Here is a 131,253-nt window from a genome sequence, read left to right as displayed (position 1 = left end):
ACACACACACACACACACACACACACACACACACACACACACACACAGATTTACTTACTGCCAGGTGTGAATGGTGCACATCTGTAATTCCAAAACTTGGAAGGTAGAGTCAGGAAGATCAGGAGTTCAAGACTGTCCTCATTTACATAGTGAGTTCCAGGCTACCCTGGGCTCCCTAAGATCCTATCTCAAAAAGCCAACCAAACAAAAAGAACCAAGACAACGGCTAAGTACTTCCTTTGCCAAGCACTGCGCCAAAGCTGTAGAGCTTTAGTGATGACCAAAATGTCTGTGACTCTACCTGGGAGAACTCAAAGTACAGTGACCAAACAAGACCACAAGAAAATGCCAATGCCAAGTAGTGAAATGAGACCAAAATAACACACAGTCACAGGATAAAGGACGCCCAGGAGTCAATGTTAGATCAGAAAAGACATCGTTTGGAGTACAAAGGCAACATTGTCAGTGTTTATAGGGACAGGGACAGAGCTCTACACTTTCCCATTGTCTCTGGTGTGGCCTAAGGGGATCTTTTCAGAGACTCCTACGCAGGCTGAATAGGAACTTGTGGCTTCTACTCAAAAAGAATTATTGGATGAACTAGTATGCATCAGGACTGGGGAGATGGCTCAGCAGTTTTGAGCTCTTGCTTTTCTCTTCCAGAGGACACAGATTTGGTTCTTAGCACCCAAGTTGGACAGCTCATTTCTACCTGTAACTCCAGCTCCAGGGTCTATGCTCTCTTCTGGCCTCCGTGAGGGTACCGATTCTCACACTCATACACATATAAATAATAAATAAATAAATAAATACTAAAATGAGTCTTTTGTTATAAATGGAGAAGGGGGGAGGAAGAGATGGTTTGGTTGGCAGAGTGCTTGACTCACAAGCATGAGGAGCAGAGTAGAGATTCCCAGCAACCATGTAAAAAGCTAAGTGAAAGCTGGGCAGTTGGGATGTAGAGTCAGGTGGCCTCTATGAGTTGAGGCCAGTCTGGTCTACAAAGCAGGCCTAGGACAGCCAAGGCTACACAGAGAAACCTCATCTCGGAAAATAAAAAAAGCCAATGCAACAGTGTGCCTGTATTTCAGTCCTGGGGAGGCCGGGCAGTACTTATTTTTATTTCATGTGTGCATCAGTGTTTTGCCTGCATGCACATTTGTGTATCAGTGCATGCAGTGCATGCTTGGTGCGTTTGGAGGCCAGAGGAGGAGTTGCTCGAAATACCAATGGCTGTTAGCTGCCTTGTAGTTCTGCGAATTCCACCTGGCTCCTCTGCAAGAATGAAAAACACTAAACTGCTGAGCCGTCTCTCCAGCCTGCTAAGCAGTATAGTTTATCAAGTTTTTGGCTTGTTGGTTTTCTTTTTTTCAAGACAGGGTTTCTTTGTGTAGCCTGGGACTCACTCTGTAGACCAGGCTGGCCTTGAACTCAGAGATCTGACTGCCTCTGTCTCTGGGATTAAAGGCATGTGCCACTACCAAGCCTTTCTTTTCTTTTTTTGGTTTTTCGAGGCAGGGTTTCTCTATGTAATAGCCCTGGCTCTCCTGGACTCACTCTGTAGACAAGGCTGGCCTCTAACTCACAGATATTGTCCTTTCTGTGTCTCCTGAGTGCTGGGATTAAAGGTGTGGGCCATAATGCTGGGCTCAATTTATCAAACTTTTGAATACACAATTGCATCTACACTGTATCTATGAGAAATTAACACCTTATAAAGTAATGTGGTCTCTGAGTCATTCCCAAACACACGCACACCTCGAATCAAGCATGCCTAGAATAATTTTAGAATGTAATAAGATTTTAAAATATAAAAATGAAGTGGCCAGAGGTTTTGTTACGAGGCTATTATTACCATTTTTGAAATCCCATCTAGTTTCTAGACATAAAACAATGACCATGAACACACATGACACAACTACATAAAACCTGAGTGCACCCAGTTAAAAAAAAAAAAACAAAAACAAAAAACAGACCAAGTATAAAGTTTTTGTTTCTGTCTCCTTGAGATGTAACACAGGTTCAATGAAGATTTAGCACGAACAACAGAAGGTGCATGTCCTCACAGATGGAACGAAATGTTTTTGTAGATGTCATTGTAGGCCAAAGGTTTTACTTAAATTTTTTTATTGTATTATTTTGTGTCTTTGTCTGTGCACCATGAGTATGCAGTTTGCCTGGAGACCAGAAGATGGCGTCAGATGCTAGACCGTAGACCGGAGGAAAAAAATTTCCAGGACTGTCTGATTAAGCAAGCCTTGTTTAGAGGTGAGCAACAGGATGGTTGCATCACCCTAAGTCCAGGTTTCAGAGAGCAGCTCCTCACTGGCTTCTGAGGTCCCCTTTATGGGGAATGGCTAGGGTTGATAGAAAACAGCTGCTGAGATAATTGGCTGTTAATACCTGGACAGAAGAGTCGGGGGACTCAGCGTTCAAGGCTGCCGGTGGGGTAGATAAGTGTGATAGAAAACAGCTGCAGGGATAATTGGCTGTTAGAAAAGAGGCTGTAAAAATAAGTGCAAAAATACATCATGCGGAAGGGAGTCATCAAGGTATCTGGGAAGACACATTTTCATAGGGCAAAAGGGCAATCATAGATCACAGGTTCAGGAATTCAGCAAGACAAAAGGGGTGGACATTCATCATGGGTTACAAGTTCAGCACAGGCTGAAAAACATGATATGCAGGAAACATTAGGCTTAAGAAATTGAAACTTATTCTTGTGAAGTATGGAGACTTAACAATGTACGACAATGGAGTTCCAGTTTTGGTTTCACACAGATCCCCAGCTGCTGTGGCTACTGGGATCAAACCTCTCAGGGAATAGCTAGTGCTCTCAGCTGCTGAGCTATCATCAACTCAACAACTCCAATGTTTTGTTTTGTTTTTTTAGCTTATTTATTTAATGTAGGTGAGTGCTCTACCTGCATGCCAGAAAAGGGCATCAGACCCCTGTGTAGATGGTTCTGAGCCACCAGGTGGTTGCTGGGAATTGAACTCAGGATCTCTGGAAAAGCAGACAGTGCCCTTATCCACTGAGTCATCTCTCTAGCCTAGCAACTCCAATTGTTAAATCAAAAAGTTTTGAGACAGGGTCTCACTGTAGAACTCTTGATTTTTAAAAAAATATGTAGTGAAACTAGATTGTATTTTTGGTATCAAAACAGAAAAAGGAAGCTTGGTGTGGTGGTGTGTGCATTTAGTCCCAGTATTTGAGAGGCAGGGGCAGGTGTATGTAAGTGAGTTCAAGGCCAGCCTGGTTTAACCACCTCTTAAAAAAACGGGAAATAAAAAGAAAGTGCGGAGAGAGAGAGAGTCAGAGATAGAGAAAGACAGAGGAAAGAAGAGAGCAACCAAGGCCACCTCCCTTTCCCTATTTGGACCAGGTAACACTGGCCTGGTTCATGTTTCCCGGCCTCTTCAATAAGCCATTTACCTGCTGTCTGAATGTCCCCAAGCTAGGGTGGTTAATTTTCTTCCAGGTGGCTTTGAGACCTTCCCAAATCTGGAGGAGACTCCCAGAGTTTATAGTAATTCATTTTGGCCTTGAAAGTAACTCTTTGGACTTAAGGAAGGAGAAATCTGAGTCTCCCAGAAAGGCTTGAGGCTATAAAAGCAAGCTGGTGGAGGACTGGGGGGAGGCCAGCATCGCTTCCTGGAGGCTGTTAATTCAGGAAGGGCAATTAAACTAACTGCGACAGGGAAAGAAACACAGAATTTTTTGGGGAAGCAGAGGGGCCTGAGTGGCAGAGAGTACATGGAGGGGAGGGGTGCGCTGGAGAGATGGCCCAGTGCTTCAGAGTTCATACTTCTCTTCCTGAGGACCTGAGTTCTCTCCCAGCACCCACATCAGGTGGCTCACAACCATCTGACAAAAACAAATCTTTAGAAAGAGAGAGACTTAGGAATGCCCAGGCTGATGTGTTTTGGATCCAGAGAATGCTGCTTGGGACAGCTTCTAAAGCTTTTATCCCAAGCAAGATTGGTTTTCCTCAGCAAACCACACAGTGTTTCATTTCAATCAGGAACAAGATACGGGGCTCTACCTTTGGTGCCTGAGGCAAGTGTATCCTTGGGCAGATAATGAAAGCAAAAACAAAAACAAACAAAAAACCCCAAAAACCCCAGCATCAGCAACAGAAGCAACCAAGCTGACAGCAGACTAAGAACCAGTAGTCAGGAAATACCCCAGATGAGCCCTCAAACAGATGCCAAGGGCAGCAGGATGGAGGCGCAGCCCCACTCTGTCCCCTACAGCAGCCTGGAGAGTGTCCTTTCCCATCACTTCTGTCTATTTTTGTGGTTTTAATGCACAGAGTGTTCAGGATGAGCTGGTTCAGTGAAGCAGCTAGAGATTTATTAAGGGCCAGGTGTGGTGGCACACACCTGTAATTCCACAACTCTGGAAGGCAGAGGCAGGCTGATCTCTGTGAGTTTGAGGCCAGCTTGGTCTGCAGAGTCCAGACAGCCAGGGTTCTGTTACACAGAAAAACCTTGTCTCAAAGAAAGAATTGATCTCCAATTAGGTTCCATTCCCATACAAAGGGAGACAGTACGGTACTAGGCCCATTCCATACTAGAGAGCACACCTCTAACAGGCAGCTCCAGGGGGCAGCCCCAACATCACTGAGTCCTGGTTTGCTATGAAGTTCCCTAAGGACCAGCATAATTCTCTCAGGTGGGCAAGGTGGTAACAACTACCCAAACAGAACAAGACTGATGCACTCAAGAAATAATTCCCAGGGCCAGATTTGCTGAGCACAGGCCTTTAATCCCAGTGCTCGGGCAAAAGCCTCCCCAATGCTGGGATTACAGGCTGGATGCCATCACAGTTTTTTAATGTGGGCTCTGGGTGAAAGATTTTTGATTTTGCTATTCAACAAGGACACTGGGATGGGCTGTCCGCATAGGTAAGAGGTTTATTGTTTAAGTTATTACTGGACAGACAGATGGGCAGCAGAACGGCAGGGACACTCTGAGAAGTTCAAGCCCATGAGGCAGAGTGGGAGGTCCCTTCTCATAGGCCTCAGGTGGAAGAGGGAGCTTTCATGCCATGTGGTTGACCAGTAGGCCACAACATAGGTCTGTAGTCAGGTTGTGCCTGATTCTCAGGGCAAGAGAAGGATCAGGAATCTCAATTCTGGAGGAAGGCCTATGCTCTGAGGATGGGAAAGGAATTCCACAACCCTTGGTAGTCTGTAGCCTGAGCCTGTAATGTTCCTTGAAGAATGGCAGGTACCCAAATCTGGGCACCCAAAGAGCCTGTTAAAACGTCACAGACAGACAGGTTTTTGGTAGCGGGGTGGGGTGGAGTTGATATATTCTCCATGGAAACTCTTAAAAAAGTGGTTGCTGCAGGTTGGCCTGACTTAAGCAGTCCCTAGCTCCAAACCATATGCTGAGGATCCTAACTCAGGTCCCGATGGCTATGTATCCTGCATGGACTGATCCATTGCCCCAGTCCAAGAAGAACTTTCTAAAACCTCAAGCAGATCGTGCTTCCCCTGCTCAGAAATCCTTGGAGCACTGTTCTTTCGCTAAGTTGAAATTCAAGGAAGTCACTGTGGGCCTTGCTCACCCCTGCCCCTGTGTGTCCTGTTGGGCTGCCAACTGTTCCGTTCTTCAAGTCGTGCACTTCCTGTTCTATCTCCCTGCAGCGTTCCTTCCTTCTAGACCATCCTGGTTCACTCTTCCCACGTTCCATCCAGTGTTCTCTAGTAAAGTCTGAGCTGTTTTCCCCAATTCAAATAGAGGGTGGAGCATGGGCGGAATGCACACCGTCTAGTTCCTGTTAGAAGAGGGAAGGGGAGGACAGGCACAGCTGAGGCCTCAGCAGAATCTCTAGGGCATGCCTTTCAAAGGCCCCTTCCCTGCCCTTTGGGGATGGACCTGAATCTGCCTTGCAGGAGGACCTTCCCCCATTCAGTTTTCCGTGGGCTCAAATCTGCTGTGAGAGCATAGGTTTTTGGAGTTCTTCTGCCCAAACAGGTTTGGGACCTGAGGATTGCTTTGCAACCACAGGCTCCCCGGAGCCCTGAGGAATTTGGAGAGTTTTCTTTCCAGTAAGTTCACTTCACTTCCTGTCTGCCATATGTTTATCTCTGTCTCAATGTAGCTGTGGCAAGCATTTGATACCTGCCGGGGGTGGAGACTTCTGTCCACAGCACCTGGGAAGTGAATCCTTTGTAATATTATCAACTGTTCTTTGCTAAGGTTGGAATGCAGTATTTCCCAAAGGCTTTGGGACTAAAGGTATAGTCCCAAGTCCATGGTGCTCTTGGGAGGTGGTAGGACCTTTGAGGGGTGGAGCCTATGGAGGTTAGGTCACTGATCCTGTGACACTGAAAGCATTGGGGCCCCATCCTTTCCATGCTATTATTTCCTGGCTATCAGGTGTTATGGTTTGTTTTTGTTTGCATGTGTGCTTGCTTGATTTTGGTTTTGGATTTTTGGAGACAGGGTTTCTCTGTGTAGCGTTGTAGAGAACTCTGTGTAGTTCTTTCTCCTGGAACTCACTGTGTAGACTAAGCTGGCCTTGAACTCACAGAGATTCCCCTGCCTCTGCCTCTGCCTGCACCACACCACTGTACCAGGCTAAGTAAGTGTTAACGTGGGCCCTGCCATTGCCCCTAGGCTGCTTAGATGAATTATGCTGGGCACAAAGCATCCTTTAGGCCTTGGTTCCTCCCTCATCCCTCCCTCCCTCCCTTCCATTGACAGGCTCTCATTTTGGCTGTTGTCAAACTCACAGAAATCCACCTGCCTCTGCCTCACCTGCTGGGATTAAAGGATGTGCCACCACACCAGGCTCATGTCCATTCTTTAAGAAACCCTAATGAGCGACCAAAAGATTAAAACTTAGCAGCTATTATTAATTAAGGCCTGAACTAGGTGGGTGAAGTCCAGCAATGCCCTGAGGGGAAGGACCGCCTTACTGCATTCTTTCTCTACCCACTAGAGATACAGTTGCTAGGAAACTGGCCCATCCCCCCTAGGGAGGGACACCAGGTCATTAATGGTCTGGGGACCTTCCTATAGCCAATCAATTCAAAATGTAGCATTTTGACCAATAAATGCTTGCCAGGCAGGAATCGCCCCTGCCTTGGACATGCTGGGAGGGACCAGAATCTTTAAATCACCCAACTAACCTGAGCACAGGGCTCTCAGCTCTCACCACTTTGGCAGTGTGGATGATATGTAATAAAAAGAACCTCATGTATTTACAGCGGAGTCTGTTTATTCCTGGTCTTTTGGGGTTCGTGAACTGGGCAGAACACTAACAGCAGGGTGTTGGTGTAACATGTGTAAGGGAGGCAGAGGCGGGTGGATCTCTGTGCGTTCTAGGCCAGCCTGGTCTATAAAGTGAGTCCAGGACAGCCAAGGCTACACACAGAAACCCTGTCTTGAAGAAATCCTTCTAGGTCCTTGGCTAGGCGCTGTGCTCCTGTGTAGAATGGGCAGCCTCCCTGGAGTTTTAGTGTGTGGACCTACTCACGACTGTCCCCAGGCACTAGCAGATCCTAGGAAGATGAAGCCTCATCTTTCCTGGTTTGCCTTGTGTTCTCCCTGGTTCTGTGTGGTGAAGAACCCTGGACCTCAAAGGGATAGCTCAGGAGGCCGATATACGGTTATAGGTTGAATTTGAAACCTCTCTCTCAGGGTCCTGTTTTGAGCACCTGAAACCTAGCTGGTAACACCATTCTGACAGGCTGTGGGTAGAGGAAGATCACGGGGGAAATGGGGATCCTGAAGTCCAAGGAGCAGATGCAGGGTAGTGAACATGGAGTTGGTGGGGATCAGGCTGGTGAGACCAGACGAATTCCTGAATTAGGGAGACGGGCATAGGATCTGTGAACATTCCAATCCTCACTGTGCCAGAATGAGCCTCCTGACATCCACAGGCTGCGAGCCTCTGTGACATTCATGCTGCGAGGAGCTCTGCCAGAGCTTCCTCACCATGGTGGGCTGAACCCTATGAAACTGTAAGCCAAAATAAATCTTTTGTTGTTTCTGTAAGATTTGGTCATTCTGACAAACGAGCTGATATACATGTGATGGCCTGCTTTTCTGACTTCACACATTTTTTTCCCCATAGCTAGCAGGTAAAACATCACAACTGTGATTCTCAAAGAGGATCTCAAATTTGAAGCCAGCCTGGGCTACACGATGAGATCTATTTCAAAGAGCAAACAAAAACCACACTGGGCATTGTAACACAGGCCTGTAGCTTCAGCACTCGGGAGGCAGAAGCCAGAGGATCATCAGTGTAGGGTCAGCCTTGCTATGTTAGCCCCATTTTTTATTTTCTTTCTTTCAAGACAAGAGTTTCTCTGTGAACCTTTGGCTGTCCTGGACTTGCTATGTAAGACCACTGGCCTCACACTCACAGAGATCTGCCTGCCTCAGCCTCCTGAGTGCTGGGATTAAAGGCGTGTGCTGCCTTGGCCCCCCCCCCCTTTTTTTTAAGGAATGATTGTGCCTCTTGTCTTCAATCCTGTATAGCAGTTAGCTCCTTTGCCTTGGGGCCTCTGGTGAGTATGTACATCATATACCACAGTGGTTTAGAGGAAGCTGCTAATCTCTGTGGTACCAGGAAGCAAAGAGGAAGGGACCAGGTCCAGATTATCTCCTTCAAGAGTACACCCCAAGTATCTACCCCTTACTGCCTCCCTCATCACACCAGAGCACCACAGGCTTCGGACCAAGCCTTTAACATACAGACCTTGGGGGACATTCCAGATATAAACAGTAACACATTTCTTCGATTTCAGCCACTGGAGAGGCTCATCCCTACTCTCCTCTCGGTCTCACAGCATGCCTGGCTGGGATTCCCTCACGTTGACTTTCAGGAACAAATCTTCCAAGCTCTTAGTCAGGCCTTGTGGATCCCATCCCTTCTCTAACCCATAAATGTACCAAATCTCACTAGTCAGGTCTTCCCCTAACTCCTTGCTTCCTGGCTCAAGTGTGCTCCCTGGACACTTAACATACACTGCTCAGAACATAAAAGCTTGGACTTTGGTAGTACTGGGACCTGTGGCAGGTTTGCACCAGTGACGCTGGGTGAGCTGATCCTCCTCTCAGAGTCTGTCTTTGAGGCACATTCTTCTCTGGTTTTCTGTTGAGGGAGGTTGCTGGGGATGGGACCAAGAGCCTTGAGCATGCTGAGAAAATGCTCTGCCCACTAGGCTTTGCAGTACCAGCAGGCTGGCATCATTGCCTATGCTGTGCCTCTGCTCACTCTGATTGCCTGGGCTGCCAGCTCTCCATGCACAAGGTGCTGCTGGCCTGCAACCCATTCTTAGCAGAGCTGTGCCCAGTACGATTTCAGTCAGTTCCTGTTGGGGGAGGGGGAAGGGAGGCAGGAGGAGCCTTTTGGCTCTGAGAGTGTTTTTGGCAGTGAGAAGAGTAGTAGTACTCCTGAAATTTGTTCTCTAGGAGTTTTTAGCTGGGAAACCCTCAGAGACCATGGGATTGCCGTGTTGATAACTCCACCCCTCCAGCCTCAGTATAACCAGAGTAACTCTGAGGACGGTAATGTTTTTACATGTTCTCTGACCTAAATCCCACAGTCATGTACCTGGGTGGTGGTCTTCACTTCTCTGTGCCAGCTGACAACGGGCCTGGTAACGGCACTGACTTCCTGGAAATAGTTGCTCAGAGTTGTGAACATTTTGATTGCTCATCTGTCCCCACCAAGCTGGAGGGCGGGAATGATCCTATTGCTGGGGAAAATGGACCCCTGAAATCACGCAGTGAGACTTGCACCAGAAAGGCCATGCACTGAGCCTCAGCCCCCAGTGCAGCAGTGGGGAAAGAGAGGGGGGAAAGAGGGGCCTTAGAGAGGTTTCTAGCTCATGAGTGCTCAGCCCTTAGGAATGGGTTAGTTGTTAGCGAATTACTACTGTAATGGGTGTCTGGACACCTCTCCCTTGCTCTTCTGCTGCCTGCCACAAATGGTGCAGCAAAAAGCCAGGTGTGACCTTTGACTCTCTGGCCTGGGGAATCCTAGAACCAAATCTGTTTTTCTTGTTTTTGTTTTGAGACAAGGTTTCCGTGTGTCTTGGAACTCCCTCTGTAGACCAGGGAGGCCTCAAACTTGGAGCTCCACCTGCCTCTGCCTCCCTCCCTACTGCTGGGATTAAAGGCGTGCAGCACTATGCCTGGCCTACACCTGTTCTTTACAGACTGCTCAATCCTGGTTCTGCTGAGATATCAGGAGGTAGACTAGGAAGTGCTGCAGTGATCACCTGCTTTGAAGGCAAAGCCTGAAAGACCCAGTGGCCACCAGTGGTTCTAGGTGGAGCCTCCCAGCTAGTCTAGGGTGTAGGTTCTATGACAGCATTGAAGACTGACAGATCACCACCCCAAGGCCCTGAAAGAAGACCAGAGAGCATCCTTGATAACCAGAAAAGCATCTTTAATATTAATCTTGAAGCCATAGGACACAGCTGAAACCCCTAAATGTGATCCTGGCGGCCGCAGCTAAAGGCTCAATTCACAGCCTCACAGGATCTCCTATATGAAACTTAGGGCACTGAGCTGGAAGCAGGACCCTGAGACTAGTAAAAGGACGTGTGGGAGGACTCGAACCAGCCCAAGTCCTGATCTGAGGAATAACAGGTGAGTGGCCAGGTGCTCCAAGGGGGTGTTCCCGTTCACAAGCTGGACTGCTAGAAGCTGGCCATGTACCTTGTAATTTAAGAGAGCCTTAGATCAGCCCTTCAAGGGAATAAGGGAATGGCTAGGAAGTTTATCTATTACTGACGTCACTTGTCATCCAAAGCAGACCTCTGACCACAGGGCAGGGACTTGTTTTGGCTCCTGGACGGTCTGGCTGTGTGGGTTGCAGGCTGGTGGCTGACCTGGTCCCTGCGCACAGGCCCGTAACTGACGTCTCCTGGGATTTCCATGAGAATTAAAGGGGGATAGACCACAAGGGTCTGCAACTGCTTCGCCTGCACTCAGGATGGCCGCTACCCAGGCTCTTGTGGGCGGTCTCGTGTAAGAGCTGGCATGAGCAGGTTTCCTGTGCCCTTGTTTTGGAAAACGTGCACTGCTCCTGTGTTTGCCAATTTTCAGTCAGGGATCCCCAAATGACCGGCTCCAGAGCGAGGAGCAGCCCGTGTCAGAGGCCAGTGTGGCGCCATAACCTCTTCTAGGAACCCCTGTAAAGCTGTTGCCCAACAGTGAGTTGTGGCCCCTACGAGGAAAACGATGGGGTTCAGGTAATGTCGAGTAGGGATGCAGATGACGAAGGTGTCCAGACCTGGGCTGGGATCCCGGTAATTGCTACTATTGTGCTGGGAGACCTGTCAGGACACGACGGCCTCAGAGCACAGGCTCCCCCTGAACAGGAGCGGTGCCACTGTGCAGTAATGCTGAGGACCAAGAAATAGGCTGGACACCAGGGAAGGCCCCTCCTACACAACCTGTCTTCCCCAGCCCTTCACTCTGGGGCTCCCTGACCTCACTGTGCCTTAGTAGTTTGTCACTCACCAACAGGATCATGTGATGTGTTCAAAAGTCAGAAAAGTGAGGGGGCTGCAGGTCCCAAGACCAGCCTTGGCCCAGATACTACTGGTGGCAGGTTCAGAGTAGGAAAGGCACATGAGTTACTGCCTGTGTAGAGACTGGGCAAGGAAAAGAAACCCCAGGGGGAAATCTGACCACAGCACAGACGTACTGAAGAACATGAAGCCTAGAGTGACCAGTGCCTGCCTATGGGCTCCTGGAGCGATCTGGGATGTGGAGCAGGGTTTGGGGGTGGGGAAAAGGCAGATGGGATAGCACCAGAGTGGCCCAGGTGGGCATATTGGCCAGGAGGAAGAGGCAGAGATATGGTTATTGCTACACTGCAAGACTGTAAGCTTCCGGGGCGTGGCCAGTGTGACTTTAAGGCTGCCAAGGCAGTGAGGACGCTGAGACCACGCTGCAGGAACTTGAACAAGCCCACCGAGGAAGCCCAGCCACTCTTCTTGGGTCCACATACTCGGGACCCTCATTCAAGTACTGTGTTGGGGACCCACTGCCACCACAGCTGGCAGAAAATTGTCAGCAACGTCTTCCTAGAGGCCCAGCGGTTTCTCTGGACCCTGAAAAGAGGCCCTAGCAGACAAATGGGGTAGTGAGGGAAGGGGGCAGGAGGGGTATGCTGGGTTATCCTGGAATTTTAGGAGACTGGAAAAGGAGCATCAAGAACAGGGTAAGAGCCAGGGATGCAAGAGGTAGGGAGATGCTGAGGGTGGGGACTGTAAGGATCCATGCCCGTGACTGCAGTGGTGAGGCTCAAGGGTGCTGCACTTAAGGACTCCCCAGCCAGGATGCACAGCCTCCTGGTAGATTCCGGTACTCCTGCAGAGTGGGAAGGTGTTTGTGCACAGATGTATGGTGTGGCCTAAGCAGCAGTGGCGAGATGGTCAGGAGTACAAGAGAGGATACAAAATGGATTTTGTGTGCCACTGTCTCACCTGTCTCCAAAGTGACCCTCAAGAAAGGCCTGGCAAGTACAGCAGCCAAAGGCCAGAGCAGGCTGAGGGCAGAGCACCACCAAGCTGCTGAGCTGAATCCATGGGAAGGCAGACAGCCAGTAGGGACCTTGTTTTCTTGCACACGAGAACCAAAAAGTGTGGGTACCAAGGAGAGGAAGACATTGACTGTCACTTGGCCTGTCTCCTGTGCTCATGTGTTGGTGTGCATGCCCACAGACGGGCCCGGGCCAGAGCTGTAGCCACTGCTTTCTTACATGCCAGGAATGGCTGCCCTTCGCTGCCATTCCACTGCCTGTGCCAGGGCACAGAAGTCTGAGAAAGAGAAAGGGTTAGCACTGGCAGTGGCTAAGGCTTGGCACCTCCACCTTGGGAAGCTGGCACATAGGGTTCCTGTTGTTCTTCTTGGCTCCAGGAACACTCTCATTTGCAGGAAGGACACAACTTCAGGAGGTGGCAGGGTCTCTACCTCACCTTCTTGCTGATCAGAGCAGGGACCTAGTAGCCGGGCCAGATGGGAGGTGCAGCTGGTGGAAGGAGGACCTCAGCAAATCCAGAGGAACTCTGGGAGAAGGGGCTCTTGGCCACTTAGCCTGCCCTTCATCCCACTCTGGATTTCCACACATCCTCAGGCAGCAGCTGGTCCCCAGAATCCTGGATGAGGGCTGCAGATGAGTGTCCTTGCAAAAATAACTCTGAGCCTGTCCCGATGGGAACAGGTTCCTGAGAGCACATGAGCTGGCTGAGGCCCACGTAGAAGGCCCACAGGGTGCACTCCTGCACGCAGTGGCCAGGGTCACGGCTGTAGGCGCTCCAGGTACTGTGGCAGGGGGTTCTCCTTGACGTACTTCTGGATGTACCAGCAGGTGAGGTGGGCCTTTAGGTCTTCCTCCACCACGAAGTCCAGGGCGGCCTGGGTCAGCAGAGGGAGAAGAGCTGTTAGAACAGGCAGCAGCTTGCTTGGGGACTGTGGCCCACCGCAGCCAAGAAGATTGGTCATCGTCAGCTCTCTTCATTACTTCCCCAGGTTCCCCATGTGGCTATCCTCCACTTCGCCTAGGCCAGCGTCTTGAGTTCCTTCACTGGCAACTGGGTTAAACCACAGACTAGCTTGTGGCCAGGTCCTATACAGAAGGGCATGAGGGCCAGGAAGCCCCACAAAAAGGCCTCCAATCTAGGAGAGCTGGGAGCAGGGAAAAAGGGAGGGAGACAGGATTGGGAAACCAGCAGAGTGCTCACCCAGAAGCACAGAGGTAAGGGTGGCATCTGAAAGCCATTCTTTGCTTCACCTGTACTTGGTCCTCAGGCAGCCTGGGATTCTGGGAGAGGCAGGCGAGGCGGAGGACCAGGGCATGTGCCCACTAACTTGGACACTCACTTTGCATCACCAGGACTTACTAAGCAAATATTGCACGCCAAGCTCTGGTCCCCAGGTGGAGTCAGGCTGTAGGGCCCTTTGCTCTGAAAGGCGGCCACCTGCCACAGAGGTCCTAGGAACACCATAAGCGGTATCTAATGTTCTCCCACTGCCAGCTGCAAACCCTGGCCAGATGGGCCTGTGAAGCTGTGCTGTGGTATAGAAGCAAACTAGAGTTGGCCACCAGTCCGTCTTCCCTGCAAGGGGAGGGTGATAGCCATGTCCTGTTCTTCCACCCATCCTACCTTGGCCAGGTGCTTGGCAATGCCACGCCCACGGTAAGCATCTGGGACCTCTGTGTGCTGCAGGTCCACGATCCGCTTGCCCACATACTCGTACAGCAAGACAGCCCGGTCATGACATCCTGCAGCAGGGGATAGAAAGAGCTGAGGTGTGGACTCCAGGGACCCTCAGAGCTTCGGTTATTCTTGGCAACCCCAGGTGTTGCCAAGACCCAGGTGTGGAGGACAGAGTGAAGGACAGTATCTGGAGCCAGACTACCAGTGTGCTACAAGAGCTGAATTTTTACTAACCCCTGTGCCTTAGTTTCCATACCCCCAGAGTAGGAACATGATGGCATTCCTCAGATGGCTGTATGTAGGGTTCAATGAGGGCACTCTCTGCAACAGGCTGAGGGACCCCAGGGACCCCAACTCTGTGTTCTCAGCTAACCTCCCTCCCTAAGGTCCAGCTCAGGACAAAACAGAGCCCAACAAATCCACCTCAGTGGAGGAGGAGGAGACAGGAGACGGTATCAGTCACAGCCTAAGTCCTGCCAATCCCGCAGCCAAGACTCAGGCCAAATCAAGAGTCCAATAGGCATAGGAAGGGGAACAAATGGGTACCCACCATGCCAGCCCTGCTAGGACAAGAGTTCACCAGTCAAACAGGAATCCTGCTGGCAAATGTTACTGGGGAAGTTGCTCCAATCACAATTTGTAGTTCTCTGTCTGTTTATCTAACCACCCAGCCATGCACCCAATGTTCACAGAGTTGCAAACACTTTTCAGGTGCTGGGCATACAGCAAGGAACAAGGATTTGCCCTCATGACTAAGGGGAGGAAAGAGAAACAAGAAAAGCAAGTAGCGTGTGACATATCTGTAGATGGGGAATGGATGTGAGAAATGCTGGATCAGAGAGATGCTCCGGCAGGAGCAGCTGTGAAAAGGGTCCGGGGCAGGGCAGTGAGGATGCTGCTGTGGCCAGCTGCAGTGGACCAAGGGAGTGGGAAGTGATGGGGAAGGTCCCATAGTACCCTCTTGGCGTCATGACCTAGGTCCTCAGTAGAGGGTTGGAAGGTAACTCTGGCTCTGCTGTGCATCAACAATCTAGGGCAAAAGAGTCTTATGAGGCAGCCATCTCAGTCCTGGTGGGAAGTGGAGGCTAGACGGGTCTAAAGGGGACACCTTTGGAGGACCTGCTGGCAGTTGAGGTGTGCTCAATGAGAAAAAGAATCCAAAGGCAAACCCAACATTTTCTATTTGAAGGGACTGCCTGTGTATGAAAGAAACGCTCAAGCAAGCACCAAGGAGAGGTAAAGCCATTATGACAGGGGTTCCCAGAGGGCTCCCAGAACAGAGCTCGTCGGTTGCGAAGAAAGAACAAGAGGAGGCACAAACAGGAGAGTCCTAGAGGCCAGGTTGGATCACAGGGTTCCCTAACATTAAAATAAAATGTCATTGTCTATCCATCTGTCTGTTTTGAACAGGGTCTCAGGGAGCCTAAGCTGGCCTAGAACTTCCTAGGGCTGGGCTGGCCTTGAATGCTCTACTTTCTTTCTTTCTTTTCTTTTTTTTTTTTTTTTTTTCCTAGATAGGGTTTTTCTGTCCTGGAACTTACTCTGTAGACCAGACTGGCCTCAAACTAACAGAGATCCACCTGCCTCTGCCTCTGGAGTGCTGGGATTAAAGGCGTGACACCGCTGCTGGGCTGAACGCTCCACTTTCACAAAAGCAACTTGCACTTCACGTATTTTAACTTTTAAACAAGCTGCATTTTACATGTGCAAACTGTCACATGCCAGAGAATCAGCTCCTAAATGCCCTCTGGGTCCCCTGCCTGTGCCAGGTGTCACAAGGCGAATGACAGGCTGAGCGGAGGGTGACATCTCATACACACTCCAGGCACCTTTGAGGGTTCCACCCTCGGTGTGCAAGTTCCAGGAGGGAGGCTGTGGTTCACCTCATGTCCAGAGCTGGACTCTCGAGATCCAAGTCATGTAGTCACACGGGGCCTGGAGGTAGAGTGTAACTCAGATCTCCACTCTCCAGGCTGTGTTTTTGCTTCCTCTTCTTCTGAGACAGGGTCTCACTGTGTAGCCCAAGCTCGCCTAGAACCCATGTATCAGCACAGCCAGCCTTGAGTGCTTTGTTTCATGGAGCTGTAGCCTCATCCTCCCACCTCCAGACCTAGAATGCCATTTCCCTTCTCAGCCAGGTGCACAAAGGCCATGGCCTTTCCCTGTGCTGAAGCCTCCCTCCTTATATGGATTTATTCTGGGGCTGTGCCCATTCCCTGGCCAAAGCCTAGCTGTAGCTCCCACAGCCACCCGATACAGCTGTAAGACATGGGACCCAGGCCCCATGGTTCTGTACTTGCTGGGGTCAGTCATGCCCACTAGAGGTGAGAGTGCAGAGAGAAGCTGTAGGACTGACCTCATTACTGAGCAATCCGTCCATCTGTCCTGACCTCTCAGGTGTCCCTAAGTCACTGACCGCCTACTATGTTCTGGCTGTGTTTGGAGTGGACAAAGCTGACACAAGCAGTAGGGTAGACACAGATGACCAGAGAAGGGGCAGGGAGCAGGAGTGGAAGCTGTCATTATAAAGAGGACAGCCAGCTTTTGTACAAAAGACCTGAGGGAATGAGGGTCCCAGGACACTGGCATGAGGAGTCCAGGTGGTGAGAACAGCAGAACCAAATCCTCAAGAAGCTCAGAACAGTGAAGAAGCTAGAGTGGCTGGCTTTTGTGAGTTAGGGACAGGCAGTGTAGGGAACCAGGTGACAGGGATCCTAGAGCCACAGCATATAAGCCTATGGGCCACCAAAAGATCAGCTTATGCTCCCAGCAGTCTTGGGGGTGGGGGTGAGGAATGGGGGCTTGAGCTCTTGCAAACTTGCTAGTGTCTTCAGTCTCTTCCTGCTCTCGATTCCAGGGAGCCTACTTGGGCAATGGACAACCCTGGGCTACTACAGCTGTTCTCTGCCTGCTGAGACTGGAGGTGGACTAGTACTATGCGGCAGCCCCAAGGCCTGGCCCCTGTGCCTTTGGCTGGGTCCCCAGAGAACAGCCACGTCCCCAGCCGGTGTCCGCTTAAGTCATGGCTGCAGAAGTCCAGGGGCTTGCTTTTAGGTATGTCAGCAGGCTCCAGCCACACCCCAACTGCAGCCCCTCCCTACGGCAGCTACTAAGTTTGGTCAGCTGCTTGCTGATTGTTCCACCTGCCACATCTATACCCAGGGCCTCCCAGTTGGGTAGCACCTTCTCACTCCAGGGTTCCCCTCATCAGGGGCTTCCCCTGACTGTTCACCATCGTGGGGCAGAAAGCGCAGGTGGCCCTGTCAGTTGTAACAACCGCCAACACCCGTGCAATGGCTGAGTGGTCATGGCCCCTACCACCTGGATCACTGGCAGTCTTGGCTAAGCTCTGAGTGCCCCAGACCTCAGACAAGCGTGTTGGGGGCCGCGCTGAACACTCTGCGACTGAGGGACGCAGCTGGGCTCAGTCCCTCCTATTTGGGGGTAGAGAGCATTCTGGGAGGGATTGGAGTGAGCCTTCCTGAAACAATAGCAGTCCCAGAGCCTGGAGCTGGCTCGGCAGGTCAGAGGGCTTTCTGCCTTTACGGAGGATCTCAGCTCTGTTCCTAGCATCCATGCCTGGCAGCTCACACCTGCTTGTAGCTCCAGCTGCAGGATCTGATGCCCTCATTTGACCTCTACAGGCACTGGAATGCATGTTGTACACACGCACACAATTTAAAAACAAATCTTTAAACACATACACACAAACCCAAATGGCTGACCCTGGCTGAGGGAAGAAAGAGGAGGCCAAGGAAGGGGCTGGAGGCAGGGGCCTTATCTATGTTCTTCCAACCTTCAGATGACAACAACCCTCAGATGGCAACCTGAGGGTCTACCCTGGGCTAGTTGTCCACCAGCCCTTGGGCTTCGGTTTCCCACCTATGAAACAGTGACCATACGCCCAGCACTTCAGAACTTTAATTTGGAGTCATATATACCTGAGTTCTAGTCTCTCACAGCCCACATCAACAGACACCATCTTTCCTGTCATAGTCCATCAGGAGTTAGACATTTCTTCCCCGCTCACACTGCTTGGACTAGTGTTGTAGCCAGCTCCTCACTCTATCACGTGCCATTTTATGTTCCCCATGAGTACAGCCTTAGGGTTCCTGATCCATGTCATCAGGGAACCCGCAGTGCCAAATTCACCCAAGTTCACTTTCCCAGGTCCTATACTATTCGTCCCCAGTGATCTCTTAGCCTTATCCGACCCACCATGCTATGCTCCTCTATCCCTGTGCTGCTCCTGGCTGCTCGGAACACGCAATGGGTGCCTTGGGGTCTTTGGTCTCTTTTCACATGGTGCCCTCTTCACTACTACAGCTGTTTCTTGTCTTTCAGGTCTTCACTTAAATACCACCTGCTTGGAACCTGTTGCCAAATGGCAGGCCTGACCCTATATACCCTTCCTTCTGCCCAGCTCTACTTCTCCGGAAGGCCTTTGCTTTATAAGATACTACATAATTTCTTCCTCTCTCGACTGTCAGCCCCACACATCCTGGGTATTTTGAAGAACGCTGGTAAATAGTAGGTACTCAGTAAGTACTTGTTGGCCCAGGCTGTGCAGGAGGAGTGGAGGAGGGGCTGTCTCTAGCCACTTTGTCTGCCCGTTGTCAGGACAGCACATTAAGAAGAGTTAACTTTAAGAAGAGAGTCTGCTCACAGGCAATTCTGGAGTACTGTTCTTTTGATTGGGCCCATTTGGAGAAAAAAGGGAGAGAAAGAGGAAGAAAGAGGGAGGGGGAGGAGAGAGAGAGAGGGGGGGGGAGGGAGGGAGAGAAGCCCGAGGGTTCTCTGCCTTTGTGAATCTAATATGCCTCCAGAGTTACCTGGAGAATCAGAGCCTTCCTGGAACCAAGAAAACTTCAGAAAAGAGGATCTAACAAAACCTCTGATAAGGCCTCTCAAGTGACCAGGGCCAAGCGTTGCTGCCAGCTGAGCTACCACCATCCTGACGACAGGACTTGTCTCTATGGAAAGAGTATGGCAGCTAGGGGCAGCTGGGCTCAGATTTGAGTATGGCTCTGGTCTTGTTAAGGCCGGGCAGGTCATTTCCTGCAGTCCCAGCCTCAGTTTACTCGTCTGTAATGTTGTGGAGCAGTATGTCACAACACAGGAAGTGACAGCTGCCTCCTTGGTGGTTAGGTAGCTCAAAGGGGGGACCAGGCCTCTTCTGCTTGTGACCAAGTGCAGGTAACAGAAGGTTGGCTCAGGAAGTCAGGAGAGGTTGCTCAGTCTCTTCACTGCTTACAACTTATTGGCCGACCTCACAGGAGGGCGTCCCTTCAAAATAGGGGCAGTGGCTTCTAAGTTAGGCCACGGATGTTCCCAGGGAGCCCAGCTGGGAGGGGGGGGGGCTACAGAGAGCTCAAGGTCCCACACTTTACAATCTTTTCCAGCCCCTAGGATCAATGGAAGGAGTGTCGGTCTGCTGGTACAGTTGCTACGGAAGACGAGGCCTTGACTTCGCTATCTGGTTTGATAAGTAGCTATTTATCTATGTTTATCAGCACTTGCTGTGCACCAAATGTGTCACTCTGAGCCTTTACTGCCAGCGCATCTCGCGCTCACTGCCAGCCAAAGCGGTGTACGCTACAGCTCTCCCCACTGCAGATTCCGGGAGACCGAGGCCGGGCAAGTTGGCCAAAGTCTCAGAGCCACCTATCCGCCTCCTCCTCCAGGCCGCACGTTCCCTGTGATACGCCCCAGGCCCGCGCAGGCTCCTCCAGGACGGCAGGAAGCAACCGAACACCCGGGGGGGGGGGGGGGGGGGTGGCAGGCCACCAGCGACCCGCTCTCCGGGATCCGGGGTGGCAGCCCCCGTCCGCGATGCCGGAAGCCGGCAGCGCTAGCAGGTGCGGGCTGCCCGGCCGGGCGCGTTCCGGCGGTGCCAGTCGGGGTTCGGGAGCCCTCCCGCCCCGGGATCCGTCCGCCCGCGAGGTCCCGCCCCGTCCCGCCCGCGCGCGCGCAAACAAAGGCAGCGCGGTACCGTTGAGGCGCACGGAGAACTGGCGGCGTTGGCGGTCGTGCTCCACGCGGATGGGGCCGCTCTGCTCCAGCGCGCCCGGCGGGGCCGCGTGCGCCATCCCGCGAGTCGAGGCTGGGGACCGCGGGCAGCAGCAAACTGACTCTCCGGCGGCCCGGGCCGGAGAAGGGGGCCGGGCCGGAAATCAGCTGTGAGTCACGTGCACCGCGCGCACGGTCTGTTTGGATACATTCCTGGCGTCTCTTAAAGGCGCCGCGCTGCGGGTTTTACTCGCGGCCGCAACAATGATGTGTTGGCCCCTCGACGGTGCCGATTGTTCTAGCGGTTACCCCAGAGGTATCTTTAGGACCCACACGGACCCATCTGAAAAACACATAACGACTTGTGGGGCAATTCTGATCCTCCCCGCGACAGCCATCGAATATTAGGCCTCTTTCAAAGTCTGAGACACAGAGATGCCAGACCCCATTTTACCGATGCAGGGCATCTGAAGGCATAGTATTATCAGCTGGAACCCTGCAGGGACTGGCGCTGTGCAGTCCACCCAGCCGGAGCAGCTGGAGCTGCTGTTGTGACATTACCCCCAGGCGTGTTTGGGACTGGGTGAAAAGCCACCTCTCCTAAAGAAAGGCAGAAATGCGAGGTCTCTGCGGAGCAGGGTACCCAGGAACCAGTGTCTCCCTAGAAGCTAAGTATTTGGAAATACTGCTCAACAGATAGTCTTTGGAAAGCCTGCCTGCCATGGATAGTCACAGAATTACATTCTGCTAATTAAGGTGCAAAATTGATGTCCATATCTATGAGATCACCACACAAATAGACTCACAATGGCTATGAATTCAAATTGGAACAGGGTGTGTGTGTGTGTGTAACAGACAGACAAGCGTTGGCGAAATGAGGATCTTTGTGGGACCCCCTTCCTTTAACTATGCTCCCTGACTTGTCGCCACTGCTGACTAAACAGCTTTTATAAAATGGAACTACGCATTATTTACCTTTTAGTATCCAGTTTCTTCCTTTGCTTCCACCTGTGATCAGTCATGTCGCTGCTGCTATCATGTTCATCATTGTGTCGGGTATTTCACAGTGAGCATGTACCAGTTTACTCATCACGTGTTAATGGGCTGTTGTGTTGTTTTGGTTTGGGGCTGCTGTGAGTAACACTGGATACCCTCCGGCCAGCATTCCCCTGGGGTAGCTCCCGGGACTGTATTGCTGGGTTTTATAGCTAGTGTCTATCTAGTTCTGTGAAAAACTGCAAGACCCTTTTCCAAATGGACAACCAAATGTACGTTTCTACTGACAGTTTTTGTAAGTTTCGGCAGACATTTTGTCATTAGTGGCAGTGACTGGCTCTTGAACCTTTTCCCAGGCTGCCAGGCCATTAGCATATCCATTTAATGAACACTTTTGTCTGGTTTTGTGCCCACTAAATTTTCATTTTGATTTCTCCTGATTATTTTTATTGTTTGTTTAGGGGTCAGATATACTACTGAGTATCTTTTCTGAGCAAATAATTTCCTTTGCTTAACGAGCCTGCTCTGTATCACAGCGTTTGTAAACAAAAGAAGGCTGAGGTGGGTCATTATATGCAAATGACGGAAGGGGATCCTTCCCTCAGAGAGGGCTGTGAGCTGGGTTGAGTCAGGGCTGGAGGCAATTGTGAACTAGGAAGATAAGACCCGTGAGTCTCAGGTGAGTTCATTCCCAAAGAATGTAGGTGGAGATGGCCAGAGTGTGTTCCTGGAGAGTGTCTGCACAGTCCACTCATCTGCATCATGCCAGGGCATCACTGTCCAAGCACCGCTTCCCCGGGGAAGCCCTCCTGTGCATTTATGCTTGTTGACGTGGTTCAGGGGAGAGTCTGGGCTGACGAGCCTCCAACAGGTCCTAGCACCGTGGTTCTCACTTATGGGTTATGACCCTCGAACAACCCTTTCCCCGGGGCTGCCTAAGACCATTGGAAAAACAGATACTTACATTACGATTAATAACAGTTATGAAGTAGCAATGAAAATAATGTTATGGTTGGGGGTGGCCGTCCCAACACAAGGAACTGTATTAAAGGGTCGCAGCATTAGGAAGGTTGAGAACCACTGGCCTAGCACATGACCCTTGACTCTCTCTTCCCTACTTATGTCTCTTTACTTGCTGGGGTCTGTAAGCCCTGCAGAAATCCTTTTTGGAAGGCAGGCAGGCATAGTGCTGGTCTGTGAATCCTAACACTTAGGAGGTGGAGGCAGGAGTTAGGGCAATTCTCACTACATCTCCAGCTTGAGCTATATGCAACCCTTGCCCACCCAAACCAAATGCATAAAGTCCTTTCTGGAAAATAAGAGAATAAAGTGAGCAATGAATGTTTGCTGGGGTCACTGAGTGACTCCGTGCCGGAAGCTTCCGGTGGCTGTGCCTGCTTGGTTCTCACAGGGACCAGAATAGGGGTGTAGATCTGGCTTATTTGGGTGTTCTTCAATCCACTGAGAATCTCCCTCGAAGCAGGCGACACAGATGAGCAAAACAGATGAAGCTCCCTATCTGTGCCTGGGGCACCGCTCCACAGGAGTGCACTGAAGGATGGGAGTGGTTTGATGGAGCAAAAGCTTCCAGATCCCGCTGGTTCTGGGATAGTATGCGCCTGGAGGCAGGAAGGGTGGCCACCTCGGGCTTCAGCTTCGATGGAGTTTTTTTAAAGACTTGAGGTAAAGGAATGAGTTGAGTGGGAGAGGGGAGAGCAGTCCAGGCAGAGAGAGCGCTAAAGCACCAGGTTAAGTTAGAGAGCCCTGGTGGGACGCTGCTGACTGGGGGTCTGCACAGCAAGGGGGTCTGATGACAAACTGGAAAAGAGCCCTTTGCGGTCCTTGGGTTTGATTTTAGTTGTTGTTTTGGAATTTTTTTTCTAACATATATGTAGATAGAATAGTGAACATAAAGTCCAAGTAAAGTAGGTTTAAAAAAAATCAGAGCCTACATATCTGTGTGACTGCTGTTTGTTTTCTACAAGCCACCGAACCACCACTACTAACCTTTCCTGACACACCTTCCAACATCTCCCCCACCCACAGGACCAGTTTTTGGCCCCTGTCCTTTTTGCCTTTGCCAGAGTGACACACACCAGGAGCCTTGCAGACTGTGACCTTTTGGGCCTGTCTCCCCCTCATTCTGATGCCCCTGCAATTATCTGGTTCACTGGGCCACACAGCGCCCTGCCCCTTCACTACTATGTAAGATCTGGGAAAAGATGTTAAGTACCCTTCTGCCAACTGCAGGAGGGTGGCCCAGAGTGTTACACTGGCAGAAGGCTGCTCACAGAGTCGCAAAGTCATCGTTCTTTTTTAAAGATTATTTTTTATTTTATGTATATGAATATTGCCTGCACGTAAGTTCATGCATCACGTTTGTGCTTGATGTCTGTGGAAGACAGAAGAAAGCTTTGGATCTGCGTTGGAACGCGGTCCCAGGACGGAGTCGCGTAAGGAGATTTCTGAGTGCTCAAGAAAACTCCAAGAAACCAAGACAGAGTCTTCCGACCTGTTTCTTCAGAAACATGGGATTGTTCTCGGATTCTGCTTCCCTGTCTGCCACGTGCAGCCTGCCCTTATGATTGCACACTTTACTTGTATGTCTTCTGTTAGCCCTCAGAGTATACATTGTCTGCTACTCTGAATAAAGTGGGCTATTGCTTGAGACTTCAGTCTGCCCCCTTTCTCCCAGGTCCCGCCACCTCTAGAGCAGGAAGCAGATGCGCTGGTATTGGAGTTAGGTGGGTGTGACCACGGTGTGGTGCTGGAATCAAACCTGGGTCCTCAACAGGAACAGCAACTGCTCTGAACTGTTGAGCCATTGCTCTAGCCCCCAAACAGTCATATTTCAAAAGAGAAAACATTGTCATTTCTTAAATGTGAGGCATTGGCACAAGCTCTCCCTTGAACTCGCCATTCCCACAAAGCCAATCTGACTGAGGCAGTGCCTCACACATGGCTGTAGGCTTTCTCAGACTGACAGTCAAAGCTAACTATGGTAGGCCTCATCTCTTCATCAAATCTGTCACATCCTCCTGTAGTCTCATGACAGGTGTGACTTATCATACCTGGCATCATGGAAATGCTGTAGAAATAGTTGGCTGCTGTGGTGTCTTTTTAGGAAATAATCTCAATGAAAAACTCTGTGTATGCTCGGCACAGATGTGACATCTTTGTGGTGTGTGTGTGTGTGTGTGTGTGTTGGGGCTGGAACCTGTTGACTAACCAGGGCTCTACTATCAAACTATAGCCAGACCCTGAATGTCTCTGGCCCATGGCTGGATGGAAACACAGATCTGGAATTTGTGCACATAGAGGTTTACTGCAGATTCAGAACTGAGGAAAACCTGCCTCCCATCTTGTCTGTCATCTGCTTAGCTCTCCCTAGTTACATGCAATGGAGCTTTTTAAAAATATCTGTCCCTTATGAGTTCTTCCAGAATTTTATACTCATAAATACAAATCTACATTTATTCCCTCTTTTTTTTGAGACAGGGTCTCTTTGTGTAGCCTTGGCTGTCCTGGACTTGCTCTGTAGATCAGGCTGGCCTTGAACTCAGAGATCCTCCTGCTTCTGCCTCCTGAGTGCTGGGATTAAAGGTGTGTGCACTCCCCACCCCCATCCCTGGCGTCGCTCCTCATTTTCCAACTTCACATATAATCCTAAAGTGAAACCCACCATTTAGCAGTCTCTCCTTGAGACCTGTCTGAAACGGCAGTGTGTGCATGTCCTCATTCTTCCGTTGCTGTGAGGTGCTCCACAGTGACAGAGCTTGGTCACGAGAAGCTGGCGAGGCTCCAGCCATTCACTTTGGTACAGGCTCCAATGGATGGCAGCTTGGTTATGTCTAAGTACAGCATCCTCTTGCCTGTGGTGATGCAGGCCTGTATTTGGGAGGCTGAGGCAAGAGACTCATAAGTTCAAGAATGGCCTCAAAATTAAAGATTCTAAAGAAGGTTGAAGATATAGTACATTTACAGAGCACTTGCATGGTGTACATGAGGCCCTTATTTCAAATCTCCAGTATCACAACAATACATAAATCAACAAATGAAAAAAATATGTAAATAGAATATCTTTGTCTCAGCTGTGGGTCCTAGGTCACCTCTGAATTCTCACATTTCTGAGTGACTATGTTGCTATATTCTCTCTTTCTCTTCCCCAAGAATCCTTTCGAGAGAAGGTCCTAGAAACAGGATTGAGTCTGCGCTCCTCATGTTTAGCTTTCTGTGTGTTACCTGATCACCTTTGCCTACAGGAGTGTCTGGGACCATGCGAGGAGGGTCGTGGCCTAACCCTAACCCTGAGATTTCATCTTCATCATTATTTTTTTCAGGATTAAACACATGACCTTTATTTCTTCCACATCAAAGATTTTGGGTTTAATCATATAAAGATGAAGAATTAAGTTTTGCAACCTAAAAATAGTTACTTACTAAAACTATATCAATACTTTAGTAAATGACACAAAAAGATAAGGAGACAAACATGAACATTTATAGAACTGCATGTCGGTCAGGCCAGATTCTGCAGAGGGAATTCCCAGCACCTGAGGACTTTCCACAGGTCTCCTTGGTGGCAGTTTGGACATGACCCTCATGAGAGGGTCATGAGTCCGGAATCTGACACCTTGAACTATGGACAGGCGTCGACACCAGACAGCTGTCCTGTCCCATGCGTTCCTTGGCAAGAGCACCATCAAAAGAACATAGAGGAGCCTGGGCCTCAGGATGTGGTAAAGGGGAATTCTGGGGTCCAACAAGAAGAGACAGGTGGTCCTGTGGGGCTGACAGCCTTGCCTGGGATCTGGTCACGGCCACTGAGCGCCCCAGTTCTTCACCGTCAACAGGAGCTAGAAAGCAAGCTTTGGGATGGGCTCTCTGTGCTTACAGAGTGGACATGGCAGCACGGCAGAGGCTGCACTGTGGTAGCTGAAGGAGGGGCAAAGCCCGCTGGTACCTCAAGCAACAGTGAGGCTGTTCATTTGCCACCCACAGGTACCTTCTCTGGGTAGGCATCTGCTCAGACCCTTCGTGCATTTTCATTGGCTGGATGACTTCCCACTCTCCAGTCATAGGAGTTTTTCACGTATCCTGATACAAGGTCCTGCATCTGAAGTGTTTAGTGAGAATCTTTTTTCTCAGCTTCCTTTGAACATTAAACAGGGTCATTAGCACTTAGCAAGCGGGTGCTATAATCACTGTCAATATTGCCACAGTTAGTTCATCGCTCCAGTATGACACTGTGGCTAGGGACAGTGAGCCCTCAGCTCAGAGCTACCAATGACATCTGCCTACCAATTCTTCTTGGCACCCCAAAACCTGTCACACAGTGCCCTCTAGCTAGATCTTCCTGAGAAAGCCAATAGCCTCCAAGTAGAGCCCGGGGCCATGGTTGTTTATATTTATTTATCAGAACCTGTCAGCTGGCCTCGGCTGATTGCCAGAGCTGTTCATGGAAGGGGCGGGGGGGGGGGAGCCCTGGAATACTGGCCTCACCCTGCCTGCCCTGCCCGAGACACTCAACCACAGTATGCCTCTACTCCTGGCCCACACCCACAGCCTGCCTTTGCTGGGTGCCTGCAGACAGATCTCATCAGAGCCTGGTCTTGGCTTATTTCTGATTGCTGTTTGTCACAAAAGACCACTGAGGCTCAAAGATGTGGCTAGACAAATTCCTGTAGTCCACAGGTATGGGACAAAGAGCTGCTCCCATAATGCACTTGCTCAAGTGGCATCTTTATCATTAATTCCCCATCCCCCACTGCAGGTCACAGTAGGAGACCTACTGTGGGTAAATACAACTGTTGAACACCTAGCAGGTACCACACAGCAGACCGTTTCAGAATGGTCGCATATCACGGAAGTTCTTGTGTGATTCTTCGGTTTGACAAACTAAAAGTCTGAGGATTAGAGACCTCAGAGCTTGGCTACTGGGTCAGATGGGACCTTTCAGGCGAAGCCCACAGTTTCCGAGGCCCCAGACATGGTGTGGGCACGTCATCACGGTGGTCCCCAGAGTCCCACTTTCCCTAAGTCCCCCCTTTCCCTTCCTCTTCCACCTCACCCTGGGCCCCCATTTCTGCTCCCATCATTCCTTGGAGTGCTGCATGCTCTCCTCCCCTCTTAAAGCTGTCACCACCCCTATCTAACTCAGATCTCCTGGGAGACACAGGATGCCCTGCTGGTGCTTCTGGGGGTTCTTTCTGCTTAGTTACTGAACACACAGGTGATGGGGCCTTTGGGTAAACCCCATGGGACTCTGGACCTTGGGAGACAAAGTAGACCTACCCTATTATACTAGCTGTTTTGTTTGTTTTCTTTGAGACAGGTCTCTCTATGTAGACCAGCCTGGCCTCAAACTCAAACTCACAGAGGCCTGCGTGCCTCTGCCTCTTGAATGCTGGGATTAAAGGTGAGCACAACCATGTCTGGCCTCTACTGAATGTAGAATTGTTACTGAATGTTGGCTGTTTTACACCAGGAAGGAGCATAAGCTGGGCAGTGACATGAGAAATTCTCCCCTCTTGTTATTGTTCCTTAGCCAACAGACAGACACCTGCTGTGATCTGCTAGAGACTGACTGTTGCGGCAGCACTGGTTTAGAACTTGGTCGGGGGTCAAGCCCGAGCCTACAGTTCGCCTTGCTCAATACAATAAGGACAACACTAGAATCACGAACCGTTTGCTTTGATCCTATGTTCTTCCTCCATCTCCAGCAGATATCATTTGAGTCCGGGGTCTTGAGTCACTGGATGGTGCTGAGACTCTTTGGGGTTCATCTTGCCATTGAAGATCTTGGGTTGGTGATCCAGGAAGGCTACATGAAAGGGATAGGATTTGAGCTGTACAGAACAGCAGACTTATCATCTATTTATGTTAAAATACTATTAACATTAATTATATTAATCAACTGTGTTGATATTTAAATCCTAAATACTTAAAATATCTTGAAATATTACATACTTCTTGGAGGAATATTTGGTGGAAAAAACTCCTTGTGTTTTCTTTCTCTCTTTCTCTCTTCCTCCTTCCCTCCCTCCCTCCCTCCCTCCCCCCCCTCTCTTTCTTTCTTTTTTGGTTTTTCAAGACAGGGTTTCTCTGTGTAGCTGTTCTGGAACTCACTCATTCTATATTCCAGTCTGGTCTAGAACTCACAGAGATCCATCTGCCTGCCTCTGCCTCTTGAATTCTGGGATTAAAGGCATGAGCCACCACCACTCGGTGTGTGATTTCCATGTCTCAAAACAACCAGGGCTGGGGCTGGTTGGGGCTACATAGCGAGACACCTTGTTTTTAATTAAAAAGGAAAAAAGGAAGCTACCTGATGCTGACCTCTGGCCTCGTGGGCTTGCACTTGCATGCACACACACACACACACACACACACACACACACACAACCGTCTCGGCTGAGCTGCAGCCCTTTCCTGTTTCTACCAGGCAGCCCCACCTGCCATAGCCTGTGGCAAACTGTCCTCTGGTTTCATGGACATCCTGTGTCAAAAACAAAACAAAACAAAACAAAACAAAAAAACAAACCAAAACCCCCCAAAACTTCAAGACTTTTTGTTAGCTACAACCTCTCTGCCTCTGTAGGACTCCTCCCTGTTATCACGGTGGCCCTTCTGTTTCTCTGGTATCAGCCCCTCCCTTGAGGTGTGGCTCTATCCTGAGGGGAAGGGACAGTATTTGTACATAAGACCTGCCAGTTCTTAGCACAATGAATAAACTCAGACTTAGGACAGTGTAAATTGGGAGGACAAAGTGGGCATTGCTCTAAGGGTTCCCAAGCCCTCTTGGCTACTCAGCGAACAAATGTCTCAACCCATCTGAGCTCTGGGTCCCAGAAGAGGAAATTCACTTCCTTAGGGTCTCCCAGCAACCCTCCGTCCAGACATGTTCTCTCAGAACCAAAGGCCAAACACGCTTCTTCCCCCGACACAAGAAAGATAACCCCACCCTGGAAATAAGAAGCGGGTACACAGCATGTTGCCTGAGACCTGGATTCCAGGCAAGAGGAAGGTGCAGGGCTGGAGCCCACCTGGAGGTGACTAGCCTTCCTCTCTGCAGAGTGGAAGATGTTCAGAGAAACCCTAGCATTTGAAACCACTTCTCTTTTACTGTTTGCCTGGCCCGGTACTCAGTCTCAGGACAGATCTGTGACTTGGCCTGGGGGTGTAGCTACCTAGCTCTCTGGCCTGATAACCTTGTGGGAACCCACAAGACCTCCAAGGCGTGGCCAGCAAGGCTGACTTTCTGCAAGCCAGGCCTACGGCCATGCTTCTAGTTAAAGTTGTGTGATGTAACTGGGAACCCTGTGAGCAGCTCCTTCTGTCTGCCTGGCCCAGATTCCTCTCAGCAGGGTGCTCCCATAGAGAACTGGGCACCAGGGAAGGGTGTTTCCTAGCCTACCTGGGTACTGGGATGCTTGGGATGGTCACCAGGCTGGAAGCGTGACTAGGTGGGTACAGCTGGTCACTGTGGCTCAAGGTGCAGAGGCCGAAGTAGTGACGGCATCTTCACCCATGTAGCTCTGCTGAGAAGTTGGTGGCTCTTCTGTGAGCTTGTAGTTCACCGGTGGGGTTTCAGAGTGACCCTAGATTCTCTAAAAGGTTTTATTTTTATTTTTTCATCATCTACTTCTTGGCCTCCCTCCCTCCCTTCCACTCCTTTTCCCCCCCCCTCTATATTTTGTCCTGTGTCTTAGGCATGGTGGCCTGTTTGTTTCTCCTTGAAGTATGTTTATTATTTTTATTTAGGCATCGCAGGCACATGGTGTTAGGTATCAAATAGCGCTATAGAAACAACACAAGAACCAGCAATCCCTGGCTCCCCAGGCCCCTCCCGCTGCGGACAGAGAGTCTGCACCAATCACTGCCAGGCTTCCTACACGGGAGACGAAGCCATGAGTCAAACTGATGAAGTTCCTACCCTCAAACTCTTGGAACTTCGCCTTCCTTCTCCAGCCTGTATGCACACTGTTTCTGTCCACCTTCCATTCTTTTCCATTTTAGATAGCATCCAGTGGCCTTCTACCATGGCAGAGAAAGACTCAGTTCTGTTACAAAGGGATTCCTATATCTGACTCCTTGCGAGTTAGACAGACCGGTGGACGCCTTGACTTCCTGGGCACCAGGCAGGTGTAGGCACTGTTAAGCCATTCTGTTAAAACGGATTCTTAGTGGCTGGAGAGACGGCTCAGAGGTAAAGGCACCGGCTGCTCTTCCTAGAGGTCCTGAGTTCAATTCCCAGCAACCACAAGGTGGCTCACAACCATCTATAATAAGATCTGGTGCATTTTTCTGGCCTGCAGGCGTACATGCAGACAGAACACTGTATCCATACTAAATAAATAAATAAATAAATAAATAAATAAATAAATAAATAAATAAATCTTTAAAAAATTGAGTCTTAGTGTTAATAAACTCAAGGCTATGTTTGTACCGGCTAGTTTTTATGTCAATTTGACACAAGCTAGAGTCATCTGAGAGAGAACCTCGGTTGAGAAAATGCCCCCGTAAGATTAGGCTGTAGGCAGTTAAGTCTGTAGGGCATTTTCTTATTGATTGATGGGAGAGGGTCCAGCCCACCGTGGGTGGAGCCATTCCTGGGCTGGTGGTCCTGGGTTCTATAAGAAAGCAGGCTGGGCAAGCCAGTAAGCAGCGCTCTCCCATGGCCTCTGCAGCAGCTCCTGCCTCCAGGTTCCTGCCCTGCCATTCTTCAGTGATGAACAGTGATGTGGGAGTGTAAGCAGAATAAACCCTTTCACCCCTAGCTTGGCTCTGGCCATGGTGTTTCATCACAGCAATAGTAACCCTGATTAAGACAATATTGTGTTTCTTTTTTTTTTTTCTTCTTCTTCTGATGTTCATTTCTGTAAATGAGCAAAAACACTGGAGTGGGCAATGAAGCTTCAGCAGCGGTTGGACTTGCCCTTGTTGCCTTGAGCAAAAGCACTGTCAGTATAACCCAACCAGACTACCGTATGCCAGCACCAGCCATCTTGAATACTCCACAGACACCCAGAGGAAACTATGTAAAGAGCGTGGCTTCACTGCCTCGGCTCCTGAAGGCGCAGCCTCAGCCAGGGATGTTTGGAACAGTTTGTACCAGGCCCTTTTTTTTGAGACAGGATCTTTAGCTCAGGATGGTCTTGAACTTCCTTCACAGAGGAAGACAACCTTGATTTTGACCTGCTTTGCCTCCATCTCTCAAGTGCCAGGGTTACAGGAACGAGCCAGTATACCTGGTGCTGGGAAATGAAGGAAGAGCTTCCTGCACGACCGCGAGCATTCTGCGGAGCGCCTGTACCACAATCTCCTATCCTAAGTCTTGCAGAGCCCTACGTGACTTTGCCACTATTTTTCACTCTGGCCAGAAGGGGCGCAGTTACCCCGATAGTCTCGCTGAGGCGGCCGCTAAGGGGAAAGGCTGTGATTGGTCCAAACAGACAGCCCTGCTTGGCTCAACTGCAGGCTGCTCTGGCTCTCCAGACCGGTTCCTGTGTCACAAAAGCGCCCAAGGAAAGGTTTCTCTCAGGTGGTCTTTTCGCCCTTGCTTTCAGCAGTGTGGGCTGAGCTGGTAACTCCCAAAGACGTAGGAAGCAGAGACAGTAGCAAGTGATGGTCACAGCCGAGACAGCGGGAGAGGAGGGGCGACAGGGGACGGCGGAACAGCAGTGGCAGTGACACCCGAGCAGGCCGCAAGCTAAGCTGCGAAAGCAACGAGGCAGCTGACGGACGGTCAGGAAAAGAACAGCAGTGGTTGCACTGGGACCTATGAGATGGCCTTCTAGGTGTTCGGGCTCCCCCTTGCCAGGTGCCACCACTTCCCAGTGGCGGCTAAACCGTGGAAGGAGTCAGGCAACTTGGGGGTGGCCGAGAGAAGTCAGACGCAATGATGCCTGTGGATGGGAACGAAATCCCTGACCGAGCACTATCGAGGGTAACGCAGGAGGATCGAGAATTCGAGGCTAGCCTGGCCTACATCTTGAGAGTCAATCTTCCAACAAGCACGGGCATGCGCGCACACACACACACACACACACACACACACACACGCACACGCACACGCACGAAGCACAAATACACACGGGGCAGAGACAAAAGCATTGGCTCAAGGTCACTCTGCTGACTTGTGGCTTAGGTTGGAGGCCAGCCCTGTGTAGGTGGACCCTGGAACTTCCCACGCGGTAAAGATGACGCAATGCTAATGTGCTTCTGCCTCTCTCTATTTGGCTGTGTGACCGGGGGCAAGTTGCTGGTCTCTGTTTGTGATGCTTCTCACCAAATCACGGCAATGAGAACATCGCTGTAATCCCGGATTCCAGACCACAGGACAAGCACTCTGGCTAAGAAGCTCTTACGCGATACTGCGAGCCATCCTCCATCATTTGGGTTAGGATCTGGCCTCCTCCCTCCCGGCTGTGAGACCCGGGCAAGATGCTCAGGTCTTCGTTTCCTCGTTTAGAGGAGGAGTTTCCAACTGTGCCAGCCTCACCAAGGAGTTTCCAACTGTGAACCTATGAGGTCTGGCAAGCAACAAGTTACAATAAAGGCTTGTGTTCTGTGTCCTAGGAAGGAAGGGCCACAGTGAACACCCTCCAGCCCGGAACTCTTCCCTGCTGTGGCCAGAAGGCGCCACACAACCCTGGACGGAAGAACGCAGAGAAACCTGTGTGGTTCAGAAGACCACTGTAAAAGCATTTTATGAGAGCAAGGGGGCAAAAGGCAGGTGAAAGGGTCATGATCTGCCAGACTGGAGTTTGAGCAGTAGCCCTGCCACCTGGCATGCCATGGTCTTGTGTGTGTGTGTAGGACTCCATCCTTTGCTTGCTTGCTCGCTCGCTTTCTCTCTTTCTGGTTTTTCAAGGGATGCTTTCTTTGTATAGCCCTATAGCTGTTCTGGAACTAGCTCTGCAGACCAGGCTAGCCTTGAACACATGGAGATCTGCCTGCCTCTGCCTCCTGAATGCAGAGATTAAAGGGGTACACCACCACTGCCTGGCAATCCCCTGCTTTCTGTTCTGCTCCGTGTCCGTGAATGTGCACACTTTCTTAGACGGTGCGTGCACCAAGTGTTCCGTGAGGGTCCACTGTGTACTGTGGAGGCCAGCAGCCATGTATGGGGCTGCCTCCTACAGCTTGCCTCATCGGGAGTCTGCATGAGAGAGGGGCACCCAGCTGGGCTGTGAAAAGAGCTTGCTGTTGTTCAGGTAACGTCACATCACGTGGATGAACCATGACTCACTATTTCAAAATGGTGGCCACTTAAATACAGCAGGTGAAAAAGAAAACGTATCTAGCATACATCAGACGATGGCAGGGAGGGGCGTTACTGGCTGAGGCAACAGCTTTTGCAAAGGCAGGATCAAGAGAAAAGTATGGAGCTGGGTGTGGTGGAACCTTTAATCTCAGCACTCAGGGAGGCAGAGGCAGGCGGATCGTTGTGAGTTCGAGGCCAGCCTGGTCCAGGACAGCCAAGGCCACACAGAGAAACCTTGTCTCGAAAAACCAAGAAGAGGAGGATGAGCATGGTTTTGAAGTGCCTGGAGATGTCAACAGGGACAGAGTGTTGGACCTTCTCTATGTAGGAACCAGGAAGGGTTTGAGCTTGGCCAGCCCTGTTTTAGAAAGCTCTCTCTGCAGCATTGTGGAAGGTCTGCAGCAACTAACACAGGGGTGGGAAAGCTGGCTAGCAGGCAAAGCACGGAGGGTGGTTTCTCTTGAGCCGGGCACCCACAAAGCACAGCCAGACTAGGTCTGATCACAGAAGGCACCCACCCCAGGTCAGCCAGCCCTGGAGGTCCTGCGGACGGCAGGGCACTGCACACACAAACAGAGCTGCGCATGACCGCTCTGCCTGTCAACAGGCCTACACCTGTGCAGCCATGGTACGTGCATACGAGCCCTGGTGCATCTCACGGGTACGCATGTTAGGGCATACGGGCAGCGCCTGGGGAGGAGACAGGAACAGCATCTAAGGGAGAAGGGAGCCTCTCACCTCTGACCACCCCAGCCACACAGCTTGGGCCTTTTGCACTACTAGTCCCTCTGTTGGAAATGCTTACCCCTTTCTCTTGCCTCTTCAAGTCTCTGCTTCTGTGCCACCTCTAGGGAGGCTTTTCCTGATCGCCTTAATTAAAACCACACACTGTCTTCTACATTTCCTGGCAGCGTTTGCCAACCTGAGACATCCCATCGTTTAACTTAGGCCAGAAGTCCGTTCCTTCCCGAGGGCAGAGAGTTGTATCTGTTTAATGTCGATTCCCATAGTGCTAGGCACACAGTCCGTGTTCGATGAATGAGTTGCCCTCCTCCCTCCGCTGGGTTTGAGCCACCCTGTTTCTGCATCTCTCTATCACCACATGTCCTGCCTACTTCAGCTCACAACCACAAGCTAACCCAGGCTAACCCAGGCTGACTCACAGCAAGCCTGTGTTTCCCTTAGTTTACAGAGGGGCCTGCTCTCCTGGGAGTCAGAGGGAAAGGCAGCCTGTTAGAAGCTGCGCTTAATGCTCTTGCTGGTTCTTAGGGGTACTCCCACTTAGAGGCAGGAGGGGTGGCCTTCCATCCTGTCCCTCACTCCAGCGGCTGACTGGTTTGGTGGTGCAGCCTAGCCTGGCTTCCTGAGAAGCTCTCCTCTCCCTGGGCTGCCTCTCTGTTTCGTCCAAGGATGGGTGGACTCGTATTTCTTTTCCTGGCTACTAGTCTACGAAGGTCACCTTCCCTGACCCCACCCAGGTGAGGTAGGGCTTCTCCTTAGGACTCTCGCATCTATTTATAGCACCGTAGCAGCCGGCACGGAGTTTGTAATTCCTGGGCAGTTTGTCAAGTTCTCTGACTAACCCATCAAACTCCTCCTGTTTGAGTCACCCTGGGGCCTGGGAGGCTGGCACGGGACTAGAGTCACTTTACCCATGTCTGTGGCATGCTTTTCCTACTTCCTTTTGTTCATTCCTCGAATAGTTCTTAGGCACCTACTATGTGTGTGGCTCTGGGCTAAGCCTTGGGAGACAGCAGGGCATGAGACACGCAGGGTTCCAAATGGGGAGGGACGGGTGGCACGGACGGGCTGCGACAGAAACCGAGAGGCATTGGTGGCCTAGGTGTTGGCCAGCGAGCTAAGGCTCACTCGAGCTCCGACTGACTCCCTGACCTTGTGCCTCCTGTTCTCACTAGACCTGGTTCTCCATCCGATCCCAGAGACTCCGGGTTAGTGTGAGGACCGACGGGCGAGATGGAACCGCAGTCAAAGCTGACCAAAGGTATTTCAGCGTTTGGAGTGGCAGCTTATTGTGGGAGACTACGTCCAGGTCCCGGAGCAGAGCAGCTACAATGTTACAACCGAAATAGGAACATCGTTACTAGGCAGCAGCAGGTTAGCCTCGGAACTTCCGCGCTCCCCAGGTGCCAGCGTGCCAGGCGCTCGCTCGTCGCTGCCTCCGCCGCACAGTCTCGCTCAGTAAGGCACGGCACAAACTCTTCCCCACAGTCGGTCAGCACTCACCTGGCGCGCGCCCGCCGCGGGATCGCGCTCTCCCTGCTGCCCCTGTAGGGGAAGCCCGAGGTCGCCGCTCTCTCCGGGGGGGTGGGGGGAGCCCATGGAAGCTCGCTCAGCCATTTAGGGGTCCGGTCTCGCTCAGGGAGCGCTTCGAATCCCACCGGGCGCATCGGCGTCGCCTGGCCACCCTAAGGATCTTGGCACTTTGCACTTTCCAGGTCGCGAGCCGTCGGGGGCGGGGGGCACAGGCCGGGGGACCCAGGACCACGCCGAGACAGTCCAGCGAGTGGGTAGGGCTGTCCTCTTGACAGGCGAGGGAGCCCGAGCGGGGCTGAGCGACGGTGCGGCAGGTTGGGTTCCGGCTCCCGGAGGGTGGCGCTTGTGCGCGACAGCCCGGCCGGCGTCGGATAGGCAGGGGCCTTTTTCGGGCGGGCCAATCGGTGCGCCGGGCGGGGCTTGCGTGGCGCCGTCGGCAGGCGCCCGGCGCTGCCCAGAGTGGCTGTGGCGCCGCCCGCCCCGGACGCCAGCTCCCGCCGCCTCTCCGCCCGCCGCCCGCCGCCAGCAGCCATGAGCGCGCCCGGCCCCGGTGTAGCCTGCTGTCCTCTAGATTAGCGCTCCCCGCCGCCACCGTCCGCAGCATGGAGTCTCCCGCCGCGAGCCGGCCGGCCACCTTGCCCCAGACCAAAGGTAGGCACTCCCGTCCGACCGCGCGGCCCGAGCCACATTCGGTTCGAGCCAGCCCGTGACCCTGGACTCCCTTCCGGGCCGGGAGCAGGCATTCAGCCCAGGACTGGGTCCAGCTCAAGCCCGGGACCTCACGGGACCTCACTGGAATCCGGATCTTAGGTTGTGGGACTTCACCGGGCAGGACCTTGTTCTCCTTACCCGACTCCCAGTCTGGTGCCAAACCGTGAGCTCTTCGTTTAGGCATCCGAGCTGCATCCTAGGCTCGGTAGGGATTTCAGTGATCCCTGCTTAGAGGGTCTTTCGGCTGCACCAGCCCCCTCAGGCTAGGCTCCTGGATTGATCCAGGCTGGAATGTATTCTCTTCTGGGCCCCTAGGGCTGTGTTCCCAAGGCCGGAAACCTGCCTACTCTGGATTCAGAACTCTCTTCCAACTCCTTCCATCCTTGTAATTTCTCCTTTGCCCTACGTCTTGCTGGCCTGCACACTGGCCGCCAGTACTCCTCCCTGGGGCTGTATCTGTAGGACTTCCTGGCGTCTCCCCTTCGCAGCTCAGCCCATTCTACCTGCTGCTCCTTGACTCAGTTGCAACTTCTCACTGCATTTTAGGAGCTGGCCTTTTCCTGCACCTAGTAGTTTCTTGGCCTGCTGCTCAGACCTGCTGTTTGGTACCTGGGCTAGCTGCTGGGCCAGGGGCTGATTGTACAAGGCTTGGACTTGTCTTTTTCAAGTAACTGTCTTTCCTGGAAATTTCTGTGAGGTGGCAGTGGGGCTGCGTGGGCAGCAGCAGAATTTGTCATGGGAAGTGAGGGGGACAAGATTGGAGGGCAGAGTTCCATTTTGTTTTATTTTCCAGGAAGAGAGAAGGATGCTTTTTGACATGTCAGGGACTCAATAGGTTGGGCTGCAGAAAAGGGAGTTCCAAGCTGGACCTACAGCTGTGAATGGATTGACCCGGTGCATTCTGAACCGGCCACTGTCTCAGCTGGCCAGTCTTTTGGATATGTCTAAGCCTTATCAATGAAATGGGTGTCAGGGCTGTGATGTGAGATTGAACTTAGAATGGTTTGAAGCAAACATGGGTGGGATGATCAAGAACCTCGCATAGCACCCAGCACATAGTAGGCACACAGGGGAAAATTAGTTGCTGCACATCCTTCCATGACAGTTTCCAGCTTTTCCTGTTGGAAAGGCTCAGCCCTGTGGGGTCAGGGCCCAGCTTTGGATTGCAGCAGTTGTAGAGCACTGAGGACAGGCACTTAGAGGGTGCTTGGGCAGTAGTGGCCTTCTCAGGAAACCTCCACCTCAGGAGTTCTGGTTTTGGGTAGGCTGTCCTGGGCAGGCAGGGGGTCTTTTCAGTCCCCTGCAGCTGGCTTCCGTGGCTGTGCAGGAGCCCAGTGGGCAGGGTAATTGCATCTTACATAAGTAGGAGGCCAGATCTCTGACCATTGCCCAACTTCTGTGAGTAACTAGGGAGGCGCTTGCTGGGGGAGGTGGCTGAAGAGGGACTTGCAGTGTGCAGACCTCGTGGAACTTGAGAACCAGGAAATTAGACGCTGCTCCACTCAGGAAGGGCTTGGAAGCAGTGTTTGTGGTGGAGGCATTTAAGCTCTTCCAGGCAGGAGAAGCCTCATCGAAATAGAAGTTGCCGTTGGGGATTACAGGGGGAGAGATCATGGTGCCATTGCTAAGCTCTGTGTAGGGTTACGATTGGCCCTCACATGCTTGGTGGCCTGGCACTGGACACGCTGGGCCTCTCTTCTGAGAGGGCCAGTGTGTTTGCAGATTGTAGGTTAGGAAACGTGAAATTGGATGGGTTGGCTGGAGGTTAGACCCTCCCCAGGGCCCAGGATCCTGGTAACCTTTTAGGGGTCTGGAGATAGCTGTGGTGGGGGAGTGACAATATCCATTCACCAAAAACTCTAGTAGGTTTTTTGTTTTGTTTTGTTTTTTTGCTGTTGTTTGTTTGTTTTGTTTTTGCCATGTGCTATACATTGTCTTGTTTATTCTTCACAGCCTCATTTGCCTGTAAGCAGAGGCCCAGGGACACTAATCATTTACAGAGGCCCTTCAGCTATGATGGCAGAGTGTGGCAATAGCAGGAATAATCAATGATCTCCCCGGTGCTCCCTGCAGCCTATTCCTCTGTGAGGTGCTTAGGTGAGCAGTAGGACCCTGGCCCCCTGGCCGTCACCCCCGGGCTCAATGGACCTGGAGGCATGCTACAGCAGAAGACCACCTATCTGCTTGCAGTCTTTATGGCAGTTGCTTCCCCTACCTTGACCCTGCAACAGATGCACACAAGTCGAGGCCTTGGCAAGTCCAGACCAGTATGGTCCCTGGCAGGAACTCCTTACCACCTCTGCAGAAAACTTAAAACAATTAAAAAAAAATCACACTTATGTTCGTATATACGGGTGCCTGCATGCCGCAGCTTAGCGCGAGGATGGAGGTCTCTCCGGAAGTCAGAATATACTTTGTGGGAGTCAGTTCTCTCCTTTTCAGGCACGTGGATCGGCCTTCCACCATGTGGGTTTCGGGCATGGAACTTAGGACATCAGGCTTGACGTAACCGCTTTTCCCTGCCGAGCCATGCTGCCAGCCTGTTTGCAGAGGACTTTGGACAGAGCAGGGAGCGGTAGCACCTGACCTTTGGTGGGGACTGGAACTTTATCTGTGCACTTCCAGTGGACAGTTGGCAGCCTGTCCTTTGTGCCCAGGCCTGGGACGTTCTCCCCACATGGGTGAGGCTTGTATGTTTCACAGCTTTGTTGACTTCTCCTGTCTCCGTGCTCATTAGCAGGTCACTGGCTGCGGTCAGAGGCCACGGGCAGCTGCCACAGGAGCAGATGTGGTCAGGGTGGTCTGGGTGATTTGGATGTGCACATCATTATTTGTCCTTGGGAACACTGTCCATTTTGTCAGAGATGGCCTTTGACACTCTATTGGAGATGTTATCATTGGAGCTCAGTGGCTGGGGCCTCTGGTGCCCAATGAGGCCACAGGAGCACTGAATGTCTTGTCTTGGCCCTGTCTGCCATTGTTATAGCTTTCCTCCTGTCCTGGGAGTTGGAGAGACTAGAGAGGGTGGCACCTTGGGGACTTCCCCCAGTCCTGGTGTGACGCACAGGAAACTCTCTATCAGCCAGCCTGTGGCTCAGGGCCTGAAGGCAGTAAAGTTCCCAGTCGGCCTGTGTGGGGAGAGGCAGCCAGGCTTCCGGTGGGTGAGTCAGCAGGCACTGGATGCTGACTCACCACAGGCATGCCAGTCACTGCCTATAGCTTAAAGGGGCAATGCCTGGCAGGCAGCATTAGGGGGTTACATACCTCGCCGTGTAGGCTGCCCCTGGTCCTGAGCTGGACAACTACAGATGGTCAGTTCTGGACCTTGGGTTGAACTGAGATTCTGGGCAGGTCCTCCTGTCCCATCCAGGAACTTCCTGTGTTAGGTAAACGACTCTTGCTTCCTCTTGCTCACCACATAAGAGTAGGTGGCAGCTGCTGTTGACTGCCCCTGGCCTAGGGAACAAAGCCTGGGGAAAGCCAGGAGTAGTGGCCTTGCAGGTCAGCCGGGTTGATCTGCCTGGAGTCAGAGCCTCACTCTGCCCATTTTGCAAACGTAACATTGAACAAATTGCACCTGGTGCATTCTGGATACTTTATATGTATAGGTGTGGGGCATCTTTCAGAGAAGAAGGATTGTTTTGTTTTGTTTTCTCCCAGCAAAACGAGCATGGGAGCCCTGCCTGGATGGATACAGATGTCAGGTTCTGGTGGTTGCAGCTACGGGCCAAGGATCCAGTCCTGACTCCATGACTTCCTCACCCGGGCAAATGGCATGTCCTCTTTGACTCTCAGTCTTCTTCCTTGCAGTGGGAGGAAGCGCTTCTCCCCTGCAGGGGGGTAGTAAAGATGGGAGATAGCGTTTCCCAAACAAATGGCATCTGTTATTATTTAATTGTTGGGATTGTGGCTGCTTTTCATGGTGTGGGGGGGAATAAATACCTCTGATGATATACTCATAGGATCCGTGACACAAGACTCCTCAGGGAGCCAGAGCTTGCTAGGCTCTAGGCCAGTGATTCTGAACCTTCCTAATGCTGCGGCCCTTTAAGTCAGGTCCTCCTGTGGTGGTGACCCCCAACCATGAAATTATTTTTGTCGCTACTTCATACCTGTAATCTTGGTACTGTTATGAACTGTAACGTAAATACCTGTGTTTTCCAATGGTCTTAGGTGACCCCTGTGAAAGGGTCATTTGACCCTCCGAGGGGTCACGACCCACAGGTTGAGAGTCCCTGCTCTAGGAGCTCTTTCTCCTCTGCTTCCTACGCTGCTGCTGTAGGCTGCCATTACTTCCTGGGCTTCCTGAGGGCATCAAGAAGAGAGCACAGAACTGAGATGGCTGGCTCTTTCTGCATATCTGTCCCTGTCACTCAGCTTTGTTGTCCAGTGGCATTGAAAGCGTAAGTGAGGGATGCTTGGGAGGTATGGAACTGGCCTCATGGGCGTTTCTGGGCTGGTTTCTCAGGTGGTAGAATTTCATCCATGTCAGACTTGGTGCTAGCCTGGGGAGTGAGTGGGCAGCAGTACTCATTTGAATTCTCTCACGCCTTCCCTTGGTTGTTTAGCCGTGTTGCCCGTATCTGCCAGGTCTGTGTGCCCAGCAGCCCTTGCAGATACATTTCATGTAAAGAGCAGAGACGGTGGCAGCTTGCCCTACCTTACTAGGGCACATAGACAACAAGCCTAGCATACTTGGGAGGGCCAGCAGCTTCCAAGTTCTACCCTTCTCCCTGCCTGCTGGGTTATGGTAGTGCCTTGGCTGAGCTGGAGTTCCAGAGCTGCTCTGGATTCTCAGGGATGCTGTGTCCAGCAGCACCCACAGCTAGTCCCCAGCCATGAACAGCTCAACTGGACCCTCCTTCCACGTAGGGGCCCATGGTGAAGCCTGCTCTGTTATCTCCTGCTTTTCCCTTCCCTACCTCTTTCTCCCTTCCCCTTTGCTCTCCCTCTCCCCAGCTCGCTCTTTCTTTCTTTCTTTCTTTCTTTCTTTCTTTCTTTCTTTCTTTCTTTCTTTCTTCCTTTCTCTTTCTTTCTTTCTTTCTTTCTTTCTTTCTTTCTTTCTTTCTTTCTTTCTTTCCTCCCTCCCTCCCTCCCTCCCTCTCTCCCTCCCTCCCTCCTTCTTTCTTTCCTTCTTTTTCTCTCTCTCTCTCTTTCTCTCTTTCTCTTTCTTTCTTCCTTTCTTTCTTGAGACTTAATTAGAAATGTGTCCCACCATTCCTGGTTTTATGTGGTGCTGAGGATCAAACTCAGGGTCTCTGGGGTTCAATTCAGGGCCTCATGCGTGTGAGGTAAACAGTCCACCAGTTACAATATATCCCCAGCCCCTTTGTTGTTTTTAAGGTTATGCTTACTAGTGTTCAGTTGGAGGAGGCAAGAGATCAGAAGCTCGGTGCTGCAGCTAGGCATGGTGGGCTATGCCTGTAATCTCAGGAGTCAGAAGCCAGAGTAGGACCTTGACTCAAAAAGATACATTCAGTGTCATCCTCAGCTGTGTAGCATACAGTGAGTTCTTCCATGAGACTGTCTCAAAATACAGAAGTAAATAACATGGAGCTTTGGTGTGCACCAGGTGTGTTTAGCCCTTTGTCCTATGGAGGTGCAGGCCGCTCCACACCGTGGCCTACGGGGCAGCCATGGGATGAGAACAGGAAGAAGCTGGAGTCAGCTGACTAGGACCATTGTTCCTCTTCACTCTTGGCTTTGGCTTCATTTGTACTAGGACCTCAGTGGAAGGGAAGTTCCGTGTGCTGGCTGATGGAGGTGCTGGTTTAGTCGATGTGGGTGAGTGTTTTTCTGGGGTGCCCCAACTTATGCGGTACCCACCTGTGTGGCTACATGAACAGCCTTGGTATTGGTCCCCTGCACCACTGCAGATGTCATCAAGTTCAGAAGGTTATTTTAAGTTAGCGAGCGTGCGGTGACAGGCCAGGCTTCTTGGGGAACAGGGCTGCAAGGGCCCTGGATACTAGCATTAGTGTCTGGGCATAGTTAAGAAGTAGGTAGTGGCCAATACTTTGCTGTGGTATGTGATAATGGCAGTGAGTTGCCACGGGAGTGGGAATGGGTGGGCTCTCAGAGGAATACTTTTTAGCTGACGGCAAATGGGCATTTTGACAGCCATCAGGATGAAGGGTCACACTTAGTGAGGTCTATTCAGAGGAGAAGGACTCTTGCTCAGGTCCATCTGTGAGGCCAGTACTGGACCCTGGAATTGGTGGAGGCTCTGCTCTCCGCAGCCACAGCCTCTTTCTGTTTCCATCTGTGCTTGGCCTTGCTGCCATGCCCAGAGGTCCTGGCTCAGTCATCCTGTGGCTGCCCCATCTTGTATCAAGTGCTTAGCTGATGTCCAGGCACTTGAAGGTGGCACCTTTTAGCTACCAAGGGGAAGCTGCTCATCAAAAAACCCTGCCCTTCTCTTTGGACATCAGTTTACCCTGTTCATTTATGAGCATATGAATGTATGTTCTCTGAACAAATGTATGTTCTCTGAAAGACTGCTGCATGTAGATGGTTTCCTGAGTGGGAAGCTGAAGATGGGACATCTTGTTTCTGATACATAAGTGGCAGTGTTAGCTTCCAGTTTGGTTTCCCAGGCCCAGGAGCCAGAGGAAGCACTGGTGTAGGGGTAGGGAAAGTCAACAAGGCATTAATGTCATTTTAGTCATTGAAAATCATGGGATGGGACTTACTATCTTCTGGTGCACTGTCCCAGTGGCCTGCTCTCGGCTATCCCTGCTGATGGTTGGGTGTTAGAGCAGGCCAGCCTGTTCAGGGTCATATCCTTATTCCACAAGATGCCCACAATGCTCTTTGTCAAGCTTTCTCTCCTCTTTGACCAACTTGCACAGTGGATCAGTGAAAAACTTTTCCTCATGGAGCTGCTGAGAAGTGGGTGGTGGGTGGCCTCCGGCAGCTCCCCTGATCCTCTGCTGGGTACTGCTGCTGGGCTGTGGGAAGTCTGCCATTCCTCTCCACATCACACCCAGGCCCCCGTGCCCAGAGAGGCGTAATCGCTTGCCTAAGAGTGCGCAGCAGTGAAGTGGCAGGGTGACAGTTGAACCCCAGCCACTAGGATCCAGCGTGGCCTGTCTGGGAACGTAGCTGTGAGAAGTGATGTAAGAGGCCAGGAGGATTCAGGTACCACAAGGGGACTAAGTTGCATCCCTCAGGTGTCAGCCTGGATGAGGCTGAAGGAGAGAGAGAGAGAATTAGGTAGAAAACAGGGTGTGAGGGGGACAGAGGCGCATGTGGGAAATTGGACCAGAATGTCACCCTCGTCTGTAGGTACTTTGTTGTCAGTGATGGGGCCTCAGGTTAGCAGTTGAATCCCTCTCGGCCTCAGTCTCCCTGCTCCTTGCCTGAGGAGCTGCCATGAGGCTGGAGCGAGCTATTTAGATGCCGAGAACTGGGCTGGCCTGCACAAAGGCCTCTGCGACCCTGGCAGGCTTGTGGTTTGCTCACGGTGGCCAAGAGCCTCTTGTTTGTTGTGGTGACAGTCGCCACCTTGGGCCACACCTGGGTAGCCCCAGGCTGCCTGACCATCTGGGCCCAGCCCTGACATTGGCATTAGATAGTGCCAGGAGTAGTTGGTGGCTTGAGGCCTGTTTCTGGGCTGTCTCTACGGTGGCCTTGCCCATTCCCTCTGACAGCTGGCATAGCTGCCCCAGCAGCTCGGGTCATTCCTAACATAGGCTGGTGGCTCTTTAGGCTCGTTGCCTGTGTGCTTCCCAGCCTGGGATGATAAGAGAACATCACCACCATACCTGACTGAAGGTGTGGGCATGACCTTGCCAGATGGGACAATTGAGGCCTGGGAGAGGGCACATCTTATATCACCTCCCAATCTACTGCAAGAGACACGGGAGCAGAAAGCAGAGGTGATGTGGGTGCTCTACTTAGGTAGGTTTGTCAGGGCTGGGCCTCATGAGACCCAGGGCCTGTCCCCCAGCACTGGGAGACCCCCCCCCCCCACCAAAGGGGTCTGCAGTGAGCCCAGCTGCCTACGTTGGTCTTCTGGTCAGTACTTTTGGAAGCCACTCTGGGTTGGCCTGAATACACAGGCCTGCCTGAGTCACATGCCCAATTCTGTATTGTGTGTGGCTACGGCTGGATCTGCCAGAACCTGGTTCAGACATGCTTTGGGGACTGAGGTTTCCCGGGCAGCTGGTGTGCAGGTCTGGTGGGCAGTTCCCGACTGTAGGACTAGGTGGCCAGAGCGAGCTGGTGGTGGTTTGCACGAAGCAGCGAGAGCCTCTCGGGAAGGTGAGCCTTTGGTCAGTGCTTTTTGGTCCTGTGGGACATTGAGGAGCCTTGTTGCATGATACTCCCTCATCCTGCTTTTCCCTGGAGTTTTCTCCCCTCGTGGGAGTCAGTGCCCCTGCTGTCTGGAGAAGCCGAGACTGAGGGAGTCAGTGCTCACTGCCGGTGGTGGGCACCGAGCCACGTGGCCCCTGGGCAGCCCATGTAGGTTGTGAACCAGGCCAGGCTCCCGTTGTCCCAGTGGGTGTCCGTATTCTGGTGTGACCACGGCGGAAACTGAGTGGGGACCTGAGTGGAGCCCAGTCTCAGGCACTCCCGCACCAAGCCAACCCTAGTGGAAGAAGGACACGGTGTGTCAAGGGCTGCTGTCACATGAAGTCCCATGGCCACAGAGCAAGCAGCTTCTAATCTGGGAGGAGGGTGGGCAGGAGGAAAACTCTCCTTTGCTTTCTTTCAAGCCTCTCTTTGGTTTAGAGGTGGCAACTCCCGGGCCTCATTTGTCTTCCTTTTGTGTCCCCTGATTTTCTCTGTTAAAAGGATGCCAGTTGTGCTGGGTGAACACTTACCTGGCAGTCATAAAGCTCTGGGATCCACCCCACCCATGCATATGTGCAGACACATGCGCACATGCAAACAGTCCTGTCACACTGGATTAGGGCCAACCCTATCGATTTGATTTTGATTTCATTAAATATTCTCCAAATAAGGTCACATTCTTGGGTACCGGGGGTCAAGACTTCGCCATATATACGTTTTGAAAGACACAGCTCAGCCCATAACAGAGCTGTAGGGCACCGGCTTTCGTGTGTTTGGGAGCACTGGTACTGGGCAGACTGCATTCCATTCCTGGTGGTAAGAAGCTTGGAAACTCACACAAAGCTGGGCATTTGAGTGTGTGTGTCCCATAGGCACAGCTGTATGGTGCCTCCCAGCTGCGGGGCCGCTCTCAGGAGGGTGGGGCTTGGCTTTGCCTTCGTGGGAGAGAAGGAAGCTTGAACCTGGCCCCCAGTCTGAGTGGGACCATGCTTGGCATTCCTCAAAGCCCCAAGGCTCCTCTTGGCACTGGTCGCACCGACTCTTGGGCTCCTATGTTGGGGGGGGGTAGTGAGGATCAGGGGCCTGAGTCACCTCTGTCCCCATCTTTGCCCAGCCCAGGACTAAGAGTTGACAAGATCCCTGTCTTCTCTCCACTAAAGGAAAATCCAAAAGGAAAAAGGATTTACGGATAACCTGCATAACCAAGCCACCCGTGCCCAACCCCACGTGAGTCTGCCTTAAGTTTCTCATGCTGTTCAGACTTGGAGAGTCCTCCTGAAGGAGGCCAGGAGTATGAGTAAGAGGCAGGGATGTGGGGGTCAGAGGTGAGTGAGAGAGCTGTCTCTTCTCATCCCGTCCTGGGCAGCCCCAGAGGAGACTTAGGAGCAGTGGCTGTTTGCTCTGTGCCCCAGTCCTTGTGCCTGGCAACATCATTACACTTATACCTAGTAGATTCCCAATAATCAATGAACTGAGGTGGCTGTGTAAGCTTCCCCTGTGGCCAGTACACACGTCACCCTCGTACCCCCTGTTGTGCCTTCTCCCAGAGAAGCTTATAGATTTGATGTCTCCACAGACCTCCCCGGAACCTGGACTCCCGGACCTTCATCACTATCGGAGACAGAGTAGGTGGTGACTGGACATTGGGGGGAGGCCTTCCACTTCATCCCGTAGGACCATTGAGAGGTGGCTATGGGTGGTAGGCAAGGCTGGGCTCAGGGGACGAGCTCGTTTCTTATCTTGCTGGTTGTGATCCTAGACCACCTGCCCTTAGACCTCCTATCTGAAAGAAATCTATTCCACTTGTCTTATAGGGCTGTGAGGAGCCCGGAGCCGCCCCACTGCCTACCTCAGTGTGAGGGCGATGAATCCCACTTTTGTATCGCCTGGAAACAGTGTGGGACTTGCAGGCTCCTGGGCCCACAGGCCTCAGGCCAGACCCTAGACTCTATATTACACATACCTCTGAGTGCCTTGGGAGACCACTTGCCATTGAGAAGCCCGACCTGAAGATGTACACCAGGGCAAAGCATGCTGGGAGCTTCTTCTTGGCAGATCCTGCCTCCCCAACCCCTGTCACTGCCTGGTGTCCTTGTTAGTCTGGTTGTACAATCCCATGTATTCCATTCAGGGGAGGGAACTCCCATAGGTGTTCAGTACATGATTGACTAATGTCTCTCTCTGCTGAGATGCGTGTGAAAGAGGGAAGGACTTCTCCCAAAGTCCTTGGGAGAAGTTACAGAGATCAGTGGCAGGCTCAGGTTGGCTGAGTGATTTCCACAGAGTCACACAGCATGGTGGATAGAAGCTTCGGGCTCCACTCTAACTTGCTTGACCTCCGCTCTTCTTTCTGGGTGAGGGACAAGAGCCAGTCTGCGGCTTGGTGATCACTAATTGCCTCTCCTTTCTGCCCTCTTCAGAACTTTGAGGTGGAGGCTGATGACTTGGTGACCATCTCAGAGCTGGGCCGTGGAGCCTACGGGGTGGTGGAGAAGGTGCGGCACGCTCAGAGCGGCACCATCATGGCCGTAAAGGTAAGCGGGCTTTACCCTGCCTGGAGTAGCTCTTGAGGAAGCGTGGGCTGAGCTGCAGGTTGGCTGTCTACCCTGTGGCGCTGTCCCGCACCGTTGTCACCAGTACCGAGGCAGGACTTCTCAGACAAGGCCAGGCCAGGCCATGCCACGGATTCTCCAAGGTTCCTGGCCCTCATGGACTGGGTAAGGGAGGCGGCCTAGACATGCTGCTCTCTTGCAGCGTATCCGGGCCACTGTGAACTCACAGGAGCAGAAACGCCTGCTTATGGACCTTGACATCAACATGCGCACGGTTGACTGCTTTTACACCGTCACCTTCTACGGCGCCCTCTTCAGAGAGGTAGGCCCTGTCTCCACCCACCTCTTGCCAACCACCCCTGCCACCCCAGCTCTGTTGTGTGCAGTTGCCGGGACTTTAGATACCGGGTGAGCTACACTGAGCTTCCTGCCATCTGAGATAGCTCCGTTGGGGTCTTGAGAGGCAGGCTTGGGAGCCAGGTTTCCCTGTCCCTGGCCAAACTCTGTGCCTCAGATTCCTTGTCTGAAGATGAAGCAGGTGCCGTCAGGGGCCCGGTGCTCAGCGGCAGCTGAGATTTGTAGTTGTGGCCAATTGTTTTCTGCTAGCCCCTGGGCGGGCAGGCCGGGTGAGGCCCCAAGGGGGAGGCACTGTAGAGTACAGCTTTTAGGATCGGGGCTGCGGAGGCCCCCGGCAGCCTGCAGGCTGTCCAGGCTGGGCAGCACTGGTGAACCAGCTAAGCATTGAGTGTTCTCTCAGGGGGATGTGTGGATCTGCATGGAGCTCATGGACATGTCCCTGGACAAATTCTACCGGAAGGTGCTGGAGAAGAACATGACAATTCCGGAGGACATCCTGGGCGAGATCGCTGTGTCTGTGAGTGGCCTGGCTCTGCCCAGTGTGCACAGTGACCGAGTCTCGGCAGAGCAGCTGTCGTCCTCCCCAAAGGCTCAGTACATCTGAAGCCTGAAAGCAGTGCCTTACAGAAGAGGCCCCAGGGCTGAGGCTCCTCAGGCTGGGCCACTCCATGCCTCCAAGCCCGTGGGTGGGCGCCTTCAGCTTCCCATTCCTTTGAAGAAAGGAGCTTTGTACTTTCCACTGCCTCATACTCAGACACCTCACGACAGTAGGGGAAATGTTTGCTTTCTGAGTCTGCTGTTTCTAGAAGAGGGGAGCAACTCTGGGCGGGTCATTGCCATAGCCAACGGAAGGGGGTTGGGGGCAGTGCAACCAAGGATGCCCTTTAAACCATCCCATGCCTCAGGCTTCTCTCTTGTCTAGTCTCCAGGGGTGGTTTCACGGGGAGGGGGGGAAGCAAGAGAAATGTGTGGAGGGAGGGGGCTGGTAGGTCTTGGTGACGGTCCTTGGGAGGCACTGCTTGGGATTTGTGGAGTAGGAGGAAGGCAGGAAGCTGACAAGTCTGTTGCAAGACTGCCAGGATGATGGGCAGATCTGAGGGGTGGGGCTGGGGTGTGTTTAGAGGGCGTGGGCTTTACTGCTTGGCTCTCCTTGCTGTCACCCGGAATAACAGCAGCCCTGCCTCTCCCGCCTTCCATTCAGATCGTGCGGGCCCTGGAGCACCTGCACAGCAAGCTGTCTGTGATCCACAGAGGTCAGTGTCCTCCACCATCCACTGGGGGTGGTGGTGGGGGGACAGACTGCGACACACCTGGTGGGGCACGGGTCACTGTCTGCATCTGTGCCTTTGGGTCTGCTGTGCTCTGAAGAGGGGGAACTAACTGGATCCCTGCTTTTTTTCCTGGGCTCCATTGCCCGCTTTTCCTGGGCACTTCATGTGCTGTGAAACCCCTAGGCTGTGGCATGTCATGCTAGGAATCCGACACCAGCTCCCTTACCCCGCACATAACCATCCTGAGCTTTTCTGGGATTCTTCTGCCTTTGTGGCCACGAGTCTGGACTTCCCCCTCCGGGGTGGTACTTACTAAGTCTTGGCCTCCCACTAACTTGGTTGCACTTAGAAAACGAAGGAGGCTAAGCAGGCCTTGATGCTTAGTGCCCATCCATTCTGTCCTTAGCTCAACATTCCTGGCCTTTTGGCATGGAACCTTCCTGTCCTTTTCAGTGCAGCCTTGTCTTTTACACACATGCATGGACCTCTGCTAGGAGGTTCCTACCTCCTGTGAGGCAGGGGCTGGGGCTTCTCATTTGCATGTACGGACCCCCTGCCCCCGAACGCCTCCTGCTCACCCTGCTTGCCAGATTGTGTCCACAGTAGGTAGCATGCATGGCTAGCATGGGCATTGTGCATGGAGCTCTTGGAGGGTTTCTCTTTGGTAGGGACAGGCTGAAGTACATTTTGCTTTGTCTCCCAGCCGTGTGGTGTGATGGGGCTTGGTCCTGCACCTCTCGCGGCTCATCTCTACTTCCCTGTCCAGTCCTTGGGGGTCTTGGCTAGTCTGCTGCTGGCCACCCCAGAGCACTGGAGGAGGAGCAATCCCACTTGGCACAGGCTGAGAAAAGGTACTCTCTACCTGTAGATGTGAAGCCGTCCAATGTCCTCATCAACAAGGAGGGGCACGTGAAGATGTGCGACTTCGGCATCAGTGGCTACCTGGTGGACTCCGTGGCAAAGACAATGGATGCTGGCTGCAAGCCTTACATGGCTGTGAGTGTGGGTGTCCCGGCTAGGTAGAGGACAGGACAGGATTTTGCCTCTGTGCAGTGGGCTGGATTTTTCCAGCTGTGCCTCCAGTCTTAGGGACCCTTCCATCGTTTACCTGCACTCCATGATCCCTGTTTGGGTGAACTTGTTAGGAAGGCAGGGATGGGTTCTGGCTTTTGCTGGCCTATATCATGTGGATAGGGGAACATAATGCTTTTTCCTAATTGAGGGAGCCTTGGCTGGCTTGGGTGTTCAAGCCCCTTTGTCTCTTGCAGCCTGAGAGGATCAACCCAGAGCTGAATCAGAAGGGCTACAATGTCAAGTCTGATGTCTGGAGCCTCGGCATCACCATGGTACTGTGTGGGGTTGGTCTGGAGGGGTACAGATATGTCTGTGTAGGGGCCATGGCCTCCAAGTAGTTTAACTCTCAGACGAGAAAGTTGGTTTCTGGTTCCAAGGGGGGAAAAACACCATCAAACATTCCCACTTGGGTAGAAAGATATCTCGTAGCTAGAGGACCGCTTTCCTGATGGCTTGGTTTAACCATCCTGAATGTTCTCTGTATGCTGTGATGTTAGCCTTTTCCCTGGAGCCATTGGTGTAGACCAAGAAGTCTGAGCCAATGCTAAGTTTAGTTCTTGCCATGCAAGTAATTTCCAAATCAAGAAGGTAAACTCTTAGCTGGGCATGGTACACTCTCCTGGGATGTGATTCCTACACTAGCACCCTTTTATAACGTGATTCTTTGGAAAGCAGAGGCCTGAGGATCAGGAGTTCAGGTTTATCTCAGGTTCATAACGGTTTGAGAGTAGCCTGAGACTCTTCCCAACCCTCAAAAAAAAAAAAGGCAATTTTTGTGTGTGCCCTTTTTTTTTTTTTCCCCCATACCAGGAGCCTATTGCTGTAGGTTCCTGTTGTATTCCTCCAGGTTCAGTAGGGTGAGGCTCGGGATCATGGCTTGTGGAGGCTGAAAGGATCCTTGGCTTAGAGAGAGGAGCAGGAGCTAGACCACTAGGATTGAACTGGATCAGACAAATCTCAGTCCAGGAAGGCACGGACCTTCTAGAAAGACTTGACAGAGACCTCTAATTCACCTATTGATGTGATAAAATGCAACAACTAAAAGCAACTCAGGAAGGAAAGGGTTTGTTGTGGCTTGGAAGTCTCAAGGTTGCACCCATTCACTAACGGAAGTCTGGTCAGGAACCCAGAGGCAGGGACTGAAGCAGAAGCCTTGGAGGAATGCTGCTTCCTGGCTTGCTCAGCCTGCTTAGTTACATCCCCTTCGACCTCCAGCCCAGGGATTGAACTGAATGCCTGCAGTAAGTGGGAGGGAGGGCCGCCCACATCAGTCGATCAGGAAAATGCACTGGCTCGCCCACAGTCCAGTCTGGTGGGGCTCTTTCAGTTGAGGTTCTTCCCCTTCCCAAGTGACTCCATCTTGTGTCGAGTTGACATAAAACTCGCCAGCTCAATGTTAAAATGAAGCTGAGTCCTTTGAACATGGGGACACTTCTGTATTGCACGTGTGAGGGAAAATGCCTTAGTTTTTGATACAGCTGAAACAGCTATCTGCAGTTGCAAAGATGTTTAACAGAAAGGGACATTCTGACCTTCAGGAGTCACAGTTACCAAGATATACTGCCCATTTTTTTGGTTACCCCATGTCTAATTGTTCTAATTGTTCAAGTTCCCAAGATTGAGCTCATGACCTGTCGGACAAGACACGTTGTTACTTTTGAAGGGCTTATCTTGAAGGCCGGAGCCAGGGTTTTGCAGTACCTTTTCAGGCTGCAGAAGCAAAGGCAAGGCTTGTACTGTTTTCTAGAACCTTTTCTTCTAGGTCCACCACTCATCTTTATCTTTGGCCTAACATTTCAACTTAAAATGCCACCATACCAAGCCTGGCATGGTGGAGCACGCCTTTAATTCCAGCACATGGGAGACAGAGGCAGGCAGATCTCTGTGAGTTCAGGCCAGCCTGGTCTACAAAGCAAGTTCCAGGACAGACAGGGTAGGTTATATAGAGAGACCCTATATTTGGTTTGGTTTGAAAAAAAAAACCAAACCAAACCAAACCAAACCAAACCAAACCAAAGCAAAGCAAAGCAAAGCAAATGCTGCCATCCCAAGGAACAATGACACAGTTCAGTGCATCCCTCTCTGTGGGCTCTGGCCTCAGGGCCTCTGAGCACACACAGTTCTGTGTCTCGGAACACAATGGGGTTCACCTTACACACACACAGGTCATGCTCAGGAAGGTTCTCAGCCAGGAAGTAATGTTGACCAAGGCTGAACCGAGTGCTGTCAGCATTTCCACTGCTGTCTCCAACACGTAGCCGTTACAGGGGTGTGTCTCCCCGGGGGCGGTCAGTCTTTTCGTAAATGATTTCATCTGATAGGTAACTGTCTTACACATCTTTGTGCTGAGGTAGTTTTTACTTACCATGGTCTGAGCTCTTAAAAAAAAAAAAAAAAATCATCAGATAAGGTGTTTGAAGCTCAGTTTCTGGTGCTTTGGTCAGGTATATAGGCGCCACTGAGCTTTCTCTCACAGTCTGCAGAAAGGTCCCACAGTGGACTCCAGAAGTGCCGAGGAAGCACTGAGTCCCCACAGTTCTGTCCTGTGACAGAAACACAGGGTGACACACACCCTCGCTCTTCCCACGTTGGCTGGAAAGGCCTGAGACTGACAGGAAAGCCCCTTTTGGGCTTAGTTGCTAGTGCCAGTTGCATTTGTTAAATGGTGCCTCTTCCATTCCTGAAGGTGGTTACAGCCTGTCACCAAGACCTTCCGCTATACCGGTCAGGCCTCTGCCTCTCCCTGTTGGCCTCACTAGTAAAAACAACAGCTGGATAGGTGGCCTTGAATATTGGAGAGGGAGTAGCTGGGGCCAACAGGGACTTAGGACTTGACTCAGTGAGGTACTTTGCTGACCGCTGCCTCAAGGGAAGGTCTCTGTGGCTGCCACTCCTCATGTCTGGCACACTATCTGGAGCCTGAGTTGTTAGATAAAATCTTCTAACTTTAAACTGTTTGAAAAAAAGAGTGGTAGACAAGCCCAGCCAGCCCAGCCCAGAACTAGCCTTAGTCTGAGCTCTATCTGCCTTCCCTGTCAGGGGAGCTCAGAACTGGTACCCTCGTACCTGGCCTGTTGCTAGGTGGAGCCTGCTGATCCTGCTGTTCCTACTGCAGATCGAGATGGCCATTCTGCGATTCCCGTATGAGTCTTGGGGGACACCGTTCCAGCAGCTGAAGCAGGTGGTGGAGGAACCATCCCCACAGCTTCCAGCTGACCAGTTCTCCCCTGAGTTTGTGGACTTCACTAGCCAGTGGTGAGTGTCTGGGCTGTGTCCCCTTCTCCTGCAGCAAGTAAACCCTCGAGCCACCTGCTGTCAGAAGGTAGGAGGTAGACAGCTCCAGCAGAAGCAAAACCTGAGTCCCAGTGGGAGGTTTTAGTTTGTCTTCTCAGAAAAGGATGGATCAGGTAGACCCAAAGAGGGGAGGAATAGTGTGTGTGTTTGTGTGTTTACAAAACAATAAGAAAAGCAGTTATACAGACCATGCCCTCTAACCATATTTAAATAAACATAGGTTCTCATAAATAACTTTTGGGTTACAAGAGAGATTTAGAAAATAATTTTCAAGAAGAAACTAGTGAGAACAAACCAACAACCCTTAAGTGTTTTGGCCCAGAGCTGCTCAGAGAACAAGTTTAAAGCCTCTCAATGTAAAACAGGAAAAACTGAACGCAGACGAGCCCAATAGCAAGACTCATTGGTTAGTTTGACCCTTTTTGACTGGACTTCACGCTCCAGAAGCTTCGATTGAAGACTTCCCTTCTGATAAAGGGTAATCTAGTATGTGGTCATTAGGCAGAGCATTTCAGGGTCACTGCCATGGACATAGCCTGGATCACTATGGAGACAACTGGACTCCAAGAGTCAGGGAAAGTTGCTGCAGGACTGTAGCTTGTACCCATGGACCCTGAGCCATTTTGTGAGGCCCCCCCAGACAGTCTCGCTCCTTCTCTGAGCCCCAGGAGTATGCCGCTTAATGGGGGCAAGCCCAGCCTGTCTAGCTTCGCTTCCTCCGTGTGAGCCTGGCTTCACTGCCCTCTTTCCTAGCCTAAGGAAGAACCCCGCGGAGCGCATGAGCTACCTGGAGCTGATGGTGAGTGTGCATGGGGAGTGCCCGCCCCACCCCGCCCTCTGTGCTGTGTAGTGGCTGGGGTGGGGCTGTCTGGAGAGGGTTGTGTCTTGGGGTGGAGGGGTAGCTCCTCTGCCTGGCCCCCGCTTCTCTTCTGTCTACACAAGCGTCCCAGGCCTTGCGGAAGGGTGCGCAGTGCTGTGACAGTGGGGCACAGGAATCAACGTGGCATCAGGGAAGGCTTCTTAGAGGAGATGCCAGTTGAACCGAGCCTGGCAGGATTGATATGGGTTCTTTGCTGATGAAGGAAGGGTAGAGGGTCTGGTAGAGCAGAGGCCTGATACCCTTGAGGAAAGAGATGTTTGTGTGTGGTAAGGACTGTTGCAGGAGGGTGAGGCAAAGCACTGATGGTTTTGGAAGGCTTCTATGTACTGAAGGACCAGCAGGAGTTGGCCAGATGGGAGGAGCATGCTGGGTAGATCAGGCTTGGGAGGAGTAAACCTCCCTTTTATACCTTCCGTACCCCTTCACCCCCCGAAATTGCGCCTCTGTTTCCTACCAGGAGCACCCTTTCTTCACCTTGCACAAAACTAAGAAGACGGACATTGCTGCATTTGTGAAGGAGATCCTGGGAGAAGACTCATAGGGGACTGGCTTGGGACCCCACTGGTCTGCCAGCGTCCATACCCCTCTGCTGGGGCAGCATCACCCTGCAGCCATAAGCTACTGCCAATCTGGCCCTGGGCATCCCAGGAGGAATTGAGGGGGTTGTTCCTGTCTGGCTGTGCAACTAGCTGCCCCAAACGCCAAAGAACCAGACCTCAGGGGGTCCTAGCCAGGCCCTATGGGCCCCACAGTGCCTCTGCTGTTGCTGCTCCCAGGGTCTCAGGCCTCCACTCAAGGGAAGAATTTGGAGGGGCCTGCGTACCCCGGCAGATGCTGTTGCCTCTTGAAGAGCAGGCAGCCAGTGCCTGTATGGACAGGCTATATATAGCCTTGGTATTGTCCTGGATGCCACCCAGGTTGTATATATATTTTAAACCACAACTGAAAGACTTCATATACTGTGGCCTGGTTGGGGACATCTCTGTCCCATCTTAGGTGCTGAGGACACACTATGGGGATGAGCCATGTGAATCCCCTAAGACTTTCCTGGGAGACGTGTTGAGCTGCCCAAGGCCCTCACCCAGCACTGGCCAGTGGTCTCTAAGGGGCACACTGACCTAGCCCCTGGCCACCACCTCCACTGGCATCTGTCTTTCTTTTTAAACTATTATCCTTGTTGCCTTTCGCTCTGTGGGTGTCGCCGGTTTTTCTTGCATGGTGTGGAGCTGATCACTTAACCCTGGGGACCAGCAGGCTCACAGGCGCCCCTGTGCTCAGGCTGGAGTCCCTAGGATAGCTCAAGCTGTCTGCTCAAGGCCACCTGGGGGGCCATACCAACTCTCTAGGTGTGACCAGCTCATGGGAGCTAATAGGTTTACGCTAATAGGTGGTGTTTTTTTTAAAAAAAAAAGAAAGAAAATATATTTTTGTGAAAGAGGCCTGCCTCTCCCAGCCTTTCCCGGGGCAGGGACCTATTGCTGTTTTAATTAAAAAAATAAACCAAATAACAAAACCAAACAACCAAAAAAAAAAAAAAAAACCTGTGTGAGACTGACTGTGACATGCCTGCTTTCTTGGGGAGCTGGGGTGGGAGGAGGGGAGTCGCAGGATGGCTAAGCGGAATCCTTAGTTTGAGACCATGCCAGGACAGCATAGCTAGGGCCTGGAGGGTGCCAGCCCACCAGGGCTTCATACTTGCCTGGCCACAATTCACGGGAGGACACGGGGTACTAGGGTGCTATGCTGAGGTGCTTTGTTCCATGACCAGATCCCTGTGGAGGCCACCTGACTCGCTGCCATCTAAGTCTGCTGGTAGCCAGAGGTGATGATGATTGGCGGGTCCAGTCTCATTTTCCTGGCAACTGCCTTAGGGCGGCCTTACAGGACAGGACAGCCGTGACTTAAATCTCAGCGTCATCAGGACAGATGTGCCCCCGCTACTGTGTCCCTGTGAAAAGAAACTGCCAATCCCTAAAAGGACTTTCGTCAACTTTTGTTGAGTGAATAACGAAAGTGAGACTCTTGACGGCCAGGCGTGGAGGTGTGAACGCCCACCGGCTAAAGTGGGCGTGCCCTTCGGCTGGCGCACGCGCAGGCTCTTCCTTGCGGCAGTCCGTAGTCTTAGGGCGCGGCCAGATCGCCTTTTTCCGGCCGCCAGGAGGCGGCAGAGCCTTGACCTGGTCCAGTTCTGCAAGCCTCTCGGTTTTGCGTCTCTCCCCAAGAAGGGCACTCTGAGAAAGCCTGCTCCACAGCTGGTAAACCATTCCTCTTCCAGAGTGCAGCGCGCTAACCAGACAGCGGCTGACCAGACAGACTCTGCAAAGCAGATGACAATTTGCAAAACGCCTCCAAAGGTCTCCATAGTTTACTTAACAGTTAGCTTGCTGAAATCTGGCTAGCACCTCACAGTTAGCATCTCCCTCTCCATATACTGCAAATAGTATTTTTGGTACACCAGCCAGGGTGCAGACGACATCGACATTTCAAAGGCATGGCCCCACGGCTACAGTGAAGGCCCCACACCAGGTTCCTTGTTCAGTGGCAGGCTTTTTGTCCCTGTTCCCTACTCCTTGAGTCACGGTCAGAGGGCTAGGAACCTATCGGGGCCCTACAGAGAGACCCATTGTCTCTGTTTCCCATCAGGCATCTGGCTGGGACCAGCGGGCGTCTCTAGGCCTAGGGTTAATGTCTGTGGACTGATGGACACAGAGGCCTTTCTGTTTCAGGCACACCACAAGAGCCCTCAAACAGGAACACTACAGCAGCTAGATAGGCCTATACTAGACCTGCCTCTGAAGGACACGGGCCACTCACTGAAGGCCAGGGCAGGCGGCCTCTGCTACACATCAGCTCCTCCCTCAGAACGGTGCTGCAGCTCTTGTCTAAGCTACCCTGTCACAGTCACTAGTGACCGTCGACCCCTAGAATCACCCAGGAGACAAAGCTCTGGGCATGTCTGTGGCGGAGTTTCTAGATTAGGTTAACGGATGTGGGAAAACCCCACTCTAAATGCAGGTGGCACCGGTCTATGGCATAGCTTCCTGGACTGAATGAAAAGGAGGAAGCAATAGGAGCCAGCCTCCATCTCCCTCTGCTTCTTGACTGAGGACTGTGGCCAGCTGCTTCAGGCTCTGGCCACCATGTGTTTCCCACCACGATGGACTGAACCCTCAAAAACTGAGCCAAAGGTGAAACCTTCCTCCCTCAAATTGCTTGTCAGGCCTTTTGTCACAGTGACAAGAAAAATAGCTAATACCTTCCAGGGGTCTTACAATGGCCCCTAGTAGCTGGGCCTGCTACTACTCTGCTCCTCATTCATTGCTTCTGGTACTTTCTTTCCCCTGAGATGTTCTGCTCAGAGGCCACCTCCCCAGAAGCTCTACCCGACCACCTTCGGCCTGCCCCATTTCCTTAACGTCTATTGGTCGGCATTCTTGTCCCTCCTCTGCCTCTGGGGCTGGACCAGGAGGGCCTGGTTGTTCAGAGCCTGGATTCAGGGCCTGTGTGTGGGCTGGAAGCAGGGAGGAGAGACACAAGACCTAGGTGAAGGTCCTGACAGAACTGTGTGGTCTGGGCAGCCTTCCTCATGTGGAGCCAGCCCCGCCCCTGCCTGACATCCTGTGGGGGTCTCCTTGCACACCCAGGAGAATCTAATTCTGTGCTGGAGGCTGGGCCAGGAGAAGCCTTCTGCTCACCTGGCTATGGGGCCGATAGCCACTCTCCCCTCCGGCTGTAAAACCCTCCTGGGCTGCCAGCAGCTTCCTCTCTTCTGACTCAATCGGTTCCCTGTTTGTTTTGTTTTATAGGCAGGGCTTTACCTGGGCAGCAGGATCCAAGGTGCCCCATCTCCCGGCAGGAAGGTAAGAGTGGACACCTAAGACTCTCACACCCCTGGGGACTTGAGCATCTGCTTCATCTCTACAGGCCCCTCCCTCCCTGCCAGGGAAGTCACTCTATGAAGACAAGCTTTCCAGAGGCTCTTGCTCTGCCTTCTGGCCCTGTTCTGCTTCTTCCTAAAGTTCACAGCGCAAGGGCCATGTGCCCACTCTGGTGTGTGAAGCCATCACTTCTGCAGCCCCCGGAAGCATGTGGGAGGGTATTCATATACATTGCCTTACGTTCAGTAGAGCCTCCTCTATCTTCACTCCCAGGACAGTAGGCCATAGGGCTTTTCAGAAGCTCACACAGGTTCTGGAGAGGGAGAGAGAGAGAGAGAGAGAAAAACCAGGGAGAGGCCAGATGTTCTGTGCCATTGCAACTGGGCTTCCAACCAAGCCAGGTTTAGTGAGCCACATTACATCAGGAGCCACGGACTGCTCTGTTTCTTTGTGTACCAACATTTTGGGGGACTTGGCTTGGGGAGGAAGTGGTAGCAGAGCAGTTGCTCTGTGTATTAATTTCCCAAACTTTCTTTCCATGGGGCTCTACTGCACATGGCCCCTAAGGAAAATGACATCCCTACCGCGGGGAGGGGTGTTCTGTGTGCTCTACAGGGCTTGGCACACGGTAGTTGCTATCTGAGCACCTACTGTGCAACAGGCAGCATTCTGGCCCTGGAGAGCCGGGCAGGGCTGCAAGGCACGAGCCTGCTCTCAGCCTGCTCAGCTGGCATCTCAGATGCTCCTGTTCCACCTTCCTTGGCATCACTCCCCAGGGAGAAACATCTGGTTACGTTCAATTAATTAATGCGATCATTAGAGCTAATGAAGCTCAGTTACAATTCAGTCATCCCATTTGATTAATTCAATTACTTAAATTGAATTTAAACGCTCCCAGGTGGGAGGGTACTGACTGGCACTTCGAGGACACGGAGCTGAAGGACAGGTGCGCGGGCCGCCGTGGGCTGCACAGAGTAGACTTGACTTTCGAGGAAGGCTTTGGAGCAGGAGACATGTGATCGGCTTGCCCTGTGCTATGATCCTAGCTCAGCCAGGTGACACCATTTCTGCCTTCAGGGCTCCACTCCGTGCCCCTTACTCTCCGTCCACAGAGCAGACATCCGCATCTGACCTTGAAGATGTCCTCGCATCCTTCCGGGGTTCCACTTCCTCTGCTCCAAACCGACTTCTCTTCCAAATGTTGACCTGCCACCCGTGGCAGCTTCCAGCAATACCCTGCAAAATACAAACACCTGCTAAAGGCGGCTGGCCACGTGCTGCACCCCTGGGCTTGTCTCTTCAGTTCAGACCCCAGTTCACCATCCTGTCCGTAGCTGCTGATAACTGAAGTCTTCTGTGTGTGTGGAGGCCCTGCCCTCAGGCCTTGCCCTGAGCCTTATTCTCAGTGTCCGTCCTGGAATGAACAGTGCATAACCTGCTGGTCCAAGTAAGACAGGCCTTTAGCAGGATGGGAACAAACACGGAAGCTTGACTGGATTCCCAAGGTCTTCAGGGTGCAGTGAATACTGGGAAACTTTAATGAGTTGCTGTGCCTCTCAGGGATCAGTTTTGCTGGCAGAGGGGTCTTGTGCAGCTTGCCTTGAAGGCCCCGGACTGGGTAAGTGCCTCCGCAGGACACAGGCCAAGAATCACTTGTGTGTTGCTCCCTCTGTTATTCCTTCCTGTCAGGAATAGCCTTCAGGATTTCTGGAGGGAGAGCGTGTCTGTCCAGCCTAGGATGAAAAGGCTCTCTTGGTTTTTCAGGAGCTCAAGAGTCTGAGCTGGCCTGTGCCTTAGGCCTGAAGCATCAGAATGGTAGGTATGAATCTGGTCCTTTCAGTTCTTATAGTAGGAAGCAAGACATTGCCCACCCAGGACCACACCCAGGACGCCTTCCCTAAGCAGGGATTGGATGTTGGACAGCTGGCCTACCCAACATGGATTCACCTGACTCTTTCTGCCAGTGAAACCTGCTCATCCTTCCCTTTCAGTGGCTCTATTGTCCCTTGAGCATAGGAGTGGCTATCTGCAAGAGGTCCAGAGATGCCTGTCCTTCCCTAGAGCATGTATCTCTTGAAGCTGGGAACTGATGTTTGTGAGAAGCACCCGCAGGCAGCAAGAGCGAAAGGGATCTCAGTGACTGTCCTGTGCATTCCCTGTGCTCAGTTTTCTGAGCTGCAGGAGCTCCATTCATCACAAGAATGACTGTGCTGCTCATGTGCCCTTCGCCAGCTTCTCGCCTCCCTGTCCAGATACTCTGTTTCCTCTTATTCCAGAATTCAGTGTCTGAACCCTTTCAGTGTCCTCGTGTGGTGGGAGGCCAGGCCAGACAGTACCGCTGAGGACTGTGGTAGAGCAGCCACTGGGGCCAGGATCTACGTGCCAGCCCTACAGATTGGGGTCTTTCCCCCTGGGGTTTCCTCACAGCTCACCCCATTCTGTAGCTTTGTTTCAATCTCTTCCTACCCACCTGGCTCCTCCATGCCAGCTGACTTGGGGGGTGGTCCTTGCAGTTCTGTGATTCTGTGCTGGGACATACTGCCAGGGTAGGTTACCTGGCAGCTGAATCATGGGCCTCATGGTGCCCTCCCACACATTGAGGTAATGAAGATAAATGGGAACTGGCTGAGGTTTCCAGGGAAATGTTTTTCTTTGGGGGGCCAAGGTGAACAGGTATTACAAAGGACCTAACATCTGGGTTCCTTATGTGTAGCACCCTATTGAGACCTTGTTTCTGGGATTCCATATCTAATCCCAAACCCTGAATCTCAGACCAGCTTTAGAGGGGTGTGGAATGGAAGGTTTGGACCCTTGGCTTACAATAGGATGAGCCCCAAGATCCTTTAGGGTCCAGCTTCAGCAGGGTAGAGTTCCTTACTCTAACTGCCCGACTTCTTCATTGGTTTCCACTGGGACAAGGGCCTCCGAGCAGTTCCTCTGTGTCCCATTTTTTGTCTTCCCCTTGGGCTCAGCAGGCTGGACTGGAGGGAGTGAAGCTAGGCCAGGGCAGGTGGGTTCAGTGCAGGATCTCCGTGGCCACGAGTGCTCAAGAAACAGCCTTCTCAGGCAGGCGCAGTGGCACATCCCAGCACTCTGGGAGGCAAAGGCAGGTGGATCGCTGTGAGTTCAAGACCAGCCTGGTCTATAAAGAAAGTTCAGGACAGTCAAGGATACACAGAGAGACCCTGTCTCGAAAAACCAAAACCAAACCAAACCAAACCAAACCAACCCCCGCAAACCAAACCAAAGCAAAACAAAACCCAGCCTTTTCAAGAGACAGCTATTTAAACCTTTGGGGAGTGAGTACAGACTTTTCGGTTGAATGTGCATCATTGGCAGGAGCCAAGGTGCTGGGCATGCCTTATTTGCATAAAGAGGAATTCCAGGTGCTTGCTGGTCATGACCTTATAAGGAGAGAGGAAGTTTAACCTGTAACCTGGCTGCCAGGCTACATGACCACCTCCAGGGTGGCAGTGGTAGGGTAAGGCTACTTGGGCCAGGACATGCAGGGGCAGTCCTACTCCTGTTGGGGTCTCAAGATGAGATTTTTGGGGTTTGGACATTCCTCAACCTTACTCTTGCTCTGGGTTGGCTCCCCAAGTCCCACTGCTCTCCAACCCCACAATGCCTGAAGGACATCCCGAGGCCCTGCTTCTGGGAGAACCTAGTTTAAGATAGCCTGAGTACCATGGTGGGTCAGTAAAGCCACAAAACTGGGTGTGGTCTAGGCTTGGCTGCTTACTGGAAAACAAAGCAAAGCCCATATGAGAGGTGGTTTCAACAAAAGGCTCTTATTCTGTGTCAGTAGTTAAAGGGCCAGGGTTTGTAGCAGAATGGGGTGTGTACTGGGCCACTGCCTAGATCCCTTCTGTTGGGCTGCTCTGCCCTTCCTTGAATGTCTGATTCATGAATCCACACAACCCAGGTGACTTCAAGACCAACTGTGTGCAGGATGGGAGAGACAGGAGTCAGTGTTCCCTTCTCTTAGAAGTGGGACATGCCGCAAGGCTCCCACGCAGGCCCTTGGTTATGTTTTAGTGACATGGTTAAGGGAGGCTGGGAAGTATCATCTTCCTATTTGTAGCCATCTGCTGGCTAGCCTCCCAGGGCTTTGTGGCCACAAGAGAGGGGCCCAGAAATAGGAGATACATCCCCATACCTCCCATAGGGAAGACACAAAATGTTACTTTAAAGCAGGAAGATTTTTTTTTTTCATAGAGAGAATATCTTTGTAGAAGGAAACATGCTAAGGACATGCTAATGCCTTCCAAGGGGGGCATTCTGGGACGTGACTGGTGTCTCATGTCCCAGCCAAGGACATGAGAAGAGAGAAAGGCACAAGTCATGGCCAGGGAGGAGTTCCTTGGCAAAGAGACCCTCCCTTTGAAACCGAGCCTTATGAGTTTGGAACCTAAACACTCACGTAAAAAGCCAGGCACAGTAGCATGTGCCTGTAATCCCAGTCCTCACAAGATCCCTGGAGTTCACTGGTCAGCCAGTCTAGCCATTTTTCAGTAGATGTCTCACACGAAGTGCTTGCGAAGGGAGGGGAGATCCCAGAAAAGGAGCAGGAGTGAAGGCTTCAAGGACCAAGCCAGCTTGAGGATGCAACGTGGCTGACACAGAGCCCTGGAGGGCACGGGAGGTGAGGGAGTCTACAAAGCCTTCCTCTGTGCAGATGTGTGGGTGTGGACACAGGGTAGAGGCTGGAGGCCAACACTGAGTGTCTCCCTCTATTGCTCTCCACTTTGTTTTTTGAGGCAGTGTCCCTCACTGAAACTGAAACTCACCAATTGGCTAGAGCAGCTGACTGGTGAACTCCAGGGGTCCTCCAGTTTTGCCTCGTCAGTACTTTGGGCTGCAGGCACGTGCTGCCATGCCTGGCTTTTTACATGGGTGTTGAAGATCCATATTCAACAAGAGCCATCTGTTTAGCTCCCTGTAATGGACGTTTTGGTTTCTTTAAAAATTCAGGTATGTTACGTAGTAAATACGTTTTTGTTTTAATCCCAAGTATGGGATTTTAGTTTGGTTTGTGCACAGCTGCTAATGGCCTCCTTTGGGGCGTGGTCTTTGCCAGCTGGTAATGGCAGGGAGAGGGGTGTGGTCTAGGACTTTGAGGGATATAAATATGAGAGCTGGAAGTGTGAAAGTGTGGTGTGTGGCAGTTTTCGGAGACACTTCATGGCTCAGCGGCTTGGAGGAGATAGATGGAGGAGACTGCTAAACTTCTCCCTAAACAGCCGGGAGAAGTAAAGGAGCCTGGGTACCCTAACCTTCTCTCTCCTACCTAGCCTACCTAGGGTTGAGGCTTTAAGGAATCCCAAATGAAAAAGAGTTTAAAAACGAGCACTACAGCCCTCCCGTGGCCTTCTGGGAATGGAGGAGGCCCAGGGAGCATGCATCAGCTGCCCCTACTGCTCAGCTTTTATCTGAACCACCAGTGCTGTCCAGTGAGCCCTGGACCAGCAGCCTCCACTCACTCTTCTGGTGTTGACAGAGCCAGTCATGTGGGGCACACAGCCACGTCTCCTCACCTCACACCAAGTGTGAAGCACTCCATTCAGTAATTGTTGTGTCAGGTGGCTCCTCCACATCCCATCTTCGCGCCTGTGCTGGATGTGTCCACTGCCTCTAGGTTTCCCAGCACGGGTGGCCTGAGCAGGCAGCCGTGTTGACATTTCAGAGTCTGTATGATACTTTGGGAATGTGTCTAAGAGAGGACGTGTGTGTGAGCAGAATCACATTTGCCTGGTTAAGCCAATTTTGCGGCCTTCGTGAAGGATCAGAGAAGTTTGTGCCCTGTTGGAAAAGCATTTTTGTTTTTTAAGAATGGTAGACCATACTAAGTAACCTGAAAAGAAAAGCTTCGTGTGCAGTAATTTACACACAAAAATTTACATACAATTTTTGTTATCAAAGAGTCTAACATAGTAAACACCAGAGAGAGGCATGGAATGAACCTTCTGGTATCCACCAGCCCTGGCTGCTCTCTTCCTTCTTTTCTTTCTTTCTTTCTTTCTTTCTTTCTTTCTTTCTTTCTTTCTTTCTTTCTTTCTTTCTCTCCCTCTCTCTCTTTCTTTCTTTCTTTCTTTCTTGACAGAGGTTTCTCTGTATAACCTTGGCTGTCCTGGATTCTTTTCATAGACCAGGCTGTCCTCGAACTCACAGAGATCCACCTGCCTCCGCCTCCCCAGTGCTGGGACTAACGCTGTGCCACCATGCCCGGCTCAGCCCAGGCTCTTTTGCCCTTGCCCACTTTCCCTCAACTTGTCTAGACATCCATGCCACTCATCTCAGACATGGATAATTTAATCTTTAAGTATTCCAGTGTATTTCTGGAAGATTAGGGTTTTTAAAATGACAACAGCATTATCTAGTATTCATTCATGTAACAACAACCCCTCACTGTTGGCAAATACCTAGTTTCTGTTCAAATCTTCAATTGTCTCATAAATGTCAAAATTAGCAAAAGAAGTGAAACAAGGCTCCCAGTGTGGCTCACAGTACAGCTGGCTGTCACATCTGCTCAGGATTTTCTAGTCATGTCTTTGAGTATTCTTCTTTAGAATTTATCTGTTGGAGAAACTAGGTTATTAGGTACCGAGCATTTGCTGGATATCGTTAGCAGGGTCTACAGAGTGACCGGATTCAGAGTGTGGTGTCACATGCCTGTAATTGTGGTGCTTGGGAGACAGATGTAGGAAGACTAGAAGTTCAAGGTCATCCTCACCTATATAGCTAGTTTCAAGCCAGCCTGGGATACACGAGACTGCACAGCATTTAAAAAAAAGAAAAGCAACTACCATTCTTAATCATTCATGGATTGTACTTCATTATAACATGATATAAAAATGTAACAAAGTATTTTTTTTTTCCTTTTGAGACAAGGTTTCTCCATGTAGCCCTGGCTGTCCTGGAACTCAGTCTGTAGACCAGGCTGGCCTTGAACTCAAGAGATCTGCCTGCCTCTGCCTCCTAACTGCTGGGATTAAAGGAGTGTGCCACCAATGATGGGCATAAAGTAACTATGCAAATCATGGATAGCTGTTTCATTAAACAGGTCATTATTTGCCACCTTGTGCACACATCTGTGGATGTGGGTTTGTTTGTTTTGTTTGTTTGTTTGTTTAGACTGGGTGCATGTATGCAGTGTGCAACGGGAGCATTTCCGCCTCCCCACCTGGTGTTTCTGTGTGTGAGAGCCACCAAGCTCTCCTCCAGTTGGGCTTGCTCCTGAGCATCTGACACTTCCAACTATGTTTGGATGTTCATTATCTATTCCATAGCCCTCATTCCATCTTGCAGAGCCTCCGGGGATCTCTAGCCTATTCTCTGCTATGTGGTAAACTCTCTTAGCTTCCTTATGCAAATGAATGAGAGTGTAGTCTATCTTCCAATGTCTGGGTTATTACAGTAACCTAATAACATCCAGTTCCATCCATGTTGCTGGCTGCATTTGACAGAATTTCATCTCTTCCGTGGTTGATGATAGCCCACTGGGTTCACAGACCATATTATTTATTTTCAAAATAAGTTTTTGAAGACTTACTTTAGTTTTTTAAAAAACTCTGTGTGTATATACATCCACGGTACAGATGCTCACAGGAGCTAGAAGAGGGCACTGTGTCCCCTGGCACTGGAATTATAGGTGGCTGTGAGGAGCCCGCCACAGGTGCTGGAAGCTGGCTGGGGTCAAGGTCAGTACATGCTCCTGGCTGCTGACCCATCTGTCCAGCCCCCCACCTCGGACCATACCTTTAAACCCTTCATCCATTGGTGGGCTCCTCAGCAGATCTCATCCCCTGGCCACTGTGAATAATGTTGCGGTTTCAATGGGTGTGCGGGCCCTTTTTTCATCATGTGACCTCTCTCTTTTGGCTTCGGACTCAGTAGTGGGACTGCTGGGCCATATGGCAATTGTCTGTTCAGGTTTTGGGAAGCCTTCATGCTGTTTTCCACAGTGGCTGCAGTAACACCATTCCACTGACAACCTTGCCAGAATTCATAGTTTTTTTGTTTTTTCAGTAATACCTGTTTAACTGGAGTGAGATGGCTCACTGTATCTTCAGTTTACATTTTCCCAGTGGTCAGCCAGGCTGAACATTTAAAAAATATCCTTATTGACCACTTAATTGTTTATCTTCATTTGAGAAATGTCTATTTCCCATTTAAAAAAAAAAAAAACAGATTGTTTAAAGTTTTTTTTTTTTTTTCTATTCATTCTTTTCCAGATGAATAGTTTGAAGATATTTTCTGTCAGTCTGCAGACTCTCTCTTCACTCTGCTGATGATTCCCGTTGCCATTCACAGCTTTGGAGTATGACACAATCCCATCTGTCTATTTTTGCTGTTGTTGTCTGTGCATTTGAGGTTTTCTTCAAAACACTGTCTTTGCCAGTGTCTCAAAGTGTCGCCTGCTCTGGTTTCATCTGGTTTCTTCTGCTTCGGTCCTCACTTGGTTAAGATTCATGACCTGTTCTGAGTTGATGTCTGTGTGTGGCAACAGGGCTCCAGTTTCACCCTCCCTGCCTGTCTCTGCATCCCATTTCCCCAGCTCCATTTATGGAAGAGACTGTTCTTTTTCCACTGTGCATTCACGGTTCCTTTGCTGAAAATAAGTTGGCTGTAAATGCATGAATGAATTTCTGGATTTTATACTCTTTACATTGGTCTGTATATCCTTTATTTTTTTTTCAGGCCAGCATCATGCTGTTTTGCTTTTTTATGTCTTTGTATTGAATTCTGACATTCGCTTTTGTGATGCCTCCAGTTTTATCCTCATGCTTCAGTTTTGGTTGGTTGTCTATGTACAAAAGGTGATCCCTTTATTCAGGCCTTAAAATCTGTATGTCTGTAGCTGCTTGCAGTTTTCTTTAAGCATCAGTCTTTTGTATTCCTGTGGTATTTGTTGACTCATTTTCCATCTCTGATTTTATTTATATGATTATTCCCTCATTGTGCTCTTGTGAGCCTGGCTAATGATTATTCAATTTTATTCATCTTTATAAAAAAAAAAAAACTCACTATTGATATTTTGTATTTATTTGAGTCTCTATTTTATTTGTTACTGTTTTGATTTTTTTCTACTAAATTTAGGTTTGATTTTTTTTTTTTTTTCTTCTTGAGACAGGGCCTCCCTCTGCAGCCCAGGCTGGGCTTGGGATTCACTCTGTAACTGAGGCTGGTCTTAAATTCACAGCAGTCCTTCTGCCTCAGTGTCCCAAACTGTTTTCTCTTCTAAAATTTATTTATTTATTTATCGACAGACTCTCACTGTGTAGCCTTGGCTGACCTGGAACTCACTATTTAGAACATGCCGGCCTCAAATTCACAGAGATCCACCTGCTCCTGCCTCCTGAGTGCTGGGATTAAAGGTCTGCACCCCCAGGCACCTCTCTTTTACAAAAATTACTATATTAAATTATTGTGTGTGAGAGACCCCGTGTATGTGTGAGTGTCTCAGTGCACGTGGACCAGTGCCTTCTTGCTTTTGCCATGAGTTCTGGGAGCTAAACTCAGGTCGGCAAATTTGCACGGCAAGTGTGCTTACCTGCTAAGCCATCTTATCAGCCCTGCAACTTCTTTTGTGGCTCAGAGCATACGTGGTCTGTTCTGGAGAATAGTCCGTGTGCTGATGAAGACAACTGGGAATCCTGACCATCGATGACACACTCTGCTTGTGTGGTGTGTTGGGGTCACTTTGTCGACAGTGTGGTTTAAATCTGATGAGAGTGGGCTGTGGGAGTCCCCAGCTATTAGCCATATTGGCATCTACTTTTGCCTTTACTGTGGTATTTGCCTTCTGTGATGTTGCTTTGGCTCGGTGCAGATGTATTTGTCATTAATTTTCTCCTGTTGGACTTACCCATCTGTCTTTACATGGTTGCCCTTCTGTCTTAGTTACTTTTCTATTGCTGTGATAAGACACTATGACCAAGGCAACTTATAAAAGTTAGAGTTTATTTGGGGCTTACGGTGTCAGAGGGTAAGTCCCCGATCCTCATGGCAGGAGCCTGGCAGCAGGCAGGCTTGCTGTTGGAGAAGTAGCTGAGAGGTTGCATCTCGAGATTCAGGCGCTTGATGTGTGCAAGCATGAGGCAGAGAGAGCTCACTGGAAACGGTGTGTGCTTTCGAAACCTCGAAGCCCACCTCCAGGGACACACCTCCTCCAGCATGTCCACACCTCCTAATCCTTCCCAAACAGTTCCACCAACTGGGGCTCAGTTATTCTAATGATAAGCTATGGGGGGGGGACTCATTCAAACCGCCACACCTTCTTTGTCTCCTTTTAAGTTTTTAAAAGTTTTTATTTGCTTATTTAAAAACATTTTGTATGACTGTTTTGCCTACATGTATGTGCATCATATGCATGCCTGGTGCCTGGGGAGGTCAGAAGAAACTAGAGTTACAAATGTTTGGGAGCCGCCATGTGGGGCCTGGGTCCTCCGTGGATGCAACAAGTGGTCTAAACTGTTGGGCCATCTCTCCAGACCCCTCTTTTAGTTTTTGACTTAAAGCTGATTTCATGTGGTATAAGCACAGATGCTCTCATGCTTCTGTTTGCATGGAATTTCCTTTCCAACACTTTGCATTCAGCTTATGTGCCATTAGTGGCAGAATGAATGCCTTGTAGTATGTAATATGAATCACTTTTGATATTTTTTTTAATCTTAAATTCATTCACTCTGTCTCTGCCCTTCCCCCACTGTTTACTTTTACTGATTCTCCTTGGTTTTGCCTCTTAAGTAGCTTGGACCCGTGCCAGTCTGTATTGGGGAGAGGATTTAAGTTACTTATATTCAGAGTTGATATTGGTAAGTACATATATACTCCTGTCATTTTATGGAGTGTTTTCTGTTTGTTAGAATAGAAATAGAAAATCTATTTCATGAGATTATTCCTAAAAACCTCCCGTAGTCTTGGGAAGGATGCAGACACCAGGCATAGGGGACTCACAGAACCCTGATAGGCTGGACCAGAAGGGCCTTCTTCAGGCTGGAGCTGGGGCTCAGGTCCTTGATGTGTACAAGGCCCTGGGCTAAGTCTCCAGCTCCCTGTCCCCATCCCACCAGAAAGCCTTCCTTTGTCACAGAATCCAAGGTCTAAGTCAAAGAGATCTCTAAAAGCAGGTCACATGTAAGGGACCAGAGTAGGTGATAACAGAGATCCCCTGCCTCCGCCTCCCTGTGTGCTGGGGTTACAGGCGTGCACCACGGTGTCTGTCTAGATCCCTCGTCTTTTATGTGCTTTGTGTTCTCTTGGTCTTCTAATGGTCCAGTCTACCTGTTTTTCTTCTTCATGTGTATCCATTTTGCCAAGGAGTTTTATTATTTTGCCTGGACTGCTTTGGGTATTATTGTCCTTTGACTCCCTTAAATGTTCTTTGTGTGTGTGTGTGTGTGTGTGTGTGTGTGCGTGTGTGTGTGAGCCAGTGTTGTGTTAATGAATTCCTTCATCTTCACTTGTCTAAGAAAACTCTCTCTTCTTCACTTCTGAAGAGCAGCTGTGCAGGGTATAGAATGCTCCGTAGACAGGTTTTTCTTACGTAATGTTATCCCATTCCCTCTTGGACTGTCCAATTTCTCCTGGGAAATCTGTTGTTGCTGTAACAGGATTTCTTATAATTTTGCTTGGGAGACTCGTCTCTAATGGCTGAGCCGTCTCTCCAGCCCAGCAACAGGATTCCTTAAGTGTGACTTGCAACTTCCTATTTCTGCTTTCTGCATGCTTGCATGCTCCTGTTTGTAAGTGTGACCACACTGGCATGTACACTTTTTTTTTTTTTTTTTTGATTGACGGTTGATGTGGGAGGGACCAGTTCACTGTGGGCCATTTCTGAGCTGGCAGTTCTGGGTGTATAAGACAGCAGGCTGCAGAAACATGAGGAGCAACAACTCCTGTATGGCCTCTGAACCAGCTCCTCCTCCAGGTTCCTGCTCTGAGTTCCCTGCACGATGGACTGCGCTGTGTAAGTGTAAGCCAAAGAACCCTTTCTTCCCGGGGTGCCTTTGGTGGTGATGTCCATCAGAGCAATAGGAAGGAAATGAAGACACTGTGACTGTCTGGACCAGGCTGGCCTTAGACTGGCAGCAAACCCCTGCCTCTGCCCCCTGGTGCCATGGCTCCAAGGTCTCAGACCCTCATCTTGCTTTCAATTCTCTTATTAGTCTTGACTTCTGACATTTGGACTGCATTGTACTATGAAGAGGAGGGGGTTTGGGATATGATCTATTTGGAATTCTTTGAGCCTGCTGGTCCTGGATGTTTCTATCTTTCCAAAGGCTGGAGCAGCTTTTAGCTATCAGTTCTTGGAATAACTTCCCCATGCTTTCCTTTTCTTCTGTAACAGCCATAAAGTGAGTATCTGTTCAATTAATGATGGTGTTCAGCAAGTCTACGCTTTCTTTATTCTTTTTATTCTGTATTACTTTTTTCTTTTGGTCTGAGTTATTTCAAAAGAAATCTCTTCAAGTTCAAAAATTCTTTTTTTTTTTTCTCCTGCTTGATCTCTTGTGTTGTTGAGATTCTCCACTGGATTGAATTCTTTAGTTCCAAATTCCTGTTTGACTCTTACAAGGCCTGTCCTGCTCTTTAGAGTTTTTGCTTGTTTTGTTTGTTTTTAGGTCATCAGTTGCTTTTTGCTATTTCGAATTCTCCTTCTAGACACTCTTGGATCTCCCCAGATTTGCTAGGGTCATTATTTTGAGCTCAGTTTTAGGAATTCTTTAGGTTTTCTTTTCTCTGTTAACCCCTTTCTTTGCTGTTGCTCACTTGAATCTGTCCCTCACGTCCCTTGGCGGTTGTCTGTGCATCTTGTATGTCAGTCACCCGGTCTAGTTTTGCAGAACAGCTCTGTACTGTGGATGACTCAGAGTTGATGTTAGACATGGTACGTTGGCTCTGGCTTGGAGTAGGGTGTGAAGGTAGAATTTTTCTTTTTCTGGGGGAGGGCAGTTTTGAGACAGTGTTTCTCTCAAACTCACAGAGATCTGTCTGCCTCTGACTCCGAAGTGCTGGGATCTAAGGCGTGCCAGGCTGAAGGTAAGAATTTCTATGGGAGTTCTTTAGCTGCAGTCGACTTCAGCGGTGTTTGTGTGTGTCTCATTGGCTTAGATTGCAAGTGTTTGTGGAGGAGGCAGTGTGACTAGGCGAGGGATATGGGCTGCCAGGCCTTAGGACTTAGTGGGGCAAGCACTCATCACTGGGCATGGCTGAGCTCACTCTTCAAGTGGCAGTATCACTCTGGTGGTGGAGAACATATCCTCAGGTCCTGCAGAAGCAAGTGCTACCGCCAGTGGAGACAGCCAGCAGGGGTGACATCACTGGCAGTCTGGAAGCAGCATGCATGCCCTGCAGTCCTGGCCAAGCTCCATTTGATCCTCTTCCTTTCTAAGAACTTAATCTCCCTTGTTGGAGTAGAGAAGTGGGCTTCATTATGACACTTACATACACATGTAGAGTTTCTGCCACATCACCTCCTCCCAACTCCCACTGGCTCCCTCCCCATTCTGTTCTCATGTCACATGTATTTAAGTCTGGCTCCCATATATGACCAAACCACACAGTGTTTGTTTTTCTGCAGCTGCCTTATTGCACGTTATGTAATGGCCTCCGGTGCCATCTGTTGTCCTATGGATGTCATGGTTTCATTTTTCTTTAATGCCAAAGAACGCCCACATTTCTGCATGTAGCTATACCACATTTTCTCTGTCCATCCATGAGCTGGTGAGCATCCAGCCTGTCTGTCTGGGATAGTGTCTTAAGTGCCTGTGGTGTGCTAATTTAGATTCCTTCCTGTGTACACCCGGGGTGGGGGGTGCAGCCCGGGCTGTAGCACGTCTACACTGATTTCCACAGTGGCAGTATCTGCCAGTTTACACTCCCACCAGCAGCAGACTAGGGCTTCTCTTTCCCCACACCCTGAACAGCATTTATCGTGTGCTTATTAGCCATTTGCATTTGCCCTTTTGAGAACTGTCAATCGACAGTTCGCCCATTTATTGGTTGGATAGTTGGGGTTTGATTTGATGTTTGGAGTGCTTTGTAAACTGCAGACATTAACCACTTTTGGACATAGAGGCTTTTTTCCAAGTCTGTTGAGTCTGTAGTTGTGTCCCCTAGAAGCTTCTCTTTAGGCAGAGCCTCTAGTAGGGGGAACTGTGGGGTCAAGGTCTGGAGCATGGTGGGTATGTCTGGAGTCCCCTCAGGAATGAGCCCCACTGTTGTGGAGCAATGGCAGAAGCAGGGATGTGTAGCATGGGGGACATGTCCCCAGCATCTGCCATGGTGATTATTACTGGGCATGGCAGCTGCCAGCAGGAGCAGTGGAGCTGAGAGTCTGGGCCAACAGAGCTGTGTCTTTAGGCTGCACAGTGGCCAGAACTCATGAGAGTTCTAGGGGACCCGTGTGGTGGGGACTAGAGCCCTAGATCCCAGGGAGCAAGATTTTATACTCCAGTCTCAAGACAGGCATCTTCATTGTCTCCTGTTACCAGGGCTCTGTTGTACATGGGTGCTGGGATTCAGGGTACAGGCCGCTCTTGTTCCGAGGTCGCAGCTTTTTGTGTGAGTGTGAAGACTTTGAGCTTTTCTTTTCTCCCCAGAACTCTTCATGTTCTGATGCTCAGAATTTGGCCTTCTGAACTCATTACTCATTTACAGGTAAACCTAAAATAAATTAGTAGATGCGCAATGATGGTTCCGACCCTATTGTTGCCATTGTCTTTATGGTTGAAATAGTTCTCTAGGGAGCAAGCGCCCCTTGGTCAGGTTTGCACTTCTGGGCAGCCTAATGGTGTGGTTGGTAAAGGAAAGGCAGAATCCATGCTTCCCTGGCTCACCCGACAGCTCTCCAAATAAAACTGCTCTCTCAGTGGCCCCAAAAAATTAAGAAATAACTGAACTCGTGAATGCAAAGATATTTTGTGTTTTAATTGGTTGCAATAATAACCGTTACTGAGGCTTGAATTGTCCTATCTTTCCAACAAGTCCCTGAGCCCTTGGCCTTGACGCTTGGTGTTCTTTCAGAGTGTGCCTGCTATCTGGTTTGGAAAAGTGTTTCAGGCTCATCTGGAATCCTTCCTATCTAGGTGGCCTCAGCCACACCTCTCTGGAGCCCAGGGCCTTGATAGTGGAGAACTGTGTTTAGAAGCCACAGTCTGGGCGTTAGCTCTACAGAAAGCTACCGCACAGATCATGATTTCTATGCCCTTAGTTCAGCTTTGGAGCCACCACAGGGTTCTTCTTTGCCTTCTGGGATCTTAGCAGCCCTGGGGCAACCATCAGAAAACTGTCCTCTTGAGGGCACAGCACACAAATGACAGTATGGGCTGTGATGAGAGACTTGTAGATGATTTTCCCCGTTTCTTTTTTTTATTGCATTAAGTTATTCAGTTAGGTGCGGAGGGGCGGCGAATGCACACGTGTCTGGGAGGTCAGAGGACAACTTCCGTGAGTCGGTTTTCTCCTTCCACGTGGGTCCTGTGTGGATTGGACTCAGGACCTCAGGCTTGGAAGCAAGCTCTGGGTGTGTGTATGACACAGGGATGTCAGGCTATGCCTCACAGATGTCCCCTGAGACGCTTCTTTGTGCTGGCAAAGCTGGGGTGCACAGGCCCACTTGTTTCCTTCAGTTTTCAACATTTACATTTTATAAATATGTACTGTGGAGGCCTGCTCTTCTCTGAAGGGAAATGGGGGAACAGTGGATCTGGAAGAGAGGGAAGGTGTCTGGCGGGGGTGGGAGGCAGGAGGAATGGAGGGGGAGGCTGTGGTCAGGATGCATTGTAAATTATAAAATTAAAAGAAAAAAACTACTCAGAGTTAAAGAATAAAAATAAATATGCTTTGTAATTACGTTATTCTGAAGTCAAACCTAGAAAACAAATCATTGAGTTGACAATAAAAACTAGCCAGCGTAGTCATTTCTCAGGTGTCCTCTGCTCACAGGACAAGGTGCCCGGAGTTCCCATGAGGCTCTCTGCACAAAGCCTTTTCACTTGGCACTTTGGCTGCTTCCCACTTGGTCCCTTTACAGAAGATGCCACATACCCCCTTCCGGTTTTTCTGCTGTGGAATGAGGGTGAATGTGAGCCTGATGAGCTGCTTTTCCTGGTTCATGATGTGGCCCTTCCTCGACTCAGTGGCACCATTGAATGTCTCCTTGGCTTCCATGGGATGTTCTGGTTCCGTTTTCCCTCTCCTTCCTTTCCCTTGTTCTTTCTTCCTTCCTTTCTTTGTTTTTTTGAGACAGGGTGTCTTAGGGTTACTGCTGCAGTGAGGAAACTTGGGGAGGAAAAGGGTTTATTCAGTCTGTGCTTCCACATCATTGCTCATCATCGAAGAAAGTCAGGACCCCTGGGACTCAAGCAGGGCAGGAACCCAGAGGCAGGAGCTGATGCAGGGGCCATGAAGGAGTCCTGGTTACTGGTGTGCCCCTCATGGCTTGCTCAGCCTGCTTTCTTATAGAATCTAGGACCACCGACCCAGGATGGCCCCGCCTCCAATGGGCTGGGTCCTCTCACATCAATCACTAATTAAGAAAAGCCCTGCAAGGTTTGCATACAACCTGATCTTACGGGACATTTTCTTAATTAAGGTTCCCTCCTCTCAGATGACTTTAGTTTGTCTGTACCATGTTGACAGTCCAGTACGAAGGATCTCCCTATACAGCTTTGGCTATCTCGGAGCTCTGTATGTAGGCCAGGATGGCCTTGAATTCACAGAGATCTGCCTGCCTTTATCGTCTCGAGTGCTGGCTGAAATTTTCTTGATGGGAGGCAATTAAATGTTTTTGTGATGGTGGTGCCGTGAGCATAGTGATCGAGAGATTATGTCACCTGCCGCTGAACACCCTTTGACTGGTGAACTCAGAAATCGCCAGCAATCCTAGAGTAAACTTAAGTATCTATTTTCCTTTGTTACAACAGCACCCTGGCAGATGTGTACAGGAAAGGTTATTTCCCCAATAGCCTTAGAATGTATGGCCCCTTCTTGAGCCTGGTGAGGGCCCCTTACCTGTCATATGGCAGGTGGCTAGAAACCAGAGTGGGAAGGGTCAATCTGACCTTTTCTATCCATCCTCCTACAAAGCTACCCAGGTCTCATGAGGACTGAACGGTTTCCTACAGCTCTCTCAGTGATCAACAGCCTGTTTCCTCCTCCAAAGGTACCATCCCCACAATGAAGACCAAGCCTCTAACGGATGAGGGCTGGGCAGGTAGGTGGAGATAAATGCCATCTAAATCACAGCGGTGCACGCTCCTGCTTAGCGCTCCCGTTCAGTGCTCCCACTCCCCCTGCCCAGGTTCTATCCTCATGAGGTCCCGGAACAAAAAAAAAAAAAAAAAAAAAAAAAAAAAAAAAGATCTTCTCCAGAAGGCCTACTCTAAGAACACTCCAGAAAGCTGGCATGGTGACCCCCTCCTTTGGCACACAATTTTCCCTGTCTCCCGATCCTGACACCAGTCCCCTGGCAAAGTAAGGAGGGTCCTTGTCTCTCCTTTGTGGCCTTCACCCAAGTCCTAGAGATGTGCCAGGCCAGTAGCTCAATTAATTAATACTTGAGAACAAGATACAGGCTGTTTTAGCATGCTCTACCCAAAACAGGCTTAAACAAAGAAACAAACAAAAAACTTGTGCAATGGAGTAAAGTTCTCACAACACGCAGAAGCGGAGAAACTGAAAGTAGATTGACCCCTGGCGCACACCACACATCATATACCTTCCTGGCAAATTAAAGAATCATATAGGAAAACAAGAAGCTAATTAAAAAAAATCTCTAAAATTCTAGTGGAGTTTACTGGCCAATAAAAAGGTAAAATGTGATTTCTACATGTCCTTATGTTTAAAAGAGTGGAAGTTCCGACACAAGCCAGCCGTGGAAACACAAACAGGATCCCACCCCCCTCGTAGAGACCCACAGAGGAATGGGACCTGTGGAGACAGGAGAAGGGTGTGTTTGGGGCTGGAGGCGCGATTGGGAGGTGTGTTTAATAAGTCCAGAATTTCATGATAGGGAGAGCAGAGAGTTCCAGAGATGACGGCAGGATGGCCACACAGCTCTGTGAATGCACCCGACACGTTTGAAACAGGTGAGAGGCGGGGCTGACCTGTCCTGTTTATTGGATCATAACTCAATCTGGGAAAGTTGTTGGGATTTTGTTTGTATTTTAATGATTTATTTCTTTTTGTTTTATGTGGATTGGTGTTTTGCCTGCAAGTATTGTCTGTGAGAATGTCAGGTCCCCTGGAACTGGAGTTACAGACAGCTGTGAACGTCATGTGGGTATTGAGAATTGAACCCAGGTCCCCTAGAACAGCCAGTGCTCTTAACTGCTGAGCCATCTCTCCAGTCCTTATAACTCAATCTTTATATGCCACAGACAACATGAAGATCCAGAAGAGTGTATGAAATGACTGGTTTAAACCAAACTCCAAGATGAACCCCTGAGGCCCACCTCTTGCCTAAAGAAATAGTGTCACAGTGGTCCTATTGAAGCCATGAGGACATCCTTTCCTTCCTCCGGAATCACCCTAAAAAGTTCCCCCTTCAAAGGCCAGGTGCAGCATTTCTGCTTTCTTCTACATTCTGCGGGCAGTGGGTGATGTGAAGATCGTGTCCCCCGTGGCTCCTTTGCTCCATGAATGGTTTGGGGGTGTTTTTTGTTCTTCTTTCCTTCCTTTCTTTTTTTCTTGCTATTTTCTGCTGAACTTGTGTAAATGCCATATTCTCTTTGCTAAATCTTATGCATTTTACAGTTAAATATAAATATGTAAAGTGCTAACTGTGAAGATTGACATCTTGAAAATAAAAACAAAACAAAACAAACCCTGTCTTTATAGCCTCTGGATAGAGAAGCCTAACATCAAAGACAGAAGCCGCTGTGCACAGGTTGACACTGTAGACGGTAAAACAGCTTAATGTGCTCGTGGGTAAAATGCATCTTAAGCAGAGCAGGGAGTGTGACACAAAAACTAGGAAGAAAGCAAGAGAAAACACATGTCCTACAAATCAGACGGATGGAGACCCCCACCATCACCACTCTGCCCTGTGCTGTCACATTTAAGAAGGCTCATAAACAAACGAATCGTTCTTTCACCAAGGAATCCCACCTTTAGGAAACAGCCAGAGATGTGCACTAAAATTTACGTGCAAGCCATTTTTTCAGAGTCACGTCTGTAATCAGGAAAAAATGGAAGTGATCCAAATGTTAAGCAGCAGGAGACAGCTCCAACATCAAAGTGCCTGAGTTGCTCTCCAGAGACCTGTTTGTGCGAGCAGGGAACAGGGGCTGGAGTCTAGTTTCATGAAAAATCTATCAGACAATGCTCTGATAGATTGCTGCCTGGTACAGAATGGTGTCGTTGCTCTGAGAAGCATTCTGATAGTCTCTTTAGTCTCTTTTCAAGGCAAATGCACAAATACTGCACAACCAGAAAACTCTACCTTGGCCCCTAACCCAACAGAAATAAAAGCGTGTGACAGCATGAACCTGTGGCTAGGTGCTCACTGCAGCTTCATCTATCTATCTATCTATCTATCTATCTATCTATCTATCTATCTATCTATCTATCTAATATATGAGTGCTTAGTCTTCACACACACACACACACACACACACACACACACCAGAACCAGGGCAGCAGATCCCATTACAGGTGGTTATGTGGTTGCTGGGAATTGAACTCAGGACCTCTGGAAGAGCAGTCAATGCTCTTAACAGCTGAGCCGTCTCTCCAGCCCCTCACTACAGCTTTATTTACAACAAACAAACAGGAAACAGCCCAGTTCTGGCTGCTGCTGAGTGACTGATGATCACGCTGTGGACTAGGACTCAGCACTGAAAAGGAGGGGCCTCAGGATCTGTCTCCTAAGTGGTGAGACAGAGCAGAAAACTGCGTTCCCATCATGAAATCTATCTCACGTACCGTTTTGAGAAAGGCATGTGATAGGAAACAAGTCGAGTTTGGCAGGAGGTAGGGACCGTCTGCAAACAGGCGGAAGGCCTTTGGGGCGAAGATTGTAGTGATGGCTCCATGGCTGTCTGCAAGTGTTGCTTCGAACCCCTATAGGGTGCAGCTGGAGCACTTGATCATTTGCAAGAGTCCTTGCGTTTGCTCCCACCACTGCCAAGAAAGCAAAGCAAAACAAAACAAGAAACCAACATTTAAACTGTTTTTAATAAGTCAGTTATAAAATAACCTGGTAAATGGGACTCTGATTCTTTCTTCTTCCTTCCTTCCTTCCTTCCTTCCTTCCTTCCTTCCTTCCTTCCTTCCTTCCTTCCTTTCTTCCTTCCTTTCTTTCTTTCCTTCTTTCTCTCTTTCTTTCTTTCTTTCTTTCTTTCTTTCTTTCTTTCTTTCTTCCTTTCTTTCCTTCTTTCCTTCCTTCCTTCCTTCTTTCTTTCTTTCTTTCTTTCTTTCTTTCTTTCTTTCTTTCTTTCTTTCTTCCTTTCTTCCTTTCTTCCTTTCTTCCTTTCTTTCTTCTTTTGTGCACATTGTGCAGGTACAGCGAAGACCTGAGATAAGAAAGCCCACAGTTCTGATGAGGGCTAGACCAAATTAAGTTTTGCTTTCTAGTCTCATCCTGTTGAAACTGAGGCTTTTCCTACCTGGTAACCCTTCCTTTCCTCTTATGACTCAAAGGGTTTCTACAGTGACCACCAACAAGGGAGACAGTAATGGAAGTGGTGTCAGGCCCCTCAACTGTTTCCGCTTGGAATGGAATTAAGTCACATGACCATTCCTCAACAGCAAGAAGGCTGGGAGAGAGAAATAGCTAATGCCAGCTCTTCCTTCTGTCTCATCCCCTCAAAATCACTTGTTTGCTTACACTCTCAAAACTTGTCCTTGCCAGCCTTTAGCAACAGCCTAGCATGTGGGCTCCCTGAAGTCCCCTCCCTGCCCACAGCCTTCTGGGCTAAGAAAACAGGACTCTAGCCTTTCCACATAGCCCAATAATACAGCGGGACAGAGAGCCATGAGATTCGTTCCCGCTAGAATTGTCTAGACATTCCAAATCCTGGAGAGGGGGACCTCCCCTCTCCAGATATAGTCTGGCCACCCTGTGAATCTCCCACGAGGCCTGCTGTCACCCTTTGGGAGGCTGCCACTTCTCTGGACAACAGCGAGGTCTTCCAGAGCCTCACCATGGCTTCCAGGCTTCCTTTCTCTCCTTTTTGTTTTCCATCTTGCCCTATGGAGAGGAAGATTTCCTACCTTTGCCACCTCGTTTCTTAGAAGGGTGGTGGTCTAATTTAGCGCCATTTTAAGTTTCAAGTCATCAAGGGCTTTGGTAAGCCTGGGCATGGGAGCTCTACTCCCGTTAGAGCCTGAGGCCTCCTCTCCTGCGTCCACAGTAGTAAATGCATCTCCTCAATTAATGCCAACCAAAAGTCTGTGGAGGAGCAGATAGGAGGCCCTGCCCTTAATCCAACCTTCAGCCTGAGACACTGTCACCCACTAACAAGGTTTGCAGGGTTTAAGGTTCCAAGTGCTTGAACCGCTGAACTCTCTCTCCCCGGGAGGAAGCTAGAAGCTGCAGGGCAGCTGCCTGCTTCCCGCCCCCATCTTTGTCCAGGATTTCTGACTTACCTGGTCCCCTTTGATTCCTTTCAAATTCTCATCTTCCTTGTAAGTCTCACCAAATGCAGCTGAGAGCTGTAGGCTCAAGTTCACTTGGTCCTCTCTGCCACTGGAGCTTGGTAATGCAGGACTAACTTGGTGATCACAGGACACAGTGTCACCGTGGGATGAGCCTTAGCCATGCTGGCTCACTGTCCTGGCCATCTCCACCGGAGCCAGGCTAAGGCCATTGTGGGAATCCTGATGGCAGCGATTCTCGGCTTAAGTCAGTTTTGATCACATTTTTTTGCTTCATTTGTTTGTATTGTGTTGTCTTTTGTAGTGTTGGGGTGGTACCCAGGGCCTTGCCAATGAGGCACACCCATGATGGCTCTGTGTGGGTGACACTAGGACGTGCTGCACTAAGAAAGGACCCTGATGGCTCACACTGGAGAGTTTCATGCTGCTCCTGCAGTTTCCTGAAGCTTTATGGGAATCTAGGGCTGAGTATCTGGCTCCCTCCTTCTCTTATCCAAGATACTCAGAGCAGTAGAAGAAAGAAGAAGGGTAAGGGCACCAGGTGGAAACTGCTTCAGGTTGGTGGCTAATGCTGCTGAGCACAGGGGTAATCACTCAAGGCTGGGAGGGCTGGGCCAATGCCCCCCACCTGGCCCACAACTCAGTGATGATATAGCAAAAAGACCCCACGGCAGGCTCACACAGAGACAGCTGAAAGTAAGATCCTAAATGGAGACAATAAGAACTAAGCTAGACAGAGAAGGATGGGAGAGGCAGATGGGAAAGCAGGAAGAGGGGAGAGAAGGAGGTATGGCTAAAAGGTAAGATGGGAATAAAACAGAAGACATTTCACAAACACAACAGAAAACAAGAGAACAATGGTGATTCTGACCCGCCCTTTCCTGAGAGTCTAGAAAACTCATTTCCGTTAAGATGATCTGCAATGCTTGGCACTCAACCCCACACAAAATGAAAATAGTGGGGTGTGGGGTGCACGCCTGTAATCCCCACAACCGAGGGGGTTGTTGAGGCAGGATGGAGTTGGAAGCCAGCCGGAACCCTTCTAGAAGGAGGGAGGGACACATGCCGCAAAACCTAAAAGCCCGTTGAAAACGAGCCACCCAAAACTCAGAAATCCACCCCAAGCAGAAAAGAGTAACGGACCAGAGTGAGGAGAGCAGAAGAGATGTGCTAGAAGTAAGGAAGGGATGACAATCAAAGATGACTCTCAACTCGGATCGAAGGGCAAAGCCCCATAGCTGTTGTGCAGTTAAGGTAACTGGCACACCCAAGGCGCTAACTCTGTGCTAAGGGAATGTGGCTTAATGTGAATTTGAGCAGCTGCATGTGGCTAGGTGAGGGCAGCAAGGCCAGAGGCCGGACAGTCGGAGGGGATCTGCGTGTGTTAGTGGCAAGGGCTCTGGCAGTCGAGGGACCCAGGGCAGGATCTCATGAGGAAGAGATCGTGGCTCCTCCATGCAGAAGAGAGTGGAGGGGGTAACTCTGCAGGTACTGGAGACCTGGCCGGACTAGGCCACAGCTCCTGGAGGGCTTGGTGAAGACTACCCTGACTCCCAGGGTCCCCTGCTGACAACTTGCCTGAGAGCCCCCTCCCTAAATGTCCTTCCCTCCAAGTCCTAGCCCGCCATCAGCAGCCCAGCCTCGGGAGGGTGATTCTAACCACCAGAGAGGGAGACTGGCTGCTACTTGTATGTAGGGGTGCCTGTGTCCTCCAAGCCACAGGCATCCTCTCGGGCTCCAGGTAGAAGGGTTGTTGCTAGGCCATGATTCAGGAGGGTCAGAGGAGCCCTGCTTGGGTGAATTTTAGGGCAGAGCCTGCCGCTGTCCCTTTGTCTCAGGGCGGACCTATGAGGAAATCAGACACAAACCGTGACCTCAGCCTGGTGTAGTAATGTGACCAATGATGGCAGCTAAGGTTGCCTATGAGCTGGGTGCAGAGCTAGGAAATAGCAGCCTATGGCACCACAGGGTCCCTCCTGCTGGATGGGGCAAGCCTTAGGCTTTGGCATAGGACACCATTGCCTGCCTCTTGATGGCTAGGTTCTGTTTAGCCAGTTATTTTGTGTCTTGTGCCTCCAGATTCTTCATCTGCAACACTGTCTCATGGGGTGATGGAGTTAGCTTTTGCCCTGGGCTTCAAGCACTGAGTGGCATGGCTCTAGAAGCCTCTCACAGGAGCTGGTTTGGACTGGGGCTAAAGAACAAAGAAGCAGGAATAGAAAAAGATTACCTTGGCTAGGCTTTGAGGATTGTATCTGAGTGTGACATGGACCATCAAAGAGCAGGTCACGGAACTGAAGGCTCCGCTATTGAAGAGCTATGTCACATGGCAACAGCAGCCAGTGGCTGTCCAGACGACTAGACCTGCGGGTGCCCTGTGGGGCCAGGGGTTGGTGCTGAGCTCCCGGGCACCAGCACCCTTCTACTCTCAGAGCAGGATCACAGCGGCCTTGCTGAGCAGCCGCACAGGCATGGCAGAAATATCCTCCTCACGGTCTAGGATAGGCAAACGTTGGTGTCTCTTCCTTCTTCTCTCTGGGGCCAAGGTGCTGGCTTGACCTATGAGCGGCTAGTGTAAAATGCCAGGAGCAGTTAGAAGGTGTCTTTGGCCTGAGTATCTCTACAACGTGTCTTCATTAATGGTGTTTTAAAAAAAACTTATATATATGTGTGTGTGTGTGTGTGTGTGTGTGTGTGTGTGTGTGTGAATGTATGTATGTATGCACACACACACATATATGGTGTAGGCACCCATACATGTGCCTGATTGTGTGCCACATGGGTGCAGGTGTCTGTGGAGGCCAGGAGAAGCCAGGATCCCTGTAACAGTAGTTAGAGGTGGTCGTGGGTGCTGGGGACGAAACCCCAGTCCTCTGCAAGAGCAGCAAGCATTCTTAACTGCTGAGCAATCTCTCCAGCCCCTCAGTGGCGTTTGTATTGCTGTAAGCCAAGGCGGTGGTAGAGCGTGTGACTCTCTTAATCCTGGGTGTGTACTTCTCTTCACGTTCCAGATGGAGATGAAACCTAAGGTTTTGTCCCCATTAAAATGCCACCTTACTAACTTGTAAAATGGAGACATGTGGACATGGGGGGGGGTGGTGAGTCAATTAGATATCACACGAATACCAAAGTTCTCTAATCTCACTTGCAGCCCCGTGCAGCCATAGTGCGGTCACCCGTGCCGAACGCAATCATTCCTCCCACTGACACACGCTCTTCAGACTTGCCAGAACTTCCGCTCATTCTGCCACCATCACAGGGAAAACCAGAGTTACAGTTTCTGTTCCTGAGATGGAAGAGACAGACAGACAGTAACGGGTGCCCGAAGTCAGTGGGAGGTTTGCTCTCTCAAAAATAAGGTTCACAAGGTAGGATATGGGTGGTGAGCAAATTCCAACAGGCCTTATACACGCCAGTGGCTGTGGGCAACTGGAGCTGTCTCTCAGTGAGCCCTCCGTGTTCCCCAGGCCGGTCTGTGAGCTCTGTTCCCAACAGCCACGTCACAGAGTGGGGGCGATTGTGCGGCTGAGGTGGGCTGAGATTAGAACTCAACCACGCCTGGCTTTTTGCACCCTGTCCCAGGCCTGCTGATCTTGACTGTGAGATGTTCCCAGGTGACCTGTGACCTCACAGAGAGGTGTGCACACGTAGGCTTGGAAGGTGGGTGCTCAGCAGAGGACTGAAGGCTGAGCTGGACTGATCAAAGCCTTAACCATACAGAAAGAAGTTCTCTAGACAGCACACCTGAGACTTCAGCTCAGACCCAAGTGCAGGAGCAGGACCCTGCTGCCAGCTTCTCCCGTCCACGCCGTGCCTGAACTCTTGGGCAGGTGTGGTTTCCCAGCCTTGCTTCCCTTTCTCCTGTCTTTGTTGTTTGCCAGCTGCGGTGGGATGAAGGCACACCCCTCAGCTGTTCCTCGTGAGCTCATGTGGTAGCTTCAGCGAGAAACGTCCCCCACAGGCTCATGTATTTGAGCACTTGGTTCCTAGCTGGTGGTGCTGTTTGGGGAGGAGCGGAGTTACATCACTGGGGGCGGGCTTTGACAGTTCACAGTCCTGCCCCGTGTCCAGTTCACTCTTTCTGCTTTGATTGAAGATACCACCTCTCCGTTTCCAGTTTGTTCTGCCATGCTTGCCACTTGGTGTGATGCCCCTCTGCTATTCCCTCATCTATCTGGAACCCCAAAGGCAGATGAACTCTTCTTTCTATATGTTGCCTTGGTCATGGTATTTAATCACAGCAATAAAGAAGCATTTAATATGCCTGAAGAGGAGAGTTTCTCACTGAGCTAGGTGGCTAGGGCCTGCCCTAGAGGGAGCCACGGGGTGGAAAGCAATGGTGGTGTCAGCAACAATAGGACCAGGATGGTCCATTGAGCACTTTTCTCTGTTTATATCCTTTAACTTTTCCTTTAAAAAATATTTATTTATTTAACGTATATGAGTGCTCTAACTGCATGTACACCTGCCTGCCAGAAGAGGGCATCAGACTCCAATACATATGGTTGTGAGCCACCCATGTGGTTGCTAGGACTTGAACTCAGGACCTCTGGAAGAGCAGACAGTGCTCTTAGCCTCTGAGCCATCTCGCTAGCCCTATTCTTTAATTTTCATGATGACATTCTAGCGTTAGATATGCATTAAGTCTGTCTTGAAGGTGAGAAACTGAGGCAGACAAAGATGAGGTGGCTTGTCTGTCCAAATTTGCACAGTGAGTCACGATGCGGCAACCCTGGGAGCGGGGAGTGGTAGCACCGACCTGAAATCCCAACATTGTAGGCTGAGGCAGAATTGCCAGTTCCTGGACAATCTAGGCTACATTATGAGAGAAAAAAAAAAAAAGAAAAAAGTATGTGGCTTTGGAAGGGCCCTAACACCAGCAGCTCTGCTCACACCCACCAGATTGACCGATTTGGGGGCTGGGACAGGAGGCTATGAGCCAGGTCGGCTGCTTTGTCTGAGATACCACTACCATCAGTGAGGTGAAGCCACATGCCCAGAGTCACAAAACTTGTAAGTTTCAGTGCCAGGAAGTGGCTGTAGCACTCTGAAGACAAGTATGCCAGGAACATCCGAAGTGACAGAGCCAGCTTGGGTCGTGGGCCCCAAGTGAGCATGCAGCCATCTTTCCCTTCTGAGAGGCCCATCTTGGAAACCTGCATCTCTGAAGTTCCCTCTGACTGGGCCAGGGGGAAGAGAAAAGACGTTTGGGGAGGTAGGCCTGTCTTGCCTGACTTCTGGGAAAGGTGCATTGCTGTGTGCTCACGCAATGCAGGGCATCGACAACGGACCCAATTACCGATGCCTTTCAAGTCCCACTTGGTGAATGAATCAGTCGTTTATTGGGGTCACTAACAGGAGTATGAGCGAAGGGACACTTTCAGGAGCGGGGATGACTCTAAGACAGCCAAATTGCTGCAAAGCCCATGCCAGCATGGGTTCTGACTCACAAAAGTTGTACCCCAATCCCTCCCAAGGAATTGTAGGCAGCTTGACAGGCCAGAGTTCCCCCAGGCAGCTCTGTGGGTGAGGGAGTTTGCTTGCCTAGATTGTTTACCTAACATCTGTTTTCTTCTCTCAGCGCCTTTGGACATGGCCTCGTGACTCTGTAAGGCCTGCTGTCCCGGTCTTGTTCATCTGTTTTTCCAGTCTCATGAGCCTCTTCCCCTCAAGGAGGGCATGCCTCATTTTGGATGAAGTTCCAAGGTGGTGGCCCTAGGAGGCCAAGAAAGAGCGGCAGGAGTGTGGTCACTGGGCCCTTGGAGTGGCTGGCCTCCTCATCTGCCCTCACTTTGGACCCAGACCATCACAGGAAGCCGTAGAGGCTGGTTGTAGAAATCCTGCCCCGTCTTACCTCCAAAGCACTGACTGAGTGCTAGGCTTGGCTCTCAGGGTCTCAGGGTCCAGGCCTAGGAGTATTCCTGGCTACCCCAGGAACACAAACACACGCTGGGCCAGGCACTCATCTCTCCAGCCAGCTGAAGGCTGGGGTTGGGCTTAGGTCTTGCTTGCTACACCCCACATCTGACATTGCTGAGAACACTAAGGTCCAGGGACAGAATGGGCTTTCCCACTCTCCCAGCATTTGCATGGAAAAGCCCTGACTGAAAGTACCAGGTGCATGGTGAGGCCTGTGCCTTGCCACCTTCCTTTGGCCCATGGGAGCACCAGGATAGCCGTGGCCTTTCCCTCAGAGGGTCTGTTCAGAGGGCAGATGAAGTGGAGCAGTTCCTACTGTGGTCAGGCACTTAGACACAGTAGAGGTGTCACTCACGCAGGTTGCTAGGAACATCTCTGCTTGTGATACTCCAGTGGGAGTGGCCTGAGACCCTGAGCTGGGGGCATGAGAAGGTGGTGTAGGTGGTGGCCTGGCAGAAGCAGGAGGGGAGCTCTGAGAACTGGATGCCCCTAGGGTGTTCTGCCCTGGCCTCCTCAGCTCTCTCAGGCAGTCCACAGCACTGGTGACATGAGCTAGTGTGGCCTGGGGCAGGACCGGCTTTTTCTCCTGTTTTACGCCAGTTCCTCTCACGTGGGGTGGCAAAGTGGGCTGGTGGGCAGATGCCTCATGTAGACATCAGCGGGGGCCAGGAACTGTACTTCATCACCACCCAGCTTGGGGGCTTTTATCACTTTCTTCTAAGCTATTATTGGGGAACCTGAGGTACAGAGAAGTCGTGTATTTTGCCCAAAGCCAGATAGCTAGGAAAGGAGAGAGCTGGGATTTGAACCTGGGCCTCCCAGTCACAGATGCTATGAAAGAGGCCATGACATCATCAGCCTTGTTGGAACCTTCCTAACCCCTGGCCTGTACCTCATCCGATTGCACTTCCTGTTACACCTTCCTGCCAGTTCACCTGTGCCCCATCGTGCGTTCCCTTTGGCTGGCCCAGAGACTCATGGCACTCATCCTAAAATAGCCTCCACTCGGATCAAGGTCTAGGCCTCAGGTCAGCTCAGGTGCTATTCCAGACTTTCTATAGCATCATCTTGGAAGCACATGGGTTTGCCAGGTCCCTGCTGAGGACTCCTGTGAAAACTCACCTGTTTGCCTTGGGAGTACACCTTGGGCGGGAGGGGATACCTTCCCCTCCTCCAACACCATCTAGCCACACCGCCTTCCCTCGGGGTCCAAAACCCTTAAGGATTCAGTGTGCATCTTGACCCTCCCCCAACTTTCCTCAGGCCCTTCTCCTCCCTTTGATCTGTCTGCCTTGCTGCAGAAGGAGCTATTCATAGCCAAGATGATGCAAAATTTATAAAGTGTGGCTGGCAAGGCTGAAACCACCCCCAGCACATGGCACGCTGCCCCCACCCCCACCATTTCTTTCTCCATGTGAGGGTGTGTGAGAGTGAATGAGCGTGTGAAAGTGAGTGGGGGTGTGTGGGGGTGTCGGATTGCTTCACTATCAAGCTGCTGTCGCTGCCATGGTCCTGGTGGGTCATCTCCTCCTTCCTTGCCCGTCCTTTCCTTTGTCCTTCTAGCACTGGAGTTGGAACTCGGGGCCTCTCACATGCTGGCTTGTCACTTGGTGCTCTGCCTGGTCTGTTTTTAGCTTCTGCTGCTTTCTGATTAATTGATTAATATTGTTGTCAATGATCTCTGTTTGGAGACAGGGTCTCATTATAGCCCAGTCTATACATACAAGCCCTCAGACTTGTATGGCAGAGACTGGCCTGTGGGCGTGTGCCGCCACACCCAGCTTCAGGCTGCTGCTTTGAGATATGTATGCCTCGTGGAATGGTTGCTTCCAGCTGAGTGACGCTGCGTGACCGCATACACCCGCCGAGCACACTCCTCACTGCTTCCCCAGGCTAAACGATTCTGTCCTGTAGATAGATGTGATATTCTACTCGCGGATAGATGGAGCTTGTTTTTGCCTTCTGGCTGCTGTGTGTAGTCCTGTTGCCAAAGCTGGGGCCCACATTTTCTCTGAAATACGTGCTTCAGTTCTCCTAAACACAGACCTTCAAATCCAGTTAGAGGCCTTCAAATCCAGTTGTGGGCCATAGTCCCGATGTTATGAGGACGGATTTTCTTTCTGGTTAAAGCTTTATAACAATCCTCAGGTACCCCATTGACCACCCCCCCCCCCCACTTTCTCCCTCGAGCCCTATTGAGCCAGAAAGCTCCACCCCAATTCCTGGCACAAATGTGTCTACCCTAGGGCTGTATCATTGTACACTTCTCCCCAGCGGGCCTGGCCTAGTGAGTCACAGTCAAACAGAAACTGAACCCCAGTTCTGTCAAGCCCCCCAGTCTTTGGGCTTTTGACTGAAGCTATGTACCTTCAATGGGGACACCCCTCCCTCCTCCTCCCCCCCCGCTCAGGAATGTCAAGCCACAGGTGACACACAACTCACCTTTCCAGAGACTATTTTCCCTTGATGATCTGAGCAGGACCTGTGGAAGAAACAACCCTAAGTAGGCTATCTGCTGACTGTATATGCACTGTCTCCCTTAGTGGGGTATGCCCGGTATGCGAGACCTTCTCCTCAGCTACTAACCCCTGGCTGCCCGGGGACACAATGCTGTCTCAGCTCCCTGTCAGCATCTGTAGTGGATATCTAGGTGGGTGTCTTGGTTAAGCTTTCTGTAGCTGCGCTACAAATCATGACCACAAGCAACTTAGAGAGGAAAGGGTTTATTTCATCTTACAGCTCTTAGGTTGTAAGGCGTTACTAAAGGAAGTCAGAGCAGGAACTCAAGGCAGGAACCTGGAGGCAGGACCTGAAGCAGAGGCCATGGAGGGGTGCTGTTTACTGGCTCGCTCCCCAAAGTGGCTTGCTCAGCCTGCTTTCTTATACAACCTCAGACTACCTGCCCAGGGTCAACACCGTCCAGAGTGGTCTGGGCCCTCCCCCAACAGTCATTATCAAGAAAATGCCATACAGGCTTGTACAGAGGCCAAACTGGTGGGGAATGTTGTCAGTTGAGTTGCCTCTTCCCTAACAATTCTAGTTTGTGTGAACCTGACATAGAAACACACCACTATTAAACCACAAACTTCCCCTTCTTGTTTGGCCCAAAGATCTTATATTAATATCGCTAGCACGAGATAAAACATTCCAACCTCAAAAAGTCCTACAGTCTTTAAAAATTCAAGTATTTTAAAAGTTCAGCCTCTTTAAAACATCCAAAGTCAGCCGGCAGTGGTGGCTCACGCCTTTAAGCCTACTACTCATTAAAACAGAAGCAGGTGGATCTCTGAGTTCTGGGCCAGCCTGGTCTACAGAGTGAGTCCAGGATAGCAGGCTACACAGAAAAACCCTGTCTTGAAACAAAAACAAAAACAAAAACAAAACACAAAACAAACAACAACAACAAAACATCCAAAGTCTTTCTAAAATTTCAAAGTTTCTCCAAAATATCCAAGATCTCATAAGTGTGGATTTCTGTAAAGTCAAAATAAGTCACATACTTTCTACCCCAGGAGGAAGAACCAGGCACAGTCAAAATCAAGTCAAAGCAAAACCGAGGTCGCACAGTGTGAAGCTCAGGGTCAGGCTTCCTGCACTCACGCACAATCCTCAGAGCTCCACAGGCCTTAGACAGCCCCAGTTCTCCAGCTCTGCCTTCCACAGCGCTACATAGCCCGCCTCATAGGATCAGGCTGGTCCCCTCCACAGCTGCTGCTGTGCTTGGCTGCCATCCCATAGTGCTGGCATCTACAAAATGCTGGGGCCTCTGCTGCAGCTGGGCTGCACCTTCACAGACAGCTTCTCCTGGGCTCTCTTCAGGGACCCTGACTTTGCCACATGGTGCCAAGCTCCAGCTTCTCTTGAGTCCTGGAGCTTCCACTGAATTGTGGCTGCAAATCCACCAATGGCCTCTCCTGGTTTCTCATGGTGCCAAGCTTCAGCTACTCTCCATGACCTCTTCATGCCTCCAAAACCAGTACCTCCTGGGAGACTGTTATATATTACCAAATTTGGCTGTTAGCACATGGCATAGCCTTGGCCCACTTTGGACCACAGCTTCTATGTGCTTACCCTGAGGAAATAGTTCACAGGAAAATCTTGCCTCAGTGATGCTGGCATCTTATCTACCACAGCCCTAGCTGAACAGAATCAGTTGTCCCAGCAGAACAAAGGTTTTTGCCTTGGTGGCTCTTAATTCAAAATACCATGTAAGTGGTCCTGACAGAGTCTTGTTTCCCTCTGAAACTTTAAAGGTAGGCTTGCATTGTCTGAGTTGCTGTCAGAATTATCTTCTACGTTCCCACAACAGCTTATTAAGCTCTGAGAACTCATTGGCTTTTCAATCCTCTCAGAAAACATGGTCAGGTCTGCCACAGCAATACTCCATTCCTGGTACCAATTTCTGTTTTAGTTAAGTTTCTATTGCTGTAATAAAACACCATGACCAAAAGCAACTTGGGAAAGAAAGGGTTTATCTCATCTTAGAGTTCTTGGATCGTACTCCATCACCGAGGACAGGCACTCAAGGCAGGACCCTGGAAGCAGAGACCATAGAGGGATGTTTCTGATTGACTTGCTCTTCATGGCCTACTCAGACTGTTTTCTTATACAATTCATGGCTACCTGTCCAAGGCTGGTACAGCCCACAGTGGCCTGGGACCTTCCAGGTAAATTATTAGTCAAAGAAAAGCACTCTCCAGGCTTGTCCCCAGGCCAGTCTAGTAGAGAAAGTTTTCCAGTTACAGGTCCTAATTGATTCTATCTGTGTCAGTTTGACATAAAACTGTTGTAGGCTTGTCCTGCTCTAAATTCCCGGAGCAACAGGAAAGAGACCACAGGCCCGTGTCACATAGGTGGATAAGCAACCCAGTGCCATCGCTGCAGACATGAAGCAGGCCTGTGGCTTTGCTTACGCACCTGCCAGGGGCCATGACTTCTCAATGGTCCATCCTTCTATTACTTTCTGAACAGTCATACACACTCAGAAATGTTCAGCTGACTGACTAGTGTGTCCTCTTGGGGATGCATAAAGAAATAGAAAAAGTCTTGGGTGCATGAGACAGAAAGAGAAGCTTCTCACCCTGGAATCCAGTCAAAACCTCTCAATGACAGGGAGTAAGCATTCTACCACTATTACCAACTGCTTAAATCCTTCTTCCCTCCCCTCCATGCCAGAAAATGGCATCCCCCACTTGGGAATCTTATAGAAAACCCATTTGTAGGAAAAGACGTAAACTAAACACCTTGTGTGACCCTAGCAGCCTCCGGTTTTATCATCTCAGATCATACACATTCCCATCCAGGGCAGTGGTTCTCAAGCTGTGGGTTGCGACCCCTTTGGGAGGAACCGCATATCAGAAATCCTGCATATCAGATACGAACACTGTGACTCCTAACAGTAGCAAAATGACAGTTACGAAGTAGCAATGAAAGGATTTTATGGTTGGGGTTCACCACAACATGAAGACCTGTATTAAAGGGTCACAGCATTAGGAAGGTTGAGAACCTCTGATCCAAGGCCTTTTCAGCCCTACCCTGCAATCTCATTTATAAAAAAGAAAGAAAAGAAAAGAAAAAAGAAAAGAAAAGAAAAAAAGATCTCTTGGAAACTTTTGAGATATAAATTGAGAACCACCTAAGAGTGTATACAGGTAACTCGAAGGTAACTTAAGCCTTTTTTTTTCTGAGATTCTTCCTTGAGGAGCCAAGCCTACACTCCAGTATGTCACTTTCCCTTACTGTCCCATGGGAAGGCATCTCCACCCCCAGGTGTGTTCTTCTGAGTCCCTTGCTTTCTCCTAACCCTCACACTTATGCCTTGTGGTCTGAATGAGAATGACTCCACAGGCTCATATATTTGATGTTTAGTTCCAGTCAGTGGAACAGTTTGGGAAGGGTTAAGCTATATGGCCTTGTTAGAGGAGGCGATTCAGAGGGACAGGTTTTGAGGGTTCGGAAAGTTCCTGCCATTCCCAGTTCGCTCTCTCTGCTTCGTGCTTGTGTCTCAAGATGCGAACTCTCAGCTACTGCTCCAGTTCATGCCTGTTGTCTGTCATGTTTGCTGCCATGATGGTCATGGGCTCTAACCCTCTGGAACGGTAAGCCCCAAAATGAACTCTTTCTTCTATAAGTTGCCTTGGTCATGGTGTCTTAGCAAAGCAATAGAAAGTGGTATCAGGGAGTGGGCTCCTGCTGTGACCTGACCATATTGGTTATTTTGGATGACTGTGGAAGTCTTCAGGACTTTGGACTAGGAAAATGGATGAGCTCTATCAGCAGGGTTTGACAGGTCCTCCCAGTAAGGGCTTGGAAGACCGTAGTGCTGAGAGCAATGTGGATTAGGAGGCCCACTCCAAGATGTTTCACTGGGTCACAATATTAGCAACTGGGCTAGAAATATTTTGTAATATTTTGGTGAGTAACATGGCTGCCTTTTGCATGTGTCCTGAAAAGTCTGCCTGAGATTAAATTGAAAAATATTGGATTACTTTCATTGGCAGAGGAAATTTCAAGACAGCCTAATATTGACCCTGTCTTGGTTATTAGTAATCTTTCTTATGTAGGTCTATAATGAAAGAAAGCAGGTGGCTGCAGACAGAAAGTAGATTAAGCCCAAAAGAGAGAAGTGTGTTACAATCTACAAAGCTAGATTGTAAACCCTCTTACATCACATATGGAATTAAAGGATTTGGCGTTTTTCCTGCTAAGTTGTTGTCTTGCTTTGGTCCAGTATTTTCAAACTACTCCAATTCTTCCCTTTTGGAATGGCAATGTATATTCTGTACCATTGTATATTGGAAGTGTGTAATTTGTTTTTTTAATTTTGATTTTGTTGGAATGTACAGTTAAGAGACTCAAAAGAGACCTTGGACTTTTTAATTAAAGAGTATCAAGACTATAAAAGACTACTGGGACCTTTGAAGTTGCACTAAATGTATTTTGCATTATGATATGGCTACAGGCTTATGGGAACCAAGGAGTGGAATGTGGTGGTTTGAATAAGAATGGACCTGTCACAGTTATTTACATAACTATGTTTGTTTCTCAGTTTCTCTCTTAACCCAGTAGCACATAAAAAGACTCTATTATAGTAGCACATTGAGACTCTATTATAGTATTTTAACAAGCCTCAGAGTACAAGAACTGAGCAGTTATTACTCTATTCTTTTTTCTTTTTTAATTATTTTTTATTAATTACAGTTTATTCACTTTGACTCCCATCTGTAGCCCCCTCCTTTGTCCCCTCCCAATCCTACCCTCCCTCTTCTCCACCCATGCCCCTCCCCGAGTCCACTGATAGGGGAGGTTCACCTCCCCTTCCATCTGATCCTAGTCTATCAGGTCTCATCAGGAGTGGCTACACTGTCTTCCTCTGTGGCCTGGTATCTTCTAAGCTAATCTGGTTTTCTCACGGTGTAGAGATATTTGCACTTTGTAGCTTTTCCTGCTTCAGCTCTCTCTTGATGTCTTCTGGACCTCTACTAATGGCTCAATCCCCTACTTCCTCCTCTAACTCCTCCTCCCCTGGCTGGCAGGAATTCTAGTCCTATTCTTTCCCCTGCTCAGGGATTGGCTATAAGCTGCTTTATTGACATATCGGGGGACAATGGGGGAGCAGTGTTTACACAACATCGATTCAGGAGATTCTCTGAACAAAGATTGCAACCACTTATGAGGGGATACAGAAATCAGCATTTGATTTACATAATAACCTTATGCCTACATGGACCCTATAGGCTCATATGTTTGAATACTTGGTTCATAGCTGGTGAAGCTGGGAAGGATATGTCACTGGGCTTTGAAGTTTCCAAAGCATATGGCTTCCTTAGTTAGCGTTCACCGCCCATGGTTGTGTCTCAAAATGTAAGCTCTGGGCTACTGCTCCAGTCCACGTCTGCCTTCCTGCTGCTATGCTCCCCACCATGTCAGTCATGGATTCTAACTCTCTGAAACTATAAGCTCCAAATAAACTCATGCTGCTGTAGGTTGTTTTCATCATGGTGTTTTATCACAGCAATAGCAAAGTAATGAAGACATGCCTATATTAAAATATCTTCAATAAAATCTCCAATTCTGCTTCATCATACTGGCTCGTTTTGAAATTCTTTTTGATATCGAAGCCATGAATCCTGATTTGGTCTCTGAGGTATTAGCAAAACTCCTTGGGCTGCTGAGCTTGGCAGCACGGAACTGGGTCTCTGTCCTCTCACTACTCACACCCTGGCCTGGCAGGCAATGTCCTTCTTGTGACATTTTAAGGGCTCTTAACTATGCTATTTGTAGCCAGTCATTGCATAGGGGAGGAAATTGAGTCCTTAGTGGAGTGATGGTTTCCAGAGCTCCCCACCCAGTTTGTGTGGTAGGGGTGAATTGGCAATGCCACTTGTTTCCTTCTGTCAGATCTCAGAGTGCCTCTCTACAGCAGGCCCTGGGTCCAATACCATTGAGTTCTGTGGTGCTAGATTATTGCTATCCCAAAGGAGGACATATCCTAGGATCCTGAAGTACTGAATTACCCAGGCAACAAACGCCAACCATCACGTGCATTCCAGACATCCCAAGACTCCTCATGGTAGGCTGATGTCTTCCTTCAGCAGGAGCACAGATGATACTAAGATGGAGAGCAGGAAAAAGCAAAGTAGAATAAGCAGCAGGATGTGAGGGAAGGACTCAGAGAAGACCAGTTTGACCAGATAACTGAAGAAAGTAAGCGAGTGGGATTCTGGGAGAGTAGCTTTCCCAGACGAGATCAGCAAGGCTCAGCAACTCTGAAGGAATTGTTGGGTTTGGTCCTATCAATTTGCCTTTGGCGACTAAGCTATCAGGAGAATCTTACCTTTTCCGCTAGTAAACAATGTTTTTGAGGATGGGTGATGACACCACAGTACAATGAGGAGCCTCTTGGGGTACAGGCAGCAGCTCACATGGCCTGGCCTGATCCTCTTGTCTCTGCTGCTATGGCCTGGCCACTGGTGCCCAGTTCACACAGCCTACTGCTACTAGAGCTTAGGAGGCTGCAGGAGGCATGGGTTGTGGGCTTTGAGGGGGATGTGACCTATATATCCTCAGGCCCCCAACGTTTGCCACAGAGGACAGCTACTTCGAGGTTCTCCTCAAGTTGCCCATCAACCACTCCTGCTAGCCTTTCAGATCCTCACCAAGATACGTCATCTATCTGAACATCTACAAGATGGAGGCATATGCACCTCTGTCCTCCATGCCTGGCTACTGACCCCAGAGGGGATGGCTTTCCCCTAAGTGATGGAACACCATGCAGAACTGTTGTGAACACAACCTCTCTACTCAACAAATCCAGCCCCCTGGGAAAGGATATTATCTGGAAGTAGCTGATTTGGGGCTGCAAAGACTTCTAGGTACCCCTCTGAAAACAGATATACAGGCTTTTACCTCATTAGAATGGGACCTGAGCCACCTCAGAAGACAGCCTGGCTTGTACAGGTTTGGACTGGCTGCTTTCCCAGCTTCCTTGAGGTTGGCTATCAATTGCTATTTGTCCAGGCTTCCTCATAGAAGTGCTGGCCCTCTCCTCCCATGGTTCACAGCCACTTCTGGACCAGAAGAGAGCCATGGAAGCCCTAAGCCCATCCATAGGCTGCTGTGCCAGCTAACAGGCCCTCTACAGTGCCTGAGTGCCAGAACCATAACTTTGTACTTGTAGAAGACACTTAGCGTCCTGGCTCGAGAGTGGCTATACCTCTGCTTTAGTTTATGTGAAATCTGAGTAAAACATCTTTATGAGGGAAAAAAAATTCCAGCTCTGATAACTGTAGACTGTCCACAATGGAGGTGGGCTCTCATTCTATAATTTCAGCCCAAGGCCTGAGGGCAAGCGACGCTGGAGAGTTAAACAGAAGGACTGAATATCGCGTGGAGACAAAGGCATGAGCAGATTGAGGCATCCATCCCTGAGCGCTTCTTTCCTGCCAGAACTCTGTCTATGCTTCACCCTTGCAGGGATCTTGTGGCTAGGGTTTGCCTTGTCCTCAGGGTAAACATTAGACCCCTTACCCTTCAATGCTATGGTCTCAGCATCTTTAATTCATCTCTTTCCTCCTCACCTTTTCTTGAATGCCTAGCATCCTTCCTTATCTTCTCTGGTTTCAGCCTTTCCTGAAGCTCTGGTGTACCACTGGCCCTTTGGTCTGAGCAGTCCACAAGAACACCTGTCGTGGAATGCAGCTGCATAGATGCTTAGATGCCTCCTGAGCCAAGGGTCCAGCCAATGGCAGGTTAGTGGTGAGAGACTGAGTGAAATCTGCCAGGCACAGCAGTTAGTTCCTCAATGAACTCCATCTCTCAGGAAAAACAGCCCAGTCTCTTAAGTGAGAGACAGCAGGGAAGGGGCCAAGGGCCATGGTGCCAGGCTACCACATGACCCTGACATGGCATGTAGCTCCCACTGTGCTTGCTCACACTTCCAGGACTGGGGAACTGGGCTTTCTTCCTGTCAGACCAGTGTTCATCAGATGGACCAGAAGGCGACAGGGCCAAGGCTGGCTTATCCTAATGTCTTGCCTAATGCAGGTCAATGCCTCTTTTGGGGAAAAGACACATGGATGAGACAGCAACCTGAGGGCTAGAGATTCTGGGATGCCTTTGATGGTGTCACACCTGATCATGTCGCTTCCCATCACTCTGTCAGGCACAGATAGGGTTGATTTGGCAATCCAGGATGTCATGGAGGGCCTTGAACATCCCTTTGAGCTGGTCCAGCTGCAGGCCCTTTGGTGACTTCTCAGCGTACATGGCACCTGCCCACAAGGACCAAGCTCTGCCCACAAGGACCAAGCTCCCTGCTCCTAGGCTCTAAAAGGGGCTGAGACCTGGGATGGTGACATCCCCTCGGTTGCTGGGCAGCCATAGGACCCTTCATTTCTTATTTCTGCCCTCTTGGGAGCATGAAAGAAGGGACTCGGTCCCCAGGTCCAGACTCTTTTTTAAAAGACTAAACTTTGATGATTTCATCTGTGTTTCTTGATCATATCATCTCCAACCCTTCTATTTGATCTGGACTCCCCAAGCATGCTTCTCCCACTATCAAGCCCTCTTCTTTTCATTTTTTTCTAATCCACTGGGTCTAATTCTCACTTTCTGCACACACACTTTCTGCTCTGGGTGTGGCCCAGAGCATGGATCATCTATCAGTGGACACATTCCCAAAGGAAAAAAAGTTCCCAGTAGTTCCTCAACTTGCAGTGGAGCCTCCTGAGTCCATCTCCTGCCCATGCCGGAACTGCCTTGACCTTGTGCAGCTACCCATACGTTGTCATTTATATATGAAATGCCACCCACAGGTCCACGTATTTGAATACTTTGTCACAGATGGTTGTCCTGTTTGGGATGGTTATAACAGGAATTAGGTCACCGGGGGCAGGCCATGAGTTTATATAGCCTGGCTGCATTTCCTGTTTCCTTTCTGCTTCCATATTGCCAATGTGATTTGAAGGGTAGGCTTCTTGCATCCACCACAGTGCCTTCTCCAGCATGGTGGACTCTATCCCCTATGGAGCTGTGAACCAAAGTAAAGTCTTTCTCTTAAGTTGCTTCATCAGGATATTTTATCACAGGGACAGAAAAATAACAACAGCAAAATTCTGTACAGGGAAGTCAGGGCATTGTTATGATAAATCCAGCCATGTCTCAGAACTGGCTTGTGGGAGGCAATGAAAGAGTTTGGAATTTCTGGTTAGAAGGGAAAATTTCTGGGAAACCAGAAGGCCAAGAAAAATGTCGGCCTGGTTTATGAGGTGTACGGGCTAGTTTTATGGCAATGTGACACAAGGGAGAGTCATCTGAAAGGAGGGAATCCCAGTTGAAAAAATGTCTCCGTGAGATCTGGCTGTAAGGCATTTCCTTAATTTGTGATTGATGGAGGACGGCTCAGCCCACTATGGGTGATGCCACCCCTGGACAGGTGATCCTGGGTTCTATAAGAAAGCAGGCTGGGGCTGGAGAGATGACTCAGCCATTACAGCCTAGGCTCGTAACCAAAAATATAAGAAAGTCTGCCACGATGAGCAATACGGTAAGCACCACCCTCCATGGCCTCTGTACCAGCTCCTGCCTCCAGGTTCCCGCCCTGTTTGAGTTCCTGCCCTGAGTTCCTTCATTGATGGACTACGATGTGGGAATGTAAGCCCAATCAACCCTTTCCTCCCCAACTTGCTTCTGGCCACGGTGTTTTATCATAGCAGTAATAACCCTAACTAGGACATGAAGTTTCAGAGGGGAACAAAGACTTTATGGGTAACTGGGTTAGAGGTCAATCATTCGGGTTCTATTCTGGCAGCAACTCTGGCTGCATTTTCTGAGAAATTTGGGTGAGGCTGAATCTAAAAGTAGTGGAGAACTTTCTTTGATGAAAGAGATTTTTTAAAAAAATGTAATACTGAGTCTGTGGCTATTGCCAATTCCTCTTATATAGGCCTACAATGAAAACGAACAACAAGTGAGGCAGAAAGAATGTATGGTTTGGAGAGGGACGGTACACTGGGACACTTAAGACTGTGCCCGAGGCAAGTGATGGAAAAGAGGTTGTAGCAAGAGATCAACCACATTCAAGAGGCCCCCCCCCATTCTGCATTGGAATAAGAGCAAAGGTACCCCCAAGAGGTCCTATACCCAGCTAAGCCTACAACCTGTGAAAGCAGCCCGAAGGCCCTGCTCTGAAAGAGCAGCCGTCCAGGATGTCTTCACCAGCATCAGCAAACAGAGGCTGCTCTAGTTGTGGTCCAAGGAGCAGCTTCTATCCCGGGATGATAGCAGAATCTGGCAGTTTTATCAGTGTGATATTGGTTTTGGAGGCATAGAAGATGCAAGGCTGAAGGCATAACGGATTCTTCATTTGCTGTTTTGGAGAACCACCATTGCCAGAGAATGTGCGGCAGGGTCAGAGTCCTTGTGAAGAGGGTCTGGGAGATCATTCCATGAAGCTGCAAAGGTAAGGCTTTGGTTCTAATGGAGAGCCCAAGGCTTAGAAGACACCAGAGTTGTGAGATATTTGCCTAGGAGGGCTGGATTGGAAACAGCCCAATCCAGAGGCTTTGCATGTGCTGCAGGATTTGGTGTCTGCCAAGCGTCTCAGTCGTCAGTGTTCTACTGCTGTGAACAGACGCCACAGCCAAGGCAACTCTTATAAAATAAAGCAGTAATTGAGGGCTTGCTTACAGTTGTAGAGGTTTAGTCTGTTATCATCATGGTGGGAAGCATGAAGGCACACAGGCAGAAATGGTGCTGGAGAAGTAGCTGATAGCTATATCCTAATCTGCTGGCCCAGAGAGACACTCTAGACTTGGCATGCATTTTTGAGACCTCAAAGTCACCCTCGGTGACACACTCCCTCCAACAAGGCCATATTTTCTAATTCTTTCAAATAATGCCACTTCTCGTGCGTGGCCAAGAATTTAAATCTATGAGCCTGTGAGGGCCATTGATATTCAAGCCACCAAACCATGCTAGGCTTCCGTCTCAATATGGTCCAGTCTTCTCTTGCCATATCTCTTTTCTTACCATTTGGAAAGGAAAGATGCACTTCCTTGTATGTTGGAAGCATGTAATTTGTTTGTGATTTTTATAGGGGGTCATAGTTAAGGACTGCCTTGAGTCTCAGAAGAGACTTTGGTCTTCTGGGGAGTGTTGGGACTGTTATAGACTGGGGATGTTTAGAGTTCAGCTAAATGTATTTTGCAACATGAGATAACCGTGAGCCTCTGGGGGCCAGGGACAGATTGTCTGGTTTGACCATGAAATGTCCTCCGCGGGCTCGTATGTTTGAACGCTTGGTCCCCTGATGGTGTTGCTGTTTGGAGAGATTATGAGACCTTTAGGGGGTAGAACTGTGCTGGAGGAAGTACGTCATTGGGGGTGGACCTTGAGGTTTCAGAACCTTGCTTTACTTCCGGTTCTCTCTCTCTCTCTCTCTCTCTCTCAATCTCTCTCGATGCAATGGGGATGGGAAGGCATGAGGCTACCACGCCTTCCCTGCCTTGATGGATTGTTCCCCTCTGGAACTGACAGCAAAAATAAATTACTTAAGTCAGGGTATTCTATCACAAAAACAGAAAAAAACAAGAAAACACCATAGCTTCTCTGAGTTCGTAAGCAAAATGGCCAGGTGATATTCAGAAGATTGCATTTTACGACGACCTGTTACATCTTCTGGTTTTCCGCTTTCTTTCTTCCTCTTCTTCCATGATGTTCCTGAGCCTTGGCGGGGAGGTGAGATAGTTGCTCCATTTCCAGCTGAGCAGTGACTTATCCTCAGCGTTTTGATCAGCTGTAAGTCTGCCTTGATTGCTACCCACTGCAGAATGACGCTGCTATGGTCAGGCTTGAGGAGAGCCTGAGCCGACTGAGGAGAGCAAACATAAATAGTTATAAGACATTTTAGCAAAACAACAGTAGCCACTTCCCTGCTAGGGCCTATGACATCTTCAGCAACGAACGTTTGTCCAGGTTTACAGTACCAGACATGAATTCCCTCCCGGGGAGCAGGCTTCCAGTCCAATCAGAAGGTAATTAGTTAGTCCCATATCAGTCATGCCACTATTGTATTAGTGTGACACACTGCCCGTGGGTTGGTACTGTAGCACACAGAGTCCACCTGTGGAAAAATCCACTAATGAGTTCTCTCCCCCAGAGGCCTACATATGAACAATGAAAACTAGCCATCAGGGAGAGAGAGTCTTAGTCAATTTGAGAACGATTTCTCTATGTTCTGCAACCAAAGTGTGTGTGTGTGTGTGTGTGTGTGTGTGTGGTGGTGATGATGATGATGATGATGATGATGATGATGATAGGAAACCAACAGCAGAGGCAATCACCTGTGGTATTTTGGGGGCCTCTGGTACCTTCTTGACCAGTAACTCCTAGGGAGGTGCCACGTAACTGGCACTGGGACTTTCATTTAATAACCTAGGTCTTTTGGGGGAAGCAGTATCCATGCATGCAGGGCAGCTCCAGTCAAATGCCTTTTTTTCTTTATAGCCGAATGAAATTCCATTTTGTTTATGCACCGTATATTCGTTATCCACTCCTCTGTTATCGGGCACCTCGGCTGGTTCCGTTTCTTGACTATTGTGGATACAGCGGCAGTGAACATGGATTGCTGTATCTCTGTTGCAGGGCGTCTACCTTCAGGTATATGACTAGGAGTTACCGCTATACAGCTGCATCCCATAATAGTTCAAGTTGGTTTTTTTTTTTTTTTTTTGTTTTTAGACTCACACAGATGTCTTCAGTGGCTATACCAATTTTAATTTATTTTTATTATTTATTTGTTTGTTATTTATTTTATTTTTTTAGAGATGGGGTTCCTTTGTGTAGCCTTGGCTGCCCTGAAACTAGCTCTGTAGATCGGGCTGGCTTAGAACTCACAGAGATCTGCCTGCCTCTGCGTCCCAAGTGCTGGAATTAAAGGCATACACTACCATCATCTGGTTCAATTTTTATCTTTATTAACAGTGGATAAGGCAACCCTCTCCCCACATCCTCACCAGTATCTGTTGCCATTTCTTTCCTTGATGGTGGCCATTCTGGGTGGCATGAAATAGAATCTCAAAGTAGTTTTAACTTGCATTTTCCTTATTTCTAATAATGTTGAACACACTTTAAAATATAAGGTCAGGTATGGGGGTACACGCCTTTAAATCCAGCCCTGCGAGGCGAAGGCAGGTAGATCTCTATGAGTTCAAGGCCAACCTGGCCTATATAGTGAGTTCCAGGACAGCCAGAACTACAGAGTGAGACCCTGTCTCAAAAAAACATAAACATGTTGGGCATGGCAGCACACGCCTGTAATCCCAGCACTCTGGGAGGCAGAGGCAGGCAGATCTTTGTGAGTCCAAGGCCAGGCTGGTTTGCAAAGATCAGGACAGCCAAGGCTACAAAGAGAAACCCTGTCTCAAAAAACCAAAAAAAAAAAAAAAAGGGAAAAAAACCCATATACATGTATTGTGGTGGTTTGAATTAAAATGGCCCCCTCAGGCTCATAGATGTGAATGCTTGGTCATCAGGAGCGGCACTATTTGACAAGGGGTGACCCTGTTGGAATAGGTATGGCCTTGTTAGAAGAATTATGTCACTGGGAGCTGGCTTTGGGGTTTCAAGGGCCCAAACCAGGCCCGGAGTCTCTCTTCCTGCTGCCTGTGCTCCCCTGCCGAACTCTCAGGTGCTATGTCTGCCTGTGTGCTAAGTCTGCCATGCTTTCTGTCATGATAATGGGCTAAACCTCTGAAACTGTAAGCAAGCCCCAGTGAATAGTTGCCATGGTCATGGTATCTCTTCACAGCAATATAACACTGTCCAAGACAGTGTGTGTGTGTGTGTGTGTGTGTGTGTGTGTGTGTGTGCCATTTACATTTCTTCTTTTGAAAACTCTCTTCAGTTCCATAGCCCATGTTTTGATTAGGACTTTTATTTTATTGGCACTTAGTCTCTTGAGTTCTTAGCATATTCTAGATACCAATTCTGTTGGATGTATAATGGTAAAGATTTTCTGCCATTCTGTAGGCTGCTGCTTTATTTGATGGACAGCTCCTACTACTGACAGATGCTTTTTAATTTTACAGGATCCCATTTGTCAGTTATTGGTCTTATTTTCTGAGTGATCAGAGCAGGACTGTTTTTGTTTTTGTTTTTGTCTTTCCCTGTGTTTAAAGACAGAATGGCTATGCAGCTCAGGCTGGCCTCAAATTTGTGATTCTCCAGTCTCTGTTTTGGAGCATGGGGATTGCAGGTATGTGTGCCACTCCTGGCTGGGAATCTATGCTTGAGAGCCCTCCTGGCTCTTTCTGCTTACATAGTCCCTAAGTCTATCCCTCCTGAAGAAACGCTGTTTGGAAGTGAGAGGGCTTCTTTTGTGGTCTTGACTCTGTAGCCCAGGGCTTGTGGCTGACTCCCAAGCTTCTTTCTTTTCCCCAACTTTTCTCCCGAGAGTCCCAGAAGGGCTGAGCCTATGGGCTCGTTGGACCTGCCTGCTCCCTGTTGAAAAGACAGAGCCCCTGTTTGCCCTCTTCTCCCTGTCTTCAGATCTCTGCCACACCCTTGTTACTCTGTCTAGCCCTATTTTCCCGGAAGTTTGGAATACACAGGCTGCATAGATTCTTAGTCTAAAAATGAATGTGCCCCTTCTGCCCATGAGGAAAGCAAGACTTTTCCAGGGTCATGTGGTGGTCACTGAGCTGGGACCCTACTCTGGCAATATCTGCTGTGTGTGCTGGTCTTCAGGGTGCTATGAGCAGCCCGCCTGTGGAAGGAGGGGGTGTGCAGTGATCTCCCCGTGTGGTCTGAAAGTGGTACAGTGGGGTGTAAGAGACGGGGTTCACCTACGTGTGAACCTAGGAAGGGGGCATCTAATTTGAATCAAAGGGCTGTTCTGGGGAGAGCAGGTCTAAGTTGGGCTGATTGACACTCTATGCCACTTTTTTCCTGGGGCCAAGACTGTGTGGGGGACAGCTACCATGAGACGTGGCCTTGACCTGTGGAGGTTCAACAGGGAACACACCCACAGCACACAAACAGATACACAAGGATAGAGTTTTACAGTTGCAAAGACTCTCAGGGACATAGTCATATCATATCAACACAGATACAGAGACATATATGCCTCCACTTGCGTGGACACACACAGAGAAGCAAAGGAGCATTTTGAGACAGAGAGGGTCATCCTTCACATCTAGAGGAAACTGGCTCCAAAATCCCCAGGTACTCAAAGCCATGGTTGTTCAAGTCCTTTGTAGAAAACAATGTCTTTGCATCCACCCTGTAGCCTCCTGCATTCTTTTTGTTTGTTTGGTTTTTGAGAATGAGTTTCTCTGTGTAGCCTTGGCTGTCCTGGACCTGCTTTGTAAACCAGGCTGGCGTCGAACTCACAGAGCTCTGCCTGCCTCTGCCTCCCTGAGTGCTGGGATTACAGGCATGTGCCACTGCACCCGGCTTTCTCCTGCATTCTTTATGCTACCTTTTGGTTGTTTAATATCTACTCCAATGCATATCCTGTGTGAATAGTCTGTAGCATTGCTTATGGACGAGAAAATGCTGTGTGTTCGATATGGAAACAGTGGCACAGGACCTAGGGCTGGCGATGCTCAACTATGGCGTGTTAGAGAAGCCATAGAGATCTCCAACTATAGTGTGTTAGAGATCTTTTAGGATGTTGGGATCTGGTGCTGGCTGCGTCCACGTATTGTTGTGTATGTGGATTCACTATAGTTTTATGACAACCCCCCCCCCCCCACAACAACCCCCGCTGCCGATTTAGCTTAGACTGTGCCAGGGATTACAGGTAGCAACCACTTTCTGACTTATTATTTATTTAAGAAACCTTTATATAATTTATGTATGTGGGTGTTTTGCCTGCATGTATGTCTGTGAATTGTAGGTACGCATTGCTCTCAGTGGCAAGAAGAGGGTGTTGGATCCTCTGGAACTAGAGTTACAGCTAGCTGTTAGCAGCCACATGGGTGCCGGGAATGGTATCTGCGACCTCTGTAACAGGAACAAGTGCTCTTAACTGCTGAGCCACTTCTCCATCTTCCTTTTGTAGGATCCATGGCTTTGGAGGGTCAGTTATACTGCATAGATACAATTGTATATGAACATACACACACACACACACACACACACACACACACACACACACACACACCACTACATAACCATGCCACCCAGTCTGTCACAGCGTTCAAGTATGTACCATGGGGTCCCAATCTAGCCTGAGTCAGGCAACAAGCCTAAGGATGAGGCCTTTACCCTACAAGCAGTGCACATTCTCAAACACACTGGAGCAGCGCGCAGGAAGAGACTGGCACCCTCAGCCCGTTCTGTGCCCTGTTAGTCCCTGGATACTTTTCTGTGCAGCCCCTGCTGTCGGCTTCCATCTGCCAGCTTCCCCGGCACCTTTCTATCCCACAGTGCCTTTCCTCATGATCACTGTGACAGCTGCTGCAGGTGGACAAGCTGGGCGGGGCTTCAGGAGTCACTGTCACCGCTCATCTCTCTACCATAAAGCTCCCCTACCCTGTGTGCCCTTAGTCCTACAGCTCTTTTCTCTAGGGACACCCACAGGATTTCCACGCACGCTTCTAAAGGTTTACACACTGTGATAGTTAGGGTTTTTGTTGTTGTCAAGTTGACATAAGCTAAGGTCATCTGGGAAGACGGAACCTCAACTGAGAAAATGCCTCTATCGGATTAGCCTGTAAGCAGTTCTATTTGGCTCTTTCTTAATTAATAATTGACCACTGTGGGCCGGTGCCACCCCTGAGCTGGTGGTCCTGATGTCAGGCTGAAAAAAAAAACACTAGGAGCAAGCACTCCTCTCTGGCCTCTGCATCAGCTCCTGCCTCTAGGTTCCTTCCGAGTTCCCTGAATGAAATGATGATCTATGATGTGGGCATGTAAGCCAAATAACCCCTTTTCTTCCCAAGTTGTGGTTGGCATGGGTGTTCATCATAGTAATAGAGAAGAAAACACCTAGAATATGCAAACTGGTTGCAGATCTCTTCTGTGGCCTTTGACCTGAGCAGAAGAGGCAGAGCTATGAGTGCTGTCCTGCCTGCTCTTTGTTGTTTTAGCTGGGTGCATCAGGCCACCCCGTCCATGCCACGGGCATCCTGTTTGTGCAGACATGCTGCTGCTGGCTTTCTTGCTCAGCTGCCAGGAGTTTGTCATTATTGGGCTTGCATTTATGACAATCTTGACCTCGCTGGGTGGCCAGCCATGCCTCTATGACCCTCACCCACGTGTATCCACTCACCCATGTGACCTGGGGTCCTTCATAATGAGACGGGTGAAGAACAGTGGACCAGAAGGATGAAGTCAGGTTTGCACTGGAGCTGGGCTCAGGATTCTGGGAAAGGAGGAAGCCCTGAGGCCAGGCAGCGGGACCTCTGTGGTGGAATGACACTACAACGCTCAGGGTGGGCATGAGCCTTATGTTTTCAGTTCTTATTTAGGGGCAGCCAAAAGCTTCCTGAACAGCCTCCTTCACCAAGCCTGGTGTGGGTGGCGGGTATTATATCAGGATGAGAAAGAGGGAGGTACAGCCAGCCTACGGGAGAAGTCATGGGCATGTGACTGTTCACAGGGAGCAGAGAGGGGGCTGTGGGCTTGACAGAAGGGGAAGAGAATAGCCATCTCAGCCAGAATCTCAACGTGCCCTGTAGGCACCAAGGAACGAAGTTAGTATGGGGGAAGGAGAGGAGGAAGGGCAGGGTCTTCTCTGCCTTGGGGAGGAGTGAGTGGAGGTGACCTTACAAATGAGCCCTGTCCCCTTAGCAAATAACGAACCCAGGGCAGAGCGGAGGCCGATATTTTATTCATGGCTGGTGCAGAGTAATCAATTACAGGCTCCTGCCATCCAGCTGGGCACGGCCTTCATCATCCTGCCATCCCAGGCTATTTTGGGTTGGGTTTGGCTTCACCTCCCCCACCATCAAGGCCTCTTCCTGTCTAGAGTAGGGGGCACTCAGTGTGGATCGGTGAAAGAGCGCAAAGGTATGCTCCCACTGAGGGCTGGGTAAACAGGCTCAGAGAGGTGTGATGACATGATGACACGGACAGGCTCCCACAGTCATGGAGGGTCAGAATTCGTGGCTTCCCATGTAGCTCCAAGGCCCATGGGCATGGGCTCCCAACCCAGTCGCTCCCTGAGCCTTGCTTCCTCCTTAGACCCTCCCTGCTGTAAATAACCACCTTGCCACCCACTGTCTAAGCATCTGGGGTTGGGAGAACCTTCTTGGGGACCTTGAAGACACGAGAACACCCTCCCTTCACTGAGTCTTGCACACAGGTAAGTGGATCCATGCTACCGCACAGGAAGGTCTGACTGAGGACGTGAAATGTGGGTCCTGTGGCTGGACCGGGGTGTACAGAGGGCAGGACTAGGGCCCCAGGATGAAGGGGGCGGTCAACAGGAAATGTTAGACTCTGCTTGAGGGTTCTTCAGAGCCTGCCTGCAGAAGAAGGTCAGGCTCAGGGCTGGGGTGAGGGAGTGTGCTTGAGCCAGGTCCCATCCTGCTGTGCTTCCCTGGCCTAGCTAGGGAGTGGCCTGAGTCTCTGCTTTCCCGAGGAGACAGGCACACCAGCGTGTGGCTGTTGGCCAGGGCCCATAGAGTGTCTGAATGGTTCTACCCAGCATGCATTCAGCTACAGCAGTGAGGCAAAGACTGGGGTGAATACCAGGGCTCCCCAAGGACATGGTGGCGTTTGCCTGGAGCCTGCTCATTGTGAGCCGTCTTTGTTCGATGACACTTATCAGGACTGTGCGCCAACTCCTGTGTGAGGTTTTGGAGTTGTGGAGCTGATATTCAAGCTAAGGAGACTGGCAAATATCAAGCAGCAACTGGCACCTTGGAAGCACAAAGCAGCGGAGGTCTCATGCCGCCCGGGAAGCCTTCCTTGAGCAGGAGACAGCTGGACAAAGATTAAGGGGAAGATTAAGAGTGGGGGACAGCATTCAAGGCATAGGGGACAGTTAATAAAAAGGTCTTATGTTGGGCCATTCCTAGCATCATCATCATCATCATCATCTCAGAAAGGAGCAAATCCTCCCAACAAATCCAGGCACTCCCGCATTTCTGTAACACTCTCTTATCCTAAGTTGTAATGTCCATCAATACACAAATACATAAGCAAGACCTGGTCAAGCTGCAAACCCGCACAGGAAGCGGGTTGCAGTCCACGCACACACAGGACAGACGGTGAGGACAGGCTGCCAAGGGAAGAGGGCCAGGCACACCAGGCCACCTGTGTGTGGCTCCATTCTCATGAAATGCCCACGAAGACCACAAGGGCAGAAAGCATGCCAGTGGCTGTCTCTCTAGGGGAAAGGTGAAAAGCTGTAAGATTTCCTTCGGGGTAAACTAAGCATTTTGGAACTAGACGACACACTACACGATACATACACCAAATACCCCTACGTTGTATTTTTCTTTTTTCTGGAATCTTTTTTTTTTTTTTTAAAGACAGGGTCTTACTATGTAGCCCAGTCACATTTACAGTGACCCTCCTGCCTCAGCCTCTTGTGTGTTGGATTACAGAAATGAACTACCAGGCCTGGATCTGTTAACAATTCTTTACGCCACGTAGGGAGTACCTCAATTTAAACAAAACCAGGCAGACTGTCCTATCCCTGGTTCAAATCTTCCAGCCACTCCCCATGACAACAAAACAGATTCAGCAGGGCCCGCGGCCTGCCAAAGCCACACTCTACCGTGAAGCCCACATTGCTCCCACTTCTGTCTGGGAGCTGTAGGTTCTAGGCATCACCTTTGCTCAGGCTGACCCCTCTCCTGGAGTAGCTGCTGCTCTGGAAGATGGTGGAACCTTCAGGAAGTTACCCAAGGTCAGACAGAGTAGGGAAGGGATGGAATGGTCATGGCTGACAGTCGTATGTTTGTTTGTGATGGAGTCGCTATAGTGGCCAGAGTTCCTGGCTCTGTCCTCAGGAGCCTTTGCCCTCAGCGCTCCTACCCAAAGGGTCTTAGAGACGACCCGGGTGGCATGACACTCACTTGTAACTTCAGCATGTGAGAGGCAGAGGCAGGAGGATTACTGTAAGTCTGAGGCTAACTTGGGCTACATCCTGTCTCGAATCCAAAACTAACACAACCCCAACTCAAAACCCAAACAGAACAACCAAAAGCTTTTGGACAAAGGTCTGGGAGTTTAGGATCTACTCAGAGAGTTAGAGGCAGTTACAGCTGTTCCTCAATCCCACTCAGAAACTAGGTGTGAATGACGGCCTGGCACATGGTTGAGGTCTGGGGACATCAGAATAATGGGCAGCTATTTTTTTGGTTCCAGGGCTCTTTGTCCTTGTGGACAGATCATGGGCCCCAGGTTCACTGGGTATAGACCAACAGCTTGTGGGAGTCCACACAGCCCTGAGCCTGTCTAGAGGGCCTTGTAGGAGGAAGACAGGAGTAGTTTAGGCTCAAGAAAGCATCCAAGCAGAGAAAATAGCCTGAGCAAAGTCTGTGTGGGGAAACTGAGACCTTGCAAAGGCTGGATCTGGCTGAAAGTAGGATAAACAAAACAGAACAAAACAACACACACACAAAACAAAAACAAAAACAAAACAACAACAAAAACAAAACCAGGACCATAAAAGGTCAGGAGGGTGCTGTAGGGCATCTCAGAGATACAGTTTGACCTCCAGTCTTTCAGAAAGGTACCATTTTCTCGAACCTGTCCTTGCGTGGAAAATCCTAACAACTCTCTGAAGAGCAGACCAGTAGAATCAGCCGGCTGTCTGTGCACACATCCACCTGCTCACCCGGTTATCCCGAGTCCACACTGGTCACATATCTATGTTCCTACCTACCCGAGCGCACATTCACCCATCTATTACTGATCTGCCTGTCTACCCACTCACCCATCCACCCATCTACTCCCCCACCACTCTCCCAACTTATCCACCTTCCACTCATCTGTCCATGTGGCCACCGCCCCGGCTCTGTGCTTATTTCCCACAACTGGCACTTTCCGGCACCTGGCATCACTCTTCTTTTATCATATAATAAGCCCATTCTTAGTTTCCGGTCCCCTCAGAGCTCCAAACACAAATTTCACACCTAACTGGGCTTTCAAGGCCATGCCATGCCGTCTCATCTCTCCATTCACTGCCAATACGGCAGCTCGAAGTAGATGTGTGGCTGGACACTAGGTTTGCTGTGCCAGAGGGATGACTGCCACAGCCTTCTTCTCTGGCCAGGACTGGAAGCAGTGGTCTGTGACTGGGAGCCTGATGACCTTGGGCCCCCAAAGAAGGGGCTACTGTGGGAGAGGCACACTCATTAGCAGAGTTAACAGAGCCTAGGGAGCCGGGGCCACCAGGGCCCAGCTGCAAGGCCATTAGCAGTCCATTAGTCCCAGCCCCCACTGGGCTTTTGTTCCTACCCTCTACTTCCTGGCAGTGAGCCCATTCCCTGACCCCAACCCCTCAGGCCTCAGAGATCCTTGAGGGATCTTTGAGGGATCCGTACCTGTCAGCCTGTGCTGTGCAGGCCAGACCCAGTTAGAACTGTTGAGAAAAGGTGTCAAGCTACGGTGGGGGACAGCCTGACTGGTAGCAGCAAGTGGGTAGACCCTAGGGTGGGCCTGCAGTAGTTGCCGAGGCTGTAGGACATGGCAAGTGCGGAGGGGTGTGTCTTGGGGCCAGCTGGTCAAGCCGTCCTTCTGCGCCTTTGTCTTTGTTGAGAGGGCTGCTGGCTGGCCTCTCAGCATCCCCATGCTTCTTAACACGGGGGGGGGGAGGGGGGGTGTTCCTCTCCTCGTGCCAGCCGAAGAACATTCTTTGAGCTTCAGGTCTCAGGCAGGGGGGTGACCATCTTGGACTGTGGTAACAGGATACACTCCGGACCCACTCACTCCCATTTCTTCACTGAGCACACATTCTGGGCCCTTCGCTGGAACTCACAGCGAGAGACACTGAGTGGAGAAGGAAGGTAGCTTCCTACTGCTAAGCAGAAGACGGCCTTAGTGGAGCCCTGAGATCAGAAGCTGGCTCAAGGTTTTCGAGATCCTTGGCTGGGCCTGGGTGTGGAGTGTAGCAGGTGCTGGGACTGCCGTTCATGGTGGTATAGAGAAGAGGGTGGACTTGAATCCACTGGAGTCATCAGGAATTACAGTCTGCATGAGTCTTCGAATTAGATTATCCTAATTAGAATGACAATTGAATTAGATGCCTCCCAGAATTCTAGGGTGGAGGTTGACTGGCAGCTCAGCAGGGCCTGGCCTCTTCCTGGGCTAGCTGCTGTGACAGTGAGCTGTCTCCCTCTCTCCTGCTCCCCCACCCAGAGGCCCCACCATGCTGGCGTTCCTCACCGCTCCTGGCCCAGCTCTGAGTCACAGGTACACTCACTGAAGTGTTTAGGCTTTTGTGTGCCAAGTCATAGAATTGGATGGACACATAGATATACAGAAAGCTTATTAAGAAAGGAAAAGCACTTTGAGAATGAGAGTGGGTTAGTGAGCTGAGGGAAAAGCATGGGCTGAAAATGCACCCAGCCACAAGGTTCATGACCTTTATAGGTCATCTACCTAGCACCTGTTTTTCTCTCTCACATCTATACAGTACAGGCTCTTCTTAGGTGTGCTCCATTTGCTCTTTTCTGCTCTCCCCAAGGAGGGAAGGATTTCTAGTCTTTCCTGGAGCTTACATTGTAGACCAGACTGGACTCGAACTCTGAGGAATCCTCCTGCCTTTTCTTCCTCAAGTGCTGGCATTAAAGGCGTACGCTGTCACACTCAGCATCATAGGTTTATCTTTATGTGGCTGCCCCACTCTCAAAACCGCTGCTCCTTGTCTTGCTCCTCGTGGGACCAGAGGATGAAGAAGCACAATTATCAGCTCTCTCGTTGCAGGCTGTCAAAGAGGTGCTAGAGCCTTCCCTGATCCCAGAAGAGGAGGAGCCAAAGAAGGCCCTTGCCAAGTGGGAGGGGACTGGTGTAATATTTTTAGTTCTGCCTGTCCAGGCTGAAGGGGGGGTACCAAAGACCTGCTTAAAGGGAGACAGTTGAAAGCTGGGGCTTGGGATCCTTGCAGAGATCTGTTACAGATTTTGACTTGACTGACTGTCCTACGAGACCATCAGAGTGCAAAGACAGAGACAAGCATTTTCAAAGCTGAAGTGTGTGCGTCTGTGTCACTGTGTGTCTGAACACATTTCTGCGTGTATGTGTGACTATGTCTGTGTATATATGACTGTGTCCATGTACCTCTATGTATAACTGTGTGTCTGGGCCTATGCGTACGTGTGTATGACTGTGTGTCTGTAATGTACATTGTATTGGCAAACTGTCATGTGATGCTTAAACTTGCTCAAAGTGGACTCTAGGCAGGAGAAGACCCTCTCTTGTTGCGTCCCCAATTTGTTGTCCTGAGTCAGGCTGGTCCCCTAACTATGTAATAAGAAGGAAGGAAAAAGCAAGCAGCTGACCAAGGGCATTAAAAACACTGTATCCTTGAGACCAGCTAGAAGGTAGCTATTTCCAGCATACACTGTTATTGTCTGTCCCAGGAAATGACAATGCCTGAAGTGAGGGTGGGAAGCAGGAGACTCTGACATGGCAAGGACAGGCAGGACCCTTCAAAAAGACTCTCAGTTGGGGACACAGGTTGACCGGAAGCTCCACTGAGAACTCCAGCCGGCTGCTCCTGTCCATGTGCTGGTGTTACTTCCCTCAGTTGGGCTACTCTAGTCACTAATGTTTTACTGAGTGTCAGCTGCTTCTCTCTCTCTGCTACTCACTATTTAGTCTTTACTTTTTCTTGCTTATAAACTTAACAAACTCACTCACTTGAAACTGGAAGCAGGGCTATCGTAGTTCATTCTCGGAACCAGACAGGACAGTGTATGTGTCTGTGCCTGTGTTTATCTCTGTGCTTTGTATGTCTCTATGTATGTACGTATGTCTCTATGTGTATTTGTCTATTTTTGTTTGCGTCTACGTGTTTTGTGTGTCTGTGTTTATCAGGATATGTCTTGTCTCTGTGTGTATCATTATGTGTTCCTGCTTGTGCCTGTGTGTATCTGTGTGTATCTGTATGCACTGTGTGTTCCTGTGTGTGTGTATCTGTGTGCACTGTGTGTTTCTGTGTGTGTGTTGCTGATGGAGGGACTGCAGCAGATGGAAGCCCCTTTTCTTGGCTGTAAGGAAGAGTCAGTCACTAGTCTGAACAGGGAGGTCCTCTTACCCTTTTAGTTTATGAGTCACTGATGAACAGATCTCAGGCCCAGTGGGCAGGAAGGGATACTGGCATGAAGATCCCTGAACTTAGGAGACCCTCTGCCCCTGTAGTGGGTGGGAAAGAGTGGGAAAGCTGGCTTCAGGGTCAGAGATTGAGAGCACGTTGGGAGGAAAGGCCCACATTTATCTGTGTGGTGGGTATCGCCAAGCTGAAGCCTTCCTGTAGATCCCCACGACCCACTGGCCTCAGTGGTCTCCAATAACCCACCCCGCCAACCCTACTTCTTGCCCTCCCCTATTCCTACTCTGGGTCACTCTGCTTCTCAGTGGCTGGCGCTGATGCCAGGACTCCCACCAAGGCTTTCTTCACGCGGGAACCTTTCTCACCTGGTGGCCAGATTCTGAGTGTTGAGCTCTCAAAAAGCTCCCTAGTTTGCCTCCCCAACCAGTTGGGGATCCCCTCTTGTCTGCATCTACCCCAGAGATGGGTGCAGTGGGTGCTTGTGGAATTCTGGAGTGGCCTTGGCAGGCAGAGCTCTGCACCCCAAAAGAATTAAAAACAAAAATTGATACTTCTGTAGTAGAGTTTTCTGAGGTCCCAGCAGCCCCAACAAGCTAGGTTCAGCGAGCCATCCTCAATAGATCAATTAAACAGACAAGCGAAAAATCAGAGAAAGAGATTTATTCAATGTGGCTACACTGGGAGAAACAAGAGGCTCAGTGGCTCCTGACTTTGTATTTTGGGTCATGTCACAGGTTTTGGTTTAAACAGAGAGCAAGATGTATGCATAATGCTAAGGTAAAGTCCCACCCGTATGACCCATGACTGCCTGGGTGCAAATCTCTGTAAGACTGAGAAGTTATGTGAAACCCTTTTCCACAAGCCCATGCCCTTACAGTTGCCCCAGGTTCCTGACTTCTCCTTCTCCTGACATGACATTCCTAGAGAAATTTCCGTTTGGGAAGGGGGCTCCGTTATCTCAGCAGTTTGTCGGCTTAAGGGAGGGGACACTTATTCCCCTTTAGACTATCTCTGTTCCGACCAAGGCAGGGTACACTGCCATTTCCGTTTTTCATAGAAACATTTTGAATTTTAAACTAATTTGGCTTCATGGTTACATCTGGTGCTTGAACAGCAGCTGGGAAAGGCGAGCATGGTGAACGGGTGCTGGGGTGGGGGCGGGCTTCTGGTACAGAAAGGGCTCCACTTTCTCCTCCATTAGGTTGGATTACTAATCTTCCGAGGTCGTGGGCAGGGGAAGGTCTCCAAGGAGAGCTGAGCTTACTTAGAGCCTCCATCGATGCTGAGAGAGTCACTAATGGCTGGAGGGATAGGGACGGGAGGACAGAAATAGCCTAGTACCCAGGAGCAGTGGGAGGGTTCCTCGGAAGCCTCCCCACATCTTTCTCTACCTCCGCCTAAGACACTGAAGCTCAGAAGAGACCCTTATCCAGGACAGGAAGGTTTTGGAGTGGGCAGGAGTGCTGGCTCTATCCAGAAGCAGAACAGCAGTAAGTTGCCACTCAAGGCCTCTCTTGAGTCCTTCCCACGGGAATGACAACACCCCATTTCACAGGCGGAGCAGGCACTGAGGTCCAGCCTGGAGTCTCTGCTCTTCCTCCCTTCTCTCTTGCCTTGACCTCTTACTGTTTAGTTTCTACAGCCTCCTCCTCCTTCTCCCCTTTCTTCTTCCTCCTTTATCAGCAAAAATGGCCCCACCACAGGCTCTGCCCTTGGCACTTCTGTGGCAGGAGACACCAAGATTAACATATGAAAGAAAAGAATTGGCAAGGGAAGACTGGAAACCCTTCCTTCCTTGGGCTGCATACAGCAAACAGTGCATGCCCACAAGGACAGATGCTATGTAAATGACCCACAAAGGGTCGTGAGCCTTGTGGTCCAGCGTTTTTTCAGCTCACTAGCTCACTCCCATTCTCACAATAATTCTCCTGTCTGAGTAACCCTCCTCTTGTGTCTGGTCCAGTTCTTTGCCCTGAGACACGAGAACCTAGAAATCACTAGTGAGTGATCCTGGGGTGTATAGATGCCTATAGCATCTCTAGCCGCCACCGCTTAGGGGTGGGACACTAGAGCATCCGCTGGGACAGGGACAATTCTTGCCTCCCATTTGAACCCGTCAGCTCATGCCACTTTTATACTTTAGGCCTTCAAGCGAGACAAGAGCGGTAGTACATACCTTTAATCCCAGTGCTCGGGGGGCAGAAGCGGAGGCAGGAGGATCTCCAAGAGTTTGAAGCCAGGTAGCCAGGGCTACATGGTGGGACCACAGATCCCCAACATTAGCATTAATGTGTTGCCTCTCCATACCTTTAATTTTGCTGCTGTTATGAATCATAATGTAAACTCCCGACATGGTGCACCCAAAGGGGTCGTGACCCCCACGTTGAGAACCACTGCGGTAGTGCCTAGCAAGCATTACTTGCAAGATACCTTTCTTTCTCCCAGTTGCCAGCCCGGGTTCAGCTGGCAAGGAATGTGATGGCCAAGAGCGAGTGGCCATCCCTCTGCAGCATGCCCTACCACAACTCTCATTATCAACCTTATTTGAAGTTATTTCAGTCTTGGAGGAGGCCGTTTCTGTATCGTCTGGGCTCAGAGGGATGAAGCAATCTGCTTCTAAGGCCTCACTGTGTAAGAGCAGGCGAGACAGGTTTGAATTCAGATGTACCCGATGACGGTGGTCTGTCCTGAGGGGTTTCGTTGTTCCTGGAATCCAAGGTGGTGGCTGCAGGCTTAGGACAGTGACTTATTGCCACTGAAGAAGAAAGAGACAGGTTAGAGATCAGCTCCTGCAGACTAATGGGGTCTGAGACAAAGTAAAGGAAACATATGGGACATGCCAGCAGAGGCCCTGGCTTTCCTCCTGTGTGTGCTTGCCCTGTGGGCCCCAAATGGAGGTCCAGGGAGTTGGAGCAAATCAGTATGGGGTGCAGGGTTACATTGTTTCCTTTTAAGATGGGTAAACAAGCAGAGCATGGTAGGTTAGGCCACCTCTAAGCCTGGCCCTGGGGAAACTGAAGCAGGTGGACCACTGTGAGTTCATGGTCAGCCTAGTCTACACAGCAAGTTCCAGGACAATCAGTAGGTAAATAGTGAAACCCTGTCTCAGAAATCAACCAACCAGCTGAGTAGTTGGCAGAGTAGTCAGGTGTTTCGGCACACACCGTTAATCCCAGCACTCCGCTGGCAGAAGCCAGCCTGATCTACACAGTGAGTTCCAGACCAGCCAGGGTTACAGAGTGAGACCCTGTTTAAAAAATAACAACAATAATAGAAAAATAATAAAATGGGAAAGCAGGTTCTTCCTTGAGGCTTCCCCAGGATGATTCCATTCTGCTACCAGCTAGCCTGAGATATCAGCTATCCTGAGACTGTTTTAGGTACCAGGGACGCAGCAGTCAATATGACAAATATGCCTGACTTCCTGAAGAAAAACTGGTGATTAACACAACAAATGAGCAACTTAGACACCATGTCAGGTTCAGATTAGTGAGCTAGAGAAAAACAAAACCTTGGGAGGAACGTGGGGCAAAAAACGGTACAATTTTAAATAAAGGACCCAGAAGAGCCATCTCTTGAGATGTGTGATCCCAAGCAAGTCATTCAGAAGCCTGCAGTGCAGGTGTGTGTGTGTGTGTGTGTGTGTGTGTATGTGTGTGTGTGTGTTTTCCAGTGAATGCAAAGACTCTGGGGTAAGGCCTTGTGTTCAGAAATAACTGGGAGATGTGAGAGGAAGGGAAATGAGAGATAAGAACTGAGAAGGGATGAGGGAGGCTGGGGCTAAGCTGGGCTTTGAGCTGAGGATTTTTTTTTTTTTTTTTTTCCTGGCTGGGGATGAACCCAAGGTTAGCTAGGTCTGAGCCTTATCTCCAGACACATGGAACAGAGGGTTTTATAAGGCTTTCTTAGCCTGCCACATCCCAGGAGAGGCTGTTTGTTCTGGCGCTTGGAGCTGCCCCTTCTCAGAGTACCTGGAATTGGCCCCCATCCCATCATCTTCACCCTTCACTGCTATTGTCTCACAAGGCCCAGACAAGCTCCCGGGCTTAGATGGGCTTGTGAACCAGAGTGGGATTCCAGCCCTAAAATGAAAGGAGATTGCAAGATGGGCATAAAGGCTACATGGAAGAGTGTGGTCAGGGTCCCTGCCGCCTCCTGAAACCTGCTTTCCTATCGGTGAAATCTGTGGTCAGTGTTTTCCACAACAGGAACCTCCAAGGACCAGCACAGCACAGCCAGGCATAAACTGAAATCGTTCAAAAGAAAGTTGACAAAATACCTCCCTCAGCCTCCTACTATCCATTCCAACGACGGAGACAGGAGCTGAGGGGCATTGGAGAGGCCAGAGGGGCAGCCTGCACAGTGGGGCTATGTGCTGACACAGCTTTGAATTCCTCATCTGGCTTAGCTCACTGCACTCATTTTGTGCCTAAGCCCTGGTGTGGCCAAAGGCCCAAGAGGAAGCCTAGGACAATGGTGCCTGGTTGGTCTCTGACCTCATGGCCCTCCCCAGCCTGCCTGATCTCACCATCACCTCACCCCACATTCACTAACAAGCTGCCTGGAGGCCACCACCCCTGAGAGACAGCCCTGGCTATTGGCACCCTCCTGGAAGCAGTGCTCACCAGCTCCCAAGGTAGCTGCGGCCAGCTCTGAATTTCTAAGTCCACAGGCAGACTGTGTGAGATCCTGCCTCAAAATCATGTTTTTTTTTAAATTAAAAAGGTCCGGGGTGCAGCTTGGTGGCAGAGCACTTGCTTAGCATGTGTCAGATGTTGGGTTCCACTCCCACGCAGCGGGCACGGCAAGGACCATAGATTCCCTCTGAACATGCGCAAGCTTATGCCTTGTTCCCCAGACAGTACCTCACGGCAGCGATTCTCACAGCATTCATGCTGTATTCAGTGTCCTAGCAATGTCCAAGTGCGTGGACGGATGAGCACAGACTTTGTGCAAACCCTGCCCTCTCTTCTCTCAGGCAGCCGACACCTGAGGGCTTGGTCGGCTGAGGGTTTGGGAGTCCTTCAAGATCCCCGTGGGCTGAGGGCATTCCACATCGGAGGGTTTTCTGAACATCTGCTTTGGATGTCATGATTTCATGGCTTCGTGACTCTGGATTTACTGTCTCTGGGCCTCAGTTTCCACTTTAAAATGCCATGTCAGGAGTGGTCTGGTGACCCGGACTAAAATCAGCATGTTGGCAGCAGGGGTGGTTAGAATTCCATGGGGTTGGGAAGTGACACAAGGAGGAATGAAAGGCCAGGTTTGGTCCAGCTGCCCGTTCTGATGTGGGTGGCAGCTGTTTCCTCCGTACCAGCTGTTAGTCTCATTCCCTGTGGGTGACCCTGCTGAGGAACCTGACGGGAGGGGCCTCACTGACCTCGCTCTTCCCTCTGCTTTTCCCTTGTCCTATGAGTACCCGTTCTGAATACGATGGGGGCTTGGAGTGGTCAGAGGTGTACAAGGCCTTTCCAGGATGCTGGAGTGGACAGGCCCTGTGGGCAGACTAGATGATGAAGTTCTTGGATCAAGGGCACAAGGTAGGCAAAAGCTGCCTGGCCACGGTATGGCTGCCTGGTCCCGGGTCTTAGACCCCCTTACCTGAGTTCCCCCGTGGTTATAGAGATTTGAGGGCTTATGCAGGTGGATCTTAAGATGCATATAGTGACAAAGTAAGGAGCAGAGTGGTGCAGTCTGGGTTGAGGGCATCACGGTCAGTAGGTCCAGCACTCTGGAGCCATCGTTTGAGGTATCCTGTGCTTTCTCTGTGCTGTTGGCTTTTCCTCAGAATCCTAATTTATCAAACAATCCTTGGGACTCTCCAAGAAGAAATGTTTCTGTTGATGGTCTGGTGGCTCTGGCCCATGACCTCAGCTGCCCCAGACACTAAGACAGAGGATCTGAAGGTCGAGGCTAGTTTAGGCAACTCTGCAAGACCCTGTCTCAAAATAACAAGCAGCTCAATGGTGAGTTCTTGCCTAACACACACACACACACACACACACACACACACACAGACACATATGCGTGCAAGTGCTCAAGAGAGAAAGAGGGAGGAGGGACTAGAGAACATCCATGGCACAGAGAATCACACCTTCATCTGGAGGTACTTGAAGTTTGGCCCCTGTGAACTGGAACAGAAAGTAGAGGACATTTGGAATTCGCCAGCCCTGAGCGGGTCATGACTTCACGAGCTGGCAGTGCCCTGCTGACCCTGGGGCCTGCTGCTTTGTGGCTGGACTTCCACCGAAAGTTGGTAGATAGACGTAACGTTGCATTCCCCCTTCTAAAGCAAGCACCTGAGTTCTGCCCTCCCTCCCTCTCTGGAGCCTTCTGAGAGAAATGGCCAGCAGCACCCGCAATCCTACACGTGGCCAACAGCCATGACAGAATAGAGGCTTGCCATGTGCCAGCTGCCGGACCAACTGCTTCTCCTCCATATGGCCCTCACCGTAGCTCCTCGAGGCAGGGACTGGGCAGTGTCGGTCTGTCTGGAAGACACTGGGATAGAGAGCGGTTTAGTGGGTTGTCTTAGGTCACACAGTTTGTGAGGGATGGGGCTTGGATTTGAACCCTAGTCTTCCCTACTCCAGAGCCTGAGCTACATCTTCCTAGAGTGAAATGGATGGCCCAGAAGTAGAGTATAAGAGATGGGTGTTATGGCACATGCCTGTCTAATTCTAGCATTTGTGAGATGGAGGTACAGCCTCCATCCTTGAGTTCAAGGGTGTATGCATCTACACAGAAAGTTTGAGGCTAGCCTGGACTCTATGAGGCCATCTCAGAAGAAAGAAGAGGAGGAGGAGGAGGAGAAGGAGGAAGACATATTTGACCCACTTACAGGTCTCTGCTGATGCCTTCATGGTCAATGAGGCACATTTTCTCTCTAGGTTCCATGGCTCTGTATTCACATCTTCTGGGTGGGTGGGGGTGGGGGAAGGTCAAGCTGCCAACAGAAAGAGCAATTGCAGTCTGGGCAAAAGGGTAGCGGGACCTCAAAAGTATCCCTGAGGTCAGCAAGCCTTCTGGTCCAGGGGTGTGTGACAAGGGCATCCTTGAGAGAAGACATGGGCTCCCTGGAGTTTCTGTAAGATCCAGGCCATTGTTGTACTTATTAATCACCACAGACAGGATGGGGCCGCACAATGAGCTGCCCCAGGACTCAGGGAGTGGGAAGCAACCAGTTGACAGGGCTGGAGCTTAGGTGAGGACAAGTGTTTGCCAGAGGAGAAGCTTGGCTAGGCAGGAAGGACAGAGGAGGCGAGCAGAATTGTCAAGGGATGTTGCCCAGAGTTCTATCATGGTGGGGGCCTGCGGAGGGAGGGATGTGGCGTGGCTTGAGGGACACTAGAGACCACTGGGGGAGGGTCCTCACCAAGCCCTGCTACTATGCACTGCTCACTCAGCTGGGGGTTTCTGTGTGATATCTCCTGGACAACTGGTGTCATCTCTTCCCTTACCCAGTGACTGTCAGAGATGCTGACCACTAAGCAGCCCCAAAGTACTGGAGCGATGCAAGGGCCCCGGGGGGTGTGTGTGTGTGCGGGGACTATATCTATTCTGTGGCTGAGGAAACTGAGGTTTTGAAGAAGAAGGCAAAGACTTGGGTCCTGAACTCCCATCTCCTTCCTTCCCAGGTCTGCTCCTTAGACCAGGCCAAGGATGTTCCTATAAATAGGAACCTCAGCTGGCTCCTGGGACTAGGCCTCTGGTGGCCAATTGATGCCTAAGGGATGGAGGCCTGTAAGGACAGCTCTGACCCTGCAGCTCTGCAGCTCCATGCTTTCTGGGCTTAAGATAGCTCGGTCAATCCCCATCACTTAGGTCCATCACAGCGCAGTGACCCCTCAGAAGGATAGCTTGTGGCACACTGAGGTTCAGAACACAGAGGCTCTGAGCTGGATGTGGTCCCTGAAGCCTAAGTCTGTCTCTCACACAGAAAGAATCAGCCCCAGAGAGGGTCCCTGCAGGAGCGGGGCCCAGCATCCAGTTAAAGCATGGTTTAAGCTGGTGGCCAGCTAGCTGCTCCTCCTCACCAAGCCTTCAAGGCTTCTAAGCCTTGAGAATGCTGGCCAGCCACCCCAAGATGCCCAGCTAGATGAAGGAACATCAGTTCCACCAAGTTCATCTTAGTGAATCAGTTTATTGGGGTCATCATTCAGCATGGTGGCTGTATGATTAAGAGCACCCCGCCCCCACCTCCCACCAGCATGGAGGCTAGATGCATGAAAGCCACATTCCTCTGTAGACAGCTTCAATCAAAGAACTATCCATTCTCTAGCAGTTGTCTGTCACTTCTACAGGCTTTGGAGGGGCGGTGGAGAAGGGCCTAATGAAATCTGTTGCTTCCTAAGCACCTCATACACCCCTTAGGCTTAGCTTGTCTTAGGAGCCTTTCTCCTCAGTCCCGGAGGGAATGTTACAATATGGAGCAAATAGCTACATAATGCTGATCCTGGGGCACAGGGCAAGGACGCAGGCTGGCTTTTGGTCTTTCTTCTTTCCACACCTTCCCACGTCCCGTCCCCAAACACATGAAAGATTTGTTTCTCCCTATCACTGTACCATTGGCCTTTATTCCACTAGTAGAGTTCCTTGAATGCTAGAACTTACTGAAGCAATCAATGCTTTCAATATCAAATTCAACCCAAACGGCTCCGGAACTATAGGACATGACAACGTGCCTTACGTCCCCCTTACCAAAGAGAACCCATGGGAGGAGACCTCATCTGGAAAACGCTAGATACCCATCACGTAAGACTATGTCCAGAGTCCAAAGCAGGTCAAGACACAGAAGTGAAGGGAGTCAAGGTCCCTTCCCAGGGCTTAATTGCCAACACTTGTGTCTCTGAATGCCTAGATTTTTCAGTTTGCTGATGCAGATGTACTTGTAGCTTTTCTTCCCACAAACAGGACCCACAGCAGCCCTAAATCGGCCTCCCTGTCTCCTTTCCCAGGGAGGCAGAGTGTCTGCAGTCCCCTCTTCACGGACCTTCACTGAACACGGACCTCTGTTGCTCAGGGCTGTGTAGACTCTCCAGGACTTCCATCCTTCTTGCGGCCCTGCTGAGGAAGGAGGGCCAGGGTCCAGCTGCAGGGGTTGCGGGTGGGGAGGGCTAGGGCACATTGGGGCAGAGGCCTATGTCCTTGGAGTGATGGCCCCATGTGGGGACCACCTGGAGGATGGCAGGGAGGAGGCAGTGCCCACAGGGTGGAGAGGGGCTGGCTAATTGGCCAGATTAACCCGCAGGAGGCCTCCTCGGGAGGCTATTTTTAACTCTGAGAGACTGAAGCCACTTCCCTCCCTCCCTCCCTTTATTGCCCTTTATTTCTGTCCTCCTGGGGCCTGAAGGCCTGGAAGCTGGTCCCTTCAGAGGAAGAGAGAAAAAGGGAGAGAAGAGTCGGCTCTCCACGCCACTCCATGTGACTTCTCCGGGTCTGCAGGCAGACCTCTCACTCGAGGCAGAGGGAAAGGAAGGAGCAAGCCAAAGGGAGGGGCCCTTTGGGAGTCTCTGTGCTCTCTTCAAATCCACGGCTTCCACGGTCTCTTGAGAGTACAGAAACATCCCCTAAATTAAAGCAGGGGTTTGGCTCTAAAAGCCCAAGGGTAGATAGATCCATCCTGTCTGGAATCCAGTTCCTCTCAGTGTCTCAACTCCGCTTTCCTCAAGGCACATGACACTTCAGGTGGTGCAAGTGTCCACAACAGCTCCCCGCTCTCCTCTGAGTGAGCAGCCCTGGGAAACACACACACACACACACACACACACTCCACACACCCCCCGCACATACACCGCACACACACCCCACACACCCCACACACCCTCACCTCTACGGCTACAGCAAAAATCCTGGGGAAGATTTTCTTTTGTTGCCTTTGATCACATGCTTGTCCCTCAGCCCGTCACTGTAGTGTTCCCTGCTGGCCTGGATCACCTCTTATGGCTACCTCTGGGTGGCTGAAGCCCACAGGAAGGAGGTGGTGGGGGACGAGGTAGGACTAGAGGAGAACATGATGAAGGCTCTCAGGAGAGGGGCCAAAGTCAAGGCTGGGCTTGGACTGGTACCATGTCTTAGAAGTTTCACAGCCTGGCCAAGAGCCTTGAAACCCCTGCCTCTTCATGCCTACACGTTTGGCTAGAGCATGGTAGAAAGTCCTGGCCTTCAGCCTGGGCCCCGGGTTGCTGTGCCCCAGCATTAACAGCTGCCCCTGACAGCCAGAGCTCTAGAGGAGCAGAACCAGGGCCTAGCCCTGCACAGGGAAGCAGTAGCTGTCAGCTGTGCCAGCTGATCGATGTTCGCTTCCGGACAGGTGGGGGGGGGGGCATGAACTCACTGTCCTATTCTCAGCGTGGTAATGGTTCCTGAAGTTCGTACCTCAAATCAATGCTTTTGGCTCATCCAGAAGTCCATGGGTGCCTGGGCCCAGGAAGGGCATGTGTGTACCTGCTGGCATGTCTTCTCCCACAGCTCTCCTGGAGACAAGGTCTCTTTCCTTGCTAGGCTTCTGCTGTCTAACTGGGGTGGGATCCCCCTGCTCCTTCTCTCCAGCGCAGACTGGTGGGTGTTTAACTCTAGGGTGATGCCTGGCAGACACACAGCTGGCACTGGCCATTATAACCATCCCTATTACAGTAGTCAGCAATGCATATCTTGGGACAAATGGTGCTGGCCTCTCTAGGCTAGTTTAAGGGCCTGGGCTCTACTGTGTGGCTCACAGTCTGAGTGATAGTCCTCTTCCCACTTGACTGTGGACAGGGCTCAGGCAATGCCCCCTTGTGCCTCTTGACTTCCTGTCTGTGGCTCCTATCACAAACACTTATCCTGACTCCTTAGACAGGGCATCTATCAGAGGCAGGGTGAGAATTGGAGTAGGAGGTCAGGCTGGGTCCCCAGATGGTCACACACACACACACACACACACGCGCGCACGCGCGCGCGCGCGCGCGCGCCCAGCCCTATGATTATGCAGGTGATTTAAATGTGTCTGTGAGACCTGGGATGAACAGGAGAATTGTTCCTGGGTGGGATTCTCCACTTTTCCATCATTCTTGTTCTGAACATATCCACGTGCCCATGGTGCCTGCCCTGGTCTGCACACAAGAACCTGTCCCTGATTTTATGGAACTGGTGTGACAGTCAGCGGGGTGAACAAGAAGCCAGTCACCGGGGGAAAAGGCATAGCAAGACAGGGGAAGTAGGTCTGTCTTAGTGGTGGTCTTTCCTAGGAGAGTCCTGAAGGAAAAGCAAGAGAAACAACATTGGTGTCCGCATGGTGAGTGGGTGGCCAGGACAGGATTGGGCTGGTGGATGGCCAGTATGCCTGGAAGGGAGAATGGAGGGGGTTGAGGGCAGGAGGGTGGAGGCTAGGCCCACATCTAGGATGGGCAAAATAAATCCTAACTGGGTTTCTTGGAGAGGGAGTTCCTGTGGAGCACCAAGTGCTGCCAAGCCAGCAAAGGCACTGAGCTGAGAATGGGCCGTTCATTTCCACAGGATTTGGTTATCAGAACTGCTCGCAGCTGCTGGGCAGAGAAGCCAACGCTTCAGACTGTTACCTATGGAGACAGCATACCCAAGCCTTCGGGGGCATTTCTCTGGATGGCTTTGATGTCCTTGCTGTCCTCATGGAAGGGTTTCCAAATGAGCTGATGGCTTCCTCTGGCTGCCTCAGCCTGAGGCTCTAAGGGCACACAGGCTTGTGGCTGAGAAAATGGACAAGGCCCCAGCTAGAGGCTTGTCTGGGAAGATTGTCTCAGATTAAGGGACAGCCTGGGAATATATGCATGTGGCAAGATGACTTGTCTCCATGCCTTGCAATGCAGAAATTGTTTTTCTGTGGTTATGGCCATCCATGTTTTACAGAGAATGAAGGGTCTTCCGTGCCAAAGGACTTCAGTGTGTCCGTGGGCTCCGTGCTGGGGAACTTTTGTGCTGGGGCTGGGTACATTCTAGATACCCCCCACACCCCAATTCTGGAAGGAGGCAGGATGCATTTTCTGGAGCTAGAGATGACATGACTCACTCTGTCCACATCTGGGGGCCTGGTTAAAGAGAGCCCTTCTGTATGGCTGCCCTCTGTCCTCTGTCACTGTATCTTGAGTATGGGTGTGCTCTCCTTAGGGAGGCTGTGACCATGAGCCTGGTAAAAGACTCATAGTGTCCTAGAAAGAGATGTGATTTTGATTAAGAAGTGAGGTTGGTCCCTGCTTCAAGCGGGAGAGTGGGGTGTGAAGTCTGGTAGTGTAGTAGCCATGGGAATCAGGGCGGTTTAGCTGGTGGGTCTATTTTTTGTCGGATGACCTTGGACAAGACATTTGTCCTATCTGTTACCTATGGAGTACCTATGAAATGTGGCTGATAACAGGGCCTGGTGGGAAGGCCACCATCCCTGGCTTTCTCCAGGCCTCTGAGGCCCTTGCCCAGATAAGCAGCTGAGTAGCCTGTGTGTGTGCATGTGTTTTCCTAAGGCCTCCTTGAACTCATTACAGGAGCTGTTCAAGCTCCTGCAATGGAGCCCCATAGCATTGCGCTCATTTCTTTGTCTACCAGCATGCCGTGAGCCCTTTGGGGTGTTGGTGGTAGAGTCCCTGAGAGGGTAGAGAAGCTTGTAGGCAGGGGGAGTTTTCCCTCACTCCTGCCTTTGGCTTCTGTCTTCTGGACACCAGGGCTGGGTAGGTGGAGCAGGGTCATCTGAGCCATTTTCCCTCTTGGTCACTCAGGAGAAGGTGGGAATCAGGGCATCATGTGCCTGCCAAGGTTGGCCTGGGGGCCTGGGAACGGCGACCCTGGAGTTACCCATTTTTCTCTCTGTTGTAGTCCTAGGCATGGCCGCCTTCAGGACATGATCCCATCTGAGGCTCCCTCTCCCAATCAGTATCTCTGTGACTAGATAAGCAACTATTCCCCTCTGCGCCTCGGTTTCTTTATCTGTAAAATGGGTCCATGGGTGTACCTCCCAGAGGGTCACAATGACTAGCTAAGTCCTTAGCACAGAGGCCAGCATAGACCGAGCCCCCAAAACCCACGAGCTGTGTCACTGGAGCCCCCTCCCCGGTGAAGAACTGTACATATACTCACCTCATTTAACCTTCGCCACAGTTCCGGAGCTCGGTGACCCCGGACCGTCCATGTGACCCCGGGGAATGCACACACTGAGTGTTGAAGTGCCTGGCATGCAGGCTTGCTCCGTTGAGGAGGTGGGAGAGTTTTCTGGGCACCCTGCGGCCCTGGGTGAGGAGCTGGCTCCCCGGGGCTGAGCCGGTGGGTTCTGCAGAGTTCTGGAGGAGCTGCCAGAGCCTGGGCATCTGGGTGGCCAGAAAGCGGTGCTTCTTGGCTGGGAGCCTGCTTCTAGCGTCTCTGCTCTTCAAATGCATAATTATATTTCACATTATGGGGGAGCTGGAGACCAAGGGGCTGAGGAGCTTTGTGAAGCTGACGTTCTGCCCATGGACCTGCCTTCTTGGCCTGATTCTCCAGCGTTAGGGTTGAGCTGGGGGGCAGCCCTATGATAAAATGGGATTTCCCTAAGGTCAGCGAGGCTGATCTGTCTGCCCCGCCGAAAGGCCCAGGCTCTGCAGGAGACAGAGATGTGAGGCCCAGACAATAGGCTCCAGGAGGCTGGGAGAGCAGAGGACCCGGGGTGCCTTCCAGACAAGAGGGGACAAGGGGAGGGGAGCCACAATCAAATCAGCAGAGAGGCCAGGAGGAGGAGCACAGAGACAGCAAGAGAGGACGCTAAATACAACACAAGATGGGAAGAAGAGATGTTGAGGAGCATGGGGCGTGCCTATGACCCCGCGCACGCTGTGCCTGGGGAATGCATGAGCTCAGAAGCGCGCCTGTGTGGATTTGCGGACTGATCCCACCCACGTGTGCAGATGTGACTATGACTGCACCTGTGTCCCTTAGCCACCGCGCTCCTCATCACATGCATTTGGTGCAGGTGACGCCGAGCTTGGCATCCCGCTGCGTGCAGCCCATCCAGATTCCCTTGCCTGTCTGTCGCCTGAGTACATGCTCGCCATGCACCTGTGTGTGCGCGCGTGTCCCCGGGAAGATGTGTGTGTGTGTGTGTGTGTGTGTGTGTATGGGTGTGTGTGCCACGCGCGTGCGCGCGAGCATGTGTTCGTGCGCGCGCGCGCTCCAGTGCGCAAGTGGCTGGTGCGTGTCGGGGGCAGCTGGGGCCAGGAGGGGCCACGGGGCCAGGCCGGGGCGGTGGTGGGCGGGATCAGCGGCGCCGCGGCCCAGGGCGGGCGTGCTTTCGGCGGAGAGTTGGAGGAGTTGCCGAGCGAGCGCCGGGCTACTGTGGCAGCGGGGCGAGGAGCTGGGTGCGCGCAGAGCTTCTGCCTCCCGCCGCCTCCTCGCCCTCCATTCCTCGCTCCCCTTCTCCCCCCCCAGCGGCCACGCCGCGACCGCGCTGCCCCCGCCTCCCCGGGAACGGTCTCCGGGAGAGGGTGCCCGGGGCGGTCGAAGCCCGCTGAGAGGTGCAGGATCCCCACACCCGGCGAGGAGGGGAGCGCGCCGGCCCTGCCCGGGATCAGATAACTGCGGCGGGGGAGGGGGTGGGTCGGCGGCGCTCGTCGCGGGACTGAGCGGCAGCAGCCGGCGGCGAGCCCCGGAGGGAGCGCCGGGCGGCTGGGGGCGCCGCCTGGGCGTGCGCCCCCCGACCCATGGCTGGCCGCTGGCACCCGGCGCCTGGGAGCGACGCGCCCCTCGGCGTGGAGCGCTCCCAGGGGCTGCGCTGAGGTGGCGGCGGCGGCGGCAACGGTGGCGATGCAGCCAGCGCGGCGGCGGCCGGGACCGGGAACGGCCGCGCGGAGCTTGGAGGACGCGGGACGCGCCGCGCCCCGGCCACTGACCGAGGTAAGAGCCCATCCGCTCGGCCCCGGCTCCCCACGGGCAGCTTCCCGCCGGGCTGGGCGCGGGGCGGTGCAGCAACAGGGAAGGGGAGGCAGAAGGGCTCCTTCCGTTCCTTTTTCTCTCCTTCCCCTTGGTGAACCACCGGATGAAATGCTGACAGCGAGCTTTTCTTCCCCTGCCATGTTCCGGGCTACGGCCACCAGGGAACTTCGCTCCCGGCTAACCTCCGTCCCAGGGCGTGTGTGCGTGTGATGTGTGTGTGATGGTGGTGGTGGTGGGAGACTCTGGGAAACTTTGAGGAGCTCTTGATTCTTCCCGGGTCGGCTGGATGGAGGGGGCTCCCAAGGCAGCGGGCGGAGCCACTTTTGCGCGCGGCGTCGGTCCTAGGCGTGACCTTACCCGAGAGACCTGTGATCGGGAAGGAGTGCACCGGCTTGACCCGCGACCTGAGAATGGCCCCCGCTAAGACCGGGGATCGTTGGAGTCGTTTCTTCCCCACCGCCCGTGCTGTGGCGGAGTGAAAATATCCTAGAGGTGATTCTTCACCACCCCTCTAGCCTGCAAGTCCAAGGCACCTTTTGCTTCTAAGAGTCGATCTTGAGAAACCCACGGTGGCTCAGAGCAGACGGTCGGTCTCTCGTGGGCGCACAGGTCCGTTCTGGTGACCTGTGGGGAGTTGGGGCGGAGGGCCCCTAAAGAGCTTTGGGGTGTGTAGGCCCTCAGGAGTGTCCCGGCCTTAGTTTGTGCGCACGTGAATACCTTAGAACTGGTTCTGGGAATGGAGCTCACAGGAACAGTGTCGCGGTCGGTGAATGCCTTCAGTTCTGGGAGGCTCTGCCTCCCTACGGTGTGGGCCTGCTGGGTCGGGGCCTGCCTTTCTGGCCCTTTCTAGCTTCTTCCTTACTACCTGTCCCCAAGCCGGCAGTAAAGATCTGGGGACTTTCTGGTCCTCACATCCGCCTCCTGAGCACCGGCTAGAAGGCTTCAGCTCTCTGGATTGCCTGGGCGCCCACATGCCACTGAAATCAGCTGCCGCCTCCTCCAAGGTGGGAACCCAGAAGGCTTAGCCTCCTGGCCTTTATACCCTCTCCGAGAAATGAGCAAAAATCTGCCCTGGCTGCTGTCCCACCTGACTAGACTCCAGCCTGGCGCTACACCAGATAGCTGACTCGGGACCCCTCACCAAAATCTGCCCATGTGACACGAGAGGGTCAGGGAGGGGAGGCAAATCTGGGTACCAGGTTCCTCTTCGAAGATCCCATGCTTTGTATTCCCAGTAGAGACCCCTCAGGGACTATAGGGAAACCCCGAAGAGACTTCTCAGCAAAATCATCCTCTGTGTTCAAGAGGTCTTTCCAAATAGCAGGAGACACAAGGCTCTCTATCATAGTAGGTGACCCTAGACAGGCTGAGCCACTTGTGAGAATAAGTGCATAGCTGTGGGCATGGGGCCCACTGGACCAGCCTCAGTATAATGAGAACGGGGAGAGGCTCAGATATCCTTGGGGATAAGGTAGGTAGTTCTGGTGTGCTAGACAACAGAGCAGGACCATCTTCTCCACTGGGGCCCTGATAGATGAACACAGAAAGTACCTTGTAAATGCAGTGTTGGTACAGGCCTGGCGTGCGTGAACTTCAAGCCCTGGTTGTTCTCCTCTGTCTTGGGTTGGGTGGGCCCGATGGGGTGATGGATGAGTCCTCTGCAACCAGGCTCCCTAGGCAGGGCCCCATGTAGGTATGTGCCCAGTGGAGGGAGGTTCAGGAGGCTGTGCTGTGCTCCGGGAAGTGTTTACAGCAGGTGCTTCCAGAGCCATGCAACACGTGAGGTCAAAGCGGAGGCTTTCCTTCCAGAACTGCCGTCTCTCTCCCCTCTGTTCCAGGCTAGACCAGGTAGCACTCAGCGGCCCTCTGGCAGTGAGCTAACAATGGCAGCAATAACAGTGACAACCCTGGCCACAGGGGCACCTCTCAGCTCTGCGACAACCGGGCCAGTGCAGCCTGCGGACACTTTCCTCTGGCTCAGCCAGGCCTCCAGTGCCTGGGGCCATAGTTGGCACTACCCGTCATGGCACCCAGAGGCCTTGGCACACAGCTAGGGTGGAAGTGACTGCGTCACCGCTCCCAGCAGTCTCTGTGGTCTCTGCCCGTCCCCAGGCAGGGTCTGCTACTATACTGCAGGGCTTGCTCAGTAGTCATCTCAGTTCCCTGCTCCTGACTCCTGCTCTGGGCAAGAGCCTTCCTTCAACAGCTACAGCTGGTCCCTGTGGCTCCGCCTCGGTCAGGGCTTTGCTGTGAGTGAAACATGGACACATTTGCCCCTCCCCTGTGGCCTGTCACTGGAGCCCTGCCAGGGATTGATACTGAGGGAAGGCAGACAAGGGGCTCTGTCCTGCTCATGGACAGCAGGACGGGGAAGCTTGAGCCCACTTCTTGCGGGGGGGGGGGGTTGCTGGGAGGAGTGGGGGAGGTCGGCAGGCAGCAGGGGAAGACAGAGGATAAAGCAAGAATGAAGGGAGCTGTCTGGGACTGGGCTTCAGGCACGGCTGCTGCTTCAGAGGAGCTGTGGTGATGAAGGGGCTTTTCCGGGGGAATTAGCCCCAGGAGGGAGGAGCCGAGGGCCCAGAGCTGGACCAGCTAATTTAATTTGTTAATGGCCTGCCAGTGCAGGAGGCTGTATTGGCTCCATTATACGGATGGGAATGGAGGCCAGGAGGCATTGGCGCTTCTGTGTAGCCTGTGTGTTTCTGACCCTGAGCCTAGGGCTCTCTCAGGAACAGGCTGCACCCTTCTGCTGCTCAGACACATTGGCTGAGGGCATTTGTATACTGGTCTGGCCTCCTCCCTCAGGCAGTTTCCACTAAGCCCTAGGGCCTGTCTGCCTTCCTAGATCCCAGAAAGCTGCTTTTTTTGGGACCTGTTGAAGGTGTGACATGCAGTTAGTGTTCTGTAGACATTTCCCAAGGCCCCAGTGGCAGCCGTCTTGTGATGTAGCATGAGCTGCAGTGGGCGTGAGGTCTAGAGTGTCCGGCACACAGAAACAGTAAGTGAGCATTTAATAAGTAGCTTTCACTCTGTAGGGAAGACCTGGTTTGAGGGCAGCCGGGCTGCCAGGGAGGTTGGTGAGTAAGGAACACATAGATGCCTCTCCTGGCCTCAGTTTTTAGGACTGAAGCTGAGAAGCTCTGAGATACCCAGGAAGGAGAAGGGGAAGAAAGCCTTTGAGCATGTCTCTAAGAGGGGTGCAGCTCAGCAAAACTGGGAGTGTCCCCTGGGGACCCCACGAAGCTGTGCGCTCTTGCTGCCCGAGCCCTGGGGATCTAATTGCGGCCCAGTCTTCCTTTGGGTGAAAGGGAACCAGTTAGAGAGAGGTGGGTGCCCATGGAAGTGGCCTCCGATTCTGGCCTCCCACTCTGGGCTGTTCTTTGTGCCCATTCTCACCCACAGTGAGTTTTCCTGCTTTACTGCCAAGGTGACAACTACAGAGGCAGCGTGAGGCTGCGGGGACCCCAGAGACCCTGGCCCTGTACCCTCTTTAGCCTTCAGTGCCAGACACAGCTCCATGAGCCTGGCCAGCAGGCACAGGAAGGCCTTTCTCAGCTGTCCCAGGAGCAGCTCTGCTCTCGTTGGCTTTCAGCTGCTTCCCAATGGTGGGTGCAGCCTTGCGGGACTAGCTCGGAAGCCCCTTAATATCAACTCCAGGATTTGGGTGTCTGAAGGGTCCCCTTTAGTCCTCTCCTGTGGCCTTGTCTCTCTGAGGAACTCAGACCTGGAGATGGTTAGAGGATAAACAGTAAAAGGTGCGGAGTGGCAGGCTGTTGTTGCCTGGGTCCTTCCTGTGTGCTTGACCTGCCCTGGGTAGCAGAGCTTCCATGGTTCCAATCTGGCCTCCCTCCCAGCACACTCTTACTTTTGCTTCTCTCCTTGCCATGCTCACAACACGTCAGGCCTGCCCTACATCGGGGCCTATGTATGCACCATTCCCCTATCTGGAATGTACTCCTTCCCAGAAAGGGTACACAACCCTTTACTTTCCATGTTCATGTGCTGCCCAAATGCCACTTCT

General features: G+C 50.8%; 3 protein-coding genes and 1 long non-coding RNA gene across 8 annotated transcripts in view; 2 read left to right on the top strand and 2 right to left on the bottom strand.

Moving 5' to 3' along the window:
- Nucleotides 1-10,399: 10,399 nt before the first annotated feature.
- Natd1 (N-acetyltransferase domain containing 1) lies at nucleotides 10,400-20,368 on the bottom strand. The gene is made up of 3 exons (XM_055594328.1): nucleotides 20,197-20,368; nucleotides 14,151-14,269; nucleotides 10,400-13,401 (listed from the first exon to the last, which is right to left on the bottom strand). The coding sequence occupies exons 1-3, from the start codon at nucleotides 20,291-20,293 to the stop codon at nucleotides 13,285-13,287; spliced, it is 333 nt and encodes a 110-aa protein (XP_055450303.1). The 5' UTR covers nucleotides 20,294-20,368; the 3' UTR covers nucleotides 10,400-13,284.
- A 3,150-nt stretch (nucleotides 20,369-23,518) lies between these two features.
- On the bottom strand, nucleotides 23,519-36,071 carry LOC129667008 (uncharacterized). Of its 3 annotated transcripts, none has more exons than XR_008718671.1 (4): nucleotides 35,722-36,071; nucleotides 29,626-29,818; nucleotides 27,895-28,032; nucleotides 23,519-26,361 (listed from the first exon to the last, which is right to left on the bottom strand). It is a non-coding gene; the product is annotated as an uncharacterized LOC129667008 (long non-coding RNA). The 3 variants fall into 3 exon arrangements; XR_008718670.1 differs by having other exon boundaries at nucleotides 23,519-25,111; XR_008718669.1 differs by having other exon boundaries at nucleotides 23,519-28,032.
- Map2k3 (mitogen-activated protein kinase kinase 3) lies at nucleotides 35,268-55,374 on the top strand. Of its 3 annotated transcripts, XM_055594440.1 has the most exons (14): nucleotides 36,222-36,402; nucleotides 40,745-40,865; nucleotides 42,185-42,246; nucleotides 45,921-45,987; nucleotides 46,337-46,385; nucleotides 47,181-47,294; nucleotides 47,515-47,634; nucleotides 48,070-48,186; nucleotides 48,871-48,922; nucleotides 49,809-49,936; nucleotides 50,209-50,286; nucleotides 53,130-53,269; nucleotides 54,062-54,107; nucleotides 54,646-55,374. In XM_055594440.1, the coding sequence occupies exons 1-14, from the start codon at nucleotides 36,354-36,356 to the stop codon at nucleotides 54,727-54,729; spliced, it is 1,227 nt and encodes a 408-aa protein (XP_055450415.1). In that variant the 5' UTR covers nucleotides 36,222-36,353; the 3' UTR covers nucleotides 54,730-55,374. The 3 variants fall into 3 exon arrangements, with proteins under 3 accessions (XP_055450417.1, XP_055450415.1, XP_055450416.1); XM_055594442.1 differs by lacking the exons at nucleotides 36,222-36,402; nucleotides 40,745-40,865; nucleotides 42,185-42,246 and adding an exon at nucleotides 35,268-35,479; XM_055594441.1 differs by lacking the exons at nucleotides 40,745-40,865; nucleotides 42,185-42,246.
- Nucleotides 55,375-127,136: 71,762 nt separating this feature from the next.
- Nucleotides 127,137-131,253, top strand: part of Kcnj12 (potassium inwardly rectifying channel subfamily J member 12) — a 46,083-nt gene continuing 41,966 nt past the window's right edge. Inside the window, exon 1 of the mRNA XM_055594439.1 lies at nucleotides 127,137-127,193. The gene's annotated coding sequence lies outside the window, so the exon portion shown is untranslated. The remainder of the gene's footprint in view (nucleotides 127,194-131,253) is intronic.

Source organism: Psammomys obesus, unplaced genomic scaffold (assembly GCF_907164565.1).
Source record: "Psammomys obesus unplaced genomic scaffold, mPsaObe1.curated_primary_1811, whole genome shotgun sequence".
NCBI classification, from domain to species: Eukaryota; Metazoa; Chordata; class Mammalia; order Rodentia; family Muridae; genus Psammomys; species Psammomys obesus.
The sequence above is the reverse complement of the archived record's forward strand: the minus strand, read 5'-3'. Positions and strand labels throughout refer to the sequence as shown.

Excerpts from the sequence above, each read along its gene's own strand:
- Natd1 (XM_055594328.1), bottom strand. The coding sequence starts at position 20,293 with ATGGCGCACGCGGCCCCGCCGGGCGCGCTGGAGCAGAGCGGCCCCATC. Across the intron at positions 14,270-20,196 it reads GTTCTCCGTGCGCCTCAACG|GATGTCATGACCGGGCTGTC; the intron begins GTACCGCGCTGC and ends CCCCTGCTGCAG. Across the intron at positions 13,402-14,150 it reads TTGCCAAGCACCTGGCCAAG|GCCGCCCTGGACTTCGTGGT; the intron begins GTAGGATGGGTG and ends CTGCTGACCCAG.
- Map2k3 (XM_055594440.1), top strand. The coding sequence starts at position 36,354 with ATGGAGTCTCCCGCCGCGAGCCGGCCGGCCACCTTGCCCCAGACCAAA. Across the intron at positions 42,247-45,920 it reads TGCTGGTTTAGTCGATGTGG|GAAAATCCAAAAGGAAAAAG; the intron begins GTGAGTGTTTTT and ends TCTCCACTAAAG. Across the intron at positions 47,295-47,514 it reads GCACCATCATGGCCGTAAAG|CGTATCCGGGCCACTGTGAA; the intron begins GTAAGCGGGCTT and ends GCTCTCTTGCAG.